The following is a 139,408-nucleotide window of genomic DNA, read 5'->3' on the forward strand; positions in this document are numbered from 1 at the left end:
TTGAGGGAGAGAGGGAGAGAGAAAAAGGAGAGATAGAAATACTAACACAATTGCTTTGCTTGGCTTAAGTGACATCAAGTGGACATTTTTTACTGCAACTCATTTTTCTCTTGCACTTCTCTCATTGTTGTCTCTCGGGCCGGATTGAAACCCCTGGCGGGCCTTATCCAACCCGCGGGCCGCCTGTTTGACACCAGTACCGTAAAGGATTTCCACTACCTGTGGTCCCTTTAACAGTTAGATGTAGTCAATCACATCTAGACGTCTTGAACGCTTCAGCGAAGCTTCTTCTTTGTTTTCTGTCTATTCATCCGTCTCGTCTTCAGTTCGCTCACAAGCGCCCCCTTTTCCACCTTTCCACTTTATCGCCTTGCAACGCCGTCCGGAATTTCACACCGGTCTCTTGGAACCAGACACACACCACAGAGTACCTGATTCCTCACCACCGTTCACAGACGTGTGTTTGTTCTATTTTGTAGACAAGACAAAACATAAAGTACATTGTGTATTAGGGATGTTACCAAGGACACGCCCCCCCCCAAAAAGGAAAAGTGGATGCACGACTGACGGCAGTCTGGGAAGTGCATATGCTGTCTAATTCCTATTCTTGTATATAAGCAGACATCAGTGTGGACTCTCCTGCCCCCTACAGCACAGTGTGTACGTCAGTTCCTACAGAGGGAGAAGCCCCTCCCAGCATATTCCTTTGTTGCATTGATGGGAATTTCCTTCCTTTTTCGAGAAGCAGTTCTCTTAACAGCTTTTCAAATTGTTTTATTACCATACACAGCAGAAATCATGTTCAGTTCACTTCATCATCCCCAGTGGCCTAATGGATAAGGCAATGGCCTCCTAAGTAAGGTAAGTAAGACAAGCAAAAAGTAAAGCCCTGTGAATAGAATGAAAAACTGAAAGTAAACAGGTAGAAAAGAGTAAAAATGGAAGGAGAAAAAAATAATTAAAAAGGCAGTAAGAAATTAAGCAAGTAAAGGAAAAGAGGAAAAGATGGATGAGAAAGGAGAAGGAAAATAAACTCAAACAGAGGGACAAAAGAAAAAAGTAAGGAATGCCCCCGTTCACCGGCTGTGTGCGGCATAATTCTGAGGTCATGAGATCGAATCTAGGGCTAGTAAGTTAGGGCGAGCGACCAAGTAGGTAGGTAAGTAGGTAAGTCATCCTAAGACAAAGGGATGAAGAGACAGATAAAAAAAAGAGACAAAAAAATTAAAAAACTGAAAAGAAAAGAAGAAGAAGAAGAAGAAGAAGAAGTACAGACCCCTGCGGAACACCAGGGCCTTTGAACATGAGACTATGTGACATTTCATAACAATTTTGCTGCGCAAGTGTCCGTCTTTTTAGAAAAGCGTCTCTTTCTTTGGACTTTGAAGATGGTGGTGGCGCGTACGGTCACAGCGGCTCACAGCTCTTCAGCTAATTTTCTATTAATTACCGTTCTCTTGTCTTTTTTGCTTTCTTTTCTGGACACATGCGTGGCCAATCATACCTATAGTCAGGAGGAACTTTTTCAATTGGGTCTGCGTCCAAATTTCCGGTAGAATGTGTGCGCCAAGAAAGACTGCAACCTCTAAGTCTGTAAAGTAAAAGTACGTTCCGATAATGAGGAAGACGCCCTTGATGGCGATAATTTTGAGGAGGAAGTTAAGGACGATCTAGCGTGATTTTCACAATTGCGGGATGCTTTTTTTTTTGCAGGTACATTTGATGCATTGCGAGCGTGATCCTACTAGCGTGTTGGTACCTTTCAAAGGCACGGTTCGGGATGAAAGTTATATTATTATTATTAAAGCTTTGAAAACTGTCTCGATGTACCATCTTTCTTCGTAAATATGTGTAACCATGTATAATATGTATTTGCAACTGTATATTTTTGTAATGTATTTACTTTAGAGATTTATTCTGTTATGTGTTCTACGGGCCAATCAAAAAGAAGGGGCGGAGCAAACGCGGGCTGATGGGAATTGGGGTAAAGCTGAGTTACCGGTAGGTCTGTCTGTTGTCGCAGCGGACAATAGTGGATATATATATTTCCCACCCTTAACTTTGGAAATAAACATTTTGTTTCCTTGGATTACTTTCAACGGGACCCGGACTTTACAAGTCTGCATCATACATTAATTACGGGTATCATTTTCCATTCATGATGCCGATTGTGGTTCTAGGATTGGGCACTATTGAATTTTAGAGATGCATTTCTAATATAAAAATTTGGAATAATTCTAAGAACGAAGCCGTCCTGATAGCTGCGGTTGATGGTGGACGCATCAGGTTAGCACTGCTCGTTCTATGCGTTTATACTGTCATTGGCGTCGGTTTTAAGAGTATTGTTAATTATTAATTTTAAAATTCTAACCATTTTAACATAGTTAGAAGTAAAGCAGCCGAGTCCTGCCATTATACCGCCGGGCGGAGACGTAACTGCGTGAGATTCTTGCTCAAAGATGTTGTGGCAATTTCGGAGGGAATGTCAAGGACGGATTTTATTAACAAGTTTGTTGAAAAGATTCTGAAGTTTAAAAAGGAGGAGGTACATGCTGTCATAAAAATGACTTCTGGCAAAGGCTTTGATGTGAGTTTTGAAACGGCAGCTCTTTATCAAGAGTTTTGGAATCGCTTTGAGGGAGTGAGGTCCCAGTTTTCAGGATTTACAGTGGAGAAGCTGACTGATAATGCTAACAAGATTGTCGTTGTTAGAATGTTTAGTGAAATAATCAGTGCTGATGACGTCTGTTATTGGTTGAGTAGATACTGCTCAGTAAAAGGCCAGGCTATGAAGGTGAGGTGTGAGAAAGGCTATTGGAATGGTGCCTGGAGGGTACCAGTCCAACTACGGCAAGATCCTCAGGGCTTTCAGGGACTGAAACAAATTCCGTCGACTATATTCCTGGGGGAAACCCGTGGCTTTATCCACTATCAAGGGCAACCGAAACTCTGTCGCAAATGTGGTGAGCATGGGCATCTGGCTGAGGTATGTGATCAAATTTTTTGTGGAAAGTGCAGAACAATTGGACATTCCTTTGAGGAATGTAGCAATAGCAGAAAATGCAATCTCTGTGGAGAAACGAATCACCTCTTTAGAAACTGCCCGAATTCGTTTGCTAACAAATTGAAAGCTAGGAAGGCAGTTAACAAAGACAACAAAGACAATGAAATGATGTCAGACAACATAGATAATGAAATGAATAAATGTCACAAAGACAATGAAGTGAATAAAGATAACAAAGACAATGAAATTAATAAAGTCATGGAAATACAAAATGAAAATGAACAAGAAATTAATGAAGTTATAGAAATACCCAATGAAATGAACAGGAAATGAATAAAGTTATGGAAATACCCAATTAAATTGATCAAGAAATGCACAAAGAAATTGGACAAGACAAACAAATTGAAAAAACAGATGTACCTACCAAAACCCCTGGAGCAGAGACCAGAGAATCAAAATTGAAACAGGAAGAACCTGGAAATTCTAATTCGATTTCTCATAAAATACCTGAATTTGGACATGACAAACGAATAGAAAAAGCAACTGCCACTCCGAAAACACATATTAATCAGGAAGGGCCTGGAAGAGAGTTCAAATTAGCAAATTTGTTTGCTACGCCATTGCCGGGATTTGGAGAAGACAAACAAATCGAAAAGGCGAATGACTCTCCAAAAACCCATACGGGCACTGGAAAGAGGAGTAAAAGTAAGACAAAATTGGGAGTGGTGAAAAAACCAGAAACAAAGATAAGAGATTTAGAAGAAAGCCGATCGCCGGTGAATAAGCCCACAAGGGAACTGTATGAAGTTGAGACGGAGGAAGTCGGGGAGGGAAAAAATCTGACCCTTAGTGGGCAAGGAAGTAAGAGACCCCTTGATAGGTCCTCTGGCTCACCCCCTAACCCAGAAAAAAGGGGAAGACCTGGAACCACAGACAGAGAGTCAGAGGGTCCCAGAGTTTTCCCCGGTGAGTCTCAAAATGAGGTACTACTCTTAAGTGATGTGTCTGACACAGGTGACACTCTCGATGATCTCGATGATCACCAAAGAATGGACTCAGATCCCCCGGTTTTGTCTAACTAGTTTAAATACTTTAACAACTATTATGAACATTACATTCTCTACTATCAATGTGAGATCAAAGGTTAAAGCTCAAAGTGTTTTATCGTTCTTAAAAACTATCAGAACAGATGTGTTTTTACTACAGGAATGCTGCATCCCCTTTCTAAAAAATTATAAACAGTGGGAAGAGATTTGGCCATACCCGTCATTATGGAGTGGCTCGAATGAAAACCGTAACAATGGGGTAGCCATTTTAATAAACAACCCTCAACTCATCATAAAGGGGAGTACTGTGATGAGAGACGGACGCGCAATCTTAGCAAGACTTTCTTATATAGGGAATGATTCTAACCTCATTAACATATACGGCCATGCCGACAGACAACTCAGGTACGAACTTTTAGAGGACATCCAGTCGCATATGCTAGGCCATCAACCACTAATCGTGGGAGGAGATTTTAATTGCATCCTAAGTAGGAAGGATAGAAAGAGGAACGATGAGGAGTTTAAAGTAGATAAAACATCAACTTTATTACAAGACATGTGCCGGACATTTAAACTGGTGGACTGTTTCAAATCCATACATCCAGGAGAGGAGGGCTTCACCTGGTTCAGTAGTGACAATGCCAGAGCCTCTCGAATAGACTACATATTTACGAGGGGTTTAGCACAGAGTGATGCAAGATTAATTCCAGTTTTTTTTTCGGATCACTTGCTACTGTCCTGCTCTTTCTCATTTCCTTCAGGTATGACTGTTGGGAAGGGTTTGTGGAAGTTAAACTGCTCCTTGCTGGAGGATGAGGCTCTAGCCGCACAATACAGGGAGCTGTACAAAGACTGGCAGACCCTTCAAGACTCGTATGATTCACGAGCACAATGGTGGGAAATGACAAAGAAACGAACACAGACCTTTTTTAAAAATGCAGGGAAAAACAAGAAACTCAAAGAGATGAAACGCATGTCGGGACTACAAAGAAGACTCCAACGCTATTTCATCCTAACAGAAAAGGGGATGGACTTTAATGATGAAATCAAAGAGACCAAACAAGAACTAAACGCTTTGGCGGAAATAAAGAGCAAAGGCATCATAATAAGAAGCAGAGAAAGAGAAATAGAAGAAGGGGAAAAATGTACACGCTACTTTTTTAAAAAAATTATGGGCAAAAATGAGGGGATTTTTAAACTTCAAAACGAAAACGGGCAAATAACAAAGGAAAGTAGTGAAATAACCAGATTGGTCGAAGACTACTACAAAAAATTATTTGAAAAGAAAGAAACATATGAGAATGAAATGGGGCATGTATTAGATCATATTTCAAGATCAGTGCGTCAAGACCCCTTTTTAACGTCGGACTTTACCCAAGACCAACTGAATGATTGCATAAAGACTATGAAAAAAGGCAAATCACCCGGGGAGGACGGACTCAACCTCGAATTTTACCGGACTTTTTGGGATATTTTAGCACCAGATCTGTTAACTGTTTTTAACGAATTTTCCAGTCGAGACCATATGCCAGACAGTTTCAGAATCGGGATAGTTACTCTATTGCACAAAAAAGGAGACAAAATTGACTTAAAAAACTGGCGACCCATAACGCTTTTAAACGTGGACTGTAAAATTTTCAGCAAGCTTCTAGCAACACGAATGTCTGTTGTCTTGGGAGACTTGGTTGATCCAGACCAAACCTGTGCCATTGTGGGAAGGAAGATCAGCGACAGTCTCATGCTGATCCGTGACACCATTTGTTATGCAAGAGACAGAAACATGCGACTAGCGGTCCTAAACCTAGACTTTGAAAAAGCCTTTGATCGAGTCTCGCACCAATACCTCTTCAGGGTATTGCAAAAATGTGGGTTTCCCCAAAAATACATCAATTGGGTAGGACTGCTATACCGAGACATCTACAGCAAATTCATGATTAACGGGAATTTATCGGAAGCAATCGAGATCAACTGCGGTGTACGTCAAGGTTGCCCTATGTCTCCCCTTCTCTATGTTCTTTGCATTGAACCTTTGGCACAAATGTTAAGAAAAGATAGATTTGTCGAAGGCATCAATATCCCAGGAAGTGGGGGACAAATTACCAAGTGTGTTTTGTACATGGATGATTTTAATATTTTGTGTACTGACCGCGCATCTGTTGAAAGAGCCCTTGACTTGACTGACCTGTTTGGGAGGGCGTCTGGGTCAAGGCTAAATAGAGAAAAATCACAAGTGAAGTTTTATGGAATGTGGAAAGAGACAGAAAAGGCAGGACTCCCGCTGACGGTGTTAAAGACAGACCAGAAAATCCTAGGGATAAAATTCAATGCGGATGGAGGAGGCGAGACCAACTGGGATGACGTGACAAGGAAAGTTAAGCAAAAACTTGTTTTTTGGTCACTAAGAAAACTGACAATAGAGGGGAAGGTCCTAATCATCAAAGCGATCATCCTCCCAATGCTTTTGTCAATCAGTTTAATTTTTATGCCTAAAAGAAACGTGCTGTTACAACTGGACCGAGCCATCTTTCGCTTTGTCTGGGGCTCAAAGTGGGAAAGGATAAAAAGAGATACAATGAAAAAGAAAAAGGAAAAAGGGGGGAAAGGAGTGCCTGACCTCCAGCTTTTCCTGGGAAGCAAATATGTCTCTCTCCACTTCCAAAACGCTGTGGGCCCACCCAACAACCCGAAAAGTCAAGCAATGACCCGTTTTTGGATGGGCTCATATTTGCGGAAGCTAAAGCTTGTACCAGACAATCGTTTGATTCCAGTTTCGTTTAACTTGCCACCAACACATCTCTTTATTCGGGATTTTTTGAAGAAGTTTGATTTGGAAACACAAGAATGTCACACTTTACAAAACCACAGGGCCCTTATTGCTATTGTGCAAGAGCGAGCTACAGTAAGCCCTGTGCGGGGGCTTGCGTTTGGCGAATCCACAACGGTTTGGAGCAACGTCAATCATCCTGCCCTCCCAAACAGACTACGAGACTTGTCATGGATGGTGGCTCATGAAGTTCTCCCAGTCAGAGCTGTAATGCACCACCGAGGAATGTCAGCGACTTCGACGTGCCCTCGACCTGGCTGTGGCGCCCAGGAGTCGGTGAGGCACCTTTTTTGTGAGTGCAGCGCTGCCAAGGTCTTGTGGACAATGGCCGAACAACTAGGAAAGTTCCCGGACTTGCCAGCAGGAGAGGTCCCTGATGCACAGTACGTGCTTTACGGGGTGAGTCGGTCGAGGAGGCATCGGAACGACTTTGCCAGGGACTGGCTCACTCTCGCCGCCATCAAGGACGCCATCTGGACCTCCAGAAACCTGCTGGTATGGAGGTGCAGGCAGATCCCCCCCGTGGCTGTGCTCCAAATGGCTGCAGATACCATACAATCTGCGAGCGGCGGGCCTAGGACGCAGCCATAAAGAAGACTCGTCTGCACCCACCCGGAGGGGGGAGCCGGAGCTACACTGTGGGAGTCCCGGCAGCAACGGCCTGGGTTGTGGAACCCAGAAGGGAGAGGACCCACGCAGAAGGGAAAGGACCCACACAGAGGACTGGAAGAATGCTGCCTGGGAGGGTGGGATGGCAGAGCTACGCCCTTGCACAATAGTATTGCCTTTTACACGCTGGTTAACTACTGTTAAAAGAAAATAACTCTGAAATTGTTTAATTGATGTTGAAAATGTCAGGAAAAAATGTTAAAACGTCATATCGTCACGTCATATTGTCAAATATAAAAAAATTGTGAATATGCTTGATGGCTGTGTTTTGCTGCTGTTGGTGTCGGTGGATTTGTTCAGACCGAGGACAATCGACTTTGGCCTGGACGGATCTATTGACACTAACAAAGATGTTATATAATGAAATTGTGAATATGTTTGATTTTCGAGAAGGTTTGTTCAAACCTCACTTTGTGTTTGCTGTTAAAAACGTAATATTGGAATATAATATTGTGAATGTGCTTAATTGCTGTTGAGATTGTCATGATTGTTTTCTGTTCTTAGTGTCAATAAATTTGTTCAAACCAAAAAAAAACAAAAAATTTGGCCTGGACGGATCTATTGACACTAACAAAGATGTTATATAATGAAATTGTGAATATGTTTGATTTTCGAGAAGGTTTGTTCAAACCTCACTTTGTGTTTGCTGTTAAAAACGTAATATTGGAATATAATATTGTGAATGTGCTTAATTGCTGTTGAGATTGTCATGATTGTTTTCTGTTTTTAGTGTCAATAAATTTGTTCAAACCAAAAAAAAAAAAAAGATTGTGTCGGTAGGAGGCCAGGAGGCTGAGACCTTGACTCAGCCTCTTGGCTGGGAGCAAGTGCCTCGGTCTATAGGCTTTGAAGTGTATTATGATTTGACGATAATGGATAATTGATAAAGAATTTAGAACAAATAATCTCTACAATATCGCAATCGTGGAACCTACAGCCTGGTCCGGGTTAAACTTGTGATCGTGTCATAAGTTTTAATGCGGGCGCACGTTGCTTGTACACAGGTGCGGCTTGTGTAAGAACAAAAGTGGAAAATCACTTAAAAAGTGGTGGGTGCGGCTTATAATCAGGTGCGCTCTATAGTTCGGAATTTACTGTACATTTGAGGTGCTGGCTAAATGTTGTATTAATAAACTCAAGGATTTAGCGGACGCAATATATGCACTAGTTTCTAAACTCTCTGATCTTCTTTCAGTAGTTGTCGTTTCCTTTATATAAAGACTCTATTGACTCACTCATGAATGAGGTTAATGCAAGTGTCCTGGATTCAGTAGCACCCATACGGCTTAAATCACGACCTAAAAGACACACGCCTTGGTTTACGGATGAAACTAGATTGCTCAAACAAGAATGCAGGAAATCTGAAAGAAAATGGCGCGCTACTTGAGGTTTTCCGTGAAATCTGTGTGACAACTTGTTTAAGTATAAAGCAGCCCTTGCCTCCGCAGAATCAGCCTATTTTTCGAAGGTGTTGCGGCACAAAATAACACCAAAATCCTTTTCTGTAGCCAATCTGTAGCATTGCTAACGACAGATTATCACAGATAGTTCTACCCATTCAGCCCATGACTTCATGGTCTTCTTTAATAAGAAGATTCAACGCATACGGGAAGACATTTTTAAAGACACTGTTAATACATCATATATTAAAGGGCTGAAATCTATAGATGCGTGACATGGTGGCTGTCCGGGAATTTTTCCCGATTTAATGATCTGTCACTCGATAATCAAACAGGTGGTGAATACGGCCAAACCGACTACTTGCCTGTTTGACCCGCTTCCAGGTTCGCTGATAAATGCCTTTTTGGGGTCCTTGGACCTTGAGTTCTAAATATTATAAACACATCACTCTCCTCAGGTGTAGTTCCAGCGGTTTTGAAGTCCGCGGTAAGCAAACCTACACTGAAACGACACAACCTTGATCCAGAAAGCTTATGTAATTATAGACCTGTGTCAAACCTATCGTTTATTTCTGAAGTACTTGAAAAAGTTGTGGCAGAGCACCAGAATGATATTATATCCAATAACAATTTTTTTGAATCAATGCAATCAGGATTCAGGGCTAACCACTCTACTGAGAGAGCCCTGATTAAGGTAACCAATGATCTTCTACTGGCAATGGGGCGCTTCATCACTCTTGCTGCTGCTGGACCTTAGTGCTGCTTTTGACACTGTGGACCATAATATCTTACTAGAACGATTGGAAAAATGGATTGGTCTCTCAGGACCCGTCCTCTTATGTTTTCAGATAACAATTTTTTTGAATCAATGCAATCAGGATTCAGGGCTAACCACTCTACTGAGAGAGCCCTGATTAAGGTAACCAATGATCTTCTACTGGCAATGGACTCCGGCGCTTCATCACTCTTGCTGCTGCTGGACCTTAGTGCTGCTTTTGACACTGTGGACCATAATATCTTACTAGAACGATTGGAAAAATGGATTGGTCTCTCAGGACCCGTCCTCTTATGTTTCAGATCCTACCTCTCAGATAGGAAGCACTATGTTTAATATGGTGAAACAACATCTGAGCCCTTTGGTGTAACCTGTGGTGTTCCGCAGTGTTAAGTACTTGACCCCTTTCTTTTCAGCATTTATATGCTTCCATTAGGATATATTCGCAAGTATATCAAGTTTCCATTGCTACGCAGATGACACTCAACTATATCTTCTGATGGAGGAATCTGCCACACTAAATTGTGTAAATTTGGAAGCCCTCCTCACTGAGATAAAAGAATGAATGTCACTCACCTTCTTGCACCATAACTCTGAAAAGACCGAAATGCTAGTTATTGGTCCATCTTAATGCCGTGGCTTGTTCTCAAAAACTGATTTGAACATTTTCAAATCACCCAGAGTGACTCAGTTAAAAATGTAGGCGTCATATTTGACCCCCATCTATCCTTTCAAACACACATGAAGAATATTACTAGAACAGCTTTCTTCCATCTTTGCAACATTGCTAAAATTTGTCCTACGCTGTCTCAGTCAGATGCGGGGATTAGAATTCACGCGTTTGTTACCTCCTGTCTCGATTACTGTAATGCATGACTCTCTGGTCTCCCAAAGTCCAAAATCAAGAGCCTTCAGCTAGTACAAAATGATGCAGTGAGGCTTAACTAAGACAAGAAAGTTTGATCACATAACCCTGATTTTAGCTAACCTGCATTGGCTCCGTTAGCTTAAGATGTGATTTTAAGGTTCTGTTGGTAGTATACAAAATCATACATGGACTTGCTCCCTCATATCTTTCAAATTTAATTTCCCCCCCATTTTCCGGTCCAGAGCCTTTGCTCTGAAAATTCTAGTCTACTAGTGATCCCAAGAGCCAAGAAGAGATCCGCAGATTCAAGAGCGTTCTCCATCCGGGCCCCGGTGCTGTGGAATGCTCTTCCCCCTGATATTCGATCTGCAACCTCAGTGGAAATGTTTATAGCATAAGAATAACGTATACTTTATGTTGATAATATGTGTATCATTTGCCCTCATGCAGGTTTTAGATGGGGGGATGGTGTCATAATAGTCTGTCATAATAGTCTTTGATCTGTGCAACCCTTTGAGACTCTTTGTGATTAAGGGCTATACAAATAAACATGACTTGACTTCTTCCACATATCTCATCTCATCTCATCAGCCGTACCGCTTATCCTCATCAGGGTCGCGGGGGGGCTGGAGCCCATCCCAGCCATCTCCAGGCAGTGGGCAGGGGACACCCTGAACTGGGAGATTAAAATAAAAGACAAGAACAAAGAAGATGAAACCTAGGAAAAAGTAACAAAAGAGAATATTACAAAATCCATTGCAGCCTGGTCATCCTGGAAGGGGTATTACCTCATGAGCGGTCTCTTCTCAAGGTTTATCCATCTACCTCATGTTGAGGTTTTAGATCAGGGGATGGTGACATACGTTTCTCCATTTTCCTCATGTTAAGGTTTGAGTTTTTCCTTGCCCTCATTTGAGTTTTAAAACAGTCAATTATTTTGCTAACATTGTGCTTCCACTAAAAAGTGTCTCTTCAGTTGTACTTTGTAGGTAGATATAAACATAAATAAACGTATTAGATTTAAACACGCCACCATTCTATAAAGGTTGTATGTTACATCTTGAGGATGTCGTAATTTATAATCACTTTCAATAGTAGTGGGGTAGTACACTATGTTGTAGCGACAGTTACAAAATTGTATCAACAATGCGTTACAGTACTTGTAAGAGATAATGTGTCTAGGAACGGGTACCTTTGTAATGATTAGTCCCAACACTGGTTAGGAGTCAGTTTTTTTTTTTCCAAACAGTGTGCCCTATTGAATGAAAGGCCCCAGAATGTATGTTTCATTATTGGTTGAAATATACCAAGCATGTTTGTACAGTTATCATGTGAACCACAAGAGTGCAATTTCAGATTTCTGCTTGACTAGTTCTCAGATTGTGAGTGTATATTTTTTAGACTCCAGTGTTAAATGCACTTTTTATGGTTTACTTGATCAGTTGTCTGACTAAAGATTGTGATTTATTCGATGAAGTAAAACTCAATTTGTATTTAAAATTGATCTTTGTTGTGAACTAATTACTTGAAGTACAGCAGGCTTAATCAGATGTCTCATGTTGTCAGATTTAACCTATTTATCTATCTACCTTGGTCATATCCCTCAAGAAGGGTGACAGACAGCAAGACAAATACATACAAAAACAAAGAAAATAAAAAAGGGAAAAAGTAGCAAAAAACACACAGAAATTTTTGAACCATGGCCAACCCACACAAGTTAGGCACCTCAGCACCCAAGTTGGTCATGCTTTCGTCCCTCCAGATGAAACAGGACACAAGAAAGCGGCCATATCATTTGGGTCAGCATGACACAATACACTCTTCTGTTCAACAACAGGGCTCGACAGCAGTCACTGGTTTACCCCTGCCGCATCATACACATGCCATGCCCATCCCTTAGAACACGTTTAAACATTCCATTATCCTTTTATAACACCTCTCCATTCATTCCTATCACCAACATATTAGACTCACTTTATGTTGTTTACTGGGTTTTTTTGTTGCACTTCAAGTGTAGGATAAATCTATTGCTGGTAAAATATAAATATTTCAAGGATTTATGACAGAACTACCGGTCTCTTTATTTTTGTCTTAAGCAACTCAAATACCGCTCAGAAAAATTCATATTTGACAATTCCTTTTTAAAGCAACGGAAAAGGTTGGGTTTCCCTGGTAAGTAGTTACTTTAATATAGAGTAACTCAGTCACTCCAAAAGTAGTAACTATTACAGTTACGTTACTTTAAAAAAAACGTACCCAGCACTGGCCCTTATTACATACAATTCTAATCAGTGCTTACTGTGCAGTCGCTCAAACAGTGACTGTAGCCTTCAACCAGGATAAGATGTCATCAGGTGGTGTTAGACTGTCACAGGGCGTTTTGACCCTAAACCCCAACGCCCTCGAGTTGGCCCATCTTCTCCTGGTCCCCAGCTAAACTCCTCTCTCCTACTCCAGAGCCAGCAAGAGGCTCTCTCCGCGACTTTGCCCACCCAATGAGCAGCTGCCTTCCTCACCCTTCCACTAATTCCCAGAGCTGTTAATGTGTCTTGTACAGACTGTGCTGGGAAGCCCCTACACCTGATCTCCACTGTGAATAGCCAGGTCTGCTATCCCTTGTCCCTGCACTGCTGGACCAGTTGTACATCTTCCCACGGTACAGTTAGCTCAATCAGGAAGATTTGTTTGAGCTTCTTTTGACCAAATCACGATATCTGGCCTCAAAGTTAGGACTACCTGGGGAAAGGGTAATTTTCTTCCCAGGTCTACCCTCATCTGCCATGCTGGTGCTGTTTGCAGGAGGCTATTCTTGGAGGATGCTGGTTTCTCCCCTGCCCCTTCCCTTACGAACTGGATGGAATGTGTTGGACGAGGTTGAGGTTGGTGCTTCTTCTGCCTTTCCTGCTGTAAGATGTAAACCAGTGCACCGAGGACCTTGTCGTGGCGCCAGCGGTATCTGCCCTGGCTAAGAGCAGTCTGGCATCCAGCTTGTATATGTGCCAGTGTCCCTTTCCCACCTTATAGCCTGCACTATGGGTCCTCCCTCAACCCCCACCTGTACAGGTTGGTTGGTGTTTGAAGGGTGTCGTACACTAAACGGAGCAAGAAAGAGATCTGGAAAGGTTCCAACCTGCAGAGTTCTGGCTAGGTGATGTTTCGCTTTGGAAGGTGAAGGTAGAATGACCAGAATTGATGCATAATCCTACCACTAATAAATTTAAGAGAACCCTGTTTGGGTGTAGCATGTAGCCAACCATTAGGAAAATAATCATAGTTGAGCCAGTGATCTCTGCGAGTTACCTGACTGGAAAGCTCAGACTCTCCCGTTGTGGAGTTGGGTCCCTTTTGTGCACTTAACAGCATGCTGTGTGTGGGTTTGTTTCACGTCTTAACCATGGTTTCTATTTTTTTCTTTTTCAAGTCATCCTTCATTAATCCAGCCATCTCTCGGCATCTGGGTGTGATTTACCCGTTCTGATGTACCTATCTTATAATGCGACTGTAGGGGGCGATGACACCTTACAGACAATGAAATGAAATGATCTGCATTTATATAGCGCTTTTCAAGTCAATGACTTCCCAAAGCGCTTTACAGTGTGCTTCACATTTCCCAATAGCGGCCGTGATCTGTGCAGCCATGTAAGGCGCAAACCTGCTTATTGGGGGTAGTGTCTTACCCAAGGACACTTCGACATGTAACACGGACAAGCCGGGATTCGAACTGGGATCCCTTGATCCTAAGACGATCGCTCTACCTCCTGAGCTACTGCCGCCCCCAATGCCATCGAAAGCAATGCAATCACAGTGCTGGGCCAGCAGTGTCATTTTTATGCCAACTATTATTTTTTATATTTATTTGTGGTCTGTCGAGTCAGACTGCCAAGAAACAGGCAAACATTTCAAGCACTTTATACAAAATTCAAGCGTTTTCCAGACCTTGAAAACAAATTTCAAATTCAAGGATTTCAAGCTCAAACCTTGTATTTTAAATCAAAAAGGTAATTAATTATTATATCTTGTAATTGTTCTACTACAATTTTTTACGCTGGAGTACAAAAAGATAAACTCAATGACATTTGAGAAGATTAATTTTTAAAAATACAGTACATTTTAGGAATATGCAATAACACCAATCACTGTTCACAAGTGTGGTGAATTTCTCTAAACATTACTCTTACTGTCACTTACGTGACATAATTCCAACAATGTCCGTATTTGGGGTTGGTTTATTCCTCCAATCAGATATTGTGAGCGGCGAGCAGTCGTCAGACGGTGAGGTATTCCCTGAATTTGTCCATGATGGTGGGGATTTTCTCCACCGGGATCAACATGACCGTCCGGAACGGCTTCATGGGAACGTCCTTCAAGGACCAGCGACCACTCAGGCACGAGTCGGCGTCCTCTTGCACCGAAAAGTGGAACTTCGAGACGGCGTGCTGTCCAATCACATTTGAAGACACACAGAACATCATTCACTCCTATCCACATCAATACCGTTTTTATTTACTGTTATGGCAGCAGGCAGCAAATTACTTCCAATAAAGTGGCCCCTCTACATACAAGCTACTCTGGTTTAAAAAAATCTGAGATATTAGATGTCTTTAGATAATGTTTGAGATAACGTCTGCCCTGACGCCTGGGGCGTGCATCTTTTACGTCGGGAGTACAACTTACAAAACGTCTCCGCCCGTCCGGATGGCCGACAACTTTTTCAATTTAATTATTTTTAAATCAAACGTTTGCTTTATTCCGATTCCTAAATTTTTGTTCGGTTTGGAAATTTCGGAATTTCAGTTTGTTTGGCAATTTGCATACTCGTCAGCCAATCAGAAGCCTGCATCGAATAACTTCGTGCTTCCAGACTTTACCGAGCGTTATAAAGTCGTGTATCTGCATAGCATTTTCCAAAGAAGACGCACTGAGAACGCAAAAAAAATGGAAAAGTAGTTAAGAAACAAGCCAAAACCTCAGTCCCACAAGATTCAAAAGAAGCTAACAAAATTTATGACGCTACAGAACGCAAACATTAAAAGCATCGTGGAAAGAGCTCACGTGGCTTGTAGCAGAAGACGCAACGCAAACATTGCACGAATGAAGAGTAGTAAATACAAGTACATACTAATGGCAGATGGAAAACAGTGATGTCATATACATGCAATGAATGGTATAAGTAGATTTATAATAAACTTAATTTTAAAGTGTTCTGTTGTATAGTTTTTTTTTTTTTGCGATTAGTCCTTTTATTGCGTTTCAAGTTGTGAAAAAAGTCCGGTAACTTTTTGTCATGAGTTTCATTACCCAGCCACGCCCGACTGCCGCATTTATCCCCGCCGAAACTGACTGTTGCAGTTATCCCCGCCGCAATGGGTTCTGGACGCAAGCTGGGCGACCCTGTGACGGAGGGTTGAACCTTGATAGGGAGGTTACACCATTGCGCAAGACAGCAGCATCGCCGCTGTGAAGGGTTCAGGCTTCAGAATGGCGAGCTGTCCCACTCATTATCTGGTACAGCCAGAACCCAGGTTATACTTAAAATCACTTGATCACAACAGGTCAATCCAACACTTTCCCATCCCAAAGTTACTCTTATTTTGTCAGAGATCGAAAGTCTGAGAAAATGAATATAATTTTATGACAAAGCGTCCCATAATTTTGTTAGTTAACTTATACTTTTATTAGCTCTATCACGAAGATATGACAGGAAAAATGAAAACATTTGAGAAATTTATATATATATATATATATATATATATATATATACTGGACTGTCTCAGAAAATTAGAATATTGTGATAAAGTTCTTTATTTTCTGAAATGGAATTAAAAAAACAAAAATGTCATACATTCTGGATTCATTACACATCAACTGAACTATTTCAAGCCTTTTATTATTTTAATATTGCTGAATTTGGCTTACAGATTAAGAAAACTCAAAAATCCTATCTCAAACCATTAGAATATCATGAAAAAGTATACAAGTAGGCTATTCAACTAATCACCTGAATCATCTAATTAACTCGAAACACCTTGCGAGGGTTTCCTGAGCCTTAAAAACACTCAGCTTTGTTCAGTAAACTAAATCACTGCTGATCTGACTGCTGTCCAGAGGACCATCATTGATACCCTCCTGATGGAGGGTAAGACACAAAAAGAAATTTCTCAAAGAGCAGGCTGTTCACAGAGTGCAGTTTCAAAGCATATCCACAAAAAGTCTGTTGGAAGGGAAAAATGTGGCCGGAAACGCTGCACAACCAAGAGAGATGACCGCAGCCTTAACAAAATTGTGAAGAAGAGCCACTTCCAGAATTTGAGGGAGCTTCAAAGACAGTGGGCTGAAGCTGGAGTCCAGGTATCAAAAGCCACAGTTCACAGACGTGTCCGGGAAATGGGCTACAATAGCCGTATTCCCATGGTCAAGCCACTTCTGAACTCAAGACAACGGAAGAAGCGTCTGACTTGGGCTATGGAGAAGAAGCACTGGACAGTTGCAGAGTGGTCCAATGTCCTCTTTTCAGACGAAAGCAAGTTTTGCATTTCATTTGGAAGTCAAGGCGCCAGAGTCTGGAGAAAGGCTGGAGAAGAGCAAAATCCAAGTTGCTTGAAATCCAGTGTGAAGTTCCCACAGTCAGCAATGGTTTGGGGAGCCATGTCAGCTGCTGGTGTTGGTCCACTGTGTTTCATCAAGTCCAGAGTAAATGCAACTGTGTACCAAGAGATTTTAGAGCACTACATGCTTCCATCTGCTGAAAAGCTCTATGGAGATGAGGATTTCATTTTCCAGCATGATCTGGCACCTGCCCACAGTGCCAAAACCACCAGTAACTGGTGCACTGACCATTGCATCACTGTCCTTGATTGGCCTGCTAATTCCCCTGACCTGAACCCCATCGAGAATTTGTGGGGTATAGTTAAGAAGAAGATGAAAGACACCAGACCTACAAATGCAAATGAGCTGAAGGCCGCTATCGAAGCATCCTGGGCATCAATAACACCTCAGCAATGCCACAGGCTGATTGCCTCCATGCCACGCCGGATTGATGCAGTAATCCGTGCAAAAGGATTCCCAACCAAGTACTGAGTGCATCAATGGACATTTTCAAATGTTTGATTTAGTTTTGCTGTTATAAAATTATTTTTTTTACTTGGTCTGAGGAAGTATTCTAATATTTTGAGATAGGATTTTTGAGTTTTTTTCAGCTGTAAGCCAAATTCAGCAATATTCAAATAATAAAAGGCTTGAAATAGTTCAGTTGATGTGTAATGAATCCAGAATGTATGACATTTTTGTTTTTTTATTTGCATTACAGAAAATAAAGAACTTTATCACAATATTCTAATTTTCTGAGACAGTCCAGTATATATATATATATATATATATATATATATATATATATAATCTGGCAGCACAGCAGTGCGGTGGTTAGCGCTTGTGCGGCACAGTTCTGAGGTCATGATATCGAACCTCCTGTGTGGAGTTTGCATGATCTCCCCGTGCTTGCGTGGGTTTCCTCCAGGCACTCCGGTTTCCTCCCACATTCCAAAAACATGCATGTCATGTTAATTGGCCGGTCCAAATTGTCCCTAGGTGTGAATGAGCGAGCGAATTGTCTGTCTCTGTGAGCCCTGCGACTGGCTGGCAACCAGTTGAGGGTGTCCCCTGCCTACTGCCCAAAGATAGCTGGGATGGGCTCTAGCACCCCCGCGACCCTTCTGAGGATAAGCGGTTCAGACAATGGATGGTTGGGTATAAATATATATATATAAGGCTTGTAAACAAAATGTAAGACCTTTTCAAGGACTTAATATTTGGTTATCAAATTTAAGATTTTTCGGGTTTTCAAGACCCCATTGGAACCCTAAAGGGAAAAAGAGGATAAAAGAATGAAAGTGAGAAAGGGAGAAAGAAAGGGAGAAAGAGAATGAGATGGGAAATAGAAAGAGGGATAAAAGAGCAGGTAGAAAAAAGGGTGAAAGAGAAAGTGAGAATGTGAAAGAAAAAAAGGGAATAATAGAACAGGATAAAATGAGAAAGGGAGAAAGAGTGAATGAGAAAGAAAGAGAACCATAGAGTTGGAGAGAGCGTACGAGAGAAAGGGAGAAAGGAATAAGAAGGGGAAAAAAGGAAAAATACACAGAAAAAAGGGAGACAGGAAGAAAGAGACAGAGAAATACAGTTCTAGTTAATTTGGGCGTGGCTCCCTGATTCCTTCTAATCATACCCGTTTAGGGTTATTGGGTGACTATTAAGGCAGGGACCGAATTCATTGTTTTCCAGTTATTTCTCTTGGGGAAATGTCATTCCGGATACATATTCTAAAACTCGATCTGGTAACAAATTGATCTCTTACGTAGAGGGGCTACTGTACTTAAATTTGAGCACCTGATAGAAGAACTCCTCTTCAGCGTTTAAGAAAATCAATTCCTCCTCTGGGGTGGGGCCATTAACTGAAACGCTCTTGCTGGCCTGCATGCAGGTTTTGCTGATCATCAAGCAGTAGTGGTACTTTCCGCACGGCTTGTTGGTCCGTTCTGCTTCAGCAAGCTCCCCCCTTAAGAAGAAAGAAAAGCTGGCTTAGAACTGGTGCAGATCAGGGAATCAATAGTTTAAGTTAAACGAAGCATTCCGAGGGCCTGTGGCAGGTAATGAGGCGATGTGATTTCTGCTCAGTGCTCTAATGTGCAGGTAAAGGGCGCAAAGTACTGAAGGTAGACAAGCAGCCAAAGGAATGGCCTTGACAAAATCAGCAAAGAAAATTTCAAATCCAGAAATGTAAAACCATGCCGCAATGAAGACACTGACTTGCAGACTGTGTCTGCAACTGTCGAGCTATTTCAACTGGGGCAGCAGTCAATCCTTCAAGCATTTTTTAAAGACTTTCAAAACCAATTTTCCAATTCTTCCGGTACCATTTCAAAATTACGGGTGATTTAAATAGGTGCCAACTCTAACCCCAACATTGTTTTAAAACCCTAAAATTGGTTCAAAACCCTGACTTGCAGCACAAACACTAGCCCCTTAGCCTAGCTGTAACCCTAGCCCATACCCAGTTTCAAACCATAACCCTAGGTCTAAACATATTTTGAAACACTATATTCAGTTTAGAAGTCTAATCTGGAGCTGAAACCCTAGTTCCTAGTTCCAGTATCCAGAGGAGACCCCAAAAGCTTGGGGAGAACAAGCTAACCCCACGCAGGGAGGCTGCTAGCTGCCCCGGTTAACATTTCTCCACTGATTTTTTAAAGCTGTTTGGCCTGCAGCTCCAAATCAGGTGCGGCTTGTACAAAAACAAAGTTGGGTTTCTTTCTTTTCTTTCTTAACATTTTATTGACCAAGTACATGCGCACAAATGGGCAGCACAGCGGCACAATAGTTGGCGCGTGTGCGGCACAGTTCTGAGGTCATGAGATCGAACCTCCTGTGTGGAGTTTGCATGTTCTTCCCGTGCTTGCGTGGGTTTCCTTCGGGGACTCAGATTTTCTCACATATTCCAAAAACATGCATGTGAGGTTAATTGGCCGGTCCAAATTGTCCCTAGGTGTGAATGAGCGAGCAAATTGTCCCTGTGTGCCCTGCGACTAGCTGGAAACCAGTTCCCTGCCCACTGCCAGAGGGCTCCAGCACCCCCGTGACCCTACTGAGGATAAGCGGTGCAGATAATGGATGGATGTTCACACATGCTTCCTGGAATTTTTTGATTACTCTGGGTGAGATGGATCTGCTCTAGACAAACATGTTCCTTCATCCAACTATCCACTATCCTCATCTATTAACCTTTTTGAAGGTTTTCTCACCCAGATTTTTGAAAACATGTTCTTACTCACTTTTTTCTCTCATAAATGATGATTGGTAACAGCTAACACACTGTCTCTGCCTCCGTTATGAGTCATTTGTCTGTGATTTGACAGTTGCTACACGTGGATGCCTCTAATACCAATGCCTGATAGTTAATCCATTGTGGGAAGTTGCTGTAGCCTTGTGGGTGAATTACCTTTATTGAATTCTAGTGAAATTGAGGGGTTTAATGTGACATGCAATGTATTGTTAGCAGAAGCGCTCATAGATGCTTATGCTGCTGCGTATCGAGGAATTTGAAAATTATAGTGCTAACGAAGGCTAGAAAGCTGTGACATCGAATATGAATTAAGTTTTAAGATGGAGAAGCTGAAAAACGTACTCCGACAAGTTCTTATTCATGTGTTTTACTTTGTAATCGATACTTAAATAAACCACAACCAAACTAAGTTTTGCTCCCGCTGCTCTATTTGTTAATACGCACACTTGTATGCTTGTCTGTGTGGATGTGGTTTAGACGGTTGTGACGCACTTTTGCCCAATGAGCCAGTACGCCGTAAGTGTTCATGAATTCAGAAATAGAACCAGCCAGAGAGTTCCACTTTTAACACAGTGTGCCTTATAGGCGTTAAAATAGGGTATGTTGGAAATTTCATTGGCTAACCAGTGTGTCCATCATTCAAATCTACTACTTAAGATATTCGGAGCTACAGGAGGCAATGTCCTTTTCAGGCCAATGTGGGCTGTGGAACGTAAACAAAGCCTGCTATTGGCAGAGTGGTGTCAATCAAAGGGGGGGGGGGGGGGTTTAACTACCATATTGGGAATATTTTTATGAGTCTGTATATTGTTGATGAGAGGTTTTAGAGCAAAACAAACTTACTACAAGAAAAAACATTGATAGGAGTGGATATGCTTTTAGGAGGATTATTTTTTTTGTTGGCATTATTGTGTGTCTTTGAGTAAATATTCCATAGAGTTGGATTTTCTGGTTTGTCCTTGACAAAGCCCTTTTTGCATACATTCAAAAAATTTGATGACGGCCAGAGGAAATAATCGATGAGTTATGCCAGCTATTGTTCATGGGTATCTTGTTTTAGACTAATCTTGATGTTTCTTTGATGAGTATATATTTTGAATTGAGTGTTAAGGGGTTAATCAACCGAGCTCTGTAGTCCATGATTTGTGGTAAACCTGCCAAGATGCAAGGACTCACTGTAGCTGCTTGTGCAGCGGCAGAGCAATCTGCGGCGGCACGTTGACAAAGCGCTCGCTCAACAATAAGCCTACTGGCTTGGCCATGTCACTCAGAATCTTCTCCAGCTGCTCGGCAGCGGCGTGGCCTGAGCTTTTCTCGCACTGGTCCAAGATCAGCTGCTTCAACTGCTCCATGCACTGCAGGCCCTGCATACAAGCACATCAAGTCACCAGAGTCCAACTATCGAGAGCCGGTGACAAGCAGTGTTGGGAATAAGGCCGGAGTCGTGTAAATTCAAGCACTTTTTAAGAACTTCCAAAGCCAATACTACAATTTTTCCAGTACCGTTCAAAAAGGAAATCCGGCGCAAAACAAAAGACAGGAGCCTAAACCTTAGCTTCAAACCCCAACTCTAGCCCCAACCTTATTTTGGTTTGAAACCATAACTTACAGCGCAAATGCCAACTCCTAACCATAGCCATATACCCGACCCTATCTGTAACCCTAACCCCATTTCAAACTGTAACCCTAACTCTAAATCCATTTTGGTAACCTACATTCAGTTTAGAACACTTATATGTAGCTCAAACCCTGGCTCCTAACACTAGCCCTGCTTTAAACCGTCTTCCTAGCTCCAAACTGATTTTGGAACCCTACTTTTAGTTTAGAACCCTGATGCAGAGGCCACACTCTAGTTCCAGCTCTTAGCCTACACCTATCTCTAGTGGTAACACTACCCCCAGCCTTATTTTGGAACCATAAAATCATTTAAAACCCCTACAGCCCAAACCCTTAGCCCTAACCCTGTTTCAAAATGTAACCTATATTTAGTTTAGAACCCTAATATGAAGCTCAAACTATCCTAACCCTACACCAAACTCTAGCTGTAACACAAGCCCCAACCCTATTTCTGACTCTAAAATTATTTTAAATACCCCCATAAGGAGCCTAAATCATTTTTGTAACCATTGAATGAGTTAAAACACCTATTTCAACATGTAACTAAAGAAACATGGCATCAATTTCAAGCATTTACAAGCACTTAAAGTTGAATCACTTTTCAAACCTTGAAAGGACAACAATAAAAATCAAACATTTTAAGGGTTTTCAAGCACCCGTACAAACCCTGTAACTAATATTTTTTTCTGCTGTTACAACACCGTTACTGATGGTCAAAAGTTGTGCGTTACTTTGAGACAAATTGAGATAAGGCGTGTCGGCGTAGATGGATATTTACTTTCGTGTCACTCGCAAGTAAGCCATAACATTAGTGGACACACTGCGCATGCTCAGGAACATTATGGCGTCATGGGCAATGGAGTTCTTATGTTATTATGTCCATGAAAGAACAGAGAGAGGAAGTGGACTTTGTAACGTGTTACTGTTGACTTTAGTTGTGAACAAAATAGTTGCCCATTTCACCTCAACCAGAGTTTTTGGTTCCGAGAGTTTGATTCATTCATTTAACACTGCAGTGTTACTCACTTAACATTGTTAAACTGTTTACTTTTGTTGTGTAAAATACTTGAAGTCAGTAGCATATGTCTACTTGAGCAATTGTCTTACTAGAGATTGTGATTTATTCTTCAGAGTGGAACTCACCTTATATTGTTACAGTTGACTTTTGTTGTCAGTACTTGAAGTACAGTAGCATATGTCTTCTTGACCAGTTGTCTTATGTTGTGAGTTAAACTTCATTATTTAACTCACTTTATATTGTTTACCGTTTTTACACTTGAAGTTTAGGATAAATCTGTTGAATGTGAGTTGCAATTATTATTACAAGAATCTATAAGCTAAATGTCTGTTCTTTTCTATTTAACCCACTCGAATACTGCTCAGAACATTTAAAATTCTATGGCCAACTTATTTTCAAAGTATGTAAAATAGTTGGTTTTCCTGGTAACTAGTTACTTTTACTATAGACTAATTCAGTTTCTAACTGTAATTTTTTGGAAGAAGTAGTGACCAACTTTTTTTTAAGTAACGTGCCCAACACTGGTGATGAGATCTTGCCTTGCTTTCAGTGATGTTCAACATTGTGATGAATCCAAACACTTCATCCGGGTCGTCATCATCGCTGTCTTCAGGCACCTCAGATTGCTTGGGAATAAAGACAAATTTATTTTTGCTAACATCTTAAACCAGGGGTGTCAAAATCATTCTCACCAAGGGCCACATCAGCGTAACGGCTGCCCACAAAGGACCCAATGTAACTTATAAATGTAACTACATGTTACTGGTATATGAAATTTATGCTGCTACTGTACTCGTCATGTAAAGTAACCCTGAATTCAATAAACATTCAAGTCAGAAACATTTAAGTTGCATTGAAAAAAAATTTCACTACACATTTCGAATATGCCATAAATAAAATACAGAGACAGAAATCGATAATGTAATGTAACAGTCTTGTCACATTCACGACAGTCCAGTGAATGCAACAGTGAAAAAGATTTACTCCAAAACATGATAATGCTGACCGATAAAGAAAATAAATTCGCCTAAAAGCATTTCTGCATCATTGGACTTTCTTGTTGCAATCAGTCTTTTTTGCCACATACTTCCCAGATACAAAAAAAACAGACTCATAATTTTATTACATTGGCTTTTGACATTTTGATTGAAACCACTCTCATCTAATTGCGGGCTTTTCACAGTCCACATTAGCTCAAGGGGGCCTGTATTGATGAAACGTGCATCGCATCTTTTAGCTTTAAATATCTCTAGCCAGTAGTAAACTGACTCAATTTAAGATTGACACATTGGAAGCCCAATGAAATTCTGAAAAGAATGACTTGCAGATGTACAGAGTGTATTCAAATTAGAACCCCCAAAAAAGGTGCCTAATGCCACTTGTGATTCACGTTTAAGCAGTTCAGGGTGTTCCCTGCCCACTGCCCGAAATGGTGGTCATTTGTGCAAGGCCTGTTTGACTGAAAGGCAGCTTACACCAGCCTATCAAAGTCGTGCACACACGTCTTGCAAACTTTGCCACGCCTTTATTGGTTGGTGCCAATAAAACCTGCTTCTGATTGGCCGGCACTGGTAAACCTCAAAATGTGACAATTTTTGTTGGCCAAACACTCCATAACTCAAATAAACTGGAGCTATGAATCCTTGAAAAAAACAGTATTTTGCGGTTACAGTATCGAACTACGTCACATCACAATATCGATTAGATTTCGGCTAATCATACAGCCCTGATGTTTAGTTGTTTAAATTGTGATCAGCTAAGATGCCTATAAAGCACTCATCTGCTAGGTATTTAATTCAAAACTAAAATAAATTGAAAAAATAAGGCAAGAATGAAAAAAGTTCAATTTCTGTGTGTTCCAACTCAGATTACTCAATATTGAATGAATGAAAACTATTTCAAACATGACAAAACAAAAAAGTATATACGTAAGTCTTTGGAGCTGGCCTGTGGGTTGAGTTTGACTGTTCTCACCATCCTTCGCCTCTCCTTATCTGAGACTTTACTTGGCCTGCCACTCTGGGACTTAACTAGAACTGTGCCTATGGCTTCTATTTCCACACTATGTTCCTCACAGTGGAAACAGCTGAAATCTCTGAGCTAGCTTTATGTATATTCCCCTAAACCATGATGTTGAACAATCTTTGTTTTCAGGTCATTTACAGTTGTTCTGAGGCTCCCATGTTGCCACTCTTTAGAGAAGATGAAAAGAGAACAACTTGCAACTGGCCGCCGTAAATACCCTCTCTCATGTTTGGCTTCACCTGTGTATGTAGGTCAAGGATCAATGAGCTTACCTAACATCCAGATAATTAGTGTTAAAGGATTTTATACAATTGACTACAAATTTACATGTATTGAGTTTAATGCAATAGATATTCACTGACTTGGCTTTAGTTCAATGCCAGGGCAGGCTGTTCGAAATGCATAATATTTTGTCTAGGAAATTTTGACAACAGGACTTGTGGATTTGCTGACGCTGAACGACAGGCGCTGTTGTGGGAGAGCCAGACCTCAAGGCGCGCAAACAACTGCTTGGCACGCCCATGGTAAGGAGCCGAGACGCCATCTTGCGGGGAGACATAGGCCAATAAGAAAAAGCTAAAGAAGTTTAGAAGAAGGCTTCCCACACACTCCAAAGTCACTTCTTCGGCCGTCTCCTGAGTACACTTAGTTCTTCTGTTAGGAAAAATAAACATCCACTCTCGTGTGAAATGTCGGTTTTCCTGGTCATTTTTCTCTCAAGATACGAGCGCGCATAATTGAATGAAGGTTGTGTTTGGTTAATGGAGTCAGATAACTAAGTCGAACAATTTGGTATACAGTACATTTTGATTATTAATTTCCCAACAGTGCTAAAGGTTTTTGAATCAATTAAACAACAAGGGGACCTGAATTTATGCACCGACCTACTTCAACAGTCGGACATTGTTTCAATTCTCGTTGTCATCACACCTAGGGACAATTCGGACAGGCCAATTAACCTGACATGCAAGACTCCTTACCCTAACCCTAGTGCCCGGAGGACACCCACCCAAGCACGGGGAGAACATGCAAACTCCACACACGAAGGTCACAGCTCTAGGGGATATGAGGTCAAAGAGTCTACTTTGAACAACAATTCCTCGAGATCCATGGCGCGTTTTTTGGTTTGAACAAATTTATTGACACTAAAAACAGAAAACAATCATGACAATCTCAACAGCAATTAAGCACATTCACAATATTATATTCCAATATTACGTTTTTAACAGCAAACACAAAGTGAGGTTTGAACAAACCTTCTCGAAAATCAAACATATTCACAATTTCATTATATAACATCTTTGTTAGTGTCAATAGATCCGTCCAGGCCAAAGTCGATTGTCCTCGGTCTGAACAAATCCACCGACACCAACAGCAGCAAAACACAGCCATCAAGCATATTCACAATTTTTTTATATTTGACAATATGACGTGACGATATGACGTTTTAACATTTTTTCCTGACATTTCCAACATCAATTAAACAATTTCAGAGTTATTTTCTTTTAACAGTAGTTAACCAGCGTGTAAAAGGCAATACTATTGTGCAAGGGCATAGCTCTGCCATCCCATTTGAAAACATTTATAAATGATTGTGGGTAGGAACACTAAATCTTTTGTGCCTAATCGAAAATACATGGTATTTTATAATTCCTTTGAGGGCTTAACGAGTGAAGAAGCGACCCACCTTGATGACACTACCCACATGAGTCTGCTGGATGATGATCTCGGTCATCTCTGACGTGTTGACGTGAGCCTTCAGGAACAGCTTGGAGCGCAACAAAGCATCGGTCAAAATTCAGGCTCACGTTTTCACCTCATAAACTACAACTAACCTGTTGTAAGAGCTTTTTGATGCCACCAAAGTCGTTGTGGGAAAGGGCGTGTGCTTCGAAGTCCACTGTAACCTCCTAAACAGCAAACAATTTGACTTATATCAGCGTGCAAATTACAGACGCCATTTTGGACCCGTGTTAGCGTTAGCAAGCAAGCTAGAGCGATTCTCAAATGTCCTCCGCACCTCGTTTACCTCCTCTTCGTACGATTCGCTGTCCTCATCGGAAGTATTGTCTCCCTCCGGACTGTCGTCTGAAGTAGTCCCGGTATCCTGAGGGTTCTCACCGACACCGACTGCTCGCTTTTTAGCCGAAGAAGCCATTCTGCAACCAGCAAGCACACATCGGGTGATTGATCGTGGGCAGCGTGTGGGCGTGACTGAGACCGTCGGTGACGTAATTTGGGCTCTGTTTCGTCGGATTTTACGTCAATCTGTGATTGGATTGCAGCAGTTTGTCTCCCTTAAATCGAGAGTCGTGCCATTTCTCGTGGCGTGTCTTGGAAAAGCAGCACGGCGGCGCAGTGGTAGCAGCGGCAAGTTCTGAGGTCATAAGATCGAACCTCCTGTGTGGAGTTTATCTCCCCGTGCTTGCGTGGGTTCTTTCCGGGCACTCCGGTTTCCTCCCACATTTCAAAAACATGCATGTGAGGTTCATTGGCCAGTCCAAATTGTCCGTAGGTGTGAATGAGCGAGCAAATTGTCTGTCCCTGTGCGACTGGCTGGTAACCAGTTCAGGGTGTCCCCTGCCCACTGCCCGGAGATAGCTGGAATGGGCTCCAGCACCCCCGCAACCCTACCGAGGATAAGCGGTGCAGATAATGGATGGATATATACATCCATTTCTTCCTATATATATATATATATATATATATATATATATATATATATATATATACACATTTATTTGTAAAGCCCTTAATCGCAAACATTTCTCAAAGGACTGCACAGGATTACAATTACGTACACCATAGCCAGATCTTAAACCAACATGAGGGCAAGGAAAAACTCAGCGTGAGGAAAAAAGAAACCTTAGAACAAGTGGCAATCCCCCTTCCAGGATGACCAAGGTGGAATAGATTAACCATTGTCACAGTACACAAACAATAAATAAATATCAATCAAAGAGAACACTAGGTAACATGTTGAAGTTTGTCTGGAAATTGCCTGACACCAATGACTCCTCAAGCCTGTAAACTAGTCCAAAAAGTCCATAACAGCAACGAACCAGCTTACCATCTCTGTCGGCTGGTCGATGCAGGCGTTGACATGCTTCAGGTCCAGATGCTGGTCCGCTGACTCATCTCAAATCGTCCTTTTCCCTCGTATCACCACCAACCAGGCAGTCGGAAAAGGACAGGACAATACAAAGTATGAGGAGGTCATCAATCATAAGCTTTTGAATAGAAGTGTGTCTTAAGTCTAGATTTAAAAACTTCCACTGAGGTTGCAGACCTTATCTCCGGAGGCAGAGCATTCCACAGCACCGGGGCCCGGATGGAGAACGCTCTCAGGCCTGCAGACTTCTTCTTGGCTCTCGGAGTCACTAGTACACCGGCATTTTCAGAGCGGAGGCTCCATGCAGGATCATAAGGGGAAATCGAATCTGAGAGATAGGAGGGCGCAAGTCCATGCAAACATTTGTATGTTAACAAGAGAACCTTAAAGTCACATCTTAAGTGGAATGGGAGCCAGTGCAAGTTGGCCAATACAGGAGTAATATGCTCAAACCTTTTTGTCTTAGTCAAGAGTCTAGCTGCCGCATTCTGAACCAGCTGCAAACATTTGATGCTAGACATCGGGAGACTAGAAAGCACTACATTACAGCAACTTGAAATAAAAACTCTTTAATACAATAAATTAATAAAAACAAAATAAAAGCGGGACAGCACAGCAGCGCAGTGGTTAGTGCATGTGCGGCACAGTTCTGAGGTCATGGGTTCAAATCCAGCTACCAGCCTTCCTGTGCGGAGTTTGCATGTTCTCCCCGTGCTTGCGTGGGTTTCCTCCGGGCACTCTGGTTCCTCCCATGTGGACACCAAAAACATGCATGTCAGGTCAGGTCATTTGGCCAGTCCAAATTGTCCTTAAGTGTGAATGAGCGAGTGAGTTGTCTGTCTCTGTGTGCCCTACGACTGGCTGGCAACCGGTTCAGGGTGTCCCCTGTCCACTGCCCGAAGATAGCTGAGATGGGCACCGGCACCCCTGCGACCATACTGAGGATAAGCGGTGCAAATAATGGATGGGTGCTTTTGAGTACGCCGTTTTGGCTTATTATTGCATGGCTCCCCCCGCCCATGAAGTATTTACGTCATTAGGTTAAACCAATCGCGAAGGGGTGAGGCCTGTTTTATTTTTGCTTTATCCACAATTTAAAGTCACACATTCGCTCTAGACTCTAAGATAATGACTTCTACAACATTTTAAATTACATTTTACTCCCAAAAGTATGTATTTTCTGTTTGAGACGAAAGTTTTCATCACCTATAAAATGCCCTGTTCACTTGTTTATGTTAACTTGGTTAGTGCGCTCAAGCTAGCGAGATTAATGTACAACAAATAGCCATAGCTGCAAAACTATAATGCAAAATTTGTGTTACGATAAGAGAATGTTAAAGTCATTTAAGTAAATTGCTTCTCCTGATTGCATTTCATGGCTTTGGTAAATAATGTTATGAATATGCGTACATCAAAGCTACTATGTTATCAGTAAATGAACAGATGTTGGGTGTAGTTTTGCGTGAACGCCCTCATCCGTTCTTACAAATGTGTCAATAGGTAGTGACTAGTATATTTGTTTTAGTTGATCAATGATAAATAATTCCATTTGCAGTTTTTTCGAAATGAACGTTCTGATTCTGAAGGAGCCAAGAGATGGAGTCCAAGGGCCTGATCCTTACATCCAGGTAAAGACACATCAACAGCATTAACACCGTTTATTCGGATTTTAGAGGGACAGTGTGTAATATTTAGGTCCTCCTGGTGGTACAAAAAAACTTTCATTCAAAAAAAAAAAAACAGCATTGATCTGAAAACTCGGCAAAACTGTCATATATTGGTACAGTCAAACTCGGTTAATTCGGATTGAAATGGACCGGGGGAATTATTCAAGTATCCGGATTAGCCAATGGCCAGTATTCTCAGACCTCCTGACCTCAAAAAGATGTTGAGTAGAAAATGCATAGATAACTCATCTGACTTTTGAACATGAATTCACGCGCTTATATTGACATAGCTCTTCAAAACAGGGCACAACAACAATAGCACATAGCTATATCTCTAATCAGTAAAAGGGCCAGCGCGATTTCCTAATCTGTCCCTCTAGAACTCTCTACTCAACAACAGTGTTCCCCCGGTGAATTGTGTCAACCCACTACAGAATATTAATGAAACATACAGCACGGCGGCGCAGTGGTTAGCGCGTGTGCGGCACAGTTCTAAGGTCTTGAGAACCTCCTGTGTGGGTTCAAATCCAGCTACCAGACTTCCTGTGCGGAGTTTGTATGTTCTCCCCGTGCTTGCGTGGATTTCCTCCGGGCACTCCAGTTTCCTCCCACATTCCAAAGACATGCTTTTCAGGTGGATTGGCCAGTCCAAATTGTCCCTACGTGTGAATGAGCGAGCGAGTCTTTTGTCCCTGTGTGCCCTGCGATTGGCTGGCAACCAGTTCAGGGTGTCCCCTGCCCACTGCCCGATGATTGCCGAGATGGGCTTATCCTCAGCTACCCTACTGAGGATAAGCGGTGCAGCTAATGAGATGAGACGAGACATAGTGTTTTTCAGATTATTTGACAATGTTTAAGGTTTCATGTGAAAATAACCTGCAATATCTTTGCCGGTGTGACCGTTACAGTATTGTATCATCTTTATTGTTTTCTTCTTATGTCCGGTTCTCTCAACTCCTCTTATTCACTGACGCCGTCATGTGAAACTCAGCGTAGTCTTCTTCAGTGTGGAGTCTGCTGGCGAGCGCCTGGTGGCCAGGCCTTTGCTCACGGGGTCCGGCCGGGCACAGCCCGAAAGGACACCTCATCAATATATTACAAGAAGTACATGAGCTATCATACCAACGTTAATTTCTATTACAAAAAATCATAGGTGGATGAATTTGTATTTATTTTACATAGTGGAATTCATACTGCAACGCTGTGCTCTGTGGCACTGGTTTCACTTAGCTTTAGACAAAAAGTGCCATTTAGTGGTCAAATATTACACACTGGGGCTTTAAAGTTGATATTTTTTGCAATTCTGCAGGAGATGACGTCACGTGGCCTGCAAGCTACACTCTTGCCTGTTCTCTCGTTTCAGTTTGTTTCTATAAACACCCTGTCAGATAAGGTAAGCAGCCATTTGTTGTTGCTCACTTTAAAATGTTACTTAAAGGGACAGTATGTATTTTGTACAGTGTTGGGCACTTCTCAATACTTTGAAAAAGTAATTAGTTAAAGTTACTCACTACTTCTTCCAATATGTAACTGAGTAACCGAATTACTCTATAGTAAAAGTAACTAGTTACCAGGGAAAGTAACTATTTTCGTTACTTTAAATCAGTAACGTCAAACTCGATTGCACCAAAACTCAAACCGCACCTTTGGTAGCGGGCCGAACAGAGTAAATATTTATTGAATACATAAAACTTTTTTTTAACGTAAAACAACAGGAATATTACACTTAAACATCAAATAACATAAAAATATATCCTGTCAAAACTGTAGAAATTAAAAATGTGAAAAAAATGAGACTATAAATAAAATTTGTGCTTTCACTTTGGGAATTTTGCCTTGGTGAAAAACATATGCTGGGTCCTCATATTTTTCTTTAAAAATTAAAATTTCTGTATTCTCTGCTCCGCATTCAGGTTTACTCTGATGTTTTGTCAGGTAGTTCCATTTTACTGTACATTGAATTCCTTAATTACAGCCACATTAGCTCCACAAAGCAGACACACGGGTTTACCGGCAAATTCAGTTCACCAATATTCAGCCTCGGCTACAACCCGTTTTGATCCCGATCACGTCTGCTCTCCCGTCCCGGCTTACGACCCCTTTTTGTTCCCGACTATGTCTACTCTCCCTTTCTGGCTTTCGACTCGTTTCCGACCCCGACCACGTCTTGCGCTCCCAGTCCTAGCTACCGACCAGTTTTCCGCCCTTGATACTGCCATCACTCACTGCGGAAGATCCACTTCTGTGATCGGATCACAATCCAAGTACGAGAGTGACTTGCTTCCCGCGTCCAGCGAAAACCGGATTGTGGGCACTGCTCTTCCTCTCTCTTTCAATAAAACTTGTGGTAAACCTCATGCAAGTGGGTCCTGTTTCCGTTCTGGTCCTGACACACACACAAAACGTAAACATACAAAACGTACGTTAACACACAAAAACGTAAACATGCAAAACATGTATAAACATACAAAATGTATGTAAACACAAACTGAATGAAAATTCACACAAAAATGTACATAAACATACAAAAAGATACAGGAACACATAAACCGTACGTAAATGTACACAAAAAAGTTTATGTAAACACACACATCGTGTTCCACAGACAGACTGAGGAGATAATTTCTCCCTCATGCCATGAGGCTCTTTAACTCCACCTGGGGGAGTGTAAGTCAAGTCATGTTTATTTGTACAGCCCTTAATCACAAAGAGTCAAAGGGCTGCACAGATCAAAGACTATTGCAAACTACAGACTATTATGACACCATCCTCTCATCTAAAACCTACATGAGAGCAAATAATACACAGATATTGTCAACATAAAATATAGTTTATTCATATGCTATAGACTAGAAGTGTGTTTTAAGCTTAGATTTAAACATTTCCACTGAGGTTGCAGATCGAATCTCAGGGGTGAAGAGCATTCCACAGCACCGGGGCCAGAATGGAGAACACTCTCGAACCTGCGGATCTCTTCTTGGCTCTTGGGATCACTAGTAGACTAGAATTTTTAGAGCGAAGGCTCCGGACCGGAAAATAGGGGGAAATTAAATCTGAAAGATATGAGGGAGCAATTCCTTGCATGATTTTGTATACTACCAACAGAACCTTGAAATCACATCTTAAGCTTACAGGGAGCCAATGCAGGTTAGCCTAAAATCGGGGTCATGTAATCAAACTTTCTTGTCTTTGTCAAAAGCCTCGCTGCATTCTGCCTTGTCCTTTTTAGCACTTCTTTCAGTCGTGCAATACATTTAGTGGTAAAAAAAAAAAAAACACCATGTCCCTTTAAACACAATTTTATGACCTCCACCCTAAAGCTTTTCCAACCGGAAAAACACGGCGGCCTCATATTCACAAGCCCGAGAGCTGTGGAAGCAACACAGATGTGCATACAGGAAAGAAAAGAAGGTAAGAAAACATCTACAGCAGGGGTCTCCAACATGGTTCTTGTGAGCACCAGGGTGCCCCCTAAGGATAGCTGAGGTCCCTGCGGGCCTGTTCTGAAAATAGCTCACCAGTGCTCGGTTATTGTGATTTTCCAGGAAAATTATGATTGACTGAGTCTATTTAACCCTACTTTCAAAAAATGTATTCTGTAATAACATGTTAACAACATATTAGCTCAATCAATGTCAGCCTTACTGAAATTGATTTTTGACATTTATAGCAGTCAATGAGAGCCTAGGTAAGATGTCTATAGCAATTAAAGGCAGCCTAACTAAATCAGATTTTTGACGTACCTAGCCATAGTGGCAGCCTAGCTAATGAAGATATTTTTTAATGTCTATAGTTGTTAATGGCAACCTAGCTAGAATCCTCTGTAGCCGTTTATGAATACCTAGTCAAAATAGATACTTGACGGCTATGGATGTCAAGCATCCATTAACTAGGCTGCCGTTAACAGCTACAGACAACCAAAATCCATGTTAGCCAGACTGATGTTGACCGCTAGAAATGTTAGCGATGAATTTTAACAAGGCTGCCAATTACTGCTGGACACGTCAAAGACCCCTTTTAGCAGTGTCTGAAATAACGTCTGCCCAGACGTCCGGGGCGTGCATCTTTTACGTCGGGCGTACAACTTACACAACGTCTCTGCCCAGGTGGCCGACAACTTTTTCAAGAAAGAAAAACCAAACTTTCCTTTTTTATTATTATTATTATTATTATTATTTTTTTTTTCAAATCGAACGTTTGCTTTATTCCAATTTCAAAATCTTTGTTCGGTTTGGAAATTTCTGAATTACGTTTCGTTTGGCAATTTGCATACTCGGCAGCCAATCAGAAGCCTGAATCGAATAACTTAATGCTTCCGGACTCTCCCGAGTGTTATAATGTCTTGCATTTGCATATCATTTTCCAAAGTAGACGCACAGAGAACACAAGAAAAAATGATAAGTGTTTAGGAATCAAGCCAAAATCTCAGCCCCAGAAGAAAGATTTAAAAGAAGCTGACAAAATGATGACGCTACAAAACGTAAACGTACATTAAAAGCATCGTGGAAAGAAGAGGGACGTGACTTGTAGCAGACGACGCAACGCAAACTTTGCATGAATGAAGATGAGTAAATACAGGTGCATTCTGATGGCAGATTGAAAATAGTGATGTCATACACGCGCAATGAATGTTATAAGTAGATTTATAATAAACCTAAATTTAAAGTGTTGTTCTGTTACATATTCTGATTATCAATCCTTAATACTTGGCAACAACGGTTTTCTTTTGCGATGAGTCGTCTTATTGTGTTTCAAGTTGTGAAAATTGGGCCAGGCAACATTATGGCTGGGCAGGCAACTTTTCAGAGTTGTCTGCCCTGGTGTCCGCTAACTTTTTGTCATGAGTTTCAGACACTGCTTTTAGTTAGGCTTCCAATGACGACCATATCCGTCAAGGGGCCATTTTGACTAGGTTGCCATAAACGGCTATAGACATTAAACATTCATTCAAGCGAGGTTGCCATTGAGGAATAAAGACATCAAAAATCAATTTGAGCTAGGCCTAGCTAAAATGTTTTTTGACGCCTATAGCCTATAGACATCTTTAGCCATGTATGGCAACCCAGTCAATATCTTTAACTACTATAGCTGTATTTGGGAGCAAATTAGTTAATAACCTAAGTCACTTAGAAATGCATATCAAACGGTGTGCCCTTTGCGCTAACTGGTAGCAAAAAGTAGCTTGAAAAATGTTTGGGACCCCCTAGTGTACAGAAAATGCAAAAGACACAAAATGTGTGGATAAAATTGCTCTTTTGTTTGTTTGAACACAGAATGGGAGCGCTCAGTGAAGGACGAGTGGAAGGCAAAGTCTGTTTATGTTGTAGGGGAGGCGACAGCTGCTTTAGGTAAACTTTGAGGTGGCGTTACGGACATTAGTAATAGTCGTATAATAGTCGTAAGCTATAACAGTAGTTGTACGCCATGTGCCGCAATTGTTCCTCAACAGGTTGTCACACATTCCTGAAGTGTGGCACATCTTCTTTTGTCCGTCTTTTATGACAGTGTTGGGCAACTATTTGGAGTCAAGTCGAAATGGTTTCAAATATATGGCCAAGGGGCCTATCCTTGAGACCTTTTTTTTTATTTATCAAAAATTATACATGCCGACATCTACATGTTATAGTTCTTTATATTTGTTTTTAAATAGATCAGGAGTGCCAAACTCATTTGATCTTTGGGTCCATTTGGTAGAAAAAAAACTTTTACCGGGGGCCGGACTAGTAGATTAAAGAGAGAACAAGAGAAAAAAAAAACAAAAGAGAGAAAAAGAAAGAGAACGAGAGAGAAGTTGAGAGAACAAAATAATTAAAGAAAGGAAGATAGACCAAAAGAGAATGATAGAAAATGAACCAAGAAAGAGAGAACAGAGAAAGAGGAGAGACAACAGGGGAGAGAGCAAGATAGAGAAAATGAGAATACACAAGAGTAAAAAAGAGAACGAGAGAACAAAAAAAGAACAAAGGAGAGGAGAAAAGTTCGAAGAAAGAAACATGGATAGAGAGTTATATACAGAAAGAAGTGGGAGAGAGAGAGGAGAGAAAGACAGACAATGAAAGAAATAGAAAAGGAGAGGGATTGTAAGAGAAAATAAGAGACAGAGAGAGAACAAGAGATACAAAGAACCGAATAAAGAGAAAAGGAGAGAAAAGGAGAAAGCAGATAAAGAGAACAAAATAAGAGAAGAAGAGAGCTAGCGAAAAAGAAAACAAGAGAGAGCCTGAGAGAGAAAAAGGAGAATGACAAAAGAGGGAGAACTAGAGAGAGAACAAGAGAGAGAAAGAGCTACAGTAAGAGAAAAATGGTCAAAGAGAGAGAGAGAGCCAAAAAGAAAGACATTGAGATAGTGAGAGAGCAAGAGAGAGAAGAGAGTGTGGAAGAGGAAAAAAAGAAAAGAAGAGGTAGAAATGGAGAGAGAAAAATAAAAAAAGAAGAAGAAGAGAGAGAAAGAGTGAGATAATAACAAGAGAAAGAGAGAGTCAGAAAGGTAGGAAGAAAAAGTTCATAAAATATAGAGAGGTAAGAGAAAGAAAACCAAGTAACATAGCTCCTGGTGCTTTGCGGGTGGTGCCTGCATCATGCGGACATATTTCAAACTGCCGCTGATTTTTCTCTTGTGCTTTTCCAGGTATTGTCTCACAAGCCAAAATAAAACATTGGCAGGCCTGACCTGATCCGCATACCGCATGTTTGGCACACGTGGATAAGTTTCATCAAATTGGTTTTGAGATGCTCACAATGATCCAAAATCATATATTAGTTATAAGCACTACATTTGCTATATAGTTTTGTAGTATTACTGTAGTTATGTTTTTGCATTTTTGTAGAACTTCTGCACTCAGATTTTTGTAGAATTTCTGTATTTTTGTAGTCTCACTGTAGTTTTACTTTTACATTACTTTTGTAGTATTTCTGCAGTAGTATTACCATAGTATTGTTTTTGTAGTATCCCTGTCATATTTTTGTACCGTCTTTTGTAGTATATCTGTTGTATACCTGTAACTGTATTTTCAGTATTTCTTTAGTACTATTTTTGTATCATTGTATCACTGTAGCAATACTCTTGTCTTCTTTCTTAAGCATTTTATTCTTTTTAGAATAAAAGCACAATAACATATTAGGTCTCTGTTTTAAGCACTAAATTTAACATTCAATTTTGTAGTATTTCTGGGGACAAAGTACGAGTAGTACTGTATTATATATATTTTCATTATATTTTGACCATTTTTCTCTAGTGGGCCGGATGAAAAAGCCTGCACCTGACTTGCGGGCAGTAGTTTGTTTTGACCTGTTTTATAGCCTGTGCAATAATCCCTGTTTTTTTTTTTGCGGGGCTTGCGTTCCACAAAAGGTCCTCCTATAGCATTGGTGGGTAAACTATGGTCCGCAGGCCACAGGCTTCATCATTTGCCTCGCCAAACGAAAACGGTAAACATATAATGGCAATACATATAATGGTAAATAAAGTACCCCTATCATTTTGTGCCAACCATGTCCCTTCCTATGTGATAACAACAAAAATACTACAACAAAAATACTGCATTATTGCTTAAAATCTTAAAGTCAAATTTAAAGCTTATAAACGGTGACCTAATATATTATTTTTTCATTCTAAAAAGAAAAAAGTACAATAGAAATACAACAAAAATACTACTACAGTATTACTGTAATACAAAAATACTACGACATAAATGTTACAGTAAAAATACGACTACAAAACGATTTCAAATTTACTACTATGGATGTACTATAAAAATACTGCATACATACTATATAAATACCACTGCAGAATACTCTAAAACAAAAATCCTTAAAAAATAAAACAAATTTAAAACAAATTAAATAATGGAAATAGTAAAAAAATACAACTATCGGAATACTTTTTTCTAAAATGTGGCCCCCTAGCTCAGATGAGTCCAACACCCCTGCTGTACACCTCTTTTGTTTGTGTTTGCAATCAAAGCGCGATACTCCTTCATGGCCATTGCATTAGGTGATCGACTATTGCTAATAAGATTCAAATACGAGAAAAATGTGTTTTTTTCTCCGCAGTTGGCTGTCTTGGTCTGAAGCCATTAGGTGAGGACACGGGCACAGCAGAGGTCCTGTCGCATCTCATCATTCAACGTACGGAACCTTTTCAGTGTTGTCTTTTCAAAGGGTTATGGACAATTGGGCACAGGTGTGTGATAACTGGACACACCTGTGCCCAGTTCAAACCCTGGTTAGAACCCTCTGGTGGTAGGAGGTATGTCAGACTCTATCAATGGCCGGGTACCAAACAGCACCATAAAAAACAAAAACCCTTTCTTTATGGAGACTGCAGCGATGAGAACAGGATGCCTAAAGGTCCTTGCTCCTTGCCCCCGAGACAGGAAATCAGTGCACCGCCGAGGGGCCTTTTGCCCACAGCCAGGGCAGGAACATAAAAGACAAAAGTCACCGCTGGAACAGGGAGCCTCCCTCTGGGTCCATTGATGGTCGGGTCATTCTGTTAAGTTTTGCTGAAATAATGGACCTATGTGGGGGAGGCAGAAACCAGAGGCAGGGGTGCTCAAAAAGAGGGATTGCATTTAATACCAAAAGAAGGTACGAAGTGATGAACAAACATGGGTTCACAAAAAATTGAAATGTCCAAAGAAAACCAAACCTAACAAACTAGGACCAAAATTGTAGATGGAAAATGCAAGAAGCAAAGTAACAAAGTAACCAGAAAAAAGACAAACCTGACGTGATGGGAACAAAATGAAACAATGACCTGGCGGCGTTTAATGTTCAAAATGTATTTTTAAAGGGTTCTGGTTAAACTGGCACAGTAGTAATGCTAATTGTAATTCACCCTGGTCAACCCTGGAAGGGGGATTACCACATGTGAGGTCCTTTCCCAAGGTTTCTCTTTTTTCCCTCACACTGAGGTTTTTGAGTTGTTCCTTGCCTGCATGCTGGTTTAAGATCAGGTAATTGTACAATTTTGTAATTGTAATCCTGTGCAGTCCTTTGAGACATTTTTGTGATTAAGGGCAATATAAATAAATGTGACTTGACTTGTGACTTGTTGTACGAAAATTGGACACACCTGTGCTCAGTTCAAACCCCAGTTATTGCCCTCTGGTTGTAGGAGGTACGTCAGACCGTAACATTAAGTCCTTTTTTACACGTTTATCCTAGAATTCCATATCTACCATATTTTCTAAACTATAAGGAGCTTTCCCCTTTTATTTTAGGTGAGGACACTGACATCCCTCCCCTTTTATTCCCCTGTGGCTCCATTAAAAGAGAAGTTCTGTCTACAGCTTTAAGGAAGAACGGTAAATATCCTTTTTTACAGGGTTCGTAAGGGTGGCAATCGGGCCACGCAGTGTGAGTTATATGCTTACATCCATGTGCTGCTGAAGAAAACTAGAATTCTCCTGCATGATGTTTGAGGCATCTAATGGGGGCACAGTAAGGAGGCTTGGAATCCCTTCCTCTGTATCAATCTCCCAGAAAGAGTCAAAATCGTGCAGACTTTGGAAGAAGAGTGCCCTCAACCATCCTAAAACTTGTGGTGCTGAATGTGCGTGGTTATAGTACAATTGAAAATAAGGGAGGTGAGATCGAAAGTTTGTTTTTGAGAAGAAGGTTGGTTTTTTTCCCTTTTTTATTGTGCAGGGAAACATGGTTCTTTACTGAAAACCAATTAGACCACTGCTCCTCCGCGTTGAGAGGAGCCAGTTGAGGTGACTCGGGCATCTGAAAAGGATACCACCTGGTTGCCTCCCTTGGGAGGTGTTCCGGGCATGTCCCACCGGGCAGGAGGCCCCTGGGGGCGACCCACAACACGCTTGAGAGACTACGTCTCCAGGATGGCCTGGGAACGCCTCGGGATCCCATCAGATGAGCTGGAGAAAGTAGCTGGGGTTAGGGACGTCTGGGCTTCCCTGTAAAGGCTGATGCCCCCGCGACCCGTCCCCGGACAAGCGCAAGATAATGGATAGAATATAACAGTGACAGTGGACTTATTTGTGTGATACAGCTGCAAATAATTATTTGAACACCTGTGTATAATATAGAATTCTGACCCTAAAAGACCTGTTAGTCTACCCATTAGAAGTCCACCTGCACTCCATGTATCATCCTGAATCAGATGCACCTGTATTAGGTCAATAGCTGCATAAAGACACCTGTCCACCCCATTTTTGAAGCTTAAACACAAAAGAACAAGACTGCAATGGGCTAAGGAGAGGCAATCATGGAATGTGGATGACTGGATGAAGGTTATCTTCAGTGATGAGATACGAATCTGCATTGGACAAGGTGATGATGCTGGAATTTTTGTTTGGTGTGAGATTTAGTGCCTAAAGAAAACCTTTAAATTCACAGAGTCCTTCATGATATGGGGCTGCATGTCAGGCAAAGGCACTGGGGAGATAGATGTTGTCAAATCTGCAATAAATGCACGAGTTTACATTGACATTTTGGACAGCATTCTTATTCCTTCAATTGAAAAAATGTTTAGGAATGATGAACTAATTTTCCAAGAAGAAAATGCATCATGCGTAGAGCAAAAACAGTGAAAGGATTCCTTGGAGAGAGATGCATCCACTCAATGGCAATGGCCATGCAAATAGCCCAGATCTCAATCCAATTGAAAACCTGTGGTGGAAATTGGGAAAAAAAAAGCCACAAATTTTGCTCATTTTTCTACTTTTTATACATACAATACTTTCTTCCTTTTTTGTCTGAAAAAAAGCTGCTTAAGATGGATGGATCTTAATTATAAAACACTACACGGTATCTCCACTAGGCGTTCCCCTTGAAACATTGACTGTTTATCAAACAACCAAGCATCCTGATGTAGAGAACAAGCTCTCAAACTATTTTGCAACACAGGTAAGACTTACTTTTATGATGTGGGCACTATACGTGTTGGAATATTTGGCTATGAATTAAAAACCATTATCTCTCTTAGGGGCTTCCGGCGATTGTGGCTTTCTTCAGCCCATCAGGAGTCAACTTCGTCCTTCCGACTTTACGCCGGCTGGCCGGAGAACGTTTAACGCAAATAAAGGTTAAACTGGCAGCATCGCAAACAATCACAGTTACAGTAATCCCTCGTTTTAGCGGGGCTTTTCTTCCAGAAAGGACATGTGATCGAAAAGCTCACAAAGCAGAAGTCTGTATTTACTTTTCTTACGAATTAGCGCAAGAGGACACCCATTTTTATATACAGTTCTAAAATAGCAATTAACTAGATGGATTCTTAAATAGCTAAAAAGTAGCATGATAGTTAGGTAGAAAAGTAAACTGGTAAAAAACTAAAAGGGAGCTAGATAGCTAGCTAAAAAAGTAAAAAGGCAACAAAGCCTCGATAGAATGATAAGAAAGCTTGATAGGTACCTAGAAAGGAGACCAAAATTAAACTTGATAACTAGCAAAAAAGGGCAGCACGGCGGCGCAGTGGTTACCGCATGTGCGGCACAGTTCATGTCTTCCTGTGCGGAGTTTGTATGTTCTCCCCGTGCTTGCGTGGGTTTCCTCCGGGCACTCCGGTTTCCTCCCACATTCCAAAAACATGCATTTCAGGTGAATTGGCCGGTCCAAATTGTCCCTAAGTGTGAATGGGTGAGTGAGTTGTCTGTCCCCGTGTGCCCTGCGATTGGCTGGCAACCAGTTCGCAGTGCCCGATGATTGCTGGGGTGGGCTCCAGCACCCCCGCGACCCTACTGAGGATAAGCGGTGTAGCTAATGAGATGAGACTAGCAAAAAAAAGAAGAAAAATGTTAGCATTAGCATGAAAAAAGCTAGCTAGAGGGCTTGCTAAATAGCTAAAAAGGCAGGAAAAAAAGCTAGCCAGATATTTAGTTAAAAAACTGCATTTTTTGCTCATTGGCTCTCATGAACTGGAATTTATTTATTTGAATTTCTAAGATCATGTCATAACTATGTTGTCACAATGTTTTTACCAGGTAATTATTAAAAAATGCTGTTAAATAGACTCTGTCAAACATTATAAATTAAATTTTACAAAAAATTACTATGACCCAGCACTGGTAAGCTATCTTTTAGAACAGATTGGCGGGCACCTCTACTATTCTTAGGGGGCACTATGTTGGAGACCCCTTCTCTATTTTGCATTGAAACCAAAAAAACAAATCCTAAACCTCAAAAGAACATCTGACACACACTGCTTCCAAATGGCAAATGTCAGGATTGTCAAAAAAGACCAAAAAAGAATGGTTAAAAAAGGACCCAAAAACTTCAGAAAAAAAGGGACCCTGAATCGCCCCATTAAAACATTAAAAAAACAACCAAAAATGAACCCCAAAACAACCAAAATCCACCGAAAAGAAACTAAAGAAATCACCAAAAAAACGTCTCAGACCGAAAAATGAAAAATCCCCAAAAAAGAACAATATATGTCATGTAGGGTGTTCAAGCTGTCGGATTGGTATGGAATTTTAAAGTTGTGTTTTCAAAGTTTGAAGACTGCTTGAATTTTAGTGCTTGTAATTGCCTGAAATTGTTGCGATGTTTCTTTGGTTAGGTGTTGGGCTTGGGTTAGGAGTTAGGGTTTGGGCTTCAAATAAGGGTTTTAAACTTATTTTATTATAAACTATGTTTTAGGCTCCTTATTTAAGTATTAAAAACTTAATTTAAAATTCTAAAATAGGTTATGGGCTTGGTTTACAGTTAGTGTTAGGTGTAGGCTTAGGGTAAGGAACTAGGGTTTGAGCCTTATATTAGGGTTCTAAACCGAATGTAGGGTTCCAAAATGTGTTACAGAGGGGTTACAGATTGAAAAAGGAATAGGGCTAGGGTTATAGTCAGTGTTAAGTGTAGGGCTAGTGTTTGGCCTGCAAGTTACAGTTTTGAACTGATTTTAGGGGCTAGAGTTAGCATTTGCAACTAAGGTTTAAGCTCCCGTAATTTAGATTGGGAAACTGCGATACTGCGAAGGATCATTGTATATCCATTCGGAAAAATGTCAATTTTCTTAACACAAATTCTTCTAATTTGGCAGTTTGCTGCTATCGGGCCAACAACGCGGGACGCCCTGCAGGCACGGGCTTTGAACGTCAACTGCACTGCAGAAAAGCCGACTGCACAGCACCTGGCGGAGGCCATTAGCAAAGCATTAAAATGATTATTCTATTGTTATCTATAAATAATGCATATTGTACTGTGGTATATACTATCAACCATTTCAGGAACCAATTTCAACAAATTGTTAACATTCATCTATAAAGCAAAAATGGCTTCCTCCTACATGAGTTTGGATTGTATTTTTGATCACAATTTTGATGATTGGACCACAGTGACGTGTCGTGAGCTTCATTTCTGCTTATGCACAGTCACATTAGAGCAGTGGTGGGCAAACTACAGCCAAATGGCCACATTAGGCCCACAAGCAAAAAAGACACACACAAAAGTTCTATGGGACCATGGCCAACCCAAATGCCCAAACACCCCAACAAGTTAGGCACCTCGGCACCCAAGTTGGTCATGCTTTCGTCCCTCCAGATGGAACGGGACACAAGAAAGCAGCCATGTCACTCGGGTCAGGGTGACACAACACACTCTTCTGTTCAACAGCAGGGCCCAACAGCTTTCACTGGTTTACCCTTGCTGCATCATACGGGTGCCCTGCCCATCCCTTAGAACGCGTCCAAACCATCCCACTATCCTTTCACAGCACCACTCCACTCATTCCTTTCACTAAAAAGAGCTCTAGCTTCCACTATATTTAGACTTCTTTCCTGCAGTGCACTCATAACATCATCCATCCACGTCAATCGCAGTCGTTCTCTTGGTCTCCTTCCATTTACTTCTGCTCTGTAGATCCTCTTCAACATTCACTCCTCATTCATCCTCTCCATGTGTCCAAACCAACTGAGTACTCTCTTATCCACACGCTTGCTCAGTTCCACTACTCCTCCAGTTCTCTCTCTCTCACAATTTCATTTCCCAATCTATCCAATCTTGTCACTCCTAACAAACACTTCATCTAAAAAACATTTAATTTCCTTCTCAAATCTGCGTTCAGGCTCCAAGTCTCTTCACCATACAACACCTTCATCACCTTACTCTTTCTTTTTTTTCTTTTATTCACATATATCTTATGCCTATCACACACTCTTTCAAACTCCATTACCAACCTTCTCAATGTTTCCTCAGAATGAGCCACAAGCGCTGTGTCATCTGCAAACAATAACTGACTTACCTGCCACAACGTTCCACTGTTATTATCTCTACACCTCTGCCAAATACTGCATTCACCACTCTCACCACACCATCCATATGCACATTAAACAGTCATGGTGACATCACACACCCCTGTCTCACACCAGTCAACACAGGAAACCACTCACTTGTCTCACTCCCTACTCTTACACATGCTCTGTTGTTCACATAAAAACTCTTTAATGCTTCCAACAACTTTCCACCCACTCCATACATTACCATCACCTGCCACAACCCTCTCTATCAACTCTGTCATACGCCTTTTCCATGTCCATGAAAGCCAAACAAAAATCATTACCCTTTGCAAAACATTTCTTACACACCTGTCGTACTGCTAACACCTGATCCACACATCCTCTTCCTTTCCTGAAACCACTCTGCTCCTCCATCACCACCTCATCCGTTCTTCCTCTCACTCTCTTAATCAAGACTCTTCCCTACAGCTTACACAGACAACAAACTGATACCTCTCGAATTGCTACACTCATACTTATCACATTTACCCTTATACAATGGCACCACACATGCACTACACCAATCAACAGGAACCACACCACTTAAAAAGCATACCTTCAACAAGCATACTAACCAGTCAATCATAGCTGTGCCACCTTTTTTCAAGCATTCAGCAGTCCGACCATCGAACCCAGGTGTCTTCCCCCCTTTCATTTATTTCACTGCCTCTTGAACCTCCCATATATCCACAGGCTTAACATTTAAATCACCCAACACGGGCATTCTCTCCATACCACCGATCACCTCGACTCTCACTTCTCTCCCATCCTCCACATTTAGCATTTCCTCAAAATACTCTGCCCATCTCGTCCTGCCTGCACTACCGCTAACCAGCAATCTACCGTCCTTATCTTACACTTTCTCTTCCTCTCCAGACTTGTTCTTTTATACTCTTTTCACTTCTTTTCAGAACACTTTTCTCCTTTCCTCAAAGTTCACCTCTATCTTTCAACACCATTAATCATTTGCTTTCCTTTTCGCTGCTACCGCTTTTACCAACCTTTTCTTCACTTTATACCTTTCATATGCATCACCACTCTTATCTTGCAGCCACTCCTCAAAGGCACGTGTCTTCTCTGTCACAGCCTCTGAGACCTCATCATTCCACTATTCACTTCCTTTCCTAATACCTCGACCAACTTTTCTCATTCCACACACTTCTTTCACACCCCTCAACACTGTCTCTTTAAACCACTGCCATTCCATTTCCACACTCTCCACTTCTCTTCTACTAATCCTTTCATACTCTCCCCATATCATCTCTTTAAACTCTCTTTCCTTTTTCACCATATTCAACTCTGACATTTTCACCTCTTTCCTCACACTCTTCGTAAAACTAGCTCTCCACGATCCATCTAGTCTCAGTTTTTCTTCCACATGAAAAAAAAACAAATACTGCAATAAAATTTCTACAGTAAAACTATAGTACAAAATTATACTACTGGAGAAAGAATACAAAATACTCTTATGGAAATACTTCATAAACATCCATCCATTATCTGCACCACTTATCCTCAGGAGGGCGGGGGTGCTGGAGAACCATCCCACCCATCTTCGGGCAGTGGGCGGGGACACCCTGAACTGGTTGCCAGCCAGTCGCAGGGCACTCAGACACACAGACAATTCACTTGCTCATTCACACCTAGGGACGATTTGGACCGGCCAATTAATCTGACATGCATGTTTTTGGGAATGTGGGAGAAAACCGGAATGCCAGGAGGAAACCCACGCAGGCACGGGGAGAACTTGCAAACTCCACATGTGAGGTTGCGGTACCTGGACTTGTATCCTGAACCTCTTTACCGTGGAGACCACGCAGGCAGTCCAGCTGGTGGATTGGTAGGGATACGGTCCAGAGGAGAGGTTCTGGATCCCCACCAGGCAGATTTTGGACCATACCCTCATCAGGGATTTCCAACAGCGACACCCTGACCAGCCTACACTCCACGGGGCCGTCCGAGAGGCGCCCGCCCCTCCACTCAGCCACCTCCTGGCCCAGCTCCTGCCATGCCTCCGGCTGCTGATGCTGTGCCGCCCTTTTCCAAGACATCGGTCCGATCTGAGGAGTACTGAACCCCTTTTTTGCCGCTGCCTCCTCCCACCTGGTTAGTGGTGCCTGTGTTTGTTTTTCCTATTAGGAATTCTAGAACCGTCCCCTGAAGGGGGAGGGCTCTGTCACGCTAATTGCCCTCACCTGCGCTCACTCTTTCAGCCTCAGCTGCCACTTGTTTCCTAATTATCCCTCTCCCTATTTAGGAACTTCATTCTCGCTCACTCTTTGTCAGTCCATCAGCGTACCTCCGCACATGCAAGGCAAGCACTTTTTGACTCTGGCTCCCGTTTTGATTCCAACCTGTTCCTGCATCCTGCCTGATACCGTCCCCTGTTTTCTTTATCGATCCCCTGTCTCGGGCTCCCCGGGCTCCCCGATCACGTCCGGTTACCTGACTTGCTTCCGATCCCAAAATGTCTATCAACTTTTCAGTGCAACTACAAATAAACTAAAATATGCAAGAAGAAACTATTTGTTTAAAAATGTGGAAAAGTTGTCAAAACAAAAATTTGGCAAGCGTTAATTTAGCATTGATCTTGTAATCGTGGGAAATGCATGTACCGGTACATAAAATAATTAGTCAGCAGCTCCTGTCCTCCTAATTTATGCACTTTGTTTATAACTTTGAAAATACAGGCCAACTGCTGCACATCTTCCCCACCCAAGCAGAGAAGAACTTCTCAAAACCAAAGTTTATAAACTCGTACTCATGGCCGTTGCACGGGGCCGGGGAGGGGCTTTACTATTATTACCCCCCAAAGTATTTTGCACAGCACTGTTTCCAGTGTTTTTCAAGGTCGTGAGTAGCTTTTTTTTTCTCAATGTATTGTGTATTCTTTTTTTTCTAGTTTATTTGTTGTTGCACTGAAAAGTCAATATTTTCAATAGACATTTTTTGTGTCATCCAGAAATTCCAGTTTAGTATAAAAATCTTTAAATGAGGTAAAAGTGCAAGGCAGGCTGATTTTTTTTATCATATCATTTATTTTGTGCAGAATATGACATAATTATTATTTTTATCATTATTATTGAACAAAGGGACCCCCCAAAACCTGTGTCATGATTACTCATTACACTCACCTGAGCCCGCTCGTTTGGCACCAGCTGTTTCTGGTTACCTGATTGGTTACCCTTCCTATTAAAGCTCAGAGCTTTCACTCGCCTGTTGTCAGTCTGTCAGCGAACCTCTGTTTACACAAGCAAGCATTTTTGACTCTGACTCCTGTCGGTCCCGTTTTGTTACCCGTTTTCCACTCGTCCGTTCGTGATTTCCCCATTTATCTCCTGCTACGACCCGTTTTTTTTACCCCGACCATGTTTTGATCTCCCGTCCCGGCTAACGACCTGTTTTTCCGGCAAACCATGCTAAGATCTCCTGCTCCGGAAGATCCACGTCCGCATTCAGAACACGCTCCGTTCCCGTGAGCGGCTTGCTTCCCGCGTCCAGCGAGCACCGGGTGGCTGGTGCTGACTTTCCTCTATGTTTCAATAAACTTGTGAGTAATCATACACATCTGGGTCCTCCTTCTGTTCTGGACCTGACAACGTCTTTTTTTTCTTGCGTTTTTTTTTTTTATCTTACTTCTTTTGTTTCCTTTTTCCTAGCTTTTTAACTCCTTTAGCTTGCTTTTTCTTTTTCCATGCTTATTTTCTTCTTTTTTTTATATCTTTTTTCTTTTATTCTTAGATTTCACCCCCTAGATTTTTACTTTTTTTTCTTGATTTATAAGTCTTGTCTTTATTCTCTTATCCTGTCATGTCCTGCACGGTTGCCATGGCGCCCAGCTGGCCCCGCCCCTTGACACCGTTTAAAGACCAATTGGACTGATTGGATTGCTTGTGGAGTCCTTAAACGCTTCTTTTGGGACTGCCCGTAGCCAGACCATTGCTGTACCTTGTTGAAGACCTGTTCATGCCTCTTAGATCTGAGTAATGCCTAGTTTGTAATTTTGATTGCCTTTGAACCTGTTTTGTTTTTGGTTTGTATGTGTGTTGGACAACTTTTATTTCCTAATTAAAGTGACAGATCGTCTACGCATATGAGTTCCGACTTCCTGCTTCCCGGTCCGTTTCCTGACATATCTTTTTCTGTTTTATTTATTTCTTTTATTTTTTCTAGCTCTTTCCATTTTCTTGCTTTTCCTCTTTTTCTTATTATTTTCCTGCTTTTTTAGTTTTTCTTTTTCCTTTTTCTTTAATTATCTGTTTTCTTTTCCCCGGCTTTTTACTTCTTTTTTTTCTTGCTTTATTATTTATTATTCTTCATTTTTGTCTCTTTTATACTTTTTTTATTATGAAATGATATGAAATGATCTGCATTTATATAGCGCTTTTCAAGTCAATGACTTCCCAAAGCGCTTTACAATGTGGTCCACATTTCCCAATAGCGGCCTTGTATTGCAGCCATGTAAGACGCTAACCTGCTTATTGGGGGTAGTAGGGGTTCAGTGTCTTACCCAAGGACACTTCGACATGTAACACGGACGAGCAGGGATTCCAACTGGGATCCCTTGATCCCAAGACGAGCGCTCTACCTCCTGAGCTACTGCCGCCCCCGGATTATGTATTTTTTTTTGTGTATGTCTTTTTTAAGGCCGACGAGCGCTCTACCTCCTGAGCTACTGCCGCCCCCGGATTATGTATTTTTTTTGTGTATGTCTTTTTTAAGGCTGCCTCACTAGTTTTCATTGGGTGTGAAGAGAGTGTCCATGCCCAGGGAGTAATTTAGTGCCATTAACCCCATTCCTGCAATTCATTAGAATGATTAACTCCAGAACATTAAAGTGTCCTAACAATAGGCTTTCAAAGGTGTTACAGCAATATGGAAGATCGTTGAAAATGGCTGCAGAGTTTTGTGGAATTGGAAGAAATTTGGGTTGTTGGGAAGAGACTGTCAGTTTCATCCAAAAGGACATTTTGTAAAAATCACCAAAGAAGGAGACAGACACACATTTAGGTTTTCACGTGGGAAAAATACTGTCAGCCTCTTAGCACCAGTTTTCGGTGGCACAACAAAATACAGCGACATCTAGTGGGCAAATAATGCACACGTCCCTTTGACTTTCATATTAAGGCGGAGTTTTTAAAGTTATAATTCTGGTGGTGACGGGTTTGACACCCCTGACTTAGTGGGTGTTCTTTAGAGTCCAATCAAGACCATTGGAGCATCACACGACACATCAGCACTAATTGTAGCTAACCTTTTAGCTTCAGTGGTGTTTGTTTTTCACACCTTTGTGTTGTGGGACATGTTGGGATGAAGGCACCTGCTCCTTCAGCCCTATAAAGCTGCACGGACGTGTTTTTCTTCCCAGCAGAAAACACAAAATACTGATACTACGATGTTGACTTCCATCCAGCTGATGACTTCTTTGCTTGTTTGGACGAGCAGTGGCGAGAAGCTTTTCCACCGTCGCGATCGTTTGGATTTGCAGACGTTGGGTGCTCATGCCGCTCACACCATAACCGACCAAATCTCCGCAGAGGTAAATAAAACTCCAAATTGCAGCCCATATTTGTCTTTGATTGAGAGGTAAGACATTGAATTTTTTCATCTGTTTGTCCAAACACAAAGTTATGATAAGGGATTGACCGATGCAGATTATTGGAGAAGAGAGAAGGATACAAAGACTGAAAAAGAGAGAGAAAGAGGGAAAAAAAAATGAAAGAAAGCGAGAGAAGGAAACCAACAGAAGAAAGAGAGAAAGAAACAGGAACATTTATATAGAGAGGGGAAAAAGAGAGGTAAAGAGAAAGAGAGAATAAGAGAGAGAGAGACAAATCAAGAGAAAAAACGAGATACAGAGAAAGAGGAGAGGAGAAAAAGGGACAGAAAAACAAAAAAAAATAATAAAAGGGAGCGCAAGAGAAAGAGAGAGAGAGACGGAAAAGAGAGAGAAAGAGGGAAAAAAAAATAAAGAAAGCAAGAGAAGGAAACATAAACATAAGAAAAAAAGAAAGACAGAGGAAAATTTATATAGAGAGAGGGGGAAAAAGAGCGGAAAAAAGAGAGAGAAAGCGAGACAAAGAAAAAAAATGGGAGATACAGTGAGAGAAAGAGAAAAGGAGAGGAGAAAAAGGGACAGAAAAACAAATGAAGAGGATAAACAGAAGATAGAGAGAAACAGAAAAGAGAGAGAAAGAGACATAACATTAGCGGGAACTGACGACAATCTTTTCTTTTTCCTCTTTTTTCTTTGTTTTTTTTCTTTACCCCATTTTTGTCTTTTTATTTCCCTTTTCCCTTTTTCCCTGTTTTCAAAAAGCCAGGCAAAAACGGAAATTGTTATTTACCAAGCATTCTCTCTAGCTATTTCCCTTTTGGTTTGCTATTTATCTAAGGGCCCGGTCACACAGCCGTTTGCGTCTGTATCGCGGGTAAAATTTTGCGGGTTTTTTTGCCCGTGGTTGCCCACGATGAAAAATGCTCAAAATTGGCCAACCCGCTGTTCATCGGTGGTATGCCCGCAAAACAGACGCCGGCGACTGTTCCGCTTCCTCATCGCGTCACTTCCGCGTCATTTTCTCGTGTGGACCACGGGTATAAAAGCTCCCGAGCCGGTGTTGTGCCCAAATCCGACTCCTACTTTATAAACGGTGTGCATTACCGTTCGATTACGTTCACAACAAAAACAAAGACGGAATGGTTTAAGTTGTATTACATTCCCAACAAATGCAAGACGAAGTGCATTTGGTTATATGTTCGCCATTACATTCCCTAAAAGTGATATAAAAGTGAGATAAAACGAGGTAAAAGAGGTTGTAGTCGCGAGGGGATGCAAATCTCGGCAGGGATGCATTTCTCGGCATAACACCGGGCTGTAGAAATCATAACCGCTCATGACACAGTCCCGTGAAGATCAAGATTTCAAGCTATGGCACCGAAGAAGCCAATATGTTATTATTGTAATAGTTTTTCATTTTTATTTTATTATTTTGTTATGAATGAAAATAAATGTCAAGAAATAAAAATGGATTAAGACGAGGTCACTACAGTGACGGGGATCCATGTCCCCCCCTTGACGACTTGAGCACAACTGACGTGTGCTCGGCAAATCGCGCTGTATATACGCGGAGAAAGGCGTTTGACCGTCACACGCGTAACACGCTAATTTCACGTAATAACACCGCGATACAGGCGCGGAACATGCTATGACCATGTGTAACAGAGTTGAAATTTGATTGTTTTGAATGTTTTTTTGAATTCTCACAAAATCTGTGTTTTTGTTGTATTACTGTTAATATTCCGGTACCTCATTCAGTTGTTAAGTCATGGGCGTCTGCGACTGTCTTTTTCGTTTGGCACTTTATGGGCTTCAGCGCTTGCCGTAGCTTAAGTGAATTTGTAAGCGCTGAAGGTAAGATGTGCCCAATATCAGTTGGATAAAAAAATGCATATTTTGCTAGACATATGAGCTGCTTTCGCAAATTATTTTTGTATATAAAGATATATAAGTTGTGCTAAATGATGTATATTAAAAAAGCACAACTAAGAAGTAAAGCAATACAGCTTGAAATGAAGATGCAACGTGTTTTGATGCAAACACGCCACGAGGTGCGGCCTGTTGAGTGATGACCCGCTTTTTTGTATCTTTAATATTTTAGATAATTGCAGTCGTGAACAGAGGCCCCTGACTTTTGTATTGTTTTGTTTACTGAATGCAGGTACGTGGGAAAGTTATGTTCATTGTTATTATCGAAGTTTCATTATTAATGTGCTCGCATGTTGTCTGCTTGCCGTAGCTGAAGTGAATTTGTAAGCGCTGAAGATAATTGCAGTCGTGAACAGAGGCCCCTGACTTTTGTATTGTTTTGTTTACTGAATGCAGGCGATAAACCCAGAGATTGTGAAACCTTGTGTCGTGCATGAAAGAGGGTCGCTACACATGCTCCACCCACGATTACCCGCTGAAATTTCCCGTCCTACCCATGTGTAACCACGCCCTGGCCGCGGCCAGAGCACGTCGTTCCGCGTCATTTCAGCGTCATTACCTCGTGTGCCGCCCGCGGTTAACACGCGCTCAAAGTTTTGAGCAGCTCAAAACTTTTTCGCGCGGCCTACCGCGTGTGAATTTCCGACCGCGAGTAAAGCACTGCTGTATCTCGTCTATATGGCGGTCTCAAAGCGTCCAACAGCGTCTACTTCACGGCCAGAAATTTCTGATTCAGCCTCGATACGCCCGTGTAAGGCTGTGTACCCGTGCTCTAAAGTATTGAGCAGCGCAAAACTTTTTCGCGCTGCCAACCGCGCGTGAATTTCCGACCGCGTGTTAAGCACTGCTGTATCTCGTCTGTATAGCGATCTCAAAGCGTCCAATAGTGTCCGCCTCACAGGCAGAAATTTCTGGCCGTGATTCAGCCGCAAACGGCTGTGTGACCGGGCCCTAACATTTTACCTTTTTTGCTAGATATTGTTCCAGATGTTGGCCTCCTTTCTAGCACACAACTTAGCTTTGTTTTATTTCTTTTGTTATATTTCCTTAATTTCTGTCATTTTTTTACCGCACATCTTACAGCTTCTTTGTTATTTCGGTAATTTTGTTAAAATATATCAAATTGAGGAAGAGTAAGACAAAAATGGAGAGAGAGAGAGAGAGAGACAAGCAGGGGTAGAGAGAGAGACATAGTGAGACAGGTAGTGAAAGAGAGAGTTATATATATAGAGAGAGAGAGTTAGAGAGAGAGTGAGAAGAAAGAGAGAGAGAGAAGGTAGAGATAGAGTGAAAGAGAGGGAGAGAGAAAGAAAGAAGAGAAAGAGATAAAAAAGATGGGGCGAGAGAAAGGGAGTAAGAAAAAGTAATAGTATGAGAGTGAAAGAGGGTGAAAAAAGAGAGAGATACCGAGGGCGAAATTGAGAGAGAGTGAAAGAAAGAAATAAAGAGAGAGAGAAAAGAAAGACAGATAGAATAAGAAATACTGTACAGCTAGAGCAGTTTTGACGACACCAAGTGGATATATTTCAAACTGCAGCTCATATTTCTGTTGCACTTTTTTCGGCGTTGTCTTGCTGGCGGGATTCAAACCTTCAGCGGGCCTGATTCAGCCAGCGATTGATTTGCTTCCAATAAAGCTGGTAATCTGGTCTGTTGTTCACTGTCCACAATGATTCTCTTTTGTTTCGGGCAGCTATTCCTCTCCAGATATGGTTTTATGAAGCCGGTGAGGTGGGAGGAAAATCTGTTTGAGGACCTTGACTTCGAAGCCAGGGTCCAGGAAGGGGCAGCGGTTCCTCTGTCAAGAGAACACCTTCCTCCAGAGGAAGAAAACCAAAAGTTTAATGCGGCTCTTGAAGACTTTCAATGGTTGTTTGGCCTCCCGGTGACGGGAGTTTTGGACGACGCCACCCAGGAGGCCATGAACAAGCCCAGGTGTGGCGTCCCTGATAGGGAAATGGAAAACTACCCCATTCCTGAACCAGAACATAAGGAAGGTCTGACTTTGTATGTTGAAAACAGCACTAGTTTAAACACTTATAATGAATCTGATAGGAACGACTCAACGGTTGAAACCTCGCTTAACGCTGCTAATGATTTGGGAATAGACCTAGTGAGCTTTAATAACACAGTTGGCAATTTTTCTGACACAAGCACCTCAGATTTTAGCCATGATTTCAGACTGCGAAAAACAACATTTGACAACCTTTTGAAGAAGAGGCACCCAGCCGCTCAAATGCCCGAACGTCAACGTCAGAAAAGGGCGCTGAGAGAGACAGGACACGTGGCCTTCAGTAAGAAGGTCCTGAGGTGGCGCCTGATAGGCGAAGGCTACAGCAACCAGCTGTCTATAGACGAGCAGCGCTACATCTTCAGGCTGGCCTTCCGGATGTGGAGTGAGGTGTCTCCGCTGGAATTTGTGGAGGACAACCGATCTGCGCTGGAGGGTATTGACATCAGGCTGGGCTTTGGCACAGGTATGGCCTTTATTTTACAGTGGTTTGATTTGTTACCAGACCGAGTATTTGGATGAAGAAAAAGTGGCTGAAAAGAAGTAGTTCAGTTGAGGACTTTTATTACAAACCTAGTATTCTCTGGGCCAGTTATCAGGATATTCCTCCAAAAGGCAAAGGAAAATGGCTGACCAAGGTTTTAATAGGAAAGGGGTGTGGATTTTCAAAATAGAATATGAAACCTAAATAGACAAAGAAAAACTGTCATCTTCTTCAGGAGCCCTGTGTTGAAACTGAATGCAGATGGATTTTGAAGGTTGTTTGATGGTGGTTAGCGCACAGCGCCATGGTGCAGAGGTTCAGGGTTCAAGTCCAGCTGCCGCAGCGTTCTCGTGTGGAGTTTGCACGTTCTCCTTGTGCTTGTGTGGGTATCTCCTCCCACATTTCAAAAACATGGATGTAAGGTTAATTGGCCGGTCCAAATTGTCCCTAGGTGTGAATGAGCGAGCGATTAGTCTGTCCTTGTGTGCCCTGCGACTGGCTGCCAACCAGTTCAAGGTGTTCCCTGCCCACTGCCCAAAGACATGGGCTCCAGCAGTCCCGTAACCCTACTGAGAATAAGCGGTGCAGATAATGGATGGATGATAAGGGCTGACTTATTGGAAGACCGTTGCTGGGAAGGTACTGATATAAAAGGAACTATTCAAACATCATATTAATACAGCAAGTTAATACTTCATTAAAATATGTGGATGATTATAAGTGCATTTTTAACAATTAAATAAGTAATGTAGTTATCAAACTAGTAATGTAAAATGATGGACTAATATAGCTAGAAAACATATGCGATGGTGACAACATACTCAGTGACACATCTTAATAATCTAATAATCCTCATTATATGGGGGTATTGGCTGAAAAGTATTTTTTTGTGTTACATCAATCAAATATGTAAAAATGAAATGAAATGTTTTGCATTTCTCTAGCGCTTTTCAAGTCAAAGACTTCCCAAAGCGCTTTACAATGTGCTTCACATTTCCCAATAGCGGCCTTGCAGCCATGAAAGGCGCTAACCTGCTTATTGGGGGTGTTAGGGGTTCAGTGTCTTACCCAAGGACACTTCCACATGTAACACGGAGGAGCCGGGATTCGAACTGCGATCTCTTCATCCCAAGACGAGCGCTTTACCTCCTGAGCCACTGCCGCCCAAAATACAAAACAAAAAGCTGAGAAAGCCTTGCTTTATGCCATCTAGGAAAACATCTCGGTTGCAATCAAAGATTTGACGGCAGCGGTCAAGAGTTTGCCCACGCTTGGTTTCTGGGCGACATCCACTTTGATGACGATGAGCATTTTACCGCCCCCAATACTGGCAGTGGAATCAGCCTCCTAAAGGTAAGTTTCAAGAAATCTGTGATGAAAATATCGGCTTCCTGAATTAACTTTTAATTTTTTTTCAGGTGGCAGTTCATGAGATTGGACACGTTCTGGGACTCCCTCACATCTACAGACCCGGATCTATCATGCAGCCCAGCTATCTTCCACAAGATGCTGGTTTTGAAATGGGCTGGATGGACAGGAAAGCCATCCAGAACCTTTATGGTAGGCAAAGTTTGGCTTTCAAAGGGCATTTACTTCATGGCACTTTTATTGCCATATATTTGCTATCTGTGAGAGTGTTTTTTCTACTATGTGGCCGGCTCGCTGAAGACTTTTACACTCCATGCAATCAAACTTTGTTCTGATGTTGCTCCCAGGAGTCTGCAAGGGCCGCTTCAGCACGGTGTTTGACTGGATTCGATGGGAGAAGAAACCGGACGGACGGACGATGGTCCGCTTCAACACTTACTTCATGAGGGGAGGCTGGTACTGGCTGTATGAGAACCGGAACAACCGGACTCGCTACGGCGATCCTGTGCCACTGCAGATTGGCTGGCGGGGGCTCCCAGCTGAAGGGGTGGACGCCTTTGCGCATGTTTGGTCTCGTAAGCAAGATGCGGTATATTTTTTTAAAGGTAACATTTTTTACGAAATCAACATTGCGGTTCCCAATAAGTGAGGCTTCATTCCTGGACTTTGTATGCAGGTATTCAGTTCTGGAGGTATGACACCACCAACGACAAGGTTTTTAGAAAAGATCCAGAGGGCTACCACTATCCCAGGAAGATTTCTGAAGGTTTTCCGGGAATTGCTGGTCCTATCGACACAGCTGTTTATGACCGATTGCATTCTTGGATTTACTTCTTCAAAAACACTCTTGTAAGGATGTCTTCAATAAAACAACTGTAAACTTAATACGTTTTGAGCCATTGACAGTAAAAACTGTTAAGCAAACTAACCAATTGATACATTTGTAGTTTAGGGGACACTCAAAATAAGGATAGAAGACATTTATGAATTTTGAACTTTCAAGGAGAACAGGGGAGGACTATACATAAAATTCTCACAATGCCAATGCCTGTTCTAAAAGCTTTCCCCTGACCCTTTTCTTTTCAATAAATCTCCTCGGTCACAAATACAGATTTTAAGGGAACAGGAAACAAAGAACAACAACATTATTGGCCGATAGTGACAAACATGTAAACTGTGCATATTAGTCAAAACAACAAACAAGAGTGAGGTATAATAATCAAAACAACAATCTTGCATCCTATATAGTCTCCTTTTCAGGTTTCCTATATTAAAACTATATCAACTTAAATCAGGCTGTTCGGTCCCTATATGATGGTGCAAGAGTCTGCTTTTTGTAGATGATGTGGTGCTGTTGGCTTCCTTAAGCCGTGATCTCACTGGAGGGGTTTCCAGCTGAGTGTGAATCGGCCAGGATGAAGGTCAGCAACTCCAAGTCCGAGACCATGGTTCTCTGCCGGAAAAGGGTGGCTCTTTCTGGGTAGGAGATGAGTAGAGGAGTTCAAGTATCTTGGGGTCTGGTTCACAAGGGAGTGTACGATAGAACAGGAGATCGACAGACGGGTTGGTGCAGCATCTGCTGTCTTGTGCACCCTGAACCGGCCTGTCGTTGTAAAGAAGCAGCTGAACCTAAAGGCAAATCTTAGTCAATATACGTTTCAACCCTCACCTACTCTCCAAAAATCCAGAAGCTCATCAACGACATATCTAGCTTCACATCGTTAGAGAGGTTGGACCTCAATGAACTCCTTATGAAAACGTTGAACATTTAAGATGTAGGTCATGAACTATGGTCATGAACTTTGGGTAATGACCGAAAGAACAAGATCCTCGACGCAAGCGACGGAAATTAGTTTCCTCCAGGGGGTGGCTGGGCTCACCCTTAAAAATAGGGTGAAAACTCGTTTTTCCGTGAGGGATTCAGTGTAGAGCCGCATTAAGAGAAGTCAGCTGATATAGCTCGGGCTTCTGATCAAGATGCATCCTGGACAGCTTCCTCGGGAGGTGTTTCGGGCAAGTCCCACAGGCAGGAGGCCCCTTAGACGACCCAGGACACGCTGAAAAGACTAACCCGTCTCTGGGCTGGCCTGGGAACGCCGTTGGATAAGCTGGATGAAGTGGCTGCGGATAGGGAGGTCTGGGCTTTTCTTGTCCCGTGACCCGATACCGGAAAAGTGAATACAATGGATGGATGGATGGTTGGATGGAAAAGTGGATGGAGTGTGGTTTAATTGTAAAAATAACAAACTGGCATCTTTACAACCACCTTTTCAGGTGTAATAATGAAAACCGAATAAACTTCACGATTCAGCATCCTTGACAGCTTTTGCTGTCCAATCACCATTGTCTATTTTAAAAGCTGGCAATGAACCACATCTTCCAACAGGTGTACGCTTTCAGTGTGGAGTCGAACGGAATGGCACCGGGTTTCCCCAAACTAGTCCGTGAAGCGTTCCCACCGGTGTCTCCTGGCGACCACCCGGGCAGCAACATCGACGCCGCCTACTTCTCTTACGCGCACAACACCATCTTTCTTTTCAAGGACGAGCACTTTTGGCAGGTGGTGAACGGACGCGACCGCCACAGACGACCCTTCTTACCCCGGAATGGCCTCTTGCCACACAAAAACGTGGACCAGCACTGGTTCGACATCTGCGACGTCCACCCAACCGCACTCGCACTGACCAGATGATGAGATTTTGAGCTGAAAACATCGAGAAAGGCAAGGGCGAATGTTTGTTCTTGGCATAGGTAGGGACCAAATCGTATCTTAACTCTTGACCATTACTCCCCTGACGACACAAACTCTACGGATTATAAAGTACATGCTCGCATATAAGGCATGTTTTGATCCGCTTTTCGCACGTTCAGCCTTAGGTTAGATTTCCAGTGATGTAGCCTTTTTTCATCGTCTGACATTGTTTGCATCTACACCAGAGGTCAGAAACTCACAACTCGAGAGCCATATTTCATGAGTACATCTGGCTCAGAGATAAAATGGAGCGTGCGCAAATAATTACTGCTTTGACACATAAAAAGCCTATTATAGCCCGTGCAAAGTTCATATTAAATGCGGTTGAGGTTCGGTCCAGGCTAAAATTTCAACTGCAGTATACAGTCAATGTGTCTCACCAACAAGCCCCATTTTGGTTGAAAATCTCTTTATAATCCTTTATATGGAAGCTCATTTAACAATCTATGTTCACTCTTGTGACACTCTATGACAAAAACCCACAGAACAAGCTGTAAACAACCCAAAACCCGATCACTATCTTCTTTCTACAGCAGCCTTTTTCACTTTTAGCTTAAAGTCAGTTAGATTGGCCATACGTGTTTTTTATCTAGACAAATGCATTTATCAAAACTCAACACACTTACTGGTAAATCTGTGGCCACATGCTCACGTTTGCCCAATGTGTTTTCTGTTGGTTTGTTGTTGTTTTTAAGCCACACCCCCTTTCTAAGCGATTCCTACACTTTGCGACTGGTGACCTTCCCGGCTCCTCCGAGTTAAATGTTGAAGTGTCCTTGGGCAAGACACTGAACCCACAATGCCCCGAATGAATGCCCTCTAATGCAGGTATTCACCTTGCAGATACTCACACAATGATAGCAGAGTTAGCCTTGCAAGGCAAATACCTGCATATCGGGGGCATTAGGGGATCAGTGTCTTGCCCAATTACACTTCAATATTTAACTCAGAGGAGCCGGGAATCGGACCTGCGACTACTTTGGTCTCAAGACAATTGTTCTACCTCCTGAGTTACTGCCGCCACGCAATAATATTGATGGGGACAAATAACATTGCTCGATATCGGTAATGAAACGTCCCCTTCGCCAATGCCAAAACTAGCATATTCCACATCGCGATGAGGGGGCCCTATTGTGGATGCTAAAGCTAAGTAGCTAGCGGCGTTATAAGTCTTCGGTACCGTCCGTAATGATGGTAAATGTGAACTCTCTACCAAATAAGACCGACAAAGTGGCTGTGCTGGTGAAAAACATCAAAGGGTACAGGGAGTGCTGTTTGCTGTGTTTTACGGAAACGTGATATAGTTAAATAAGTTATTATATATTATAAGTGTTACTGTGTTATACTGCACATTGAACATGGGCCTTCATATGGAAAACCTAAAATTCACCTAGGTGGTTTTGATATTTGCCGATTTTCTCCCATAAATGATCTTTTATAGCAGTCATCATCTGTTGCCAGGGCTAGTGTAGCGTTTGCTAGCAATATGCGTCCCTCTGGGACTCTCAAGCTCCCATTTGCCACCATCAAAATAAACAGATGTTCCAGAAATGTATCGATTTGCAAAACAATGTCTTGATTGTGTTGCGCTGGCGAGATGAAGTCGGCTTCAGCGCTGTTAGACAGAGACACAAAAGCCTGCGGGAAGCGGAGAGGAGGCGGACTCGCTATCTACGTGAACACGAGGTGGTGTAACCCTGGGCACAAAGATTTCCATCTGCTGCAGGGACGTCGAACTTTTGGACTAGCATGTGACGTCATCCACTTCGCTGTTGCTAAACTACAACACAGCACGGCCATCCTGTTAATCTGTTGATAAACAACCAAAGTATACTGCTGAAAGTGTGGATTTCCCTACGGGGATGAATAAAGTATCTATCTATCTATCTATCTAGTTTGGCCCCAGAGTGGTAAGGCATGATACTACAGGAAAAGCTCAGACCAGGTATATATTGAGTCAGCCGTTCCATTTGGGAAATGACTGTATTCTCGGCCTAGAGACTGATTTTATGCTCATCCCCAGGCTTTTTTGTTAGTGTAGCCTTAAAATTGTAAAATTTAGAAAACACTCGCTTCAAATACAATCCAAAAGCCAACCCAAAACCTCAAAAAGATGAAAAGGAAGATTTTATTAGTACTTGAGGAATCAGCTGACTGAAGCTGCGATCATGACTTTAACCTAAGAGATGGCGGCAGAGAGTAGCAAAATATCAAGCTCCGGACACCACCTTTAAAAGGACAGAGTATCTTATCTGACCAATAGATGTCGCTGTATTGTGTAATGCAACTGAAAACAAGTGCTCCTAGGTACAAGTAAGAATACAAACTTCTAGGACCAAAATAGTGCTTGAATATGATTATCTTTTTTTCACCTGAAAAATTACCTAATCTGCACTTTAGTCACACTTTATTTTATTAACAAATATTAAATTACCAGGACCAGAACAGAGACAGGACCCACTTGCGTTACGTTTCTCTTTTACTTTCACGTTTATTGGGGCGAAAGGAAAGGATTGCACACACGATCCGGTGATCGCTGGTCGCGGGAAGCAGGTCGCTCTGAACGCGTAAGTTGCACTTCCGTGGCGAGCGATGGTGATGTCGGAAACGGAAAAAACGGGCAAAAAACGTGGGCGGAATCAGCAACGAGTCGAAAGCCAGGAGAGAAGAGTAGACGTGGTCAAGATAAAAAAATGGGTTCGAAGCCGGGAAACAGACCCTAGCTCTAATGTTGTCTTAATTCCATGCGCCCTATAGTCCTATATATGTAAAATTAACACAAAAGAATATTTTGGGGGAGTGGAGTTTATAATCCAGTGTACCTTGTAGTGCGGAAAATACAGTATTTTCAAATGTAAAGGTAACATTTCCTTCATCAAATTTTAAAAGTGTTTCGGTTTGTGTTTACCAAAAAACAGGAATAACGAATTGCGAGTGCTTGCAAATTTCAAGTCATTATTGCCATTAAATGATTCGTTTTCAAGCAATATCAGGTTCTGCGCAAACCATGCTTAGAACTGGGCAAAGGTCAGTGTTCTCGTTTGCCCGCGTCCCTGCGTCCTAGATGCATTATTTTTGCCGGGGATGCATCGTGTCAATCAACTTGCGTCCCCGGGACGCAACCTTTTTGACACGAAATTGTCATCAGCATTTTTTAACAAAGATTTACCGCACTCCATACTTTTCGTCAGGCAGATCCGCCATTGTTGTTTTGGTCTCGCGGTTCAAATTTTCGTCTGCACGTCGAGTTCGAGTTGTGTAGTGAAAGTCCGTCTCTTTTTAGAGAACCGGCTTTTTCGGCTCAACTCATTAAAGAGCCGGCTCTCAAACGGCTCACTTGCTTTGATGCATTATAGTGGGACCTCGCTACTTTGCGCTTCGACGTTCGCAGCTTCAGAGCTTCGCGGCCTGTAATAGTTGAAAAAAACAAAAAACGGGTGGCGTTTGGTTGCTCCCGCGATGAGCCGAGCGGGTCGGGCGCTCGGCGCGGAAGCCGGTGCCCGGCGTCTCCCGTTCGGGCTGCGATGGCGCCCAAGGGCCAACTCGGCCCGGTAGGTCGGGCACTCGGCGCTGAGGCCGGAGCCCGGCGTCTCCTACTCGGGCCGCGAGGGCCTTCGCCTCGGCGACCGGACTCGCCGGGTAGGTCGGGGGCTCGGCGCTGAGGCCGGGCAGCACGGCGGCGCAGTGGTTAGCACGTGTGTGGCACAGTTCTGAAGTCGTGGGAACCTCCTGCGTGGGTTCAATTTTTTTTTTTTTTTTTTGAAGGGGCGTCACTACTTTCCAGATTTTGCTTCTTGCGGTGGTTTTGGTCCCCATTAACCAGGTCTAAAAAATAATAATTACATTTTTTTTTTTTTAAGTGCGCTGCTACTTCATGGATTTTGACATATCGCGGGTGGTTTTGGTCCCCATTAACCGCGATAACCGAGGTCCCACTGTATATTACGAATGATTATGTTGTATAGAGAAGTTAAGAAGGAAGTATAAAAGGAGAAAATGAAAAAAGACAGGTTTGTGGTGATCCCTTTTAATCAGTATATTACCAACAATAATTTAATGCAGAAAATGAATTCATCATTTGAAGAAGAATATGTATTATTCTACTTACTGTATTTTCCGCACTAGAAGGCGCACCTAAAAGCCTTTATTTTTTTTAAAAGCTGACCATGCGCCTTTTAATACAGTGTGCCTTATACATGGATCAATATTAAGTCGCAAAGTCTTGCAACTAAAGCAAGCAGCCGCCGACTACATTTTCCCCCAAAGGTGAAGTCGTCCGCGGTGTATGCTGGGATTTATATACCGGCGTTTCATTTCCTAACCGATGTGTCAATCGTCATTTGAATCAGTCACTATTGGCTAAAGTTAGAAGACGATGGGGCTTCAGTCTGTTCCGAGGAGTTCTGATGCCTTTTTAACTGCCTGTTGGATTACCTGCCTGTCGGATTACTTTTGACCTGTGGGATTACCTGCCTGTTGGATTACCTGCCTGTTGGATTTTTTTTTTCTCTGGGATTATATATTTTTTTGTTCCTGTCCGTTTGGATTACTTTACCTTTTTTTCGTTGGGACTTCTGGAACCGTCCCTTGAGGGGGGGGTTCTGTCCTAATTGCCCTATTTGGAACACCTGTCGCAGTTTGTTTGACGCCAACAGCCCGGACAAGCTGATTGGTGGCCACACCCTTCTTAAGCCCCCCACTTCAGTTCAAACTTTGTCAGATCGTTGCGAGCTATTGTGTTTCACTCAGTGAGTGTTCCCGTCCGACTTCGTCCCTGTTAAAACCTGTTCCCTGCCTAATTCCCGTTTTTGACCTGTTTCTGAACCTGACTACGCCTGTTTGCCTGCCGCCTGCCTACGACCACTATTATGAACTTGACATCGCCTCTGATCTCCAGCCCTGGTCAAACGACTTGCCATTCCCGCCTGTCTCCTTCCGACACGGAAGTGTCACTCCCGCCTTGTTCGTTCCTGCTCTCCGCCAGGCCTCGGATCAAGCAATCAAGCAAGCCTTACTCTCACTCTCTTTGAATATAATCTAAGATACGCATGCAATTGAGTCCTGTGTCCATTCTGGTATGTGACAATCTCTAAAAATGCAAAACAATAAAATATAAGTTTACAATCTTCTCTGTTAAAAAAAATAATGAAATGCAAATCTTTTTTAACTATTTAAAATTCTATTTCAACCAATTAAAACACCGATCCTTTGTAAAATACGAAAAAATGTAAATTAAATAAGTAAAGCAAAAAGCCATAGATGAATAGTATCTATGGAAAATTTAATGCACTCTGCTTTGAAGCCATCGGTATCATTAAAATGAGTCAAAATTTAGCTCATTTTTTCTGCTTTTTAAACATACAGTACTTTTTTTCTTTTTTGGTATTCCGTATTGAATTAACTTTTTTGCCAACACCTATAGAGCCCTTTCTGTGTTTGTAAACAAGTGACACAACCAAACTGCGCATGCATTGTTGCAGCACAACGGCAGAATTTATGTCAGTGTATAGCAGCCCACTGACACAAAAAGATCATAAATCATATTTAGGAATAGCTCAAAATAGCACAAAGTATGTGCTACCAGCAAGATATCGACTTTATTCTAGTCGCCAAACTCAATAAGAAAGACGCTTTCTTTTAATCGCTGCTGGATTTCTTCCTTTGAAGGTCCTGGACAAATTGAAAAATTGGCCTTGAAAGTAGTTGTAAGGCGCTTGAATTTGGCCATGAAAAGGGTTTACAAACCCTGAGCTTTACTGGATTAGTACAAAAATAATAACTTATCTTGGAGGACTTACTTTGTTAGTACTGTAAATTCCGGACTATAAGCCGCTACCTTTTTCCCAAATGTTCAGCCCTGCGGCTTATTCAGTGAAGCGACCAATTTATGTAATTTTTCTAACGGCCACCAGCGGCGCTGGAGTATAAAAGGTAAGATTAAGACTGGTAGAATATATGCGCCAAGAAAGACTGGAACCTCTAAGTTTATGCATATATTGTCTGTAAAGTAAAAGTACGTTCCATTAATAAGGAAGACGCCCTTGATGGAGATAATTATGAGGAGGAAGTTAAGGACGATCTATCGTGAATTTCAAAATTGCGGGATGCTTTTTTTTTGACAGGTACATTTGATGCATTGCGAGCGTGATCCTACTAGCATGTTGGGACCTTTCAAAGGCACGGTTTGGGATGAAAGTTATATTATTATTAAAGCTTTGAAAACTGTCTCGGTGTACCGTCTTTCTTCGTAAATATGTGTTACCATGTATAATATGTATTTGCAACTGTATATTTTTGTAATGTATTTGTTTTAGAGATTTATTCTGTTATGTGTTCTACGTGTTCTACGGGCCAATCAAAAAGAAGGGGCGTAGCAAACGCGGGCTGATGGGAATTGGGGTAAAGCTGAGTTACCGGTAGATCTGTCTGTTGTCGCAGCGGACAATAGTGGATATATATTTTTCCCACCCTTAACTTTGGAAATAAACATTTTGTTTCCTTGGATTACTTTCAACGGGACCCGGACTTTACAAGTCTGCATCAAACGTTAATTACGGGTATCATTTTCCATTCCATTCATGATGCTGATTGTGGTTCTAGGATTGTGCACTATTGAATTTTAGATTGTATCGGTAGGAGGCCAGGAGGCTAAGACCTTGACTTAGCCTCTTAACTGAGAACAAGTGCCTTGGCCTATTGGCTTTGTAGTGTATTATGATTTGACGATAATGGATAATTGATAAAGAATTTAGAACAAATAATCTCTACAAAATCACAATCGTGGAACTTACAGCTTGGTCTGGGTTAAACTTGTGATCGTGTCATAAGTTTTAATGTGGGCACACGCGGCTTATACACAGGTGCGGCTTGTGTAAGAACGAAAGTGGAAAATCACTTAAAAAGTGGTGGGTGCGGCTTATAATCAGGTGCGCTTTATAGTCCGGAATTTACGGTATATTATTGCCAGGTTAATTATTGCAAGTAAAAAGAACAAAGATGTAAAAAAAAGACACAAAGGATATCAAACTGGGTGCCATCAACTTCCCCCAGTGTTATCTGGCTGTGTTGTTTCTGTGTTATTTCTTGTAGTGTTTTTGTCTAAAATGTATTCCAAGCACAAGCATTAACCCTGCTAGAATGGAGTAGCACCTTAACACAAAGTTGTATGTTGTGTGAAGTTCTAATGTTTCCAGGTCTGAATTATTTAATGGGGAGTCATATGACAGCAACGACGTAAGAATGAAGGCTCGGGGGCACCTGGACCTGCAGATCAGGCGAGAATAGTGTTTCAAATCCTTTGCTCCTCCCTATTTGATAGGCCTGGGTGTAATCGGAGAGTTAAAACACAAAACTTGGGTCTATTTTCCGCAACTCTAGTGGTCCATTCTATTTTCCCTGATGCCGAACCTGAGGGAGCATTCGTGTTTTGGTGGTTCTTGGGGTCAAGGGGGTACATGCTGGTCTGAAGCCCAGAGAGAAAGGGCTGCAAGTCGATGTCATTACTGTGGGATTATTCCCGACCTGAAGAACTTGCTGGCAGCAAACAGGGGTGAAAGTGGAAGTAGATTTCATCAGCAGCTGGATCTAAAGACAATGGTTCCAGTTCTTCAGTCCTCGGCGTGTGATCTCGTTCGACAACCAGGGCAGCAGGAGACCAAGAGTGCAACGCCTCAACAAGATCTTGGCAACAGGCTTTTTGTCAAACAAACTATGTCGGGCAGGGGCACAGCACCACCTCAGGGTTATTTTCAGACTACCTCGATAGGTCAACCACCAGAAGGGTCGGGATTTTTTCAAGCTCATAACCATCACCTTCTCACAAGATCACCCTTTCATTATAGTCATTACTCCAAGTGTTCAAGGGCTCTATGGGATCAAGCACACACCAAGGACAAGCCTTATGTGCAGGCGTCTAGTTCTACACCTATCCCTTTGCCTCCATCGCCGCCACCACCTCCCCCACCACCTCCTCCTCTTCCTACCCACGAGCTTAGCCATTTGTACAGGGAAACTCTGGGATCTAGGATTATCTTGGACACTCAGCGTATTACCGGCAGCTCTCCCTCAACAGCAGTCTACGGACCTCAGGCCCATCTTCCTAATTGCATCGATGAACAGTCATTTATCACTGTTCATCAACCATTAAATAGTTTCAGTACCTTATCTCAGTCGGCTAGGGCCGATTCCACGGTGGACCCGGGTTTGCAGGGTATGGACGGCGCTTTCCCTCGTGCTTATGGAGTCGTAGCCTCCCAGCGGCTTCCTTATGACCCAAACTATGATCCAAGCGCAGTCATGATGGCTGCGACAGCAGGAATCTCTTCTGGTTTGCCTCTGCACAATTCTAGTGCTGCGGACTCTAAAAATATGGCGGATCCTGCTTATTTGGCGTTTTTACGAGCTCAAGGTCTTGCTGAGAGTACCATCACTCTCTTGCTGCAACACGGCTTTGATTCCTTCTCTATGCTGAGTATGATGGAGGACCAAGACATCCGCTCATTTGCCCCCAATTTGGCTCAGGCCCGCGTTCTTACCCGCATAGTGCTGAGTTACAAAACTGGTGGAACAGCAACTCGTACCCGATCCAACAGCTTCAGCCACCGCAACGATTACTGCGTGCCGCCCCAAGGTTTGACAATGGATCCAGGACTGATGCCGCAACCCCCCACCACAATTCAAACAGCATCCCCAAGATTGAGAGAGTTTCTCGGAAGAAGACCTAGCAGTGCGCCATCTCAACACCTCTTGGAGACAACAACTTACCAAGCACCGCACCCCCTGGCAAGTGGAGCTTTACCAGTCAGCCCTGGAGGATATAACACTGCTGTAAGCCAAGGAAGACCGTTTTCCATGTACAACGCCCACACTGGCGTGACTATGTCTGCCCTTGGACAACAGCCCCTAGGTGCCCTAGGAACCCCTGGAGCTGCGCCCAAAACCTTCTCGGGCTCGTACTCCCCCATGGAGCTGATGAAAAGAGCACCAAACCTTCCCCCGGCATCGCCAGTAGCGGCTTCAAGCCCCCTCCACAGCCCACAACTCCTTCGTAAAGGGATCAACGCTGCTCCTGAAAGTAGCATTGCTGCCGTGGCATCTTCTACAGCTCTCCAATCTCAAAACCTGAACGACACCAAATTAGTTGGACGCCGGACTGGCCCCCCAGTCATTGTCTCAACCATGACCGCAACACCGGAAACAAGTACAGTAATCTTCCCTTTCTCACTCATTGTTTGTCACCATTAGATCAAAACTTTTAGGATATGAGTATGAGTTGACTCCAACCACTAAAAATCTGCATTGATTATGTTTGACCTAAATCAGGGATCTCCAACTTTGTGCTTGCGGGCACCCGCATGCCCCCTGAGGACAGCTGAGGTGCCTGCAGAGCTCTTATGAAAATACTCCACCAATGCTTGGTCATTGTGATTTTCTAGTAATTCTTTTTTTTGTAGCTGACTAAATCCAATTAACCCTTCTTCCTATATATCTCTCTTCTTTCTTTCCTTTCTTCCTTTCTTTCTTACTCACTTTCTTTCCATTTCTCTCTATATTTTCTCTTTTTTTCTTTCTTTCTCTCTTTACTCTATTTCTTTCTCTATTTTGTTTTCTATAATTCTTCCTGTCTTTCAATCTCTTTCTCTTATTCTTTATTTTTTATCTTATTCTTTCACTCTCTTTCTTTCTATCTTTTTTCTTTTTCTTTTTGCCTTTTGTCTTTCTTTCTCTTTCATCTTTCTTTTTCTCTCTCTTTCTTTTTATAATTTTTTCATCATACTTTTTATCCACTCTTTCTTATTCTCTCTATTTTGCTTTCCCTCTTTTTTCTCTATTTCATTCTCCCTTTCTATCTCTTTATTCTCTTTCTCTTTCTATCTTGCTTTCTTTCACTATTGTTTTTTCTCTTTCTTTTTCTCGCTTTTATTTCTCTTTCTCTGTCTCTCCATCGGTCTCTATTTCTTTCACTCTTGGTCTTTCTCTTTCTTTCCATCTCTTTTTTCTCTTTTTTTTCTCTTTTTTCTTTTTGTCTTTCTTCCTGTCTTTCTTCTTTCTACTTGCGATAATTAACCTAGTAATAATATAGTAACAACATAGTAAGTCCTACAAGATAAGTTATTATTTTTGTATATGAAACAGGGAAGGTATCCTTTGCACTGATTAGTAGCAAAAAGTAGATTGACGCTTGAAAAAAGTTGAAGAACACTTACCAAAATGAATTGAATCTTCCAGGACAACCTTCAGTTTTGTCTTTTTCAAAATGAACCAAAAATGTATTCATGTATTTTATAGACTAAATTTAAAACTAAATGTTCAATCTTCTAATTTTCTTAATAAATATCACCTTTCTTGTAATTTTACTCTACACTCTCTCCTAATCAGGTGCTTAACTTGCTCCAATTTGGCTAATAAGATTGCGCCGTGTAGGCTATTATAGGAATCGGTTTTTATAGACACCTTGTTGTCTGCGTGCTAGCCATCCTAAATTTTCATTAATTTAAGTGGTACGTCCAAAAGAAATGATAATTTGAGTAGTACTTCAGGTTCCCTTTTAGAATATATTTCATTTATTTTTATTTACAAGAAAAATCATCTAATTAGATAAATAAATAAATAGATATTGTGCATTCACTTCTTCCGTTCCCTTTTATTAAGTGAGGTTCGTCATTCTTACCGCCCCAGCTCTTTCTGAGGCGGGTATCCACGTGGCTCGGGGGGGACCAACGTTTGTCTAGTATCCTTGGCGCTGGAGCTTGACCCGCAAAGCCGGAGGAGCCACAAGCCCGAACACCGGCTTGCGCCGGCCGACGTGGGCCCTCCGAGATATCCTGTATAGTGTATGCAGCCTGAGCATGAAATTAAATGAACTACTTTGCTAGTGAGTGTCAGGAACAGAACGGAAATAGGACCCACTCGCGTAACGTTTACCACAAGTTTTATTGAAGGAACGAGTAAGGGGTGTACCCACAATCCGGTGTTCGCTCTCGTACTCGGCTTGTAAACTGAACACAGAAGTGGATAGCGAGCAATGGCGGTTTCAGGGGCAGAAAACTGGTCGGTAGCCGGGACATGGGAGAGCAAGACGTGGTCGGGGTCAGAAACAAGTCATAAGTCGGGACGGGAGAGCAGACGTGAGCGGAATCAAAACGGGTCGTAGCCAGAGACAAACGGGAGCAAAAACGAGACAGGCGGGAGTCAGGTTCGCAAAAAGGCTTGCCGTGTAAAAACAGAGGTTCGCAGACGGACTGACAAAAGGGGACAGATCGGAATGGGTTTAAATAGTGACAGGGAGCCAATCAGAACCCACGGAAGTTGGCGCCAAATGAGCACAGCTGAGTCACATTAGTCATCATGACAGTAAGACACTTTTTATTGTTGATGTTCTGTGACCATTTTAAAACTGTTGATCAGGGGTCTCCAACGAAGTGCCTGCGGGCACCAGGGTGCCTCGTAGGACAACTGAAGTGCCTACAGAACCGTTTTGAAAATAGTTTACAATAGGAATATAGGTCATTGTGATTTATCGTAAAATGATGGTTCTTTTGTTGTTGAGTCCATTTAACCCTACCATTTGGCTTTCTACATAGAATACCCAAACAACAGCCAACTGACTGGATTAGTTTCTACCGTTGATCTACAAATGAGACAAAGCTTGGTGTGAACAACACAACACAGTAATGACCCTCCCCATGTTAATGTAAAGAAAAGAATGTTTTGGTGGGATTGTAACCAGCCCGTATGTTTGAAGTATTTTGTAGTAGTTCTGGAGTACTTTTATAGTGTGACTTTATTATCTTTTTGTAGTAATTTGTCGACAATTCCTGAGACTTCTAGTGTTAAAAGACAGGTGCATCATTTGGGGTGTCTTTAAACATTTGAAAGTAGAATATTTTGTCTTTTATGTGTTAACAATTCCCAACTGTGTCCAAAGAGCCTTAGTCATTATTTTTCCACCGCTTCTATATGCTTTCATCTTACTTTCAGCACCGTTGTTTCAGGAAGCGCAACACGTTTGGAAGCAGAGGGGAGGAGGGGTGGAGATAATAAAAGGTCTGCGTCAAAGACAGTCCAAAGGCCATCCCAAATTCCCTAAAAGACAAGTTTATTAGCATTTGAGGAATGGGCTGCAATCATGACTTTATGCCACGAGAGTAAGAAAATGTCAAGTTCCACACAGCACCATTTATCAGGTAATAACGTAGAAACAACATAATAAGAGGTTATTTTACAAAATCATATCAAACTGTGTGCCAGTAGTATACGCTATGTAGAAACAAAAAGTAGCTTGACGCTTAAAAATGTTTGAAAACCCCTGCTGATCATGTTGGTTAGATGGTACTTGTATTCTTTAACCATTCTTCTCAGCTGTACTCATTCTGGGTGAAAATAATTTCTTCTAGTCAAGTAACAGCATTTGTTTTGTGTGGCGGTACGTAGAGTAGATAGATAGATAGAGAGAAAGAGAGAAAGAGAGAAAGAGAGAGAGAGAGATTTTATTCATCCCCGTAGGGAAATTCACACTTCCAGCACTATCCTTTGTTGTTTATTAACAGATTAACAGGATGGTCTCGGGGTGCTGTGTTGTAGTTTAGCAACAGCGGAGTGGATGACGTCACACGCTAGGCCAAAAGTTCGACGTCCCTGCAGCAGATGGAAATCTTTGTGCCCAGGGTTACACCACCTCGTGTTCACGTAGATAGCGAGTCCACCTCCTCTCTGCTTCCCACGGGGTTTTGTGTCTCTGTCTGTCCTAACAGCGCTGAAGCCGGGTAGCTTCACGTTAGCGTCCGGGATGCTAGACGTGAGCCACGTTTCTGTAAAACACAGCAAACTGCACTCCCTGTACGCGTTGATGTTTTTCGCCAGCACAGCCAGTTCGTCGGTCTTATTTGGTAGAGAGTTCACATTTACCATGAAGGCTTATAACGCCGCTAGCCGCTTAGCCTTCACCTAAGTAGCGAAACACTCGACCTCCACTGGGAATAGCCAGGTCTGCCATCCCTGCACTGTTGGACCAGTTCTTGATATTTGGCGTTTTTCCTTTCAAGGGCTTCGCTGCATCCATCTTCCCACGGTACAGTTAGCTCAATAAGGATGATCATTTGGGCCTCTTCTGACCAAATCACGATGTCTGGCCTCAAGGAAGTTTGGACTACCTGGGTAAAGTGATTTCCTTCCCAGGTATATATATATATATATATATATATATATATATATATATATATTTTTTTTTTTTTTTCCGCACTATAGGGCGCACCGGGTTATAGGGCGTACCCCCAAAAAAATAGTTTTTGGTACTATATTTTCCATACATAAGGCGCACCGGATTATAAGGCGCTACAATGGCAACGTCGACAAAACAGTCAGATAGTTCAGTCAAACTTATTACCCCCTTAACATTGCGAAAGCTTGCAAAAAAGCAAATACGTGTCGTAGACACGTGCGGATGCGGTGTCCGCACGATGTCACTCAAATACATCGTTCCAAATATCATTCGGAAGGTTAAAGTCTTGGGATTCAAGAAATGCCAACCATTCCTTAGTTTCTATTTTCTTTTTCGCTCGCAACTTTACTGTGCATATGACAATAAACACTTGGAATTGAGTTTAATTTAAAAAAAGACCCATCACAGAAACATCGATATCACCCTGAAACAAGATACTGGGAAAATATATAGCCGGAGTAGCTCACCGAAGTCGTTGTGTTCAATAATAATGTGCAACCATGGTCCTCTTATATCCGTGAGTGTAGTAAATCCAGGAGAGTAAAATATTTACAAATACAGTACAGAAAAGTAAAATACTGTTTTCTCTATGCCGTCAACCCAACATGCTATTCACATTCATCTTTTTCGGCCAATTGCAGGCTTTGTTTTGCCCTTTTAGCCTATGCCAGGCTGTAAATGATAAAAAGGATCCACCCTCTTTACCTCCGAATAACTTTAGCCAATAGTGATCGATTCAAATGATGATTGACACATTGGTTAGCCAATGAAACGCCGGTATATAAATCCCAGCATACACCACGGACTACATCACGTTCGGGGGAAAATCTAGTCGGCGCCTGCTTTCATTAGTTGCAAGACTTTGCGACTTAATATTGATCCATATATAAGGCGCACTGTATTATAAGGCGCATGGTCAGCTTTTGAAAAAAATTAAGACTTTTAGGTGCGCTTTATAGTGCGGAAAATACGGTACATATATATATATATACATATATATATATATATATATATATATATATATATATATCTCATCTCATCTCATTAGCCATACCGCTTATCCTCATTAGGGTCGCGGGGGGGCTGCAATACCGGGCCGATGCGTGGAGTGGACAGAGCAAGCTCATATTCCATCTCCGAAATGCAAAAATCAAAGATAGTGACTTCATAGAAAGTACACAAAAAGCCAAAAGGCTAAGCTAAGGACCTAGCATCAAAGCCTTATCCCCCTGTAATTATATACATATACATATCACAAAATTCTATGGGATCAATCTTGACAATCATAGGAAAGTTGAGTAGATAAAGCAAAAATGTACAAAGTAAAGTAAAAGTGTAGAAGATATAGGGGTGGGAGGGTTCTGCGTCTTGGTTGGCTAAGTGTAGGTTAATAATGTCATTAAAAGCTGGAGTGGAGCTTAGTTGCGACAGTTACCTTCAACTGGCCATGGAGTTGTCGGCCAGCGGCGTCCCGCTGAGCAGCATCGCAGGTGGGTTAGCTTTAATGTCACGTGACCACAGCTCGCTAGCTAAGTGGCTTAGCCACGATGGCAAATCGTGTGCCGTGACGTGGTTTCTTAGAGGAGATAATCCATAGAAAATCTTCAGACGGGCTTTTTTTAGCTTGCGTATTACCAGCCCATGCGTGGTATGTTCAGGGCTCTCTTTCATGTGGGATTTTGAGTGCCGCATAAGACAAATAGCATTTGGTGTCTTTTTGTCAACACAACTCGGTTGGGCAGTGGTTGGGCAGTAACGAAATACATGTAACTGTGTTGCGTACTTAAGATGCAAAAAAAGTGATTGTATTCCGTTACAGCAGGAGTGTCAAACTTGGGCCAATTGTGGTTCGAGGGACGACGGTTTGAGGCCTTCGCCTTAATATGAAAAATTAAAGGAACTGTGTATTATGAAGAGCTTATCAATCTTAAAAGAAGCAATTGATTTAAAGAAATATTGATTTAAAAAATAAAAGCAAAACTGTGATATCAGTTCTCATGTTTTAAAATACTTGTAGGCTTAGAGAAATAGATGGAGAGAAAGACAGGAAAACAGTAAAATGGGTGTTGGAAGTGGGGGGGTGTTCCCGGGATTTTTTTCAAGATTTACCAATCACTTGACATGCCGCGCAAGTCAGGAACCAGTACAGGAAACAGGAATGGAGAACCCAATTGCGTAACGAACTGACAGTTTATTAGGAAGAGGAAGAATGCGCGCAAACTCGATCCGGGGATTGATGGTCGCGGAAGTGGATTGAAATCCGAACAAAAGAGTTGTCAAAATCAAACAGATAAGGCCAAATATGAAACAGGATCAAACACAGGCAAATTCACATAACTAAGCATTTCTCACAGAGTTTAACAGGAGTCTTGCAGACGCTCTCACCAGGCAACTCGCGAGAACGCGTTTTAGTAGTCCAGCAGCAATCTGTCAATGCGTTTCAGCTGTTGTCAGTGGGCGGGGCCAATTTGGGTGCCGTGGCAACCGTGACAGAACCTGGTGCCACACCGCGGGGACTAATTGAGCGCCATGGCAACCATGACAGCGCATATTTACCTTGGTTTACTGGTCAGCAGTGTAATTATAAGTGAGTTTAATAAATTTAATCTAACTCTGACCTGAGACAACCGGTCAAGTAGACATGAATAATGGAACTTAAACTAATAGTACAAAAGTCTACAGTAAAACAATATGAAGTGAGTGTCATTGTGTCATAGAGGTAATATCAAGATCTCACGCCAGGTTCGGGCTTAAAATGTCAATTATTAAGTCGGGGCGGGCTACTCTCTCACTGTTTTTTGTTTTGTTTTGTTTTGTTTTTCTGGGGTGGATGATGTGCACAGCATGCACTTACTTTCACTCAAGTAGTTATTTAGGTGATTTTTTTACCTTTCCTTTTTTTTACTTTTCATTTCATAGATATATCTATAGACTGTATTCATCCCCGTAGGGAAATTCACACTTCCAGCAGTATCCTTGTGTTGAAAAATAAAATAATAAAAAAAGAAATAGAATACAGAAATACCCAATATAACGTGTTGAGTATTCAAATAGTGCTACACAAAATACACCCTGTAATAAAAATAGGGTAATGTGCAAATGTGGGGGTGGGGTTTAATGTGGGCTTACTCCCCTGGGTGAAGTTGAAGAGCCTCATGGCATGGGGAAGAAATGATCTCCTCAGTCTGTTCGTGGAACAAGACTGTGACAGCAGTCTGTCGCTGAAGCTGCTCTTCTGTTTGGAGATGATGCTGTATAGTGGATGTGATGAATTGTCCATGATTGACCACAGACTTTTCAGTGCCCGTCTCTCAGCTACAGTTTTCAGGCTATCCAGCTCTGGGGCCACAACAGGGCCCGCTGTCCTCACCAGTTTATTAAGACGAGAGGCATCCTTCTTATTAGCGCTGCCTCCCCAACTCGCTGCCGCGTGGAAGAGGGCGCTTGCCACAACAGTCTCATTGAACATTTGCAAGAGCTTTTTGCAGATGTTGAAGGACGCCGGCCTTCTGAGGAAGTACAGTCGGCTTTGTCCTTTCCTGCGTAGGACTTCTGTGTAGGCAGTCCAGTCCAGTTTATTGTCCAGTTGCACACCCAGGTATTTGTAAGTCTGGACCAATTCTAAACATTCTCCTTTGATAGTTACAGGAACCGGGTGACTTCTAGTTCTAGTGAGTACACCACCATCTCCCTGGTCTTGGTGGTGTTCAGGTGCGGGTGGTTAGCGTCGTTTCATTGGACAAAGTCCTAATCCAATCCTGTACTCCTCCTCCTGCCGACTTCTGATACATCCCATGATAGCAGTGTCATCAGCAAACTTCTGCACGTGGCAGGATCAGAGTTGTACTGAAAGTCCAACGAATACAGTACAAGGTGAATAGGAACGGAGAGAGCACGGTCCCCTGTGGCTATCCCATGCGCACTTTGGCACCAAAGTTATACTATTCAGATAACTATCATAAAGAACATGCTTACCAAACTATCAGTTTAAATTACAAAATCCAAATAAATGTTCATGTGGTAGATTGTATCTTAAAAGATGAAGCTCCTCTAACCTCACGTCAGATAGCTTGTTCCTCAAAGATACACATCTCTGGGGGCTGCAGTAGCCCAGGAGGTAGTCGTTTTGGAACCAGAAAGGTTGCAGGTTTGATTTCTGGCTCCTCTGAGTTAAATGTCAAAGTGCCTTTGGGCAAGACACTGAGCCCCTGAAGTCCCTTATAAGCAGGCAGGCAATCGGTGTGTGAAAGTGTGACGTGTATTGTAAAAATCGTTGGAGGTCCTCAGTGACTAGTAAAAGCATTATGTAAATGCAGTCTATTTAGCATTTATTGTTCAGAATTTGGAAAAAAAAACGGTACTTTTGTTCATGGTTGTGTGATCTATTTCCCCAAAAATGGAGGCAAGAAAAGTGCTCAAACATTTTAACAGGATATTCTTATGAGGAAAATTGTAATGTTATCAGAATATATTAATTTGAAAATGTGGTTTTAAATTTTTTTGGGGTGCTAACTCTTTTTTTAGGGGGGTTACCTCGAGGTCTATAGTTGTGAAAGATTTAGAATAGGGCTCTGATTTACTGAGATTGTCAAGAACCGGAACAGGTTCAGGACCCAAATGCGTGACGTTTTCACACAAGCTTTTATTTTGAGGGAAATGGGGAGTCATGCACATTAGGCAGCGGTATGGCGTCGAAAGACAAGAGACTGACGAGATCAACACCAATTTTTCGTGCAGATATTGGACAGATGGGGTCGATACCGGACAGGACAGGACACACAGGATTGATATAGACACAGGATATCGAAATTAAACAGGTCAAACTAGACGGGAACGAAAACTGGAGAGAATAAAAACAGGACAAAAAAAGACGGGAACTCTGCTTTCTCCTTTTGCACAGCGACCTGTCAATCGTCTTGCTACTCTAGCGACAGAGTTGAAGTGCTGCCAAATATAAATGCAAAAAAATATACTAATATACCCTTTCCATGATTGTAAATAAGTGTGACGTATTAAAGGTGTGCGTGCATTGTTTAAGCAGAATGGCGGAATTTATGTCAGGTTGTAGCAGCCCATTGACAGAAAAGTGTCACGGTTGCCATGGCGCCCAATTGGCCCCGCCCGTGTGGCGCCGGCTTTCCATCTATTCAAACTCAGTGCTCTAATTTTTCCTTTGTCAGTCCGTCAACGAACCTCTGCCTCGCAAGACGTGGGTTCTGACTCGGTCCTGTTTTCCTGTTGGTATTTTCTGTCCGGTATTGTTCCTGCTTATTTTTTCCTGTTTAATATCGGTTTCCAGTTTCGTTCCTGTCTATTTTTGTCCTGCTTAGTATTCTCTCCGGTTTATGTTCCCGTCTATTGGGTCCTGTTTAATTTCGATATCCTGTTTCATTATCAATCCTGTCTGTCCCGTCCTGTCCGGTATCGACCCCATCTGTCCGATATCTCCTCGGGCAATTGGTATCGATCTCTTCAGTCTCTGGCTTCCTGTTTTGCCACGCCAGACCGCTGCCTAACGTGCATGACTCCCCATTTCCCGTAAAATAAAAGCTTGTGTGAGAAACGTCCGTATTTGGGTCCCTATCCTGTTCCGGTTCATGACAAAAAGATTGTAGATCATAGATAGGAACATCTAAAAATAGCACAAACTATGTGCTAGGAACATGGTCATGACTTTATTTTCTTCATCAAAGTTAACAAAAAATTCTTTTGAATGCTGGATTTCTTCCTTCAAAGGTACTTGAAAAATTTGCCTTAGGAATTCAAAAAGTGCTTGAATTTGGCCATGAAAAAGTGTAGGAAGCCTGTTGAGTTGATACTTGGCTTAATATCCCATTATTGTAGTGAAAAGAACGCTTGAGTGGAGGAAATCAATAATACAGAAGGGAAAGGGTTGTTTCTGGGTGTGTGTACGAAGGGAGTGGAGGGGTGTGTGCATTCCAGATCAGAAATAGAACAGACTCCAAAACACGCTAAGGAGAAGAAGTGGAGGGAGAGTAGAAAGCAAAACAGGAGGGATTATGCAACCGGAGCGCGTTCACCCGTTGAGCGATGAATTAAAATTGCGCCACTGTCGCCTAAGAGGGAAGCTGCCGTTTCAAGGGACTAAAATCGCATCTTTCTCAAACCTAAGATGATGTGGTCACTATCTCAGTGAGTGTCACGGTTGCAATGGCGCCCAATTGGTCCCGCCCGTGTGGCGCCAGCTGCGACTCGTTAACAGATTGGCTTCCCTGCTATTTCAACCCAGCCCTGTCATTCTCCTTTTGTCAGTCCGTCTGCGAATCTCCGTGTACACTAGGCAAGCCTTTTTCGACCCTGACTCCCGCTTGTCCCGTTTTTGTTCCCGTTTGTCTCCTGCTTCGACCTGTTTGGATCCTGACCATGTCTGCTGTCCCGTCCCGGCTTACGACCCGTTTCTGACCCCGACCACGTTTTTGCTCTCCCAGTCCCGGCTACCGCCATCGCTAGCTACGGAAGATCCACTTCTGTGTTCGGATCACAATCCGAGTTCGAGAGCGGGTGCTGCTCCTCCTCTTTCTTTCAATAAAACTTAATTTTAAAAAATGGGTCCTGTTTCCGTTCTAGTCCTGACAGGAACTGCAGGCATAGGTGCTCAAAACTAAGACGGTATTCATCCAAAACAAAATCAGCACCTAAGTACCAAACAACCAAGTGGGCACAAAAAATGAAAAAAAAATACCACAACAAAAACGAGAAAAAGAAAACAAAACCTGGGACTGGAAAATGAAAGTAGCAAAGAAACCAGAAATAAACAAACTTGGCATCGTGGTGAAAACAAAATGCCACAAAGGATGACAGAAAAACTCAAAAATGACAAATAACAATGACCCAATGTACTTTGCCAAACAAAAAAAAGTCATTTTGAGGGTTTCAAGATGATTGGGCACAGGTTTGTGATAATTGGACACTCCTGTGTAGTCGACTGAGGCAAATTAAACTTAGTTTCGCCTCCGTTTATGCCCTTCTCAAAAGCAGCTGACCGCTCGCCATCCTTCCTTCCTACCTCCATACCTACCTCCAATTTTCTTCCTTCAATCTTTCACCTTTCCTTCCCTTCTTCCTGAAAGTGTATGGAATTACTGTAGACAACAGAGAGAGGGGCAAATGGACCTGGCTGTCAGGGTGAAAACGATGTCCGGATGGATTAAGAAACTTTTAAGTTATAATCAAACTCGTTTATTAAAGTAAAGCAAGCACATAAAAACACAGGCAATACAGGGTTGGGTTTAATTTCAGTTGGGTTCTTCAACTGAAATGATATACTTACGCAATGAAGTGTGCGCCTCTTTTTTTATACGGTCTTGTGGATTCTGATTGGAGGACACAGTAAGGTTTCTGATTGGTTCAGACAGGAAATCCAGTGTATAATGTTGGTCGCTAGATGGCGTGTGAGTATAATAAATGAGCAATAGATCATTGAAATTTGGGTGCACCTGTTTGATAACAGACAGGAATCTAACAGAAAGTGTCTGAATTGTAGCTTTTTGGGTTGGGAATCTTACCGCCCCGACTTTGAAGGAGCTTGCTCCTGAGAACAACTTGAAAGCTCAACAGGTTTTGAATACAATACAGAAATATATAAACGTTAATAAACATAAAAAGATATATAAACGTGCAAAGATATATAAACGTGTAAAATATAGAATATTGTATAAAAGGCACACTTCGACCATAATTTCCTTAGCATTCCCCCCTGTTGTAATTTTTATACTATCAAGCTACACCTCCTCCTGATCGGTTTTCAATGCAGCCATCATTATAAGTTTTACAGAAATGTAAACAAAATAGCCTACTTGTCGAGGGAGAAGCGAAAAACCTCGCAGTTTACTAAAACGAGGAAAATTACTCTCTGATCCTTGTTTTTCAAGCAATCACCATATGGCCAAGACAAGCAAGGCTTACAGCAATTCAATGTTCTCATTATCAAGTCATGTTTATTTGTATAGCCCTTAATCACAAAGAGTCTCAAAGGGCGCAGATCAAAGAGTATTGCAAATTACAGACCCTTATGACACCATCCCCTCATCTAAAACCTACATGAGGGCAAATAATACACAGATATTGTTATAGAATAGAAGTGTGTTTTAAGCTTAGATTTAAACATTTCCACTGAGGTTGAGATCGAATCTCAGGGGGAAGAGCATTCCACAGTACCGGGGCCCAAAAGGAGAACGCTCTCGAACCTGCGGATCTCTTCTTGGCTCTTGGGATCACTAGTAGATCAGCATTTTCAGAAGGCTCCGGACTGGAATATAGAGGAAAATTAAATCTGAAACACATGAGGGACCAAGTCCATGCATGATTTTGTATACCAACAGAACCTTAAAATCAGGTCTTAAGCTAACAGGGAGCCAGTGCAGGTTAGCTAAAATCGGGGTAATGTGATCAAACTTTCTTGTCTTAGTTAAAAGCTTCGCTGCAGCATTTTGTACCAACTGAAGGCTCTTGATTTTGGACTTCGGGAGATCGGAGAGTAGTGCATTACAGTAATCGAGATGGCAGGTAACAAACGCATGAATTATAATTTCCGCATCCGACTGAGACAGCATAGGGCGAATTTTAGCAATGTTGCGAAGATGGAATAAAGCGGTTCTAGTAATATTCTTAACATGTGTTTGAAAGGACCGATCGGGGTCAAATATGAGACCAAAATTTTTGACTGAGTCACTCTGGGTGATATTTGTCAACGTTCAGAGACGATTTTGAGAACAACTCACGCCATTTAGATGGACCAATAACTAGCGTTTTGGTCTTTTCAGAGTTAAGGTGCAAGAAGTTGAGTTACATCCATTCTTTTGTCTCAGTCGGGAAGGCCTCCAAATTTCCACAGTTTAGTGTGGCAGATTCCTCTATCGGAAAGATATAGTTCAGTGTCATCTGCGTAGCAATTAAAACTGATATTATACTTATAAGTGAATATATATAAATATATCACCTAATGGAAGCATGTAAATGCTCAAAAGAAGGGGGCCAAGTACTGAACCCTGCGGAACACCACAGGTAACACTAAAGAGCTAAGATGTAATTTCACCATATTTAACACAGTGCGTCCTATCTGAGAGGTAGGATCTGAACCATAAGATTACGGTTCCTTAGAGAACAATCCATTTTTCCAACCGTTCTAGTAAGACATTATGGTCCACAGTGTCAAATAATTTTCTTGTGTTGTCAAATCTAAGTTGTTGTCCTTCCTTGATGGTGCAGGTATCCGACCCCAAATAATGAACGGGCCCATGCACCCGCGCCCTCTGGTGGCGCTGCTGGATGGGCGCGACTGCACGGTGGAGATGCCAATCCTCAAAGACTTGGCCACAGTCGCCTTCTGCGATGCGCAGTCCACGCAGGAGATTCACGAAAAGGTAGTTTGCCCTCTCGCACCCGCCTTTCTTTTATCCCTTTAGCTCAGTACCAAAAATAGTATAATCTATACAGTTTTAAGTACCCCTCTGCATACCACTACTTGTTAACAGATAATAAAATAAAAAAGACAGAAATATGGTGCAACTTACAACAAAGAGTAGGTTTATAACTGTAACAGAAAATATAGTAAAGTTCCTCTAAAAAAAAAAATTCTTAAACTTAAAAAAAAAATTTGTCTGAACATGCCAAACCATACAGTACTGATAAATTAAGTTTATTTTCGTAATCGAATCGGTCAATTATTTTTTCGATTAATCGATGAATCCGATTTTAATTTCCTCCTCTTTTTTCCAAAGTTTTGGACCGATAGAAAAATAGTGTTACAAAAAGACAAAATATTCTTCCAAAAAAAAAAAGATCTAAATGTTTGCCAATTGACTTGACAATAAACAAAAATGAATACAAATATATGCTATTCTCCTGCTAATACAGTGAAGAAAATAAGTATTCAAACACCCTGGTATTTTGCTTTTTCTCCCGCTTGGAAATCATGGAGGGGTCTGAAATTTTCCCAAGTGCATGTCAACTGTGAGACGGATAAACTAAAAAGAAAAATCCAGAAATCAGAATGCATGATTTTTTTAAACAATTTATTAGTGTGATATAGCTTTAAATAAGTATTTGAACTCCTGAAATAATTAACTGCCTTGCGACTGGCTGGCAACCAGTTCAGGGTGTCCCTTGCCCACTGCCCGAAGATGGCTGGGATGGGCTCCAGCACCCCCGCGACCCTACCGAGGATAAGCGGTGCAGATAATGGATAGATGGATGGATGGAAATAATTAATGTTAATATTTGGTACATTAGCCTTTGTTTGGTATGACAGAGGTCAAACGTAGTCTTTCACCAGGTTTGCACACACTGCAGGAGCAATCTTGGCTCACTCCTCTCAACAGATCTTCTCTAGATCAGTCAGGTTTCTGGGTTGTCGCTGAAAAACACGGAGTTTGAGCTCCCTCCAAAAATTTTCGATTGAGTTCAGGTCCGGAGACTGGCTGGGCCATACTAGAACCATGATATGCCACTTATGGAGCCACTCCTTGGTTTTCCTGGCTGTGTGCTTCGGGTCGTTTTCGTGTTGGAAGACCCAGGTTTAATTTCGATACCCTGTTTTGATATCAATCCTGTCTGTCCTGTCCTGTCCGGTATCGACCCCAACTGTCCGATATCTGCCTGGGCATTTGGTATTGCTCTCGTCAGCCTCTGGCTTCCTATCATTCCACGCCAGACTGCTGCCTAACGTGCATGACTCCCCATTTCCCGTAAAATAAAAGGCTTGTGTGCGAAACGTCACGCATTTGGGTCCTGATCCTGTTCCGGTTCTTGACATACTGTGGGATCTATGTCGATCTCTTACATGTAGGATAGCTATTTTAAACGTTTGCTAACACTAAAAGATACACCAGGCATTTTGTCTTATTTTACAACTGCATTTGGAGAGGAAGGGCCGGGCTGTCTCCATGGCCGTGCTCCTTAAGTCTAAGGGGGGCACCTCCTGACCAAACTGCATTTATTTAGATATAACAAAGAGAGAGAAAGAAGGAAACGCCCCTTTGGGCAGTACCAATATTTGAACCACAAACATGATAGCATCTGGTTTAGAGATATGCATTTTTCTGGGGAATTCCACCTTACACATACATAGTATTTAATTATAATTATTTACTGTATATTTTCTGAAGCAGTGTTCTTTCAAGCAGTGTGCTTTGGGAGATTGCCCCAATCTATCTTTGCAAAACAGCATACTGTGTTTCACTATCTTTGCCAGTGACCAACCCAGTAATTTAAAAAATAAGTAGGTGGCAGCAACTTACTACTTTTTGTTTGGGTCTGACATACCTCCCACCAGAGTGCCCCAAAGGGTGTTAGAACTGGGCACGGGTGTGTGATAATTCGGCAAACCTTAGTTGGGGCCCTCTGGTGGTAGGAATTATGTATGCCCAAGCACATTTTCCCTTTTTATATACTAATAATTTGATTATGAGGTAGTACTGGTATATATGTATATTAAATCATGTATTTTGTTTGATGAAGCTGTTGTAAGATTGCACTGCAAAAAAATAGTAAATCAAATGAAATAATAATTTAGCTAATTGTTGTTTCAAGTTTGTTTGTGAGGTTTGGTTTTTATTTCTGTTTTCTTGTTTGGACATGGTGCTAGGTGCATTGTGCCCACTTCTTTGTTTGCTTTATTGGTCTTAGTCCATCCATCCATCCATCCATTATCTGTACCGCTTATCCTCAGGAGCACTTCCCAGCTATCTTCAGGATGTGGGCAGGGGACACCCAGAACTGGTTGCCAGTCAGTGGCAGGGCACATTAGTCTTAGTGTTTTAGATAAATGCTGCCCTTGTTTTGAGCACCCGTGCCTCTAGTTTCTGCCTCCCCCAAATGGTCCATCATCCACAAATAAAACGTACAAAACCTTGATTTCTCGGTTCTGTCACAATCACATGTATTGGGAACACCTGTGCTCAGGTTTTTGGCGCCAACAGCCAGGACAGCTGATTGCCGCACCCTGTACATTTAAATCCCCAGCTTCCGGTAACACTTTGTCCGATTGTACTCATGCTACCTGTTGCCTTCAGCTCAGTAAGCCCATACCTCTGACTCTTTGCCTGCTCCCTGTTTTCTTCTGATTGATCTCCGTTGCCCACCCGTTTCTGTAAATCTGCCCTGCCCGTCTGACTCCTGAACTCTTTTCCGAACACTACGATTATGCCTGTCCGCGACCATTCCCGCCAAGCCTTCACCCGCCTGTCAAGTTCCGTCAATCTGCCAACCAACGGATCGAAGAATCCCACCTTGTCATTTCCTTCCTTTCAATAAAACCAAGAAACGAGCGCAAGTGATCTCAGTCTTCCTTTCGTCCTGTCTGACAAGTTCAACATCCAGGATCGTCAGGGCACTACTTCCTGTTTTGTGTCTTAGGCAAGTGCCTAGTTGTGCCCATCCCTCTCGAGGCTGTTTTTGTTGGGTAGGGGTTTTCTCCACACACAAAAACAGCAAATACTCTTTTCCATGGTTCCATGGTTACCAGTAGCAGAAGGCTTTTTAACCGACTCAAATACAGAACCTTCATCAGATGGTCCAGAGATAAGCCAAACCCCAGCATAGATGTGTCAGAAACCAGAAACAGAGACTTGCGTTCGTTTCGCTCAGTTTTATTGAGAGGGAGGAAAAGGCTTGCACCCACGATCTGGTGATCGTCGGTCACGGAGAGCAGATCGCTCGGAACGCGGATGTGGCACTTCCGTAGCGAGCTATGGTAGAGTCGAGAGCGGAAAAACCGGTCGGTAGCCGGGACGGGAGAGCAGAATTGGTCGAAGCCGGGAAACAGACGGGCGCCAAAAAACAGGACGAAGTCAGAGTCGGAGGGCTTGCCTTGCGTGAGCAGAGGTTCGCAGACGGTCTGACAACCAGTAACAGAAAGCCGGGAGTTTAAAATGTGTCAGGGAGCCAATCAGCGTCCAGGGCTGTTGGCGTAAAAGGAGCGGGTACAGGTGCCTCGGATCAGTAATCATGACAAGACGGGCAGCGGTGTATGACAATACTAAAACAATATCCTAAATAACTGGGAAAAAAATTACATTCCCATTGTTAGTAATACATGTGTAAATTGGGAGCTAATTAGGGGGAAATAAATTGGCAGTGGGCGAAAGACGCTTATCATTAGGGTTTTTCCCGGTGTGCAGGTGCTCAATGAGGCAGTAGGTGCCATGGTGTATCACACCATCACCCTGACTAGGGAAGATTTGGACAAGTTCAAAGCGCTTCGCATCATCATCCGCATCGGCAGCGGATACGACAACATCGACATTAAAGCCGCTGGAGAGCTTGGTAACAAAACCCTCTAACTCGTGTTTTTTTAACCGCTGTGTCGTGGTGCTGTGGGAAATGATCCAATTTGTGTGTTTGTGCGGTGTAGCAGAAGCTAGCTCTCATTTGAATTTACTTTTACCGGATATGCAACGGCACCGGCTGGTGGGTTTTGCAGGATTTTTTTTTTTTAATGAAAGAAATGGGCCTTGGCTCAAAAAATTTTGAAAAAAAACCCACTGATCTAACCCTAATTTGTCTTGCCACAATGTCCCACTAAAAATAATATATTTTATTCAGTTCTTTTTTGAGTCTTCAACAATTTTCCATACAAAAATAAAATAAAATCTCATGCAAAACAGGCGGGCAAAAGAGTAGTACATCATCTGAGGTGCCGTTTCTTTTTATTTTCCCCCTCTTTCATTCTCTCAATTACTCTCTTTCTTTTCTCTCTCTCTCTCTCTTGCTCTCGCTCTCTTGCTCTCTCTCACTTGCTCTCTCTCTCTTGCTCTCTCTCTTTCTTTCTCATTCTTTTTATCTTCCTCTCTTGCTCTCTCCTTCTTACTTTCTCTCTTTCGTTCTCATTCTTTTTATCTTCCTCTCTTGCTCTCTACCTCTTTCTTTCTCTGTCTAGCTCTCACCCTCTGTCTTTCTCTTTGTATTTCTTTCTCCTTTTGTCTTTCTTTCTTTCTCATCTCATCTCCATTACTCTCTCTCTTTTGCATTGTCTCTCTCTTTTTCCCTCTCTCTCTTTTTTCTTTCTCCTGTTTCCCTTGTCTTTCTGTCTTTTTTGCTTTCTCTCTCCCTAACTCTCTCTCTTTCATCTTTCTCATTCTTTCCTCCTTTTTTTCTTGTTCTATCTTTCTTTCCCTCTTTCTGTTTCTCCTTCTCTCTCTTTCTTTATATCTCTCTTTCTCCTATTTTGTTTTCCTTTCTCTCTCTTTTTCTCTCTATTTCTATGTCTTTTTTCTTTATCCGTCTTTCTTTCTGCCTTTTATCCTCTCTGTTCTTTCTACTTCCAATAATGAACCTTGTAACATAGTAACAACAGAGTAAGTTGTTGTTTATAAATATATATCAAACAACTGGAATGCCCCTTGCATAAAAAGTATTTTGATGCTTGTAAAAGTTAGGAGACCCCTGATCGATGCAAATCATGTACATCACCAATTTTGACAAAAAAACAGTGAATTTCACCAAAAGCCGACAGAGTGTCACGCCTGTATTTTCCTTGTTTTTTGTCGGTAGGCATCGCGGTGTGCAACATCCCGTCAGCAGTGGTGGAGGAGACGGCGGACTCAACGCTTTGCCACGTGCTCAACCTGTATCGGCGCAACACCTGGTTGTACCAGACTCTCCGGGAGGGCACGCGGGTCCAGAGCGTAGAACAGATTCGGGAAGTAGCGTCCGGCGCCGCTCGCATCCGCGGCGAGACTCTCGGCCTCATCGGATTCGGTGCGTCTGTTACCTCCGCTGCCCACGTGCGATGCTAATGTTTGCCATCCCTTTTACGGCTAGGTCGCTCGGGGCAGGCGGTGGCGGTGCGTGCCAAAGTCTTCGGCTTCCAGGTTCTGTTCTACGACCCGTACCTACAGGACGGGCTGGAACGCTCGCTTGGCGTACAACGCGTTTACACCTTGCAGGATCTTCTCTACCAGAGTGATTGTGTTTCCCTGCACTGCAACCTCAACGAGCACAACCACCACCTCATCAATGACTTCACCATCAAGCAGGTAAATAGGCCTCACACAAGAGGTTAATAAATGAAATCTAACACGGGTATAAAAGCCCGAACCAGCCCGAACCCGACCGATTAAATTGATTTGAGGGGCCTTGAAGTATACCCAAAGCTGAATACCCAAAGTACAGTAATTTCATAATAATAATAATATCGCTCAAGTTGAAGTAAAAAGTAGCCATTCAAATAATTACTTGAGTAAACGTAATTGCATGCTGTGCAGATCTTCCACGAAGAAAAAGGAAACAAAAAATTGGCAAGAGAGAAAAACTCTGCCCCAACCTGACTTAATGATTAACATTTTATGGCTGGAATTTCGGGACAGGGTTAGGGACGGGGCCTAAGATCATACCTCTACCTCACTTTTTTTTCATATAGTATGATCTATGCTATCAAATAGAATCCCATTTATTGATAAGGCACTCCATGTCAATACCAGCACAAAGGGAAGACCCAATCACGTAACGTTTACTCACAAGTTTAATTGATAGAAAGAGGAAGGGCAGCGCCCGCGATCCGGACGGGGAGCAAGCCGCTCACACAAATGGATCTTGATCCGAATATGGAAGTGGATCTTCCGTAGCGGGAGATGGTATCAAGGACGGAAAAACAGGTCGATAGCCGGGAGAGGAGAGCAGAACGTGGTCGGGATCAAAAACAGGTCGGAGCCGGAGACAAAGGAGGAGATCAGAAATGGATCGGAGGAAAAATGGGTGCCAATAACGGGACAGGCGGGGGTCGGGATCAAAATGCTTACCTTGTAACAGCAGAGGTTCACTGACGGACTGACAACTGGAGAGTGACAGGACTGGGCTTAAAAAGGACGTATATATTGTTTTCACTTCCTTTCAATTTTCATGTTCTTTTTATTTGTTGGTTGCTGTTTTTAACATAATCTTAATGGCTGCATTCAGCTCTGAGCCGCTTGTATGTGAAAGCAAATGTTTATCGATTTTATCAGTATTTTTTTGGGACGCCGAGCTAAAAACACTCCCAGAATCGTTACAGTACAACGGTGTAAATTTTCATCAAAATCAGTTCAGCCGTTTCGGAGCCTATAAACGAACATACACACACACACGCGCAAATTGGGATTTTCATAAATAAATTTTGATTTTTTTTTTTTATCATTGTTCTTGTTTAATTAGACAAGATATCAAGGGACACTAGAGTGAAAAACACTGCTCTTTTTGTACTTGTGTGTAGATGCGTCAGGGGGCTTTCCTGGTAAACACTGCCAGGGGGGGCTTAGTGGACGAGAAGGCCCTGGCCCAGGCCTTGAAAGAGGGCCGAATACGAGGGGCCGCCTTAGACGTCCACGAGACCGAGCCTTTCAGGTCCGTCATCAAATAAATCCAAAAACAAAATGGAAAAGCGCTTTAAAGTTTTCTTCTGTTTAGTTTTGCTCATGGGCCTCTGAAAGATGCCCCCAACCTGATCTGCACCCCACACACGGCCTGGTACAGCGAGCAAGCTTCTTTGGAGATGAGGGAGGCGGCAGCCACCGAGATCCGAAGGGCCATCACTGGTAACTAGCCAATCAAGAGTCATTGGTTTGTTCGGGTGCTTGTAACCCTTGAAAATGTTTGAATTTTAATGTTGTGGTTTCAAGGTTTGAAAGGTGCTTCTAAATTCAAATTATTTTTATGTTTCTCAGTAAGTCTGCTTAAAAATGACACTGACACAGCTCTCTAGTGGTTTTGCTTCTTAATTGCACTTTTTCCCCCTCATGATTAACAGCAGCTGGCATTAATTTGTATGGCATTTTCATGTGGAGTGTCAGTACCACCCAGCGTTGTGCCCAGGAGAACAGAGGCGTGTTCAGGAGAGTGAGTGATTGCTATCGCGAGCTATCGCTAGCTTCTGAACGGCCAGTGATTATTGAGCGCTCGCGTGCCCGAGTAATCACGGGAGAAAGACCGCTTACTTTGATTTCCAACATGGCGTCGACAGTGCAGAAGATGGAGGATCTCACCCTGACGAGTGCTGTTGGCGATGTAATATATCGTCTTACATTGCCTGGTAATGTTTGTGAACAATGCAAGACAGGTATGACCCTTCCACTGCGTTTAGGATAACCTTAACTGTGTCAATATGCGAACTGTCGCTCATTTCAGCCAACTCGCTCAAAGCAAGCTGTAGAACGAAATCCATTGTACTGTCGTCGGCCATTTTGGATCAGTAAGGCAATCACAGTGAGCGATTACAAAACGTTCAGCAGTGCGCGGCAAGCGATTATCAAGAGACTACATGTCTGATCACTCTCCTGAACACGCCTCAGGTGCATTATACCAGGATGCCGGAACTAAGAAATATTTATTGGTGCAAAGATAGATAGACGGACAGACCTAAAGTGAAAAAAGGTTACAATTATTTTGTATTTGATCATTTTCTTTGTAGATTGAGAAATATTTTCATTTATGTTTCCTGTTTTTTATCAGTGTTAACATTTTAGTGCCAATTTTGCTTTATTTACCCCATTTTTAAGTCATTCGGAATAATACAAAACAAATGGTAACATAAGGGTTAAACAGGCGAAACAACCAAGAGAGCAATTTGGGAGCTCTTTTTCGTGAGCCAAGCCGAAAAAGCTGTTTCTTTGAAAGAGACGAAATTTCCATTTCTACAACGGCGTCACGGGCACCATGGCGCCCTATTGACCCGGCCCGTGTGGCGCCAGCTGCGGCTCATTGACAGATTGGCTTTCCGTCTATTTAAGCTCAGTGCTCTCGTTCTTTCTTGGTTAGTCAGTCACGAACATCTGCCCCGCAAGACGTGGGTTTTGACTCGGTCCTGTTTCCTGTTGGCATTTCCTGTCCGTATTGTTCCCGTTTATTTTTGTCCTGTTTAATATCGGTTTCCAGTTTCGTTCCCGTCTATTTTTGTCCTGTTTATTATTTTCTCCAGTTTTCGTTCCCGTCTAGTTCATCCTGTTTTATTTCGATATCCTGTTTCATTATCAATCCTGTCTGTCCCGTCCTGTCCAGTATCGACCCCATCTGTCCGATATCTACTCGGGCAATTGGTATTGATCTAGTTGGCCTCTAGCTTCCTATCATTTCACGCCAGACTGCTTCCTAACGTGCTTGACTCCCCATTTCCTGTAAAATAAAAGGCTTGTGTGAGAAACGTCACACGTTTGGGTCCTGATCCTGTTCTGGCTCATGTTAGATTTCATTTATTAAACTCACTTTATATTGTTTACTGCTGATTGTTATTTTATTATATCGATTACCGGTTATTTTTGTTGCACTTCAAGTGTAGGATAAATCTATTGCTAGTGAGTGCAATAAATATTACAGGGTTCCAAAACAACACTACCTCTCTGTTCTTCTCTATTCAACTGAATCGAATAATGCTCAAATTCTTTGACATACAACTTCTTTTTAAAGTAGCATAATAGTTACTTTCCCTGGTAACTAGTTACTTCTACTGTAGAGTAACTTTTTAAAGTTATGTGCACAACACTGGAAGTACTAGGTACGTTTCATCAAACTTCCTCGTCTTAGCTTTCAGGGGGAGACGATTGTTTGTCTCCTTGCACTGTCTTTCTTCACCTGGAAAATATATTTTTCATTGGGCCGCACGAGGGTCTGATACACTTCGTTTCTACACTTCATACTCAATGCTTACACACTGTGCTTAATGCACTGCATGGAAGCTAAATGTAAACAAAACACTCTGCCAATAAGAACTCCACTGCCCCCTAGTGTATGGCGGTGCAATTGCACTTGATTTTGGGAAAGTTCAAATAAAAGTTCCTCGAAGTAAAACACGCCGTGCCCCCTGACATGATTTCTTGGTTTCCTGTTTTTGTTAAGGCCGCGTCCCAGACAGTTTAAGAAACTGCGTCAACAAGGAGTTCTTTGTCACCACTGCACCATGGGCCATCATGGACCAACTTGCCGTTCACCCTGAACCCAACGGCGCCGTCTACAGGTGAGAACAACAAAAAACACTTGTTTATGGGAGTCAGATTTACAAATAAATTATTTTATCGGTAAATAATAAATAAACTGCATTTACAGTAGATACCACCTTAACCATTCACTGAGGACGCTTTGCAATGCATTACACACTTTACCTATTCACACACGCTTTCAGACACGGATAGCGGAGTCAGCCATGCGAGGTGCCTACTTGCATATGGGGGTTCAATGCATTGTCCAAGGACATTTAACTCAGACGAACAGGGAATAGAACCTGCAACCCCTTTGGGGACCAATACGGCCTGTCTAGCCACTGCTGCACTATGTTGACACCGAAAAAGAGACATTTTGGAATTTGTGTGGACTGCTCGTCAGTTAGTTTATCCACGTTGGAGACGTGAAGAGAAACATGGTGCATGCGTTTCACGTGGAGCGCCATTTCCTTCTCTTCTCTGGTGTCACCTGGCTGCCTCGGTGCCACGTCACCATAAAAAAAGATATATCGCTCGCCTTTATGTTCACACAATTTTGTGTGTTTTATTCTTTAAATCAACATTTACTTCATCAATATTAAAAGGTTGGGCTTAATATTTGTGAACCCTGCCTGCAAATGTTCTCGAAGGTCTAATTTACATAGTTGCCCTTGGTCGCTGCGAGCCATCTTGGTGCCCTTAGCACAAATGCTTTTATTTGCATAACACTGTCAACAAACACGAGAATTAAGATAATAATTTGAAAAGAGGTTAAACATAATCTCCCTGAATAAATCCAGAAAAGTGTTTACAAACACGACCAAACAACACTGTAAACACAACCAATAGATCAAAGGGCCTGGCAATAAAGTTCAAATATTTGTTGCACAATAAAATTTGTCAACTCAAAAAAGAATGTGAGCACGAAAAGCACTTTGCTTAAGTAACAATGTCGCACATTTTTCAATTTTCCCCATGCTCTAGAGCACATGTGTCAAACTCCCGGCCCGCGGGCCACGTTCGACCCGCCATGTAATCATATCAGCCGCCTGTCTAGCCACTGCCGCCCTATGTTGACACAGAAAAAGAGACATTTTGGAATTGGTGTGGACTGCTGTGGTCACGTGTCTGCATTGTTGTTGTCCCTCCAGCCACGGCAACCCAACAAAAGCGGCCGTCACTGCCCAAGACAAAATAAACGCCTAAATGAAGAACAGGTAAATGCAATGGAAGTGGATACTACAGTGTTTTTCAACCTTTCCTTTCATGGACAAAATCCAGTGGAATACCACAGGCCAGTGCTGTTGCATCTCCGGTAATTGTAAGTGCAAATGGGAGAGAGATATTGCTAGACCGCACAGGCACAATAATCGAATCATTTTTCATGGAACGGTACCAAAATTTAACACTGGGCCGCAGAACAGTGGTTGAAAAACACTGGGATACTAGACTAGCAAACTAGCTCTTTAAATGTTCCCCCCACCCTTGAACCCAAACCTAGAACACACAACTATCTGTGTGACTGCCAGCCACCCAACCCATCATTTACTTTGCATATGAATCACTCCAGAATTGTTGAAACTGAATTAAGTTGCATTTGAGTAGATTTTTAAAACAGTGCTTATGTTAGCATTGCTGCAAGATGACATGCTAGATCACGTGTGTCAAACTCACGGCCTCCTGGCCAAATGTGGCCCACCACATTATTTCACGTGGCCTGAGAGCTTAAAGGGGAGGGGCGTCATTTGAGGTGTCCCTAAAAATTTGAAATGTAAATGTTTTCTCTATCAAGTATGTGTTAACAATGTCCAACTGAGTTCAAATAGCATTTATTGATATATTTCTCCATTGAGCCCATCTGCTTTTATCTTACTATTATCAAACCTTTTTAGGGCGGAACACATTAGGTTCGAGGTGAGAGTTCTGGAGTGAGACTTCATGCTCGTCCCTGCAGGTTGTTTTTTAGTCTTTATTTATCATAAGAAGAAAAATGTTAAAGAAATGAAAGGCCCGCCTCTAGTGGGGTCCTAACGCCACCCAAAACCCCATAAAAGATGCGTTTATTCAAGTGCATCTAAGAAATGCATGTATTTGCACGTGCATCATGAACTGGTTGCCTAAAGCTGCAACCATGACTTGAAGGCAAGTCAGAAAACTTTTCAAATACCGCACCCCACCTTTAAAAAATCTGAGCGTTATGTGCTCCTTCAAGATAAAAATGTGAGACAAGGTGGTACTGTACTGTGAGCAAAAATAGTGTGATGGGATAAAAATCAAATGCCTACTCCTGTGTCATCCAGATCCCTTGTGGTCTGGTAATGACAGAGGATTCAGGCTCATTATTATTATTGTTATTATTACATATGTTATTAGAAAATTGTCAAGCATTCAATGTGTTACTGACCACTGCCTTACTCTATTACCTCGTGGGCTGCAATTGGCCCACGGGTTGCGAGTTTGAGACCAATGCTTTAATGCTTCTCCTTTATGAACAAAAACATATTAAGTGCTCTCACACATTATTTTTAAGCACAACTACTAATTAATCCCTTTGCCCATCAGATTCCAGGTGGACGTGATGGGTGTGGACCCGGGCAGTCTGTCTGAGGCCTTAGAGGGCATGGTGCCCGGCGGGGTACCCATCACCCACAACTTGCTCTTAGGCACACATGCCGCACAGGCCCCCTCGCTCAACCAGCCTTCCAAACTCGCCGACCCCAGAGACCACCTCACCGAGCAATAGGGGACCGAGACACGCTGCCTCCCCACACACACCTTCAACAGACTGTGACCCCAATTTGTACTTTTCAACGTATTGTTTGGATTTCCTATCACCATGCACCACCCCAGGTTACTTTCCTTTGACCCATCACACCCTTTATTTTTGACTTAAATTTTGCAGTTGGAGCCAATGGGAATCAAACCCGGGTCATGGCGGAGAGAGCGCCGAATCTTAACCACTGGATCACAAGCAGGGTTGGGTAGGGTTACTTTAACTTGATTACTTTCAATTAGTTTTGGATTACTCCAATACCAAATATGCTAATAAAAGACAACAGAAACTAAATATGAATAAAATTATGACTCACAACACGTGGTAAGCTTTCTCTCCTGGCTTTGATCACTTTGATCTCCGGCAAAACTAACATAAAATGCGACAGAAACAAAATGAAAATAAATCCAAACAGCTTGCCAACATCATTTTTGCCGTTCCATGTATTCTGTTACTCCCCAAGTCTGCACAAAATTTAGTAATATTATTCACATTTAGTTTCTTTTGTCTTTTATTAGCATATTTGGTATTGGAGTAATCCAAAAGTAATTGAAAGTAATCAAGTTAAAGTAACCCTACCCAACCCTGATCACAAGTGATATAGATGAAATACAAAAGGCATCATAACACTATTTTTATTCAATGTACCAGAGAAAATTGTTAATTTTGTCGTACGTTTTACATTTCGTAATGAAGATTAACTCTATTTTATTCCTCAGCATTGTAAGTGACAAACCTTGTTGAGTATGTGTGATCATGATTAAAATCGTTTACTACAAACAGGATTTACAGTTCGGACTTTGCGTTTCGTATACTATACTGTATCTTTATTCAAATTATTTTAATATCTACACACAAACACACGCACCAACGAACAATCAATAACTGTATAATAAGCTACTATACAGGTTAGCTTTTATTACAATGATTTTGAAATATTGTAAGACTCTCACATACAGTAAAATATTGTAATGTATTTTGACAAATACAATAATGTTAACTACCTTACCAAACTAGGAAATTTAATGTTAGCCAACTTTGGAGCTAGCAAAGTATGGCCTACTTTGTCCTAAGAATCGAAAGATATAATCGGTATCGGCCTTGAGAAACCCATAAGTATTAAGAGGAGGCTGATAACACATATTTGGAGCTGATATTCATTTGCCGTAAAGGCTGAAGAATTAGCTTAAGAACATTTTAGTAATGCAAAAATAAATATTTATTATTAATTCAAATACAAATTCAAATGAAACTAATTGTCACAGTTGCCATGGCACCCAATTGTCCCTGCAGGTTGTTTTTTAGTCTTTATTTATCATAAGAAGAAAAATGTTAAAGTGTGGCGCCAGCTGCGGCTCATTGAAAGATTGGCTTTCCGTCTAATTAAGATCAGTGCTCTCATTCTTTCTTTGTCAGCCTGTCAAGAAACCCTTGCTCCGCAAGACGTGGGTTTTGACTCAGTCCTGTTTCCTGTTGGTATTCCCTGTCCGTATTGTTCCCGTTTATTTTTGTCCTGTTTAATATCTGTTTCCAGGTTCGTTCCCGTCTATTTTTGTCCTGTTTGTTATTCTCTCCAGTTTTCGTTCCCGTCTGGTTTGTCCTGTTTATTTTCGATATTCTGTTTCATTATCAATCTTGTCTGTCCCTTCTTGTCCGGTATCGACATTTTATCCATTGAGAATTTGATTTTGGCGTAATAAGCTTCACGGTAGAGCAGTTTTCAATGCATGTAATATTCTGAAGATTACTGTTTTGATTATTTGGTTAATCGCAATGACAGCAGCTCGTTTTCATCAATTGGTAAGAAACGGCAACAGTAAAGCACTAACTTTAGCTGTGTATGCTAATATGTTTCAATCCAGGATCCCATCAAATCTCAAATCGACGGCAACCGAAAGCTGATCATGGTCATCCATCCACAGTGGGTGTCAGACACACTCAGTTACAGTAGCGCCAGCTAACTCATTGGTAGCTATATTGAGTGTCTTTGAAGTGACTCATCATAAAATTTCTCGAACTTACCTTGTAAAAATGTCTCACTGCAAATCCTGGAGTGATTTGAAGGCTGCCATTGCCTCAGTTTGATGGCAGATATGCATCGCAATCTTACGACGAAATGGCAAATGAGGCTTAGGACCTTACCGGTTCGCACACCCCACCGTACAGCAATAAGCCATTATAGTAAAAAGTGGTGTTTATATTCCTTTGTTGTGGTTATTGATATCAGTTTCAATTCAACTGCTTTTCAACTGCCATGCGCTGAAGTGAATCTTGCCATCCATCATGGTTTTCATTCTGCCAGTTAAGGCAACGTGATGCCATATGCAAAGGGTCAATACACAAATAAATATGGTAATGTTATTTAGGCCCACTGGACACCCAATGTTCGAACCCTTGACAGTGCATAATTTAAATAGTAGTAGCCTGAAAATAAAGAGCTGATAATTTGTTACTAATTATATCCATTGTTTATTAGGGTGCGGAATGGGTAATGACTAAGTGAAAAACTCAGGAATATTTGTTTTTTCTCTCTCCCCAGTTATGCCTGTGAGTTGAAGGAAAAATGGAAAGATAAAAGAAACAAAATCCATTCTTGGTGGCCCTGGTAGATGGCTCCCAATTAGTTGGATGCTTTTAAGTGGTCTAATTTTTGGCCGATTTTTCCTCCTGAAATCGTCTGTAGTTTGAAAATGATGGCAGAGCGAGGACGTGAACATCCACTTTTGTTTTTAGTGGGAGTATTTGTGTTTGTTTCTCATTTCAAGTGATCATGTAGCATTTGGTGCAGTAACATTAAAAACAAAATTAAAAAAAAAGACTTCTTTATGATTTGCGTTGTTTATTTTTGCAACAACAGGAGAGCATCAGAACACATGGGTCCTGTTATTCAGTGTCATTTGATTCCCAGTAACGTAAATATCGGTGCTGATAATCAGCCCCCCTGATAATAGACGACCTCTTGTTTGAATTTAGCCTCAAGTCAATTGCTTGAAAGCAGATTAAATTGTGCTTTCTCTAAGCTAGACTGCTCCTGACCAGGTATACATCTGGCACTTCTGTCTAACATGTGAAAAAATAATGGGGTTTACACCATTTCCATGGACTTTCTTGATATGTTACATTATGTTAACTATTTAAAATTTTACATGTAGGCTATACCTTATTGACATTTCATTCAACTCTGTTGACTGTACTGTAAATTTGCATGTCATTTTATAGCCATGTTTTATGGCTATGTCAATTAAGTTTCACGACCGGTACAAGCAGTGGACCCAAATGCGTACCGTTTAACACAATGCTTTTTTGAGGGATCGGGGAAGTTAGCGCGAGAGGAAAAAGACAGCGATCTGGTGTTCACTGGGCAGGAGGAGCGGAAAACGGAGCATGGTCGGAGATCAGAACAATTCGGGCAGCTGGGACGGGAGACGGAGCGTGGTCGGAGATCGAAACAAGTCGGGCAGCGGGACAGGAGACGGAGCATGGTCGGAGATCAGAACAAGCTGGGCAGCCGGGACGAGCGAGAAGTCGATACAGGAAACAGAATCAGGCAGGATACGGGTGGCCGTTACAGGAGAACGGAGCTTGGATGAGGGATGGATATAAGAAACAGAATCAGCCAGGATGCAGGTAGCCAGGACAGAAGAATAGAGCTTGGACCGGGGATCGAAACAAGTCGGGTAGCCGGGACGGGAGACGGAGCATGGTCGGGGATCGGAACAAGTCGGGCAGCCGGGACGAGCGGGAAGTCAGCGATCGAAACGGGAAATGGAATTAGGCAGGATACCGGTGGCCGGGACAGGAGAACGGAGCTCGGATCGGGGATCTATACAGGAAACAGAATAAGGCAGGATATGGGTGGCCGGGACAGGAGAACGGAGCTTAGATCGGGGATCGATATGGGAAACAGAATCAGGCAGAATACAGGTAGCTAGGAAGTTAGGTAGCCGGGACAGGAGAACGAAGCGTGGTCAGGGATCGGAAACAAGTCAGGTAACCGGAGATGATCGGGAAGCCAGGGACATGGGATCGGAACAGGAAAGAGGGGACGTAATCAGGCAGGGAGACGAGGTGGCACGCAGGATGCAGGAACAGGTGGGAATCAAAAGATTAGAACACATGTGTCAAACTCCCGGCCCACGGGCCACATCTGGCCCGCCGTGTAATTATATCCGGCCCGCAAGACCATTTTACATTATTGTTATCAATGGCCCGCCAATATGAACAATCCGTCTCATCCCTGGACATCATATTCTGACGTTTTACTCACTGTACCTATTCCTTCATATATGACGTATACCATACTATATACCAGGGGTCGGGAACCTATGGCTCGCGAGCCAGATATGGCTCTTTCTATGAGTACCTGTGGCTCAGAGACAAATTTAATTGCATGCAAATTTTCTCCATCTCATTCAAAATTTGAGCAATTGATCCTGTTCAGATACATGCAAAGCCAAACTAAAGCTGACTTACAATGCAGTACTTTTTACAATATATAGGGCACGTTTTCACTACAATTTACAGTCAAGGTGTCACACAAAAAAAACTCGTTTTGGCTGTACAATGCTAAAGAATCCTTTATATAAAAGCTCACTATATAATCGGTGTTCAGTGTTCAGATACTTTTTGATGAACAAATTGTAAATATGCCAAAACACCGGAAGAGAACATAAAGTTATTTGATTGGGAGGGATGGGTGGAGCTATGCAAAAAGTGCACTCCCTCCCATCTCTCGCCCTACTCCATCTGCGCCAAAGGTAAGCAAATCAGGCTCCCTGTTCTCAGAATGTTGTTACGTTTTTACAAAATAATTTGTGTAGCATTTTCATATTTCTACTTTTGAGAGGAGATATATCAAGGAGAGCAAAATCTTTTGGGATATTTTGGGACAAGTTTTTTTGAATATATTCAGATTCAGATTCAGATCTACTTTATTGTCATTCTAGTACACGTGTATACAGAACGAAATGTCGATACATCTGACCCGCACAGTTTCCTCAAATGTACAGATATAAGTAAAAGTTGTATTGTATTATGGCTACGTATAGTATTTTACCATAGTGCCGATAGTGCAAGAGGAGTAGCTAACCAGATGTGCAAAATGGGCATTCAGGTTAACAAGTCAGGTAAACAGTAACATTAACACTGTAACAATAACGCTGTAAGTACAATAGTGCAGAGAGCAAATGTGCAAGGAGTGGCAAGCTATAAAGAACTGCCAGTAGTGCAAAAAGTCAGATTAGCAGCCGTTAAGATTTAGGTTAACTATATGTTAGATTGACCATTTAACAGTCTAATGGCCAGGGGGACTAGACTACTGCGGAACCTAGTGGTCCTGCACCGCACACTGCAGTACCTCTTCCCAGAGGCTAGCAGAGTGAACAGTCCATGATGGGGGTGAGAGGGGTCCCCGATAATGTTCTTAGCATGGGATAGGGATATACATTGACATAGGAGCAAAGGAATTTAGGAGCAAAGGAATTTGATGTTATTTTAATGTTAAGTTGTTTAAGTTAAGTTCTAAGTTGTAACAACAAGATATTTTTATTTACAGCAAAATAATAAATACTGTATAAGTGATTTAAGGTTTAAATTTAATATTCTTGTCTGTTTTTATTCATAGTTATGTTCCAAAAACATTCAGTTTACGTGTGTTCAATAAATGTTTATCCTGGTCCGCCCGCGACCTTAAGTGTGTTTTGAATTTTGGCCCCTTGTGCAATTGAGTTTGACATTCCTGCTCAAGAGCAGTGTTTTTCAACCCTTTTTAAACCAAGGTACACTTTTATTTATAAAAAAAGTTCAGAGGCCCACCGACTGTGGGAAATGTTTGTAAATGAAGTTTTGTCATATTTCACTGTACTACCTCATAAGCAGATAATTAGTATACAAATGAAGAAAATAATAATTAAAACAAAAAAGAATGATGTGCTTTTTTATTTTATTTTATCTTAAACTGCTTGTTAAACAAATTAACTTGTTAAATGTACTGTGCTACCTCATGAGCAGATAATTAGTATATAAAAGTAAATAAAAATCTACTGCCACTTACTGATATGGATGACTAATACAGTTCCTCGTCTGAAGATAGCAAAAATACTGAATAATGAATATTAAGCCCAACCTTTTAATATTGATGAAGTAAATGTTGGTTTACAGTGTTGTTTGGTCGTGTTTGTACACACTTTTCTGGATTTATTCAGGGAGATTATGTTTAACCTCTTTTCAAATTATTATCTTAATTCTCGTGTTTGTTGACAGTGTTATGCAAATAAAAGCATTTGTGCTAAGGGCACCAAGATGGCTCGCAGCGACAAGGGCAACTATGTAAATTAGACCTTCGAGAACATTTGCAGGCAGGGTTCACAAATATTAAGCCCAACCTTTTAATATTGATGAAGTAAATGTTGATTTAAAGAATAAAACACACAAATTGTGTGAACATAAAGGCGAGCGATATATCTTTTTTTATGTGACGTGGCACCGAGGCAGCCGGTGTTATGCCGAGAATTGCACCCCCTGTCGCGGGAGCGCGCATAACACCTGTTGACACCAGAGAAGAGAAGGAAATGGCGGTCCACGTGAAACGCATGCATCATGTTTCTCTTCACGTCTCCAACGTGGATAAACTAACCGACGACTTCATTCACAAATACAAGTTCCACTTGTTCGCCCGCAGGCTGACCGAGCGTTCCCGTCAACTGGTTTTCAGAGCTGGGGCGGCGTTGTTCGTGCTGAGCGAAAGGCCGAACGGAGGACAATCTCCCCGACCGAATGTCAATTCAAGTCCGGCGGAAAAAACACAGGATCCGGCGGAATTCCTCTATGACGTCCCCCCGCACTTCCCGGTGGACTCGGTGTGTAACGTGTGCTTCGAGGTGGACGACGTGTGCGGCGCGTTCGAAGCTCTTCGGCGGCTGGGTTGCAGCTTCCCGGTAGCGCCCACTACCGTGCGGGACCACCAGGGCTGGGTAACCTACGCTGTGTTGCGGTCGGTGGTGGGCAACGTGTGCCACACGTTGCTCGACAAGAGCGGGTATCTGGGGAGCTTTTTGCCCGGCTTCGTGCCTATTGAAAGCAGCCAAGATTTGCAGCGGCAGCGGTCCACGGAGGATGTAACTCATTTGGACCACATCACTTACGCTTGTCACGTCGGAACCAGCCAGAAAGTCATCGCTTGTTACCAGCAACTTTTCGGATTCCAGAGGTTCTTTATTAACCAGTAAGATCCACTAAAATGTACTTTTTAAAATTAGTTTACTAATGCCATGCCTGTCAACCACAGCCAATTACTCCCCTTGCTAAAGGGACAGTGTGTAAAACTCAGTGCCTCCTAGTGGTACAAAAAATCATTCAGTTAAAAAAAAACATTGATTTGAATACTAGGCAATAATACCTGAACTCTCATCCTTCCATTATCTGCACCGCTTATCCTCAGTAGGGTCGCGGTGGTGCTGGAGCCCATCCCAGCTATCTTCAGGCAGTGGGCAGGGGACACCCTGAACTGGTTGCCAGCCAGTCGCAGGGCACACAGAGACAGCCAATCCGCTCGCTCATTCACACCTAGGGACAATTTGAAAATACGCCACTCGATGGTAAAAGTAACGAGTTACCGGGGAATGTAAATATTTGGTTACTTTAAAAAGAAGTTGTTTTACGTCAAAGAATTTGACATTTTCTGAGCAGTATTATAGTCAGTTGACTAGAGAAGAACAGACAGGTAGTTGTGTTACAGGTCTAAATACACAGTAAACGTATGTAAAAAGGCACAAAAACGTACTTAAACACATACATACAATTCGTACTTAAACTTGGGTTTCTTCATTTTCCCATTTTGAGGCTTTTTGAGTTTTTCCTTGCCCTCGTGTAGGTTTTAGATCAAAGGATGGTGTCATAATAGTCTTTAGCCTGCAGTAACTGCAGTCTGTGCAGCTCTTTGAGACTCCTTGTGATTGAGGGCTATTCAGACGCTCCCCTACTTATGACCATTCGACTTACGAGAAACGGTAGAAACGAACGCTTTTTTCAGGATGTCAAAGAATATCTGGACATTGCTGTAATTAGATTCTGTATTTTGTGCATCTTTTTCTGAGTACAGAACATTACTGCAGTGCTTCTCTCCACCGCTACCAGCGTGTGGCGCTGTGAAATGTCACCCAGCATCCACCCAGAAGAAAAAAATCTGCTTCCTCTTCCGAGTTCGTGTGTAAACATTCTATACAATGTCTATACTATCTATGGCGTGCTAAGAACTTTAACATTTTTATTTTTTAATATCTCGTGCATCCATTCAATATGGTTGGTGTAAAGAAGAAGCGAGCCGTTTCTTTTGAAACAAAAGTGGAATAAGAAAGATTGATGCGGTTGAGAAAACGGTTGGATCGCTTTTTTCGGCCACTCTCTAACACGGAGAAGGACATTCAAAAGGGAGTTACACTTAAATGTATTTATCTTTATAGATCATATTATTATATTATTATTATAACGTTAGTAGTGCAGCGTCTGTACAAATAAACATGACTTGACATGACAAAACTTACGTAAACACATACAACGTGTATCAGTGTCTGAAATAACGTCTGCCCGAACGCCCAGGGCGTGCATCTTTACGTCGGGCATACAACTTACAAAACGTCTCTGCCCGGGTGGCCGACAACTTTTTCATGAAAAAAAAAAAACGTTTAGATCAGGGGATGGTATAATAATAGTCTGTAGTCAAACATTTGCTTTATTCCAATTTCAAAGTCTTCGTTCGGTTTAGGAATTTCGGTTCGTTTGGCAATTTGCATACTCGGCAGTCAATCAGTAGCCTGCATCGAATAACTTTGTGCTTCTAGACTTTCCCGAGCGTTATAAGGTCGCGCATTTGCATATCGTTTTCCACTCAAGAAAAATGGATACGTGGTTAGGAATGAAGCCGAAACTTCAGCAGACGACGCAACGCAAACATTGCATAATGAAGATATGTAAATTCAGGTACATACTGATGGTAAATGGAAAACAGCAATGTATTCTGATTATCAATCCTTAATACTTTGCAACAATGTTTTTTGGCGATTAGTTGTCCTATTGTGTTTCAAGTTGTGAAAAATGGGGCAGGCAACTTTATTGCTGGGCAGGAAACTTTTCCGAGTTGTCTGCCCTGGTGTCCGCTAACTTTTTGTCATAAGTTTCAGGCACTGGTATATACACACTAAAACGTTTGATTTCTTTTACTGCTGCCTAAGGTGGCCCAACTCGCTATAACATTAAGGGGCCAATTACTTTTTCACATAGGGCTGGATAGTTTTTTTTTTTTAATTCTGCCTTCATAAATTGAATCAAAATTTCAAAACTGCATTATGTATTACCTTGGGTTGTCCCTGTGTGATATTAAAATTTTATTTTATGATCTGAAACCTTTTGTGAGTGATAAATATGCAGAAAACAGAAAAAAAAATCACTGCATTGTAGGTGAATGAAATATATATATATATATTTTGTCAATGTAACTTTGCAGAAATGACGAGGTGGACACCGGCTACGTCATCAACCGGAAGGATGTCGGCGTCCGCCTTTCCGCACTAAAGTACTGGAAATGTGGTGAGACGGGCATGGCGTTGCCCGCCAGCGGGCAGACTGAACCAGGCTGCAAGTTTGTCTTGGCGGAGTCGCTTCCCGGGCAAGGTAGTTCCTCTTTGATGGTTTACAGACATTAAGTGACAATAAATCTTACAAACACAATGCGGCTTTATTCATAGCAAGACAGACTATGTTTTTTTTCTTGGAAAAGTTGTCGGCCACCTGGGCATAGACGTTGTGAAAGTTGTACGCCCGACGTAAAAGATGCACGCCCCGGGTGTCCGGGCAGACGTTTTTTCAGACACTGCATTAATAGAATTAAATTAAGTCCATATATGGGTAATTTTCCTGCTTTGACTCCTTTTTTAGATTTTCTTTTTGTCCTTTGTATTGCAATCTCTCTTGAACAATGTCCTGCTGTGGCAGCCCCCCTCACAAAAAAATGTAACGTTTCCCAATGCTGTAAAAATGATGCATTTCACTAACCTCGCCACACACTCTCGTGTTCTTGTTTCCTTTCTCTCATGTGTTTCCTGAGTTGGAGCCGCGCTGAGCGCAAGCTCCGCCCCTTTTAAGGTCACAGCGTCACAATATAATGCTACACTCTCAATTTCAACACATATTAAATTCAAAAACACAAACCTGTCACAAGTACTATTTCAGTACGAAAATAGCTGTACTTATCAAGTGATTTCTGATTTTTGTCAATATATATTTAGAATGACTCTTAAAGATGTTACAGTGGGACCTCGCTACTTCGCGCTTCGACGTTCACGGATTCAGAGCTTTTTTTAAGCATTTTTGAAGGGGCGTCGCTACTTCGTGGTTCCATGTTCGCGGGTTCAGAGTTTCGCAGCTCAAAAAATTATAATAATAAAATAATTAAAAAAAAATAAATAAATAAAAAAAAAAAATATATATATATATATATATATATATATATATATATATATATATATATATATATATATATTTTTTTTTTTTTGTTTTGTTTTGTTTTGTTTTGTTTTTAAGCATTTTGAAGCGGCGTCGCTACTTCGTGGTTCCACGTTCGCGGGTTCAGAGCTTCGCAGGTCTAAAAAATAATAATTGCATAAAATAATTTTTTTTAAATGTTTTTTTTTTCAAGCATTTTTGAAGGGGCGTCGCTACTTCGCAGATTTTCACTTTTCGCGGGTGGTTGTGGTCCCCATTAACCGGGTCTAAAAAAAATAATAATATTTTTGAAAATATATCTCTCTCTCTCTATATATATATATAATATATATATATATATATAAAACTGTGTTGTTGTTTTTTTTAAGGTGCGCCGCTACTTAGCGGATTTTCACTTATCGCGGGTGGTTTTGGTCCCCATTAACCGCGATAACCGAGGTCCCACTGTATTTATGTTTTGTTGTTCAAGGACGAGGATGGCCCTGTTAATTTAGTATCAAATGATTGAGGATACTGCTGCGTTTTACCCATGCACTGACTTGTTTGACATTTGCACATAAATCACACGTACACGGTTTTAATTGGATTTTATTTACCTTTTCAAACAGTTGCTGTTTTATTTGTTTATCAATGCATACTGCATTTTATTGCACTCTTTTTGTTGCCCAAATAAGGGGCATGCTATACACGTTCCATTTTGCTGTTGATTTTTCAAATAATCAAATTAATAATGACATCAAAAATTGGATTTCATTATTGCATTTTTGAATTTGATCAAACAAATGAAGCTTTGTATTTCATTAATATTGTTGTGATTTAAAACTTGAGGAGGTATCCTACAACAGAGTAGTCACGTGGTGCATCATTCTCCACAGGATGTGCTGTAGAAGGCTAATATACAGTGGCTTGCGAAAGTATTTGGCCCCCTTGAAATTTGGTGACCTTTTGCCGCATTTCAGACTTCAAACAAACAGATATAAAACTAATTTCTTGTGAAGAATTAACAATAAGTGGGACACAATAATGAAGTGAAACACATTTTATTGGATATTTTAATCTTTTTTTAACAAATTAAAAACGAAAAAGTGGGTGCGCAAAATTATTCAGCCCCATTGAGTTAATACTTTGTGGTGCCACCTTTTGCTGCGCTTAAAGCTGCATGTCGCTTGGGGTATGTCTCTATCAGTTTTGCACATCGAGAAACTGATATTTTTGTCCATTCCTGCTTGCAAAACAGCTCGAGCTCAGTGAGGTTGGATGGAAAGCGTTTGTGAACAGCAGTTTTCAGTTCCACAGTTTTTTAATTGGATTAGGGTCTGGATCTTGACTTGGCCATGCCAACACCTTGATATGTTTTTTGGTGAACCATTCCATTGTGGGTTTTGCTTTATGTTTTGGATCAAATGTCATGTTGGAAGACAAATCGCCGTCCCAGTCTCGGGTCTTTTGCGGACTCCATCAGGTTTTCTTCTAGAATGGTCCTGTATTTGGCTCCATCCATGTTCCCATCAATTTTACCCATTTTCCCTTTCCCTGCTGATGAAAACAGGCCCACACCATGATGAGGACCGTGTGTTGAGGGTGATGAGCTGTGCTGCTTTTACGCCCAACATAACGTCTTGCATTGATTTTGTCTCATCTAACCAGACCACCTTCTTCCACATGTTAGGTATGTCTCTCAGTTGTCGGGTCCAAAAATAAAATATAGGCCTCTTCGGCTGACCAAAGAAAACAGGCAAACACAGGAAAAAAGGTTTAAAGGGACTACTGCAGTAGGAGAAGGATTCGTCAGCTAGAGCAATGTGGCCCGTTTGGCTGTCCGGATCTTTCTGACCACTTCCGGTTCAGTAGCGCATATTTTTTTAAAAGTCACGCATGCGCATTACATACAATGGAGAAATAGTGAAATGCGTGTATCTTTGAGTGAGTCTATATATGGGTGTGTGTGTGTGTGTGTGAATGATTACTTGTGTATTAAAAAAAAAACGGTTAAACAAGTTAATTTCATCAGGTTAAACAAGTTGATTTCTTAGCAAGTTAATTTGTAACATAGGAGTCTGAGAAATACACAATAACTAAAAGTAGCTTACTTAACACCTTGTGGCAAACTTTAAACAACACTTTTTATGGATATCTTTAAGAAATGGCTTCCTTCTTGCCTCTCTTCCATAAAGGCCAGATTTGTCCAGTATACAACTGATTGTTGTCCTATGGACAGATTCTTCCACCTCAGCTGTATACCTCTGCAGTTCATCCAGAGTGATCGTAGGCCTCTTGGCTGCATCTCTGATCAGTTTTCTCCTTGTCTGGGCTGAAAGTTTAGGGGGACGGCCCGATCTTGGTAGATTTGCAGTGGTCTGATACTCCTTCCATTTCAATATTTTTGCTTGCACAGTGCTCCTTGGGATGTTTAAAGCTTAGGAAATCATTTTTATGAATCCAGCTTTAAACTTCTCCACAACAGTATCTGAGACATGCCTGGTGTGTTCCTCGTTCTTCATGATGCTCTCTGAGCTTTAAACAGACTTCTGAGACTATCACAGTGCAGGTGCATTTATACAGAGACTTGATTACACACATTGAATCATTTAGAGATCCTCACTGAACCTCTGGACAGAGTTTGCTGCACTGAAAGTTAGGGGCTGAATCATTTTGTACACCCACTTTTTCGTTTTTTTTGTTTTTTTTTTTTGTTACCAAAATTTTAAATATCCAATAAAGTGTGTTTCACTTCATGATTGTGTCCCACTTATTGTTGATGCTTCACAAGAAATTACAGTTTCATATCTTGATATTTGATGTCTGTAATGTGGCAAAAGGTCACAAAGTTCAAGGGGGCCAAATAGTTTTGCAAGCCACTGTAGATAGATACACACAGCATGTTGCATTCATTCTAAAGCTATAAGGCTTTTAATTTTTTTATGCTCCCGAAATGTATTTATTTATTTATTTTTGGTCCAATGGCTCTTTCAACTTTTTGGGTGGCCGACCTATGAGTTAGCTCAATGTTTGGACAATTAATATGGACTTGATATTTTTATCCAGGCAGCAACCAAGTGGACGCTTTCATAAAGGCGCACGGCGGCGCAGGCATTCAGCACATCGGACTTTATACCAGCGACATTGTGGGAACGGCACGCCGCATGGCCGACGCCGGCGTAGACTTCTTTAAGCCGCCGCCTACCTATTACACTGAGGTTTGCAGTAATACGCAGATTAAAATAATTAAGCATACAATTGCACCCCTCACGATCCCCAAGATTTTTTTTGCAGGTCAAACAAACTAAAAAAGTGATGAGAAGGTTGCTTTGACTTAGAAAATGTATTTGCATGTTTAAGAAAAACTCTTTCATCAAATTATGACTCACCTATAACGGCACCAGCCTGTACTTGCAAATAAGTATCCAAACCCCAATTGTGCAAGTTCTCAAGTCAAGTAATGTTTATTTGTATAGGCCTTAGTCACAAAGAGTCTCAAAAGGCTGCACAGACCACAGATTATTGCAAACCACAGACTACAACACCACAGACAATTATTACACCATCCCCTGATCTAAAACCTACATGAGGGCATGGAAAAACTCAAAAACCCTCAACATGAGAAAAATGAAGAAACCTTGAAAAGGGACCGCACATGAGGTCATCCCCCTTCCAGGATGACCAGGCTGCAATGGATGTTGCAACACCAACATACCCTGTTTTGGCAGTAGGTCTCTCAGAAATCCTATTATGGAAGCTCACTTAACTGTACACTCTGCGCCGAAGGTAAATACAACAATATCCTTCTTGTCTGCAGTATTTTGTAACATAGAGAAGCCTGTACGGTCAACAGAGGTAAACCTCAACCATGAGAGACAGACTCTGGTCCTGTTATAGATATCCATCCATCCATCCATCCATTATCTTCCGCTTATCCGAGGTAGGGGCACGGGGGCAGCAGCCTTAAAAGGGAAGCCCAGGCGTTCCCAAGCCAGCCGAGAGACATAGTCTCTCTAGCGTGTCCTGGGTCGCCCCCGGGGCCTCCTGCCGGTGGGACATGCCCGGAACACCTCCCGAGGGAGGCGTTCAGGAGGCATCCTTATCAGATGCCCGAGCCACCTCAACTGGCTCCTCTCAATGCGGAGGAGCAGTGGCTCTACACAGAGTCCCTCCCGGATGGCTGAGCTTCTCACCTTATCTCTAAGGGAGAACCCAGACACCCTGTGGAGGAAACTCATTTCGGCCACTTGTATCCGGGATCGTGTTCTTTCGGTCATGACCCAAAGTTCATGACCATAGGTGAGGGTAGGAACGTAGAACGACCAGTAGATCGAGAGATTTGCCTTTCGGCTCAGCTCCCTCTTCCCCACGACGGACCGGTACAGGGTCCGAATGACGGCAGATGCTGCACCAACCCGTTTGTCGATCTCCCGTTCCATCCTACCCTAACTCATGAACAAGACCCCAAGATACTCCTCCACTTGGGGCAAGACCTCTTCCCCAACCCGGAGGGAGCATGCCATCCTTTTCCGACTTAAGTACCATGGTCTCGGACTTGGAGGTGCTGATCCTCATCCCGGCCGCTTCACACTCGGTTGCGAATCGCTCCAGCGAGAGCTGAAGATCACGGCCTTAAGAAGCCAACAGCACCACGTCATCTGCAAAAAGTAGTGACGCAATGCTGAGGCCCCCAAACGGGACTCCATCCCCACCAAGGCTGCGCCTAGAAATTCTGTCCATAAAAGTTATGAACAGAAATGGTGACAAAGGGCAGCCCTGGCGGAGTCCAACCCTCGACGGGAACGAATCTGACTTACTGCCGGCAATGCGGACCAGACTCTGGCACCGGGCATTCAGGGACCGCACAGCCCGGATAAGACTGTGCGGTACCCCATACTCCCGACGCACCCCCTACAGGGCCTCCCGAGGAACGCGGTCGAATGCCTTCTCCAAGTCCACAAAACACATGTAGACCGGACAGGCAAACTCCCATGCACCCTCAAAGACCCTGCAGCGTGTGTAGAGCTGGTCCAATGTTCCACGGCCAGGAGGAAAACCACACTGTTCCTCCTGAATCCGAGATTTGACCTCCTGGCAGACCCTCCTCTCCAGTACCCCTGAATAGACCTTACCAGGGAGGCTGAGAAGTGTGATTCCCCTGTAGTTGTTACACACTCTCCGGTCCCCCTTCTTAAAGAGGGGAACCACCACCCCAGTCTGCAAGTCCAGAGGCACTGTCCCCGATGTCCACGCGATGTTGCAGAGGCGTGTCAACCATGACACGCCCACAACATCCAGAGCCTTAATGAACTCCGGGCGGATCTCATCGACCCCTGGCGCCCTGCCACCAAGGAGCTTTTTGACCACTTCGGTGACTTCAACCCCAAAGATGCAAGAGCCCAACTCAAGTCAAGTCATTTTTATTTGTATAGCCCTTAATCACAAAGAGTCTCAAAGGGCTTCACACGTTATTTATTTTTTCAGACTATTATTACACCATCCCCTGATCTGGAACCAACATGAGGGCAAGGAAAACTCAAATACCTCAACATGAGGAAAATGAAGAAACCTTGAGAAGGCACCGCACATGTGGTATCCCCCTTCCAGGATTACCAGACAGCAAAGGATGTTGCAATCACAAAAAATACAGAGGTATTGTCTACGAAAAGTCTAGGTTATTCATATGCTATAGAGTAGAAGTGAGTTTTAAGCTTAGAATTAAACATTTCCACTGAGGTTGCAGATCGGATCTCAGGGGGAAGAGCTTTCCACAGCACCGGTGCCCGGATGGAGAACGCTCTCGAACCAGCGGAACACTTTTTGGCTTCTTGGGATCACCAGAAGACCGGCACTCTCAGAACAAAGGCTTCGGACCGGAACATAGGGGGAAATCAGATCTGAAAGATATGAGGGAGCAAGTCCATGTATTATTTTGTATAATACTAAGAGAACCTTGAAATCACATCTTAGGCTAACAGGGAGCCAATGCAGGTTAGCCAAAATCGGCGTGATGTGATCTGACTTTTTTGTCCCAGTTAAAAGCCTCACTGCAGCATTTTGTACCAGCTGAAGACTCTTGATTCTGGACTTTGGGAGACCGGAGAGTAGTGCATTACAGTAATCGAGACGGGAGGTAACAAACACGTGAATTATAATCTCCGCATCCTACTGAGACAGTATAGAACGAATTTTAGCAATGTTTGCTTCCCCAGAGGAAGACGTGTCGGTGGGATTGAGGAGGTCTTCGAAGTACTCCCCACCGATTTACAACGTGTAACGGGTCGAGGTCAGCAGCGCCCCACTGGCACTATACACAGTGTCGATGGCACACTGCTTCCCCCCAGGACGTCGGATTTTGGACCAGAATTTCCTCAAAGACGTTTGGAAGTCTGCTTCCATGGCCTCGCCAAACTCTGCCTGAGTTTTTGCCTCGTCCTGCCGAAGCCGCATTCCGCTTGGCCAGCCGATACCTGCCAGCTGCTTCCAGAGTCCCACAGGCCAGGAAGGCCCGATAATACTCTTTCTTCAGCTTGATGGCATCCCTCACCGCCGGTGACCACCAACGGGTCTGAGGGTTGCCGCCGCGGCAAGCACCGACTACCTTACGGCCACAGCTCCGATCAGCCGCTTCGACAATGGAGGCGCGGAACATGGTCCACTCGGACTCAATGTCCTCGCCTCCCTCGGGACATGGGCAAAGTTCTGCCGGATGTGCGAATTGAAACTTCTTCTGACAGGAGATTCTGCCAGCCGTTCCCAACAGACCCTCACAACACGCTTGGGTCTGCCGGGTTGGACCGGCATCTTCGCCCAACATCGAAGCCAACTCCACCAGGTGGTGATCAGTTGACAGCTCCGTCCTTCTCTTCACCCGAGTGTCCAGAACATGCGGCCGCAGGTCCGACAAAACGACGACAAAGTCGATCATCGAACTACAGCTTAGGGTATCCTGGTCCCAAGTGCACATATGGACACCCTTATGTCTGAACATGGTGTTTGTTATGGACAAACCATGACGGGCACAGAAGTCCAATAACGAAACACCACTCGGGTTCAGGTCAGGGGGGCTGTTCTTCACAATCACGCCCCTCCAGGTCTCACTGTCATTACCCACGTGAGCGTTGAAGTCTCCCAGCAGTACGAGGGAGTCCCCAGGGGGCGTGCTCTCAAGCACACCCTCTAAGGACTCCAAGAAGGGTGGGTTCTCTGAACTGCTATTTGGTGCATAAGCACAAACAACAGTCAGGACCCGTCCCCCCACTAGAAGGCGGAGGGAGGCTACCCTCTCGCCTACGGGGGCGAACCCCAACGTACAGGCGCCGAGCCATGCAGCAACTAATTTGCCCACACCGGCTTTGCTCCTCTCACCATGGGCAACTCCAGAGTGGAAGAGAGTCCAACCCCTCTCGAGAGGACTGGTACCAGAGCCCAAGCCGTGCGTGGAGGTGAGTCCGACTATATCTAGTCGGAATTTCTCAACCTCACGCACTAACTCGGGCTCCTTCCCTGCCAGATAGGTAACGTTTCATGTTCCAAAAGCCAGTTTCTGTAGCCAGGGATCGTCGGGCCAAGGACCCCTCCCTTGGCCGCTACCCAGCCCTCTGCGCACCCGACCCTTTTGGCCCCTCCTACCGGTGGTGAGCCCAGGGGAAGATGGTCCCACGTTGTCCCTTCGGGCTGTGTCTGGCCAGACCCCGTGGGTAAAGGTCCGGCCACCAGGCGCTCGCCAGCGGACCCCATCTCAAGGCCTTGCTCCAGAAAGGGGCCCCGGTAACCCGCGTCCGGGCGAGGGAAATTGAGGACCAATGATTTTGCTCGTCATAAGGGCTCTTCTGGTCTGCATTTTGTCTGGCCACTCACCTTGAACCTGTTTGCCATGGGTGACCCTACCAGGGGCTTAAAGCCCCCAACAACATAGCTCCTAGGATCATTGGGACACACAAACTCCTCCACCATGATAAGGTAGCAGATCAAGGAGGAGGTTATAAATATCCATCCATCCATTATCTGCACCGCTTATCCTCAGTAGGGTCGCGGGGTTGCTGGAGCCCATCCCAGCCATCTCCGGGCAGTGGGCAGGGGACACCCTGAACTCGTTGCCAGCCAGTCACAGGGCTCGCTCATTCACACCTAGGGACAATTGGGACCGGCCAATTAACCTGACTTGCATGTTTTTGGACACCCACGCATGCACGAGGAGAACATACAAACTCCGCACAGTAAGGTTGGTAGCTGGATTTGAACCCATGACCTCAGAACTGTGCAGCACACACCCCAACCAACGTGCCGCCGTGCGGTTATAAATATATATATATATAATATATATTTATATAATATCTCATCAGCTTCACCGCTTATCCTCAGTAGGGTCGCGGGGGTGCTGGAGCCCATCCCAGGAATCACCGGGTAGTGGGCAGAGGGACCCCCTGAACTGGTTGCCAGCCAATCGCAGGGCACACAGGGACAGACAACTCGCTTGCTCATTCACACCTAGGGACAATTTGGACTGGCCAATCCACCTGAAATGCATGTCTTTGGAATGTGGGAGGAAACCGGAGTGCCCAGAGAAAACCCACGCAAGCATGGGGAGAACATACAAACTCCGCACAGGAAGCCCGGTAGCTGGATTTGAACCCACACAGGAGGTTCCCAAGACCTTAGAACTGTGCCTGCACACGCGCTAACCACTGCGCCGCCGTGCTGCCCTATATATATATATATATATATATATATATATATATATATATATATATATACCACAGCCATATCCCCCTTGTGGGAGGTGGCGAGAGTCATTTCTGACTCTTTTTGGGAGATTGATTAAGAGGAGGGGATTCCCAGCCCCCTCGCTCAACCCAACTGAGGTGTTGGAAGTCATTACGTGGCCAGACCCCGCAATTCCAACCCCTAATGCTGAACGCCAAGCAGAGAGGCAACGGGTACCAATGTTTAAGTCTTAGGTATGACTCGGCCGAGGCTTGAACCACAACCTCCCAGTTTCGGGGCGGGCGCCATACCCCCAAGGCCACCGAGCTGGTTATATTTATATATATATATATATATATATATATGTGTGTGTGAATATATATATATATGTGTGAATATATATATATATGTGTGAATATATATATATATGTGTGAATATATATATATATATATATATATATATATATATATATATGTATGTGAATATATATATATATATATATATATGTGAATATATATATATGTGAATATATGTGAATATATATATATATATATATGTGAATATATATATATATATATATATATGTGAATATATATATATATATATATGTGAATATATATATATATATATATGTGAATATATATATATATCTATGTGAATATATGTGAATATATATATATATATATATGTGAATATATATATATATCTATGTGAATATATATATATATCTATGTGAATATATATATATATCTATGTGAATATATATATATATATCTATGTGAATATATATATATATATATGTGAATATATATATATATATATGTGAATATATATATATATGTGAATATATATATGTGAATATATATATATATATATATGTGAATATATATATATGTATATATATATATATATATATATATATATATATATGTATGTGAATATATATATATGTATATATATATATATATATATATATATATATGTGAATATATATATATGTATATATATATATATATATATATATATATATATGTGAATATATATATATGTATATATATATATATATATATATATATATATATATGTGAATATATATATATGTATATATATATATATATATATATATATATATATATATGTGAATATATATATATGTATATATATATATATATATATATATATATATATATATATATATATATATATATATATATATATGTGAATATATATATATATATATATATATATATATATATATGTGAATACATATATATGTATATATATATATATATATATATATATATGTGAATACATATATATGTATATATATATATATATATATATATATATATATATGTGAATACATATATATGTATATATATATATATATATATATATATGTGAATACATATATATGTATATATATATATATATATATATATATATGTGAATACATATATATGTATATATATATATATATATATATATATATATGTGAATACATATATATGTATATATATATATATATATATATATATATATATGTGAATATATATATATGTGAATATATATATATGTGAATATATATATATGTATATATATATATATATATATATATATATATATGTGAATATATATATATGTGAATATATATATATGTATATATATATATATATATATATATGTGAGAGGGCAGCACGGCGGGGCAGTGGTTAGCGCTTGTGCGGCACAGTTCATGTCATGGGAACCTGTCGTGGGTCCAAATTGTCCCTAGGTGTGAATGAGCGAGTGAGTTGTCTGTCCCCGTGTGCCCTGCGATTGGCTGGCAACCAGTTCAGGGTGCCCACTGCCCAGAGATGGCTGGGATGGGCTCCAGCCCCCCCGCGACCCTAATGAGGATGAGCGGTACGGCTAATGAGATGAGATATATATGTGAATATACTGGACTGTCTCAGAAAATTAGAATATTGTGATAAAGTTCTTTATTTTCTGTAATGCAATTAAAAAAACAATGTCATACATTCTGGATTCATTACACATCAACTGAACTATTTCAAGCCTTTTATTATTTTAATATTGCTGAATTTGGCTTACAGCTTAAGAAAACTCAAAAATCCTATCTCAAAATATTAGAATATCATGAAAAAGTATACAAGTAGGCTATTCAACTAATCACCTGAATCATCTAATTAACTCGAAACACCTTGCGAGGGTTTCCTGAGCCTTAAAAACACTCAGCTTGGTTCAGTAAACTAAATCACTGCTGATCTGACTGCTGTCCAGAGGACAATCATTGATACCCTCCATCAGGAGGGTAAGACACAAAAAGAAATTTCTCAAAGAGCAGGCTGTTCACAGAGTGCAGTTTCAAAGCATATCCACAAAAAGTCTGTTGGAAGGGAAAAATGTGGCCGGAAACGCTGCACAACCAAGAGAGATGACCGCAGCCTTAACAAAATTGTGAAGAAGAGCCGCTTCCAGAATTTGAGGGAGCTTCAAAGACAGTGGGCTGAAGCTGGAGTCCAGGTATCAAAAGCCACAGTTCACAGACGTGTCCGGGAAATGGGCTACAATAGCCGTATTCCCATGGTCAAGCCACTTCTGAACTCAAGACAACGGAAGAAGCGTCTGACTTGGGCTTTGGAAGAAGCACTGGACAGTTGCAGAGTGGTCCAAAGTCCTCTTTTCAGACGAAAGCAAGTTTTGCATTTCGTTTGGAAGTCAAGGCGCCAGAGTCTGGAGAAAGGCTGGAGAGGAGCAAAATCCAAGTTGCTTGAAATCCAGTGTGAAGTTCCCACAGTCAGCAATGGTTTGGGGAGCCATGTCAGCTGCTGGTGTTGGTCCACTGTGTTTCATCAAGTCCAGAGTAAATGCAACTGTGTACCAAGAGATTTTAGAGCACTACATGCTTCCATCTGCTGAAAAGCTCTATGGAGATGAGGATTTCATTTTCCAGCATGATCTGGCACCTGCCCACAGTGCCAAAACCACCAGTAACTGGTGCACTGACCATGGCATCACTGTCCTTGATTGGCCTGCTAATTCCCCTGACCTGAACCCCATCGAGAATTTGTGGGGTATAATTAAGAAGAAGATGAAAGACACCAGACCTACAAATGCAAATGAGCTGAAGGCCGCTATCGAAGCATCCTGGGCATCAATAACACCTCAGCAATGCCACAGGCTGATTGCCTCCATGCCACGCCGGATTGATGCAGTAATCCGTGCAAAAGGATTCCCAACCAAGTACTGAGTGCATCAATGGACATTTTCAAATGTTTGATTTAGTTTTGCTGTTATAAAATTATTTTTTTTACTTGGTTTGAGGAAGTATTCTAATATTTTGAGATAGGATTTTTGAGTTTTTTTCAGCTGTAAGCCAAAATCAGCAATATTCAAATAATAAAAGGCTTGAAATAGTTCAGTTGATGTGTAATGAATCCAGAATGTATGACATTTTTGTTTTTTTAATTGCATTACAGAAAATAAAGAACTTTATCACAATATTCTAATTTTCTGAGACAGTCCAGTATATATATATGTATATATATATATATGTATGTATATATATATATATATATATGTGAATATATATATATATATGTGAATATATATATATATATGTGAATATATATATATATATATATATATATATATATGAATATATATATAGCATACCAGCTCAGTAGCCTAGATGTTAAGGCGCCCGCTTTGAGACTGGGAGGTCGGTGGTTCGCGCCCCGGCCGAGTCATTCCTAAGACTTAAAAAGTGGTCGGCGGCGCCCTCTGTTGGCTGCGGCCGCATCGGCTCGCTACAACGGGTCAGGTGCAATCGACATTTCGTTCTGTGTACATTGTTACACAGAATGACAATACAAGGAAATTATTATTATTATTATTATTATTATATGTTTTTATATATATATATATATATGTGAATATATATATATGTATATATATATATATATATATATATATATGTGAATATATATATATATATATATATACATATATATATATGTGAATATATATATATATATATATATATATATACATATGTGAATATATATATATGTATATATATATATATATATATATATATATATATACCACCCACCGTCCTACTCTAATTACAAGCAGTGTTTGATACGTTAGTTTTAAAAAAACTTACTTCTTCCAAAAAGCAACAGAGTTAGTAATTGAGTTACTCCTTCTTACTTCCAGTTATCTCTTTATTTTCTTTCTCTCTTTCTTTTCCTTCTTATTCTGTAGTTACTTAGTAGTATTACTGTAGTTTTATTTTATCGAATTTTTGTAATATTTTTACAGTAGTTTTTTTGTCGCATTTTCTTAGTATTTCCGTAGTATATGCACACACACATATATATATAATATATATATATATATATATATATAATATATATATATATATATATATATATAATATATATATATATATATATATATATATATATATACACAGTGAATCCGGAAAGTATTCACAGCGCTTCACTTTTTCCACATTTTGTTATGTTACAGCCTCATTCCAAATTGTATTAATTTAATCTCTTATCTCAAAATTCTACACAAAATACTCCATTATGACAATGTGAAAAAGTTTTTTTTTTTTTTTAACTTTTTTTGAATTTATTAAAAATAAAAAACTAAGAAATCACATTTACATAAGTATTCACAGCCTTTGCCGTGAAGCTTAAATTGAGCTCAGGTGCAGATTTTTTCCACTGATCATCCTTGAGATCTTTCTACAGCTTAATTGGAGTCCACCTGCAGTATATTCAGTTGATTGGACATGATTTGGAAAGGCACACACCTGTCTATATAAGGTCCCACAGTTGAGTGTGCATTTTAGAGCACATACACCAAGCATGAAGTCAAAAGAACTGTCTGTAGACCTGCAGGACAGGATTGTCTTGAAGCACAAATCTGGGGAAGGATACAGAAAAAATTCTGCTGCTTTGAAGGTCCCAATGAGCACAGTGGCCTCCATTATACGAAAATGGAAGACATTTGGAACCACCAGGACTCTTCCTAGAGCTGGCCGGCCTTCTAAACTGAGCGATCGGGGAAGAAGGGCCTTAGTCAGGGAGGTGACCAAGAACCCGATGGTCACTCTGTCAGAGCTCCAGCGTTCCACTGTGGAGAGAGGAGAGCCTTCCAGAAGGACAACCATCTCTGCAGCAAACCACTAATCAGGCCTGTATGGTAGAGTGGCCAGACGAAAGCCACTCCTTAGTAAAAGGAACATGGAAGCCCGTTTGGAATTTGCCAAAAAGCACCTGAATGACTCTCGGAGAAACATGAGAAACAAAATTCTCTGGTCTGATGTGACAAAGATTGAACTCTTTGGTGTGAATGCCAGGCGCCATGTTTGGAGGAAACCAGGCACCGCTCATCACCAGGCCAATACCATCCCTACAGTGAAGCATGATGGTGGCAGCATCATGCTGTGGGGATGTTTTTCAGCAGCAGGAACTGGCAGACTAGTCAGGATAGAAGGAAAAATGAATAGAGATATTCTGGATGAAAACCTGCTCTAGAGCGCTCTTGACCTCAGGCTGGGGCGAAGGTTCATTTTTCAGCAGGACAACAACCCAAAGCACACAGCCAAGATCTCAAAAGATTGGCTTCAGAACCACTCCGTGAATGTCCTGGAGTTGCCCAGCCAGAGTCCAGACTTGAATCCGATCGAACATCTCTGGAGAGATCTGAAAATGGCTGTGCACAAACGTCTCCCATCCAACCTGATTGAGCTTGAGACTTATTGCAAAGAAGAATGGGCAAAACTGCCTAAAGATAGGTGTGCTAAACTTAAGGGATCATATTCAAAAAGACTTCAGGCTGTATTTGCTGCCAAAGGTGGATCAACAAAGTATTGGGCAAAGGCTGTGAATACTTGTGTAAATGTGATTTCTTAGTTTTCTATTTTTAATAAATTTTAAAAAAAGTAAAAAAAAAAAAAAAAAAACTTTTTCACATTGTCATAATGGAGTATTTTGTGTAGAATTTTGAGATAAGAGATTAAATTAATACAATTTGGAATGAGGCTGTAACATAACAAAATGTGGAAAAAGTGAAGCGCTGTGAATACTTTCCGGATTCACTGTGTATATATATATATATATATATATATATATATATAATATATATATGTGTGTGTGCATATACTACGGAAATACTAAGAAAATGCGACAAAAAAACTACTGTAAAAATATTACAAAAATTCGATAAAATAAAACTACAGTAATACTACTAAGTAACTACAGAATAAGAAGGAAAAGAAAGAGAGAAAGAAAATAAAGAGATAACTGGAAGTAAGAAGGAGTAACTCAATTACTAACTCTGTTGCTTTTTGGAAGAAGTAAGTTTTTTTAAAACTAACGTATCAAACACTGCTTGTAATTAGAGTAGGACGGTGGGTCCTGCAGCCAGACCAGTAGACTCTAATGAGTAAAGAACCACTTGTCATTGTGCATCCAACGCTTTTTAATAATCGATTTTATCGATTCGTTGTTGCAGCCCTAAAAATGCATGTTTTATCCTATTATCCTTTGTGCTATTAAACCTTTTGTCATTACAGGAGGGAAAAGTGCAGGAGATTGAGGACGCGGGACAAGATGGCGAGGAGCTGGAGAGTTACGGCATTCTGCTGGACACTTACTTGCAGCAGAATGTTTGCTCCGCCGGCAACAAGCTAAAGTATGGTAATTGTATTTTTAACGCAGCCTCATCATCCATTGGTTGTTTGTGTATGGTTCTTTAGGCATGGCACAAAAGAAAACAACATTAACCACTAATAAACTAAACAAAAAATAACTTAAATATTTGCACAATAAACAGCTCTACAATATAATAATATAGAAATAGAAATTTACTTTATGGTCATTGATATCAACGTTGTGAATGAAACATTGTATGCAACAAGATTAGACATGGCACCTCAGGGTAAAACAAGTAATAAAGATACTTGTTTTTAAAGATAAAAGACTATTAGGGTAAATAAAATGGCCCAAGTTGTAATAATAGTGCAATTAAAAACAATAGTGCATTGTAACAGTAGTGCAATGAAAATAAGTGCAATAACATTTAGCAGCAGAAATTTAAAAACAACAATATAATTCACAAGGTGTATATTTTCACAGTTTTGTGCAATAGTATATATTTTTTCACAGTTTTATTTAGCAACAACAAACAAAAAGAAAGGAAAAAAAATGTCTCAACATATGTTTTCAAAGTTTTGTGTGTACAATCAGGGTTGTGATTGTATGAAAATGTCCCTGAGCCTGTTTGTCTTAGTTTTGAGGCACCTATAGCTCCTACCACAGGGCAACAGGTCAGAGAGCTGGTGCCCGGGGTGGGAATTGTCTTATAACGCTCGGGAAGTTCCGGAAGTTATTCGATGCAGGCTTCTGATTGGCTGCCGAGTATGCAAATTGCCAAACGAACCAAAATTTCAATTTCGAAATCGGAATAAAGCAAACGTTTGATTTGGAAAAAAAATAAAAACAAAAGGTTTTTTTTTGTTTTTTTTTCTTTCATGAAAAAGTTGTCGGCCACCCGGGCATAGACGTTGAGTTATACGCCCGATGTAAAAGATGCACGCCCCGGACGTTATTTCAGACACTGATAATAGTATCACTAGAGATGACATCCAAAGAAACTCTTGATACGTTAATATTCTTTTTTTTTTTTTAATCAAAAATCTATATTTTGTATAATTTTATATATGATGTATTTTTAATTGATATCACTGAGCGATATTTTTTAAAGTTATCTAAATTCTTCCTTTTTGGGTGTCAACGTTGTACCAGAATATTGTACATTGAAGATTTATAATTCAATCTTCAAATTTTGAGAGAGAGAGAGAGAGAGAGAGAGAGAGAGAGAGAGAGACACTCGACTAGAAATTATTTTGTGGGTTAACTCTCAGCTTCTCCCCTCTCAGTTTCCTCCTACAGGTGTTCACCAAGCCCATCTTTGAGGAGGAAACCTTCTTCCTGGAATTAATAAAGCGGCGGGGGGCCAGCGGCTTTGGGGAAGGCAACATTCGGGCCCTCTGGAAGTCGGTTCAGACGTACATGGAGAGCAAGAAGGTAGAGGGCGCTCAGGAGACCACCGTCCAGCAGCACTCATGCTAAATACACTCAACCACACTGGAAGGCCTTTTTGTAGAACACAGGGTACGCTTATACATTTTTGTAAACAGAATGTACGACAGAGACCCCTCGCTACTCGGTGCCTCTATTATTGATGGTTCACTTTTTTTGTGGTAATTAAAAAAAAGAAAAGAGAAAAGGCAAATAGAAAAAAACAAAAGATGCTTCCCACGCCATTGAGAAATGTTTTGGGCAAGCTGATTGGCCATTCCATTATTTAAAAAAAAAACGAGGAAAAAAAACAAACAAAACAAGGAATGCGCTAGCTCAACTGCGCGAGAGGGGTTTAATTGGGGAAGGGGGGCGTGTAAATTGGGGGTGGAGGCAGCCAAGATTCATGCCGTTCCGCCAGCAACCTCTTTACTTGAGATCTCTGATGCCGAATGGCCAAATCATATAGTGTCTTGCATGCTGTATTGTGAGTGAACACCTGCTCTGCAATCTGCATCTCACTGAGAAGAGGTTAGGTCCCGCTTCGTCTCTTTCTTTCTTTCTCTATCCCTGTCTCTGTTTCTCTCTTTCTCTGTTGTCTCCCTCTCGCTCTTTCTCTAAATTTTTCTATTTCTTTCTTGTTCTTTCTCTCTTTCAGCATGGTTTTGATCAAGGCGCACCCCCCTAAATAAAACATCAACTAATTTAAAATATTTAGTCATAGTTTCTATTTGTTGTAACTCTTTCTCCCTTTTCCTCTCTCTCCCCCTCGCTCACTCTCTCTCTCTTATCTCTTTTTCTCTGTCTCACCCCACCACCTCAAAAATATCAATCAATTTAAAATATGTGTTGTGACTTCCGGTGGCGCAATGAGGTAGACGGCAGCAAGGAAAAGTGCTCTGACAAAAATCACTAAAGAGCCCAGCTGAAGATGTTTTTGGACTCAGGAATAAGAACATTCTCTACACTGATGGAGGCAGCAACATTGCTAAAAGAAATGGGGATCGAAGTGGAAGAGGACAACACGGAGACACCGCAAAAGATGTTGTCAAAGAACATTTGGACCACAGTGACCGGAATTAAGAGGAAGACAAAGGAACACCCCCATCATAGAAGGTGACTTACAAGCTCTCATGGAGCAAAACAAAGCCAAATTTGGATTTGGGGTGAAAGAGTAAGGACCATATCTGCCCTTTCTATTAAAAATTCAATAAGTTAGAACTAAGTAAAATACCAAGTAAAATTGTTATCTTTAAATTAAAACAATATATATATATATATATATACAGGACTGTCTCGGAAAATTAGAATATTGTGATAAAGTTCTTTATTTTCTGTAATGCAATTAAAAAAACAAAAATGTCATACATTCTGGATTCATTACACATCAACTGAACTATTTCAAGCCTTTTATTATTTTAATATTGCTGAATTTGGCTTACAGCTGAAAAAAACTCAAAAACCCTATCTCAAAATATTAGAATACTTCCTCAGACCAAGTAAAAAAATAATTTTATAACAGCAAAACTAAATCAAACATTTGAAAATGTCCATTGATGCACTCAGTACTTGGTTGGGAATCCTTTTGCACGGATTACTGCATCAATCCGGCGTGGCATGGAGGCAATCAGCCTGTGGCATTGCTGAGGTGTTACTATACAATAAAAATGACTTGACTTGACTATTGATGCCCAGGATGCTTTGATAGCGGCCTTCAGCTCATTTGCATTTGTAGGTCTGGTGTCTTTCATCTTCTTCTTAACTATACCCCACAAATTCTCGATGGGGTTCAGGTCAGGGGAATTAGCAGGCCAATCAAGGACAGTGATGCCATGGTCAGTGCACCAGTTACTGGTGGTTTTGGCACTGTGGGCAGGTGCCAGATCATGCTGGAAAATGAAATCCTCATCTCCATAGAGCTTTTCAGCAGATGGAAGCATGTAGTGCTCTAAAATCTCTTGGTACACAGTTGCATTTACTCTGGACTTGATGAAACACAGTGGACCAACACCAGCAGCTGACATGGCTCCCCAAACCATTGCTGACTGTGGGAACTTCACAATGGATTTCAAGCAACTTGGATTTTGCTCCTCTCCAGCCTTTCTCCAGACTCTGGCGCCTTGACTTCCAAATGAAATGCAAAACTTGCTTTGGTCTGAAAAGAGGACTTTGGACCACTCTGCAACTGTCCAGTGCTTCTTCTCCATAGCCCAAGTCAGACGCTTCTTCTGTTGTCTTGAGTTCAGAAGTGGCTTGACCATGGGAATACGGCTATTGTAGCCCATTTCCCGGACACGTCTGTGAACTGTGGCTTTTGATACCTGGACTCCAGCTTCAGCCCACTGTCTTTGAAGCTCCCCCAAATTCTGGAAGCGGTCATCTTTCTTGGTTGTGCAGCGTTTCCGGCCACATTTTTCCCTTCCAACAGACTTTTTGTGGATATGCTTTGAAACTGCACTCTGTGAACAGCCTGCTCTTTGAGAAATTTCTTTTTGTGTCTTACCCTCGTGATGGAGGGTATCAATGACGGTCCTCTGGACAGCAGTCAGATCAGCAGTCTTCCCCATACTTGTGATTTAGTTTACTGAACCAAGCTGAGTGTTTTTAAGGCTCAGGAAACCCTCGCAAGGTGTTTCGAGTTAATTAGATGATTCAGGTGATTAGTTGAATAGCCTACTTGTATACTTTTTCATGATATTCTAATATTTTGAGATAGGATTTTTGAGTTTTCTTAAGCTGTAAGCTAAATTCAGAAATATTAAAATAATAGGCTTGAAATAGTTCAGTTGATGTGTAATGAATCCAGAATGTATGACATTTTTTGTTTTTTTAATTGCATTACAGAAAATAAAGAACTTTATCACAATATTCTTAATTTTCTGAGACAGTCCTGTATATATATATATATATATATATATATATATATATATATATATATATACTGGCATAGAGCTACGATAAAATATTTAGTTAGTTATAACTATAGACGACGGTACAAAAGTTGTTCACGCACTGAGTGCATATTTCCAGGAGGGTAGCCACAACTCTCCGATTGGACTCTTGGAAGACATGGGTTTTTGTTTTTTGGGTGTGTTTTTTTTCTTTTTGGTGGGGAATTATGTGTGCTTGTCAATATGTTTGTTAGTTATTTGGTTTGTTTTGTCAATGGAGGTGTTAGTAATTAATGTAGTGTTTTTGTATGCTTCAAAAATCAGTGAGACTCAATACAAATCATGAGCAATCTAAATATTGTTTCATATAATGTACATGGGCTAAACCACCCCATCAAGAGAAAGAAGATATTGAATAAACTCAATACATTGCAGAGCTCAATAGCCTTATTTACAAGAGACACATTTGACAGAGATTGAACATAAGAAGCTAAAAAGAGAATGGGTGAACCAGGTGTTCTACGCATCCTATGGTAAAAGGAGGGGAGTAGCAATTTTACTTGGAAAAGGGGTGGCGTTTAAAGTCGAAAAAGAAGTGAAGGACAATCTGGGGCAATATATAATGATTATAGGGTCAATGGCCGGTTGGGAAATATCAATAATGAATGTTTGAGGAAAAGGGGACATTTTTTCAAGTATTAGCTAAAGTAATAACCAACTGTGCGAAGGGAATGTTACTTATAGGAGGTGACTTTAACACTGTACAGAATTGCAAAGTGGACAAGTATCCTTCAGTACATGGAACAAATACAAAGAGGTCGAGGATGTTGAATAACATAACTAAAGAATTGGGATTGATAGATCCATGGAGAGAGAAGAATCCCCAAACTAAAGACTATACTTTCTATTCAAACCCGCATGGCAGCTATTCGAGAATTGATTACTTCTACATTTCAAGACAACATATGCATACAGTAGTAGAGTGTGGTATAGAGAATATTACTATAAGTGACCATTCTCCAATTACTTTGAAACTAAGTTTAGACAATGAACCCCATTTTAGGTATTGGAGGATGAATGTATCTCTCCTCTCAGATAAAATTGTAGTACAGGAAATAAAACGGTGTATAAAAGAATATTTCCAAATCAATGACAACAATGAGGTTTCTCCATCAATATTATGGGAAGGAGGGAAAGCTGTAATAAAGGGGAAATTAATTGAAATATCGTCCCGACTGAAACGAACACGCTTAAAGAATCAGAAGGAATTGGAGGATAAGATTAAGGAACTAGAAGAAGAACATAAAAAAACACCAAATGAATCCAGATTACAGGTATTAAAAACAACCAGAAGCAAATTAGATGAACTTTTGACAAATAAAGCAGAAGGGGCTCTGCGCTTTGTGAACCAGAGATACTATGAAATGGGCAATAGAGCCAGTCGACTGCTAGCCTTCCAACTTAAAAAGGCCCAAACAGATAGGATGTTTTATTTGTGATATAATTCTATCTCTAAACAATGTTTAGTAAAACCCAAAGGTATAGCAGAAGCATTTGCAGATTATTATAAAGAATTATACAAGGACTCAGAAAATGACTTAGATAACTACACGGCACAAAACTTTTTAGGAAAACTACATTTACCAACACTAACAGGGGGGGATACATTAGAAATTATTCGCCCCATTACAAAACAGGAAATACAAGATACAATAGATAACTTAAAAATAAATAAATCACCAGGAACGGATGGATTTCCGGGGGTGTTGTACAAAAGCTTTAAGGAAGAATTAACACCAGTACTGCATAAAGTATTTAACTATGCTCTATCAAAAGGAGATCCCCCCAAATCATGGTCGGAAGCCATCATAACAGTCTTGCACAAAGAAGGAAAAGAACCAATATTGTGTGAAAGCTATAGACCAGTTAGTTTACTTTGTAATGATCTAAAAATTCTTACAAGCATACTGGCAAAAAGAATGCAGAAATTTATAGCGAAATTAATTAGAAATGATCAAACAGGGTTTATTCCGGGAAGGCAGGGTGCAAACAATACTAGGAGGATACTAAACATAATTACGAGCACAAAATCTAAGACCCAACCCTCGATGTTACTGAGCTTGGATGCACAAAAAGCTTTCGATGGGGTGAAATGGAGCTTCTTACATCAATCACTTATAGCTTTTGGCTTCCCTCAAATATTTGTTGAATGGGTGAAAATAATCTATAAAAATCCTAAATCTCGTCTTAGAGTAAATGGTCACTGTTCAGATTTCTTTGATATCAAAAGAGGAGTCCGGCAAGGGGATTGTTTAAGCCCACTCTTGTTTGCAATAAGCATAGAACCACTCGCAGAATCAATTAGACAAAATGAGCAAATAAGGGGGATATTTGATGAAGGAGGAACAGAACATAAAATATCATTGTTTGCAGACGACCTGTTGGTAATGCTGAAGGAACCTTCGTTATCAATACCACCACTGTTGGAGAGCCTTAAAATATATGGAGAAGTAGCTGGGTATTCAAATAATGAGAGCAAATCAATAGCAATGATGATATCAGGAAAATGTCCAACAGATGTGATTGAAAGATTTGATTTTAAATGGACAAATAAAGGGTTTAAATATTTGGGGGTGACCATTACACCACATTCCACACAGCTGTTTGATGCAAATTATGGAATGTTGATGAAAGAAATAAGGAAAGATTTGGAAAAATGGGAAATTTTGCCCTTAAGTCTTATCGGAAGGATAGAAACAATTAGAATGAACATATTACCAAGACTATTATTTCTGTTTCAATCCCTTCCAATTCTGATCCCGGCATCCACATTTAAAATGTTAAATAAATTGATAACAAAATTCATTTGGCAAAACAAGAAACCTAGAATAAAATACAAAACCCTGTTAGCTCCTAAAGAAAAAGGGGGCCTAGACCTACCCAATATTAAATATTACTATTGGGCAGCTCAAATTAAAGCACTCATCTTGTGGATTACTACAGACAAAGATACGATATGGGTGGACATGGAGCAGCGATCTTGTCCAAATATGCCTGTGGAATCGTTACCATACATATCAGTCACGAGGTGGAAGAAATTAAAAATCCAGAATGAATGGATTAAGGGAACTATTAAAACTTGGTCAACAATACAAAAAAAATTAAAAATATCAAGATCTGTGAATAGGGCTACCAAAATAGCGAAAAACCCAGACTTTAAACCTGGGGTTATGGAGGTAGGGTTTCAAAAATGGGCCCAAAAAGGACTGATGTTGATTACCCAAGTATTGGAAGCACAGGCAATGAAATCATTCGAACAACTCCAACAAGAATTTGACCTACCCAGGAATGATTTTTACAAATATTTGCAACTAAGGCATTACCTCCAGAAACACGAGGAATGGGGGAAAATATGTAAGGAGCCAACTAAGGTAGAGGAATTATTAATATCATATACAAAAGGACAATCAATAAAGGGGGTTATATCAAAACTATATAAAGCCCTGAGAATGGATCTCAGTAATGTGGACATGGCAGTTAAGGAAAAATGGGAACAAGAAACTAATGTAGCGATAAAAGACAACGAATGGGAAAAAACATTGAAAGAGGGACACAAAATAACCAACAGCCCGACTTGGAGGGAGTTTGAATGGAAAGTAAAAATGCGATTCTTCTATACACCCTCTATCACTTCAAAATATAAAAATACCTCAAATCTATGTTGGCGTAACTGTGGGGGGGTTTGAGACTTTACGCATATTTTCTGGAATTGCCCTATAATATTAAATTTTTGGAGAAGTATCCAGAGAGAAATAAAATTAATTACTGGCTGGGAGTTGCGGTTGGACCCAAAGGCTTACGTAATAGGAATTTTGCCAGAAGAATTACTATCTGGTCAACAGAAATATATACTAGGGGTAATGCTTCTGGTAGCAAAGAAAATGATCACAGTGTCCTGGCTGAAACTACAACCTCCTGACATAAAACAATGGAGAGACAAATTAAAGCAAATGTACATTATGGAAAAAATCACTGCAAGACTTCAACTGAAACTTGACCAATTCGAGAAAAGATGGAAGCCTATCACACAAATTTTACTTGATGTCTAAATACCTCCCCCTATTTATTATGGGTTTTTTTTTTTGGGTGTATATTTTTATTTATTATTTTATATATATATATATATTTCTTTTTGTATGGATGTATCGTATGAACATTTATTCTTCTTTTCTATTAATAGTATTTTTTCTTCTTTGTTGTTCCTTCTGTTATTTATGAGTGTGTCAAGTGTATATATTTTGTGCTGATGTAAGATGGTGGAATCAAACCTCTGTCAAAATTGGTGTGAGAAATAAAAAGTAAAAAAATATATATATATGTATTGTATTTGTTCTCTCTCTGTCAAGAACAGTATGTAAACAGGACCAACTTGCGTTGCGTTTCTCACAAGTTTTATTGTAAGAAGGAGAAAGGGTTGCGCCCACGTTTCAGTGATTGCTGGATGCAGGAAGCAGGTCGCTCCGAACGCGAAAGTGGATCTTCCATAGCAAGCGATGGCAGTGTCGGGAACGGAAAAACGAGTGGTAAGCCAGGAAAGGAGAGTTGAAGTGGTCGAGGACAGAAAAAGGTCGAAAGCCGGGACGGGAGAGTAGACGTGGTCAGGATCAAAAACGGGTCGAAGCCAGGGGAACAGACAGGAGTAAAAACAGGTAGGATTCAGGGTTGAAAAAAGGCTTGGCTAGTGTTAACTGAGGTTCGCAGACGGACTGACAACAGGTGACAGAAAGACCGGGGTTTAAACAGGGACAGGGAGCCAATCAGAGTCCGAGGCAGTTGGCGGTTGGAGCGGGCACAGGTGATTCACATCGGTAATCATGACACACTCACACATTCTCAGTCGGCAAGTCAGAAAGTCCGCTTGAACTTAGGCTGCCCAAAAAAAACAAAAAGTGGGTCACTACTTCACGGATTTTCTTTAATCGCAGCTGGTTCTAAAATTTAAAAAAAAATAAAAATTATGAAAAGAGAATAATGCTAGTGTAGCGACCCTCTTTCATGCACGACACAAGGTTTCACAATCTCTGGGTTTATTGCCTGCATTCAATAAACAAAACAATACAGGGGCCTCTGTTCACGACTGCAATTATCTTCAACGCTTACAAACTTAAGCTACGGCAAGCGCTGAAGCCCATAAAGTGCCAAACGAAAAGAACAGTCGCAGACGCCCATGACTTAACAACTGAATGAGGTACCGGAATATTAACAGTAATACAACAAAAACACAGATTTTGTGAGAATTCAAAAAAACATTCAAAACAATCAAATTTCAACTCTGTTACACCCACCCCCACCGAATTCTGGACAAAATCTGACACTTGGTTATAAAATCAAAATCAATATCTAACAGTAGTCATTGGGTCACACATATTAGGACCGACTTGAGAAGTATCCTTTAAGGATGCAGTGGACAGAGGAAATTCTCTGAACCAGCCACCGGCTATAGAATGCCTTACACATTCCACATTCACCCAAGACATATATAAGACATAAATGAGCACAAAACATTATCTCCAAAACCAAGTTATTTCAAAAGAATTTTAAAGGGAAAAAATGTCATGCCCCAAGAGCTCGAACTACTGTGTTACGCATAGTCTAAACATTACACTGTAGGTGTCTGGTGACATCTTGTCTAGCCATAGTGTGAAGAAGCCTGTTGACTGGTCGTATAACACGACCCAGGCGTGTAGTGCGGTGTGGTGCAGACTCTGGTTGATCAGTGTGGCTAACGTTACCTCCAGAGACAGCAGCCACTACAGATTGAACATGATCATGCTCACTAAGAGTCGAAATGTCATCCCTAACAGCAGTGTCGTGAGTATGAGTGGTCAAGGAATGACCAGAGTGATCAGAACTTTCAGAGTTCAGCCCATGCACCCACTCTCTGGTTCTCTCCCCAGACGCAGGCGTGAGATCTGTGTAGTTGTCAGGGCCTGAGATGCTTACAAGACTCTGCGCATCATCTGCAGCACATCCAGACCGGTTTAGCTGAGCAGGCACTCGAGCATGAGATTCTTCGGAGACAGTGGGACTGGTCATTGAAGAACAAACAAGGCAGATGATTGTGCAGAGGACAAAGACAAATCAGACTGGAGAGAGGGCTGGTCTTGAACTGGGAGAAAGTTAACCAACATCAGCAGGTTACGGTGAACAACCTTCTCATTCCCTGTGATGGTGTCTTGAATTTTGAATGTGTGTGTTTGAGGGTTCATCTCAATAACAGTGTAGATGGTAGACTCCCACCTATCAGCCAATTTTCGCTTGCCCCTCTCATTTTTGTTCGCCACAAGGACTCTATCTCCAACTCCAATTGACGGCCCTTGCTGCCCTGTTATAGAGTCGAGTCTGTCTGCCCTGTTCCTTTTTTGCATGTTCCTGAGCAATTGACATAGCCTCCCTCAGGTCTTCAGACAGTTTTGCAACATATCTGCCGTAGGTGGTAATGTCAGGGTCAGACAAAATGTTCCCAAACAGAGTGTCGACTGGGAGGCGAGGAACTCTCCCAAACATCAAGTAAAATGGTGCATATCCAGTAGTTTCATGAGCAGTGCAATTGTACATGAATGTGAGTGTTTGTAAACGTCTTGGCCAGTCCTGCTTTGATTCAGATTCAGATTCAGATTCAGATTCAGATCTACTTTATTGTCATTCTAGTACACGTGTATACAGAACGAAATGTCGATGCATCTGACCCCCACAGTTTCCTTGAATGTACAGATATAAATAATGTTGTATTGTATTTTGGCTACGTATAGTATTTTACCATAGTTCCGATAGTGCAAGAAGAGTAGCTAACCAGATGCGCAAAATGGGCAGTCAGGTTAACAAGTCAGGTACACAGTAACATTAACACTGTAACAATAACGCTGTAATTACAATAGTGCAGAGAGCAATGTGCAGGAGTGGCAAGCTATAAAAAAAACTGCCAGTAGTGCAAAAGTCAGATTAGCAGCCGTTTAGATTTAAGTTAACTATATGTTAGATTGACCATTTAACAGTCTAATGGCCAGGGGGACTAGACTATTGCGGAGCCTGGTGGTCCTGCACCGCACACTGCAGTACCTCTTCCCAGAGGCTAGCAGAGTGAACAGTCCATGATGGGGGTGAGAGGGGTCCCCGGTAATGTTTTTAGCATGGGATAGGCAGTGCTTCTGGCCAATGTCCTGAATGGAGGGAAGTGTAGTCCCGATTATTTTCTCTGCTGTCCTCGTTACCCTCCTAACACTACCCCAGTCGGTAGCGCTGCAGCCTCCACACCACACAGAGATACAGCTGGTCAGGATACTCTCTATGGTGCCCCTGTAGAATGTAATGAGGGAGGGTGGGGGCAGGTGGGCTCTCCTCATCCTCCGCAGGAAGTACAGGCGCTGCTGTGCCCTCTTAACCAGTGATGCAGTGTTTACGGACCAGGTGAGTTTGTTTGTAATGTGCACCCCTAGGAACTTGATACTGCTGACAACCTCCACAGCCTTGTTGTTGATGCAAAGTGGGGCATGGTTGGGCTGGTTTTTCCTAAAGTCGACAATGATCTCTTTAGTTTTGTCGACATTCAGGACCAGGCTGTTGTCCCTGCACCAGCCCACCAACTGCTCCACCTCCTCTCTGTAGGCCAGGTCGTTGTCATCCCTGATGAGGCCCACCACTGTTGTGTCGTCAGCATACTTCACGATGTGGTTTGTGGCGGACCTAGGGACGCAGTCGTGTGTCATCAAGGTGAACAGCAAGGGGCTTAGGACGCAGCCTTGGGGGGAGCCCGTGCTGAGGTAGATGACATCTGAACTGTTCTGACCTATCCGCACTGATTGGGGTCTGTCACAGAGGAAGTCCAGCAGCCAGTTCCGCAGGGGGGTGTTGAAACCCAGGAGTCTCATTTTGTCCACCAGATGTTGTGGGATGATGGTGTTGAATGCTGAACTGAAGTCCAGGAACAGCATCCGCACATGGGTGTTCTTCTCCTCTAGATGTGTCAGGCTCAGGTGAAGCGCAGAGGAGATGGCATCCCTGGTGGAGCGGTTTGTCCTGTAGGCAAACTGAAAGGGGTCGAATGAGGAGGGGAGACTGGAGGTGATGTGCTCTTTAACCAGTCTCTCAAAGCACTTCATTATGATAGGAGTCAGTGCAACGGGCCGGTAATCGTTGAGTGATAAGATCTGGGGTTTCTTTGGCACTGGGATGATGTTGGCAAATTTGAAGCATGATGGTACTTTGGCTTGGTCTAGCGAGGTGTTGAAAATGTCTGTTAGTACACAAGCCAGCTGATCGGCGCACTCCCTAAGTACCCGCCCCGGAATGTTGTCCGGGCCTGGAGCCTTCCTTGTGTTGACCCTTCTCAGGGTCTTCCTCACGTCAGATGAGTCCAGGTGGAGTGCTCTTTCGCCCTGATTTGGAACCGCTTTCGCTGCAGGGGTGCCGTTTTGTGCCTCGAACCTTCCAAAGAATTTGTTGAGGTCATTCAGAAAGTCCATGCTAGTGTTCTGCACTGGGGCGGTGGTTGGCTTGTAACTGGTGATGGCCTGAATGCCTTTCCACATATCCCTGGTGTTGGTTGTGCTGAGGAAACGTTCCTGGATTTTTTGACTGTGCGTTCGCTTTGCTAGTCTGATAGCCCGGTTCAGGTTAGCCCTCGCTGATAACAGCGCCTCCTTGTCACCAGATCTAAAGGCAAGGTTCCGTACTTTTAGTTGTTTTCGTATTTCAGCAGTCATCCAGGGCTTCTGATTGGCACGGGTGCATATAGTTTTGTTATTGCTGACGTCTTCTGCGCATTTACTGATGTAGGCTGACACAGAAATGGCGTACTCATCTATATTTATTTTGTTGTTGTAAGTGGCAGCCGATTTAAACATGTCCCAATCAGTGCAATCAAAGCAGTCCTGTAGTGCCTCCATTGCCCCCTCAGACCACACCCTCACCTGCTTCACTGTAGGTTTTTCTCTGGTCAGCAGGGGCTTGTATGCTGGAATTAGCATAATAGAAAGGTGATCTGATGAGCCAAGATGGGGGCGGGGGGCTGCTTTATATGCACCTTTGATGTTTGTGTAGGCCAGGTCTAATGTGTTCCTACCTCTTGTAGCAAAGTTTACATGCTGATGGAAATGCGGGAGAACTGTTTTCATATTGGCCTGGTTAAAGTCCCCCGCCGCAATAAAAATGCACTCGGAGTAAGCATGCTGCAGTTCACTCACAGTTCGGTAGAGAACGTCCATTGCCTCCTTCGTATTAGCGCTGGGGGGCACGTACACGGCAGTAATGATGGTCGCGCTAAACTCCCTCGGTAGGTAGAAAGGTCTGCAGATCACCGTCAAAAGCTCAATGTCTCGTGAGCAGTGTTTCGATATTATCTTCGCATTTTTACACCAGTTGTTGTTGGTATAAATGCATAGACCGCCCCCCTTGCTTTTGCCGGTGAGTTCGCCGCTTCTATCAGCGCGGAAAGCAGTTAGCCCCACAATGCTAACAGCGTCATTCGGGATAGATGAGTTTAGCCATGTCTCCGTCAGAATTAAAGCACAACAGTTCGTCAATTCGCGGTTCGATGTAAATTCCACTTGTAAATGGTCCAGTTTGTTGTCCAGGGAGCGGACGTTGGAATATGGAAAATGGATGGTAGAGGCGTTTTGAAGGGTTTAGCCTTCATCCGAGCCGTTAGCCCGGCCCGACAACCTCGTTTCCTTCCCCGGTCACAGCGCTTCCGCTTGCCACTTTTACTCGCTGCTTTGTCGGCCGCTTCGTTCTGTTGACGTAGCACTCCGAGGCTAAGTAAACACTCCAGAGTGATCGTCGAAATTTGCGCTGGATTTCTGGATGTTCGCATATCCAGCAAAAAACTGCGATCGTATATTAATCTACAGTTAGAGTTGTCTTTGTTCGCCCTCATAAACCGAGTCGAAGATTGGGGTTTTTGACTAGAATGTGAGAAACTGTCGGGAGCAGATCCAGCCGCCGCCGTAGAGGGCGCCGCCATTTTGAATTCAGGGGGCAGAGCTCTGATTATATTGCCCAAAGTACGATTAAAACGCTCAACACTTCCATTTCCCATCGGATGGTACGGGGTAGTATGTGACTTACGCACCCCAGACAATTGTAAAAGTTCTGCGACCAAATTGCTCTCAAAGCTTGGGCCTTGATCACTGTGGATCCTCTCCGAAAAGCCATAAACACAAAAATACTTTTCCCATAGAACTTTAGCTACTTGCCTGGCTGACTGGTCTCTACATGGAAAAGCTTGTGCCAATCTGGTGAAATGGTCTGTTATCACTAAAACATCAACAGATTTGTTGTGTGAATCTTCAGCGGACCAGAAATCAATACAAACAAGTTGCAATGGGCGGGAAGTGGCAATGCTTTCCAGAGGGGCCCTCCCTGCAGGCTCAGTGACTTTGCTGACTATGCAACGCTGACATTGACGAACATGCATCCTCACATCTCTGTCCATATGCAACCAAAAGAATCTCTGTCTGGCGATGCTCAGGGTTCTTGACTGGCCTTGATGGCCCGCACTGTCATGCACCCCTTTTAAAACTTCGGCCTTCAGGCAATCATGGACCACTAACTGATGGCGTTTTGCATTTGAAATCTGATTACGGGATACTCTGTAAAAAACATCATCACTCAGAACAAACTTCTCCCAGTGCTTCAGGAGGCCCAGAACTTGACTTGTCTCGTGTGCCCTTTCACGTCTAGACGGTCTTCGAGACCGTTCCACATAAAACCGAAGACGAGACAAAACTCTGTCCCTGGACTGAGCCTCTCGCAGGTCATCCATAGAGAAGGCAGGCAGACTGGGTAGTGTATCTGGAATAAGGTGGGGCATGTGGCTTATCAGTTGAGCTGCACGAGTTCTCGCACCGGAGGCCCATTCAGTGTGTGACTGGACAACAGCAGCAACTTCTTGATTGGATACAGTCTGGGCCGACACGAGTAATGACTGGACATTTGTAGCTATAGAATGGGACAGCTTCTCTGCCATGACAGGCTGATCTGTAGAGTCTCTGAGAGTCTGTTGGACGGCTGTATCAGACAAAACCGCAGCTTCCGCAGTGAGATCATGAAGAGGTTCACTGACTAGTTTGTGGCCAACATTCTGACAAAAAGGGACACGGCTGAGAGCGTCAGCAACCGTGTTTTTGGGACCAGGCACATATTTGATTTCAAAATTGTAACTGGCCAGCTTTGACACCCATCTTTGCTCACAACAGTCCAATTTGGGTTTAGTCATAATGTGTGTAAGTGGATTATTGTCAGTCCAGATGGTAAACTCATGGCCTTACAACCAATGGCTAAACTTCTCACACACAGCCCACTTCAGTGCAAGAAATTCCAAACGGTGAGCTGGGTAGTTCTTCTGTGACCGGGTCAAAGACTTGCTAGCGAACGCAATTGGCCTAGCCACTGTGTCACCTTGATGTACCTGGGACAAAACGGCTCCAAGGCCATCCAGTGAGGCGTCAGTCGACAGCAAAAATGGACGACTTAAGTCTGGATGAGCCAAAACCACAGAATGGATAAGGGCCTTTTTGAGGTCTGTAAATGCCTGGTCGTGGTCAGCAGTCCAGTCACCTGATTTCAGTTTGCGGCCCACTACAGTGCATTTGGGCTTTCTGCCTTTCTTCTGTTTCTGGCCAGCCAGCAGATAAAACAAGGGCTTTGCGAGTGTTGAATACCCCGGAATGAAGTGTTGATAAAAATTTAACATGCCCAAGAAAGACCGTACACGTTTCTCAGAAGGTGTCGCTCCATCCGACTCCATCAAGTCCGCCACAGTCATTTTGCTTATACTTTCAACTTTTTCTGGATCGGTAGACACTCCATGTTCATCAATAATGTGGCCCAAGAATTTTACAGATTTCCTTAAAAAGTGACATTTCCTGGGGGCCAGTTTCAGATTGTGGGCACGGAGTCTGCTGAACACCATTTCAAGACGTCTGAGTGCAGAACTTTCATTAGGGGCAAAAACTAAAATGTCGTCCAAGTAGCACAGCAGACTTAAATAGTTTTGGTCCCCGAAAATGGAAGTCATCATCCTCATGAAACTCCCTGGGCTATTACAGAGCCCCTGTGGCAACCTGTTGTACTCATAAAGCCCCATAGGCGTAGTGAACGCTGAGTACTTCCTATCATCTTCGTGTAAAGGCATGTTGTAAAACCCAGACATCAAGTCCATTGTACTGAAGAAGGAGTTGCCACCAAGTGCTGCTAAGCAATCAGCCTGATGTGGCAGAGGATGAGCGTCTTTCAGAGTCCTCTTGTTCAACCACCTAAAGTCCGTGCACACACGCATATCACCATTCTTCTTCCAGATGAGAACTAAAGGTGAAGCATATTCACTTGTCGACTTTCGAATGATCTCTGTCTCTTCCATTTCATTCAAGACTTGGCGTAATTTTTGATACTGACTCGGTGGCACACGTCTGAAAGGGAGTCTGAACGGCTTTTGGTCAACCAGATGGATTCTGTGAACAAAGTCCTTCGCCTTTCCACAGTCAAGGTGATTACGCGAGAAGATGTCTTGGTAGTGAATGATCAGCTCTGACAACTTGTCTTTACACTCAGACGATGCATCACAACAGCCAACATCTAGTTCACCCAGGCCAATAGACTGTAGCTTCTCCTCAGCATTACTTACATCAGAGCAGACAGGAGGCAATTGCACAACGGAAGTACTCTGATGGCCACTGACCAGGTCTAGATACTCCAAAGCAACACAAGGCACCAAGTCAGCCAGCTTTGCATTGCGTCTCAAAAACAGCGGATATTCTGTGACATTCATGACCTTCAGTGGAACCCATCCATTTGCCCACAGAGGTGTGACGATTCTGGCGACCATTAAACCCTGGGGCAGATCGTGCCGACGTAGGTTCTGTCATCGCTGCGCTCCCAGGAGATACTCGTGCAGTTTTTGACAGCTTCCCCCACAAGAGGTACTCACGGCCAGGCTCAAGGCATGTGGCTGAATCGCAGAGCACTGTGCCTATCTTCTCGGGCATTTCACCACCACTCCATCTACTGTATGCAAGCCAGCTAGCATTGAAAAAAATTGCTCAGTTTCAGCATTAGTGGATGATGGAGCAGAGATTGCTGTCCAGTACGCACTAAACTTCTTTGACTCATGCAATATGTTTCTGATAATATTAGTTCCAATGATTAGGTCATCAGGTTGCCCCTCAACAACAATTGTTGGCACAATCATTTTACAGTTATTGATTTCCATATGGATGTTGAAAGCTGACTTTGGGCACACTCGTCGACCCCCAACACCAATGAGTGTCACGTTGGTGGAAAATTCGTCTTCTGTACGTACTGCTCCAACAGATAGCATCTTACGCAGAGCAGTCTCACTCACGGTACAGGCCATGGAGCCACTATCCAACATCCCCCCCCAAAGTCATACTGCTCCCCACTCTAACTGGTATATAAAACAAACTATCGCTGCCCCCTACAGTATGTGTGTTTTGATAAACAATATTAGGCAACTGAGATTGTGTGAACGTGTCAGAATTAAAAACTGAATTGAAATTGAGATCAAATGGGTGGGAGAACTCATTTTGACCTGTACGGCCTCCCTCTGAATACAGGTCAGCTAGTTTCCCGAAACTGAACTGATTTGGGGAGAAACTTTGTCGGGGCAATGCTGCTTAGAGTGACCAGGGGCTAGGCACTTGAAACACAGATTATTCAATTTGCAATGATATAAAGTGGAGTGATCAGCGCCACCACACACCTTACATGGAGGGGAGTTGAAAGGACTTTAGCGCCTCTGAATACGCTCAGGATTGCGTGGCTCCACTCTAGACAAAACTCTCTCTAGCATGCTCATCATTCGGCCAAGGACATCACTGTCATCTTTCTGAGCAGGCTGTGGGACATGCTGTGGTAGGACATGCTGTGGTGGGACATGCTGTGGTGGGACATGCTGTGGTGGGACACGGACAGGCGGTGAGACATGCTGTGGGCGCTGGGCATGCTGTCGAACACACGAAAAATCTGTATATGGATCGGGGTTAACATGGTGGGGACAAATGGACTGGAGACCCGTCTCTATAGAGCCAGAGTAGGAACAACAAGAAGATTCACTGTCAAGCACTGCAGTCGGGTAATTCTTCAGTGGAGGGACACTGCAAGACCTAGTTGACGCCCCTGATTCCCTTTGATACTCATCTATCCTGAGTTGAACGTCCTTAGAGGTCCACTCATTAACAGGCTTGCATCTGAAAATGTTCGATAGCTGTGGATCAGGACAGTACTTTGCAAACATTTGTGCCACTTCCCCGCCAAGGTTTTCCATTTTTCTGCCCAAGCGACGCAAACCCTCATCAGCAGTGTCTGCTGCTTTGTTTAGTCTGATCCAGTAGTCAACTGGATTTTCCTTTGGCGTGGGTAGCGTGGTGTAAAAATCTTGCAACGGGAGAGTTGACGAGGAATGACTAAAGTATCGTATTAGAATGTCATAAATGATATCTGGGTCTTGCCTCACATCAAGTGCCTCATCACTCCTGAGAGCTACTCTGACAACGTCTCTTGCCCTCCCTAAAAGCCTGCTTAGTATCTCATCTGCTTTTTCAGCTGTTGTATAAGACTGTTTCCGAAGCTGGGCTTTAGTCATGGTGATCCATTCTTGAATTGAACACTTGTCAGAACCATTTCCCCTGAAAGTTACAATTTCACGTTCAGTCTTGACATGGACAATTACCGGTGTAGTGTTTTCCTGCGTTGTGTTATGTGGTCTAGGGTCGTCTTTAGTCATAACAGTCGCTGCTTTTCCAGTCATTGGTGTGTCATGTGCATGTGTGCGATCAATGAAACCAGAAGAGAACAGACTAGCCAATACTGAGTTGCCTATCTGCTCTCCAATTCGGCCTACCATGTCAGTCAGGTGTTGCAGGGCAATATTATCACTCATTGGGGTTGAAGTCTGTGCACTCTCCCTCAAGAACTGTTCACTTGGAGACCAGTTTGGGCTCATACCACGCCCCCTGTCCCTCCCATCACTAACATGTTCTTGGAGACCACCTACACCTTCACTTCCATACCCACTAGTAAGTGTGTTTGCATTCAAACCATTAAAGTGAACACCCCTGCCAATAGAAAAGCCCCGAAAATCGCCATTTTGACTACTATATCCTTCAGCCATTATACTTTCAGTAATACAAATAATTGAAAATAAAAAAGGGATAAAATAAAAACCAGAAATGAACTAATAATTTACGTATTGATAGCAAATGCACAGTGGCACAAATACATAAAACGAAATCAAAGCGCCAATGCAGTGCAACAGTACCCTCTAGTGGACACAAGAAGAATATGCAGCAACGCCGGGATCTGCTCAGAGGCTGATCAAAATGATCCAGTTGTGTAGTCACGGCACCAGTGTAGCGACCCTCTTTCATGCACGACACAAGGTTTCACAATCTCTGGGTTTATTGCCTGCATTCAATAAACAAAACAATACAAAAGTCAGGGGCCTCTGTTCACGACTGCAATTATCTTCAACGCTTACAAACTCACTTAAGCTACGGCAAGCGCTGAAGCCCATAAAGTGCCAAACGAAAAGAACAGTCGCAGACGCCCATGACTTAACAACTGAATGAGGTACCGGAATATTAACAGTAATACGTACAACAAAAACACAGATTTTGTGAGAATTCAAAAAAACATTCAAAACAATCAAATTTCAACTCTGTTACACCAGAGCCCGTGTCCCAAAATCAACAAACATACTACTTTAAACTTGTCTCTTTCTTGCAATGACTCAAGATCGGTTGAACTCATTTTGACCCTTTTTTTCATACATATTGGTTTCAAAACCAGATGCAAGCAGTTATTTTGTAAAAACGTCACAACATTCTGCGAACAGGAAGCTTGATGTGCTTTCCTTTGGCGCAGACGGCGTGGGGCGAGAGATGGGAGGAAGTGCGTTCACTTTTTGCATAGCTCCACCTATCCCTCCCACTCACCCAATCAAATAACTTCTCTTTCCGGTGTTTTGGCGTATTTAGTTTGTTCCGTGGATTCATCATAAGGTATCTGAACACTGAACACAGATTCTATAGTGAGCTTTTATATAAAAGATTCTTAAGCGTTGTA

General features: G+C 42.0%; 5 protein-coding genes across 16 annotated transcripts; 4 read left to right on the forward strand and 1 right to left on the reverse strand.

Moving 5' to 3' along the window:
• Positions 1-14,479: 14,479 nt before the first annotated feature.
• bccip (BRCA2 and CDKN1A interacting protein) lies at positions 14,480-29,124 on the reverse strand. 4 transcript variants are annotated; one of them, XM_088324018.1, is made up of 9 exons: positions 28,644-29,124; positions 28,149-28,518; positions 27,108-27,237; positions 26,914-26,988; positions 26,766-26,846; positions 23,593-23,679; positions 21,595-21,782; positions 18,966-19,134; positions 14,480-15,022 (listed from the first exon to the last, which is right to left on the reverse strand). In XM_088324018.1, the coding sequence occupies exons 3-9, from the start codon at positions 27,234-27,236 to the stop codon at positions 14,852-14,854; spliced, it is 900 nt and encodes a 299-aa protein (XP_088180144.1). In that variant the 5' UTR covers position 27,237; positions 28,149-28,518; positions 28,644-29,124; the 3' UTR covers positions 14,480-14,851. The 4 variants fall into 4 exon arrangements, with proteins under 4 accessions (XP_088180144.1, XP_088180142.1, XP_088180143.1 ...); XM_088324016.1 differs by having other exon boundaries at positions 27,099-27,237; positions 28,644-29,119; XM_088324017.1 differs by lacking the exons at positions 28,149-28,518; positions 28,644-29,124 and having other exon boundaries at positions 27,108-27,446.
• Positions 26,916-43,105, forward strand: uros (uroporphyrinogen III synthase). 6 transcript variants are annotated; one of them, XM_088324023.1, is made up of 10 exons: positions 26,916-27,460; positions 29,746-29,818; positions 31,167-31,250; positions 33,178-33,268; positions 35,131-35,205; positions 37,910-37,984; positions 39,082-39,165; positions 40,644-40,729; positions 40,809-40,907; positions 42,861-43,105. In XM_088324023.1, exons 2-10 carry the CDS (start codon positions 29,756-29,758, stop codon positions 42,981-42,983), a joined length of 780 nt encoding a protein of 259 aa, XP_088180149.1. In that variant the 5' UTR covers positions 26,916-27,460; positions 29,746-29,755; the 3' UTR covers positions 42,984-43,105. The 6 variants fall into 6 exon arrangements, with proteins under 6 accessions (XP_088180149.1, XP_088180147.1, XP_088180150.1 ...); XM_088324021.1 differs by having other exon boundaries at positions 26,918-27,261; XM_088324024.1 differs by lacking the exon at positions 26,916-27,460 and adding an exon at positions 27,919-29,250.
• A 6,368-nt stretch (positions 43,106-49,473) lies between these two features.
• Positions 49,474-58,219, forward strand: mmp21 (matrix metallopeptidase 21). Its single transcript, XM_088324014.1, has 7 exons — positions 49,474-49,633; positions 53,274-54,057; positions 55,289-55,428; positions 55,494-55,635; positions 55,791-56,048; positions 56,120-56,292; positions 57,830-58,219. Exons 1-7 carry the CDS (start codon positions 49,490-49,492, stop codon positions 58,133-58,135), a joined length of 1,947 nt encoding a protein of 648 aa, XP_088180140.1. The 5' UTR covers positions 49,474-49,489; the 3' UTR covers positions 58,136-58,219.
• A 7,374-nt stretch (positions 58,220-65,593) lies between these two features.
• ctbp2l (C-terminal binding protein 2, like) lies at positions 65,594-93,880 on the forward strand. 2 transcript variants are annotated; one of them, XM_088323639.1, is made up of 10 exons: positions 65,594-67,394; positions 80,643-80,797; positions 84,554-84,698; positions 85,926-86,132; positions 86,196-86,410; positions 87,622-87,752; positions 87,816-87,943; positions 90,237-90,354; positions 91,468-91,533; positions 92,879-93,023. In XM_088323639.1, the coding sequence occupies exons 1-9, from the start codon at positions 65,594-65,596 to the stop codon at positions 91,520-91,522; spliced, it is 2,955 nt and encodes a 984-aa protein (XP_088179765.1). In that variant the 3' UTR covers positions 91,523-91,533; positions 92,879-93,023. The 2 variants fall into 2 exon arrangements, with proteins under 2 accessions (XP_088179765.1, XP_088179766.1); XM_088323640.1 differs by lacking the exon at positions 91,468-91,533 and having other exon boundaries at positions 92,879-93,880.
• Positions 93,881-99,620: 5,740 nt separating this feature from the next.
• Positions 99,621-127,643, forward strand: hpdl (4-hydroxyphenylpyruvate dioxygenase-like). Of its 3 annotated transcripts, XM_088323462.1 has the most exons (6): positions 99,621-100,311; positions 102,589-102,755; positions 106,632-106,783; positions 118,871-118,989; positions 120,236-120,383; positions 121,325-127,643. In XM_088323462.1, exons 1-6 carry the CDS (start codon positions 99,659-99,661, stop codon positions 121,328-121,330), a joined length of 1,245 nt encoding a protein of 414 aa, XP_088179588.1. In that variant the 5' UTR covers positions 99,621-99,658; the 3' UTR covers positions 121,331-127,643. The 3 variants fall into 3 exon arrangements, with proteins under 3 accessions (XP_088179588.1, XP_088179587.1, XP_088179589.1); XM_088323461.1 differs by lacking the exon at positions 121,325-127,643 and having other exon boundaries at positions 120,236-120,712; XM_088323463.1 differs by lacking the exon at positions 121,325-127,643 and having other exon boundaries at positions 118,871-118,994; positions 120,236-120,441.
• Positions 127,644-139,408: the final 11,765 nt, after the last annotated feature.

Source organism: Urocampus carinirostris, chromosome 19 (genome assembly GCF_059441175.1).
Source record: "Urocampus carinirostris isolate Australia breed hairy pipefish chromosome 19, RoL_Ucar_1.0, whole genome shotgun sequence".
Classification (NCBI taxonomy): domain Eukaryota; kingdom Metazoa; phylum Chordata; class Actinopteri; order Syngnathiformes; family Syngnathidae; genus Urocampus; species Urocampus carinirostris.

Excerpts from the sequence above, each read along its gene's own strand:
- hpdl (XM_088323461.1), top strand. The coding sequence starts at position 99,659 with ATGGCGGTCCACGTGAAACGCATGCATCATGTTTCTCTTCACGTCTCC. Across the intron at positions 100,312-102,588 it reads CAGAGGTTCTTTATTAACCA|AAATGACGAGGTGGACACCG; the intron begins GTAAGATCCACT and ends GTAACTTTGCAG. Across the intron at positions 102,756-106,631 it reads GGAGTCGCTTCCCGGGCAAG|GCAGCAACCAAGTGGACGCT; the intron begins GTAGTTCCTCTT and ends ATTTTTATCCAG.
- bccip (XM_088324016.1), bottom strand. The coding sequence starts at position 27,236 with ATGGCTTCTTCGGCTAAAAAGCGAGCAGTCGGTGTCGGTGAGAACCCT. Across the intron at positions 26,989-27,098 it reads ACGAAGAGGAGGTAAACGAG|GAGGTTACAGTGGACTTCGA; the intron begins GTGCGGAGGACA and ends TTTGCTGTTTAG. Across the intron at positions 15,023-18,965 it reads AAGAGGAGTTCTTCTATCAG|CACGCCGTCTCGAAGTTCCA; the intron begins GTGCTCAAATTT and ends GTGATTGGACAG.
- uros (XM_088324019.1), top strand. The coding sequence starts at position 29,723 with ATGATAAATAATTCCATTTGCAGTTTTTTCGAAATGAACGTTCTGATT. Across the intron at positions 31,251-33,177 it reads TAAACACCCTGTCAGATAAG|CTTTTCCAACCGGAAAAACA; the intron begins GTAAGCAGCCAT and ends TCCACCCTAAAG. Across the intron at positions 40,730-40,808 it reads CAAACTATTTTGCAACACAG|GGGCTTCCGGCGATTGTGGC; the intron begins GTAAGACTTACT and ends TATCTCTCTTAG.
- ctbp2l (XM_088323640.1), top strand. The coding sequence starts at position 65,594 with ATGCCGAACCTGAGGGAGCATTCGTGTTTTGGTGGTTCTTGGGGTCAA. Across the intron at positions 80,798-84,553 it reads CGCAGGAGATTCACGAAAAG|GTGCTCAATGAGGCAGTAGG; the intron begins GTAGTTTGCCCT and ends CCCGGTGTGCAG. Across the intron at positions 87,753-87,815 it reads CACGAGACCGAGCCTTTCAG|TTTTGCTCATGGGCCTCTGA; the intron begins GTCCGTCATCAA and ends TCTTCTGTTTAG.
- mmp21 (XM_088324014.1), top strand. The coding sequence starts at position 49,490 with ATGTTGACTTCCATCCAGCTGATGACTTCTTTGCTTGTTTGGACGAGC. Across the intron at positions 49,634-53,273 it reads CCGACCAAATCTCCGCAGAG|CTATTCCTCTCCAGATATGG; the intron begins GTAAATAAAACT and ends TGTTTCGGGCAG. Across the intron at positions 55,636-55,790 it reads AGCCATCCAGAACCTTTATG|GAGTCTGCAAGGGCCGCTTC; the intron begins GTAGGCAAAGTT and ends TGTTGCTCCCAG.